Below are 144,179 nucleotides of genomic sequence, written 5' to 3'. Positions count from 1 at the left end.
TAGACACATGCTAACTTATTTTACTGATTCATCACCTTTCTTCATTCAATCTTTCATGGTGGAAAAAAACATTGGATCGTGTTAATCTTCCACATAGTGTATCAACATGGCAAATACCCTAATGCTAGAGTTTGAATCCAATAGGATTGAATTTCTCGATAATTGCCTGCAGGGGCATAACATTTTGAGGAGGCGGGATGGATTCCCTTCTATGAGATGTTTTGAGGGCATAATTTTTGGGTAACTCAATATTTTTTAGATAATTTTAATGGGGTTATAGCTTGGTTCAACCAGCTGTAGTTGGTCATCTCAGAGCAGTCAATTTCCTATAGAACTCACCTCCCATAAAAAAAAATGATCATTTAGAAAACCGATTAAGGAATTGAACTCAAACTTTTTTTTGGTGTTGGAGAGATGGAACCCAAACTAGGAAAAATATATTTTTTGTTTTTGGTTTAAAGAGGACTAGGATAAGGCTTTGTACGTAGTACCAAAGTATATTACTTGCAAAGGGAGATATGCCATGGCCTTTAGATATCATTTGAGGTTTTTATCATGTGTACAAGAGAAGTGAGGAATTCATTTTCCCTTTCATCTTTTGAAATGCCTAACAAAAATGGTCAAGAATGTGAAGGCTCACCATGATCATGTAGATCCCAAAATGTTCAACCATGGGATCATTAAGATACTAGTAGAAGTGGAGTTGAAGAAACAAAACCAAACTTGAGATAATTTTTTTCATTGGGGAGGATTTGAATGAAGCCATTCATCATCCACGAAAAATAAGGGGTGAACCACCTTGCTCAAACAAAAGAAGAGAGATTCATAAGATGAAGCAGACACCCATTTTTAAGAAGATGAAAAGCTCTTGAAAGGATAAGATGATTTCAAACAATAAAGAAGAAGAATCCCTTGTAGCGAGTGAAGAGACTTCGATACATAAGAAAATAATGCATCCAAAGAAGGATGATCATAAAAAGAAGAAAAATAATGATGCATTAAAGAAAAAAAGAGATCAAGTAGTACTTGGAGAAACCCTTGCTAGGGTTACTCATGACACTGAAAATCGTTAAGTGGAAGGAATTGACTTAGAGAATGGTACAAATTAGATAATTACTGCCAAAAGTATAAAATGTGGACCCCGTGAATGATCTATGGACGACAAGAGTATTAGTTTGGAGGGAGAAGTTGAATTTATGGCATTTTATTGAATCCTAACAATAGAACTAAGCGCGGTGGAGACAATTCGTTACATAAATTTTGAGGCCTAAAATGGGGCTCCTAAGGAATATTTTAAAATAATAGTGTAAATAATAAAATAAGATTAGATTAACGCATCAAGTTTTGGCGGAAAAAAAAACACTCTTTCAACTCATATTTTTAACTTATTTTCCTATGATTTTACTCAAAATTTCTAGCAGCGGTACTTATTAGATGTGGAATTTAATTTTTCATCCAAGGAGTACCCTGATGGGCCTCTAAATTAGACATAAATTAAGGTCCATGCCTCTAATTTAAAACATAACTTAAGGCCTATGACCATCCTTCAGCACATTAAATCTCTCTTTTTTCATTAGATAATTTATTTTTAACTTTAGTATATTAATTAGGAAGGTTTATTAATAATTGAATATTTGTGCCTAATATTATTTATTTTTTGGGGAATATTATGAGAATATTGGGTAGATTATGAAGAGTTGGAGGAGGAGATAATTTAGCGATTTGTTCCCTACTACTGGAGGATAAATAATAAACAATAAGTCAACAAGATATTATTGAATTATGGCACAAATTGTGAAACTCCAATGGTTGAGAAAATCTAGGAATGTGTTCCACTAATCAAGGGAGCAGATCCACCAATCAAGGGAGTAGATCCACTAATCAAGGGATTTCAGTGGGGAAAGATTCCTTCATCCATGGGGAATGATTATTAATCATTTTTTATAAGTACTTAGTTGAATTTTCCCCTAGGGAATGACTGAGAAAATCTAGGAATGTGTTCCCTGCCATTTAATGAAAATTCCTAGTATTGGGGACTAGATCCGCCAATCAAGAGATTTTGGTGGAAAAATCTTCCTCCATTCATGGGAAACAATTCATAATCATTTTTTATAGGTATCAATTCTAGTTTTCCTCTAGCGGGAGATTTTCATTAGTGTTTTTTTTTTTTTTCTATGTAAAGGCTAGTTCTATTATAAAGAAAGGAAAAATATGTACAATGGTTAGACCTTCCGAGGAGGCCGAGGCCAGTCCTCAAACAGTAGAAGCTGGACTATACTGTCTATCTGCTTTAACTGAGTTACAAAACACAGTCCATAATGATTTTTCCTGGACTTCAGATAACCTGGACTCGAACTGACAAAAACACCATTGCTACTGGCCGGACAGAACCAGTTTACATCATTGACTCTAATACATAGAAAGCATACTGTAATAGCCTGAGACTTACAGCAGTAGATAAACTGAGACCTTGGACTGAAATGAACAAAAGGAAACAACAACATTGTCATCGACATAATTGCAAAAAACTAGACAGAGCACCCGAAGAGGCATAGGCAGGCTGGCTGGGCGATGCTGGCTGCTTTCCCTTGTCCGGACTGGGCGAGTCGAGCCAGATGACCAGCCCTTCCGCGTCCTGAAACAGCTCTCCCGATCCAGGCTGAGCATGTGCATTGAAGACTTCCCTTTCCATGGTCGAATTAGGTGGCGGCAGAACCTCTTGCATGGAAGCAGCAAGACCCGAAACCTCCTGAGTTGGTGCTTGCTGAACCAGGGCGTCCTGGGCCAGGGCCTCCTCAAAACGGTGAGCTCTATACACCAGTCCATTCATGTCACCCAGTAGAATGTAACTTTCCTGAACACTTGCAGAGGTAGGGGAGGTTGAATTGGGATCTCCGGGCTCTTCCTCAGAAATGTAAACCGTGAGATTGACAACCACTTCTGGTCTGACGAGCCAGCTAGGAAATCTGAGACGAAATGTATGGTAGGTGCCTTGCGAAACAAGGCATTCCTGCTCTGAGCTAGGGGATGAGCGCGGAACAGAGGCCATGGGCGAAATTGGATGCAGTTCTTCCAGTTCAGGGCCAACTCGGATACCAGACCTCCCTCCCCGCCTGGGCACGCCTCTGCTTCTCGGCATGGTGCCTAAGGCCAGAGACCCCAAACGCTTATCAATTCTTCGAATGCTGGAAGCCTAAGTAACCCCGCTCAAAACACCAGCAGCAGTGGGCAAGTTCTGTTCGTTAATTGGCATGGCGGTCCTAATATAAGGCGTGGCAACCATTATCACCGCGGGGGGAAAGCCTTAATCCATACTCCTGGTCTGCATCGAGTCCAGAGCTACCATGCTCGGCTTGAATGCGTCGTCCCTTCGTCTCTGCTTCAAACTGAATTCAATTGCCGTTTGCATTAACTGATATTCTCTTTTGCAGGCCTCCGCGTACAAGTGTCGACCTTCCGTCCCACCCCCAGGTGTCGAGGTATGTGCCATACTTAATGGCAAGTAAAAGCACCTGCATCCGGGTGCGAATTCTTAATCAGAGATTTGTCCTGAGAGACCATTGCTCTTAGCGTATCCATTTGGTCTATGGAATGTAGGCTGTCTATAGCTCCTTCGAAGTGGTTTTCTTTTGCCTCCACTCCAAGGTTAGCTAGAAAATCAGCCAACTTATTCCCTTCTCTTCTGGTATGCTTGAATGTGATTGCCTGGTGCAGAGAGAGCCAGTGATTGATTAGCTCAAGCCTCTGGGCCATTCTCCAGCTGTTGCTTATCTTATGAATTGGAGAGCCATGTTGAAGCTTTGTGGCCATTCTGATTAAGATCTGCGAGTCCCCTTCTATGATGAGGGGAAAGAAGTTTTTCCTGTGTGCTATTTGGAGACCTCGCCATAGACCTTCCAGTTTCGCTGAGTTGTTAGTGTCCCAGCCTATCGAACCCATGAAAATGCCTAGAGGGTTGCCGTTGTGATCCCTGAAAACTCCTCCATAACCTGCTTGTCCTGGGTTTCCTTTAGAGGCTCCATCGAAGTTGAGTTGGATCATGCCAGCCGGAGGTGAATTCCAAGAACTTGCTTCCTGTCTGTGTTTGTTGGGATTTCTGTTGTTGGTTGAATTATGGTTTATCCTCATTTGCCAGTTATCCCAAACAACTTTTTCTTGAGGCAGAGTAGGAAGGTCTTCGGGATGCCAATCTTTGAGTGCAAGAGTCTCCATTATGTTTTGATGAAAAATATTCCACAGTTTTTCCAGCGGCATCGATTGATCTTTGAATATTCTTCGATTGCGCTCCTTCCATAGATTCCACATCAGTAAACCAGGAAGGAGTTGCCACAACGCATTAAGAAGAGGACTTTGAAAGGGGGCTTGGCTTCCTTTGTTGATGGTTCCTTTGAGGTCGTTTTGCACTCTTCTTTCAATTTGACAGCGGAAAGCAATCTTCTCCCATAATTTCTTTCCCACTGGGCAATTCTGCATAAGATGAAGTGTTGTTTCTTCCTCTTGTCGGCACATGTGACATATGGATGGTCCCGAGAAACTCCTCTTTCTGAGATTGTCCCACGTTAGGATCTTGTTGTGACAGAGAAGCCATAGAAATGTGGAAACTTTCGTCCAATTGGATTTATGCCATACTTTTTCCCATAAGCTGTCTTTGTGTATCTGCCCTTGTATAATTATATTGTAAGCCTCCTTGGTTGTGAAAATTCCTTTTTCTCCGTAGCCCCATCTTAAAATTTTCGGTTCTTATGATACTCTTATCTGCCTCTTCTGTAACTCTGTTTCTAGTAGATGTTGGGTCTGTCCTGAGCTATTCGGTAGGAGCAGATGTATGTCTTTCCACTTTCGGTAATCCTGAGTGGCAGCGAGAGTCCATCAATGATTAACTTTGGCCAGATGGTGTATCCCTCTCTCATCGGCTGGAAGTTCCTGGAGAATGTCTTTGATTTTTGGCATCTGCTGCCATGAATCTTCCCAGAATCGTGCTATGTTCCCATTTTTGATTTCCCAGAAGCAGTGTTCTTGAATGAGAGATCTGTGTTGTATGGCTACGTTCCAGATTGCGGATCCCGAACTTGTCTCAGTCATACACAATCTTTCCTCCATTGGATAGTTACTTGCATACTTGGCCGTCCAAAGGGAAGCCCATGGAGTACTAGGATCGGCCAGCCACCACCACCAGATTTTAGCTCCCATCGCTTTGTTACTATGCTCAGGATCTCTAAGGCCTATGCCTCCTGCATACTTGGGAAGACACACTTTCTCCCATTTAAGTAGAGCCCATTTTCGATTCTGTCCTGAGCCTTCCCACATAAATTTTCGTTGTAGATTCTTGATTTCTTTAAGGACCCATTTGGGGGCAGCTAGAATGGAGAAGAGATACAGAGGCATGGAGTGAAGAACAAATTTTATGAGAACTATTCTGCTGGCCATGTTCAGAGTTCGATTAGTCCATAGGAACAGACGAGCTTCTAATTTTTCTAATAGCTGCTTCCAGGAGGAATGCTTGAGAGCAGAGCTCATAAGCGGGGCACCTAAATATTTGGAAGGCAGGGAGGCAGAAGTGAAGCCCAGAATACGCTCAATGGCTCTTTGAGTGGAAGCAGGGGTATTGAAGAAAAAGATTTGTGATTTGACTCGATTGATGAGGGCACCAGAAGCGTCAGAGAAGGTGGATAGAATGGATTTTACAAGACGAGCCTCCTGAACCGAAGGATGAGCAAAGAGCATATTATCATCTACAAATTTCTGGTGGGTGTGGACCGGGGAATTGTGAAATGAGAGTCCTTTTAACCGCCTATTGAGCTTAGCAGCTGTGATGCTTCTACCCAAACCCTCAGCCATGATTACAAAAAGAAAGGGAGATAAGGGATCCCCCTGCCTAATGTCTCTAGAAGGTCGAAATGTGGCTGAAGGGGTGCCATTGATTAACACTGAGAAGAAAGCTGAGGATATTAAGCTGTAGATCCATCTAACCCAAGAGTGAGCAAAGCCAAAAGCAATAAGAATTTTTTGTATGTAGACCCAACTGAGGCTGTCAAATGCTTTGGAAAGATCTAGTTTAAGCAGCATACCTGGATTTTTGGTCAGCTTTAGGGAGTGAATTAGTTCGTGCGTGAGAATAATACCATCCGTTATTTGGCGCCCTTCGACATAGCCCGATTGCTCAGGCGAGATGATGAGTGGAAGAAGCGGTTTAAGCCTGGTAGCAATGACCTTTGAAATAATTTTATATATCATGTTGCAAAGGGCTATGGGCCTGTATTTGTCAGGGGTGTTGGAATCTTCTCCTTTAGGCACTAGTGCAATGAAAGTAGCATTTAGTCCCGGGTACATCCACCTGAGCTCTCTGGATTCCTCCACCACCTGCCAAACTTCATTTTTTATCAGGTCCCAGAATCTGTGAAAGAAGTTTGCTGTGAAGCCGTCCGGTCCTGGCGCTTTTCCTTCTTTCATTTGTTGCACAGCCTCTTCAACTTCCTGCGGATTGATGGGTTTGATCAGTAAACTGTTGTGCTCCTCCGTTATGACCTTGGGTATGTTCTGGAGAAGCTGATTGATGGCTGGAATTCTGTTGAAGTCGGGCTCTTGGTGGGCTTTTTTGAAGTAGTTGATAAATTCCTTTTCAATGCCCTCATGCGTTTCAATCTTCTCTCCCTGCTCATTGGTAACATGAGTAATTTGGTTTATCATTCTTCTTTGAACAGTGGTTTTATGAAAGAATTTTGTGTTTTTTTCTGCGCTTTTCAGCCATCGAATTCGGGATTTCTGCCTCCATAATCTTTCCTCCTGCTTGGCTCTTTCTAGAATTTTTGATTCTATCGCCTGTTCCTGTTTGGAGAGTTCCTCTGTTCGCCCCTCATTGATAATGGGTTGTTGTATTTTCTTCATTTCAGTGTTGAGCAGGGCTTGATCGGCAAAGATGTTACCAAATATCTTGTGGTTCCATTGTTTGATGGCCCTTTTTAGATATTTGAGTTTTTGTTGGAACCTGGCCATTCTTGTCTCCTCGGTCGGATTGAAATTTGGCCAGCTTGATCTGACCAACTTTTCAAATTCTGGATAGGAGAACCAAAATTCTTCAAAACGAAAAGGGCGTCTGATATTGGCACCTAGCCTGTTCCATTGGAGCTCTATGGGCCAATGATCCGATCCGGAGAAAGGGAGAATGGAAGCTGTGAATTCTCCTCTGATATGAGTTGCATTGTCTGAGATTAGGAAACGATCAAGGCGCGATGCAATTTGTTGCGCTCCTACTCTCTTGTTTGTCCAGGTGAAGATACCGTTGCTTGTTGGGATGTCCATTAACCAGTTGTTGTTGATGAACTCCTTTAGAAGGCCGTCATCATTGTTCGAGTTGCTTCTGCCTCCTCTCTTTTCGTCCATGCTGGCTATCATATTGTAATCTCCTCCAGATATCCATAATGGAAATGGTCTGTCTCTATTGAGTTCTGACAATGTATTTAGAAGTTGGATTTTTTGAGCTGTGTCCTGAGGGAAATAAACATTAGTTAGCAGTCCATGAGCATTCGTACCTGAGAGGTGGAATGTGGCTTGGATGAAATTTTTGTTAGCTTGAATATTGTTGAGATGGATGATCCGGGCATCCCAAAGTATTGCTAGGCCTCCCGAGGCACCTTGTGCATCCACCGCTGTGACTAGCCCTCCTGGCCAAGCCTTCGCAGCTATTCTTTCCAAAATTGTGGAGCTACACTTCGTCTCCTGCAAAAAGAGAATACTGGGTTTTTCTTGCTTCAGCATATTTTTTAAGATTCTTCCTTTCCTAGGGCCATTGAGCCCTCTGATATTCCAAGATATTAGCTTCATTGAGAAGGGTGGGGGTTTGCAGTGAAGTACTTAGTCAGTTTGGCATACCTCCCTGACTCCACCAGTATTTCTCCTATCTTGATTGTTCTTTCTAGGGTTGTTTTCCTTCCCCTCTTCTTGCTGTCCTTGGTGATAAATTTGCCATCCCATGGACTGCCGATCTAGACCCCTAGAGAGTATTTCTTCTCTGCTCTGTTTAACACTTCTACTAGGTTGTCAACTTGCTGTTCCGGGATTTTTTCAAAGTTCTTTGTGTGACAAGCATGTTCCAGACCTAAAATGTCCAGCTCCCCTATATCTAGGGGCTCCTGGTCTTCGTCCATGACTTGGGGCGATTGAAAAATGTCCTCAGTTTCGATTGAGGCTTTTTCGCTTGGCTGAGAGTACTCCATATCCATTCCTTCAATTTGCTTTGACACATTTTTGTTCTGCGATATCAAGTGCTCTTGCCTTGTGATTTTCTGTCCTCCTTGCATTGATGTTTCGCCCGGTTGCTTTTGTTGGACTGCTTCGTCTTTCTCCTGTTCCTCGTCCGAACCCTTCTCATCGGTTTTGTTTAGAGCTTCGAATCTGTTGCTTGTTGTTGCTTTATTGCTAGGATTTGCTTTGGGGTTGTTAGTGGCTTTTTTGTTTCCTCTCCTTCTATTGACTACCTTTGTGAATCCATCAGGGGTGTGATTATTAGACTTATCCGGAAAGGAGGGTATCTTATTTAGAGGGCAGTCTCTATAGAGATGTCCTATATCGTGACATTTCCTGCATCTAAATGGCACCTATTCATAATCTACGACTTGAACCCATTCAGAGTCTTCATGAAAGAAGCTTACCGTGTCTGGCAATGGCTGTTTGAGATCCATGTATACACAAATCCGGGCGTATGAAGTGTGCTTGCAGAGTTTTGTTTCCTTTGCTACCCTTACAAATTCACCAATAGCGTTTCCGATCTCCTGCAGAGATTTTTCCTCCCAATATTCCCATGGCAATGAGTAAAGCCTTATCCACACTGGCGCACAACTCAGATCCTCCTTATCTGGGTTGAATCTTTCCACCTAACCCTTGAGAAATAGGCCTGCAGAGTTAAAAAAGTATGGGCCACCCTCCAGAATTTTTGTACGGTCTTCTAGACAGTTAAAGACGGCAGTGAAGAAGCCCTTGGCCCCCAAATGCAGAGATATATCCCCTTTTGGACGCCATACGGTGCTGATCCAAGTTCTCAGAGCTCGTTCTGTTGGCCAAATCCCTATAAACTTGCCGATCAGTGCATGATCTCGCATGTACTGTATTCGGGCATTGATTCGCTCACTTGGGAAGAACACCCGTGGTCTATTGGTAGCAACAGGTTTGCAAGTTGAGGAACTTGCTTTATTTCTGTTCTCTGTGTCAATGTCCTTACCCTTCTGCTGTATGTTGTCCCTTGTGCTGCTGCTAACCCTGTTTGGATTTTCCAAGTCCGTCTTTTGTCGTGCGCTCGTATCCGGAGACGGGGGAGGCACCTGGCCCTCCCCCTGGGGGGAATCATTGTTCCTGCTCGTATGGTTCCGTCCGCCTGCACCATGCCTCGCCAGAAGCTGCTGCAGGTGCCTGGTTCGACAGACCTGCCGCCTACAGGGTTCTATCAAAACCCTAGTGTTGCCCGCGATAGTCGTTTCTCATCGTTCCATAACTATGTTATCTCCAATCTAATCAGATTTTCATTAGTGTTATTGTGGAGAGAGCTTGTATTTTTGCAGCTCCATTGTATTTTCTTGTAGGGATGTAATTATATTGATGAAAATAATGAATATTGGTGTCATGTTCAGCTTCTATATCTTGTTCTCCTCCATAGGTCTCTGGGTTTCCTTGGGCTTGGCCATCCCAGGAACCTCAGAGCCCTTTTGTATCATTTTATTTCCTTCTTTTCATTGCTTGTTCACATGCATCTCTAGTTTTTATTCCTTTCTATTTCTGCATTTAGTAATAATGATTTCTTATTGTAGAATTGAGTTAAATGGTTGATGTAAGTTCTTTTGCAAGATCACAAGCATTATTTCATCATTAGAAAAGCTTTGTAAGTTCATAATAATCATTTATTTTTTTGTATTAGTCTTCTCATTCCCAAATCTAGATTGTTGGACCTCATTTTTAGCAAAGAACAATAAATTTATGCTATTTTTTAGAGCATGATAATGAGCTTCAATAAAAATTATTCCACTTGCATTAGATCATAGAAACATTCTAGTTCATAGCAAAAATTACCCCATTGCATTTGCACTTGATTTGGTTAGGAATTTCTTAGATTTACTAGCTCATTAGTTCTCAAATTTTTAGATTTTTCGACTAGTAATGTATTTTATTTTATTTGCATGGGTTAACAAAGGTATTTTTGAGTGATTCCACTTGGATTAGGAACATAAGACATCCTAGTTAATAAAAAAAATTGTCCCATGCAATTTGGATTTGATTTTCTTAGTCATTTGATGAATTATTGTAAATATGTACATCATGTAGGAAATCAGGGGATCCTATAGGAAAGCCTTTTTTGAGGCCGAATTGAGGAAAAATACTCTAGGAAGATAGAAAAGGGTCCCTACTTGTCTCCCAGGTCTTCTGACCATTGACCATCATCTCCAAGCCACCTTCCACATCACCAAAAGAGATTAGCTTTCACAATCTCACATGAAAAAGACAAAAAGAAAAACAAATTTATTTTATTCATTTACATGCACAACAATAGAAGGTTTGATGGTTTGAATCTACATGCTTAGGATAGTAGGATTCCATACATGTTATCTTAGCATTATTTTGAAGCAAAGCCTCGTAGGAGTTAGTTAGAAAATGGTGTGTTTTAGCATTTGATTTCATTCTCTTTCCTTGTACTTTCTTTCTTGCAATAGGTTAAGGTTCCATTTCAAACATTTCATTTTCTTCAATTAGTTTAGGATTTGAATTCAGTACATACACTCCATTACATCATGATAGTAAATAAAGGACACATTTCATGTTGCACATATAGTGCCAAAACCTCTTAAGTTTGTACGAACCCTAGGTTGATAATTAAAGTTGGTAGCCTTGGGAGTTGCAACATTCTTGTTGCAATACCAAGGCTCATCACTGTTTTGGCACTGTTGCCAGGGAGGTGTCAAAGTATGAATTACTTTCTTCCCTCCTATGAGGCACCTCAGATTGGCTTATTGATTGAAAACTTCCATGAGCCAGTAATTGGGTTGGGAAAATGAAAATAGAGGAGAAAGAAAATATCCTAAGTGAAAGCCTCCTTTGAGGCGCCTAGGGATACCTACTAGTTGAAAACCTTATTGAGGTGACTAGTAGGCCTAGAAGAAAAAAGGAGACAAAAAATAAAACAAATCCTTGCTCCATGCATCTCTTTGATAATTTCATGTACTCTCTAACATCTGCAAGCAACAAGAACAAGTTGGTACAAAAAGGAAAATTGGTCAAGCCTAGTCAAAAGAAGTCAAATTTTAACCTTTTCCTACCTAGCTCAAATGCTCCAACAAGGCCAATGACATGCCAATCCATCACCCTCATCTATTTTCACCATCCACTCATCATTCTCAAGCTTCTACCACTCATTTTCCTTATTGTCCTAAAAAACTACAGGATGGTTTGTTTTACTACAAGATACAAAACTACATAGAGAAGATTTTTTTTTTCCATAACTTGAAAACCATGCATCCATTTTCCAAGCTATTTCAGGGGGAGATTCATATGGATGATGATAACCTACTCAAGACATTTCATTTAATTCCAGTGCACAGTTTACAAGAAATCGACCTCCATCACCTTCAGACATTTTTACTTTTTCTTGAGATCCATGCATCCATTGACCAAATGTTTTCCACAGGGAGGTGCATAATGGTGATTAAAACATGCTCAAAAAGTTTCATCTCAATCCATTCTACTGTTTGGGAGATATAGACAAAACAAGTGGTTGTCCTATAAACCTACAGGATACAAAACAACACCTATAGGATTGGCAGTGAGTAGTTTTAAAGGAGATCCAGAGGTCAAAGAAGCTCCTCCATAGCTTAAAAATAGCATCAAGATCATCATCATCACCATCCAACACCTCCACATCAACATCAACTCAACAACATCATGCATGTCTCTCCAACAACCATCAGGTAGGCACAGGTATGCAATATTCTTGAGCTCTTCTTTTGAGCATATTATAGTTAGAAATTTGTTGTCAATGCATGAGAGATGAGGTTTTATAAGCTAAGGACGGGTCAGCAGTGTCACCCACCTTCAACTAGTTGATTGTAGCTCACTTGTTCACTCATGCAATGTTGAAAAGTCAAATTATGAAGGGTGATGATTTCAAGGAATGAGGACAGAAGTTAGAAGAAGAAATGTTTTCAAAGGCCAAGGTCACCACAGCACCCCAAGCCCTCCATCCACTTCATATTCACTATATATTCATCATTCATCCATCCTATTTCATTCTTAAAAAAAGAAAAAAATGAAAAAAAAACAAAGAGAGCATCTCTCCATTTTCATGAAATTTCCATTTGCACGTCAGCAAGAAGGATGGTCAAAGAGAAAAGAAGGATCACAAAGAGACTCCTATCACTCACATTTTTATTTTACCACTCATTACCATTCATTCCTCTACCATTTCTGTCATTTCTTTGAATCATTTACTTCAGTTTACAAAGGGACTGTTTTTTCTACAGGATGATCCTGTAGGAATTACAGTGACCTAGATTTCCTACAAGAGGTAGTCCTAAGGAAAATAAATGACTTGCTATGCCAATAAAATGCATGCCCTTCATCATTCCAACACCATACCTTGTCCACCATCATCACCCTTGCATTCACCCTTAAAAACAAAATCAGTTAAAAAAAAAAAAATCTCAATCTAAATGCATTTTGAAGGTGTTAGAGATGTCCAAATGGCGGAACAAGGTAGAAGAAGGTTGATAAGGGTGTGTAAGACCTTGCTAAACTAAAAGATATTCAAGAACTCATCTTGAATAAGGGCAAGAAAGCAAGCTCACGGTCTCAAGAAATAATGATTTTTCTTTGAACAAATATGTTTTTGGGCTTGTCCTTGCAGAGCTTACAGCAAAGATTCTTGATGCACAAGATAGAGGCCACCGGGGCCATGGATGAGGCAAAATGAGGTCACTAAGTTGCTCAGAGGATGAGAAACACTTTCAGCAGGGGGTATGATGGGCCTCTAAATTAGACATAAATTAAGGTCCATGCCTCTAATTTAAAACATAAATTAAGGCCTATGACCATCCTTCAGCACATTAAACCTCTCTTTTTGCATTGGATAATTTATTTTTAACTTTAATATAATAATTAGGAAGGTTTTTGAATAATTGAAAATTTGTGCCTAATATCATTTATTTTTTGTGGAATATTATGAGAATATTGGGTAGATTATGAAGAGTTGGAGGAGGAGATAATTTAGGATTTGTTCTCTGCTACTGGAGGATCAATAATAAATAATAATTCAACAAGATATTATGGAATTATGACAGAAATTGTGGAACGCCAATGATTGACAAAAATCTAGGAATGTGTTCCACTAATCAACAAAGCACATCCACCAATCGCAGATCCATTGATCAAGGGATTTCGGTGGGGAAAGCTTCCTCCATCCATGGGGAATGATTCTTAATCACTTTTTATTAGTACCAAGTCGAATTTTCCTCTAGGGAATGATTGAGAAAATCTAGGAATGTGTTCCCTGCCATTTAATGCAAATTTCTAGTATTGGGGACTAGATCCACTAATAAAAGGATTTTGGTGGGGAAAGATTCCTCCATTCATGGGGAATGATTCCTAATAATTTTTTATAAGTATCAAGTTGAATTTCCTCTAGGGAGAGATTTTCATTAGTGTTATTATGGAGAGAGCTTGTATTTTTGCAGCTCCATTGTATTTTCTTGCAATGATGTAATTCTATTGATGAAAATAATGAAGATTGGTGTCATGTTCAAATTCTAAATCTTGTTCTCCTCCATAATTATTTGGGTTTCCCTGGGCTTGGACATCCCAGGAACCTCAGAGCCCCTTTGTATCATTTTTTTTCCTTGTTTTCATTGCTTATTCACATGCATCTCTAGTTTTTATTTCATTCTATTTCTGCATTTAGTATTAAAATATTCTAGTTGTAGGATAGAGTTAAATGGTTGATGTAAGTTCTTTTGTAAGATCAAGAATTATTTTAACATTGGAAAATCTTTGGAAGTTCATAATAATCTTTGAGTTTCTTGGATTAGTCTTCTCGTTCCCAAATCTAGATTGCTCAACCTCCTTTTTAGCAAAGAACAATAAAATTCTGCTATTTTTTACAGCAAGCTAACGAGCTTCAATCGAATTGATTACACTTTCATTAGATCAAAAAATTCTAGTCCATAACCAAAATTACTCCATTGCATTTGAACTTGATTTGGTTAGGAATTTTTTAGATTTACTAGCTCACTAGTTCTCAAATTTCTAGATTTTTCGACTAGTAAGGTTTTCTATTTTTTTGCATGGGTTAAGAGAGGTATTTTTGAGTGATTCTACTTGGAATAGGTTCCTAAGACATCCTAGTTAATAAAAAAATTTGTCTCATCCAATTTTGATTTGATTTTCTTGGTCATTCGATGAATTATTGTAAATCTATACATCATGTAGGAAATCAAGGGATCCTATAGGAAATCACTGTAGCATCCTGTAGGAAAGCCTGTTTTGAGGCCGAATTGAGAAAAAATCCTCTAGGAAGATAAAAAAAAAGGGTCCCTATTTGTCTCCCAAGCCTTCTGACCATTCACCATCATCTCCAAGCCACCTGCCACATCACCAAAAGAGATTAGATTTCACGCTCTCACATGAAATAGACAAAAAGAAAAACAAATTTATTTTATTCATTTACATGAACAATAGTAGAGGGTTTGATGGTTGAATATGCATGCTTAAGATAGTAGGATTGCATACATGTTATCTTAGGATTATTTTGAAGCAAAGCCTCCTAGGAGTTAGTTAGAAAATGGCATGTTTTAGCATTTGATTTCGTTCTCTTTCCTTGTACTTTCTTTCTTGCAAAAGGTTAATGTTCCATTTCGAACATTTCATTTTCTTTAATTAGTTTAGGATTTGAATTTAGTACATACACTCCATTACATCATGACAACAAAGAAAGGACACATTGCATGTCGCACATATAGTGCCGACACCTTTTACGTCTCTACGAACCTCGGGTTGATAAGTAAAGTTGGTAGCCTTGGGAGTTGCAACATTCTTGTTGCAATACCAAGGCCCATCATACCCATTTTTCATACTTTTGATGGACCCTATGATGCAGGAGCATCCTGCTCAAATGTCATTGTTTATTTGGTTGATTTATTGGGTGATGTTTTTCTTAATTATTTTATAAATGATGTACATTTTAAGAGAAAAATCTGAGTGTGTGGTTTATTGTAAATATTCTCTTATAATTGAGAATATGAGAGGGGTTGGGTTGTATATATATGTTAGGGATTATGGGCTCCTTGAATAGAAATTAGTTGAGTCAAAAGAGGAATAAGATATTTTAGGGATTTAGTTGAGTGATCTATGGAGGAAATAATGGATTTAGAATAATCCATAACTATGTAATTAATTTTATAAATGTAAGCCTGTGTATAGGATAGAGAGGATAGGGAGAAGTAGCGATAGAGGAAACGACGGAGATGGGTGCGAGGAAATGTGTGAGGGCCATTTCAAAGGTAGAAATCGGGCCAAGCATTTTATGTATATAGTTTGATTAATGAAAGAAAGTTTTTGTTATGTTATTTCATCCTGGATGATTGTTGATTGATTGAATTCTTGTTGAAGCCTTGGATAAGAGATTAGCTCCTTCAATGTTATGTGTTGAAGAAATTCTACCATTTTGAAAGACCGTTGTAATAATCAAATCTTTAGATCTAAAAATATGCATTGAAGAAGCCTGTGAAGCCGAGCTGAAGTTATCAATGCAAAAGGTATTTGCAGAGGTCATGAAATTTGACCACCTATTACAAGATCTCTTAGTGATTGGAGTAGTGCAATGTGTTTCAAGAATTTGGAGTGCGTATGGGTAATTTCTTTACACCGTTGAAGGAGGTACCTTTTCTTTCCACGAAGATTGAGTCACATCCATGAAGGAGAGATTTGTTTTATGCAGAGTAAGAAGGTGAAATCAAGTTAGGAGTTCGACAATCAAATATAGTGTCATATATGTATGACATGTCAATTCTCTGATTGGGTAACGTTGGTATATGAATCTATGCCTGTGTGAGGTTTAGTGTGAATCATTAGCTAAGACCTCCGTACATGAATCCAGTGGAACAAGAGAGAGCAATCGTGATCATCATGATAATCTGGTCAAAGTTAAAGCAGTTGTGCGTATATTAAGTCATTAAATCCATTTGTTATAATGATGTTTGGATCAGGAGGATCAAATATTTCGATCTGATCGAGCTAAGAGAACACTGTTCCACACAATACATAATTGGGGAAACTCGAACTAGAATGGAATCTGTGCATTTCTTTTTTAGAAAAAAATCAGTGGAACTACAAAGGAAGATCTGTGTTAACACCTGAATTTGACCATTCTAGGAATGAAACCAAGATGCTAATTCTCTGTTTGAAACCAAGAGGAATTTTGTTCAACAACTGTAGTGGGGGCAAGAGGGTACGATATTCCCTGGTTGAAGGCCCACATTAAATCATAGACATCGAGCTCATTAGTCAGCGCTTATGTCATGGTCAACTAAGATATTAGGCCTATAATTAACTCATTTGCTAGTTGAAGACTCGTAGGCCGTAGATTTGATGAATGCGTGATATCCAATTGATATCATCCATAAAGTGATCTAGCATTAATTGTGATTATTGTTCGATTACAGATTGTTGTTCAATTGTGATTTCCGTTCAATTGCAATTGTTGTTCAATTGCAATTGCTATTCAATTGCGATTGTTGTCCAATTCCCGATTGTTGTTCAATTGCGATTGCTATTCAATTGTGATGGTTGTTCAATTCCCGATTGTTTTTCAATTTCGATTTGAGGTCTGATCTTGTGTGCATTTAGGTGGGACCAGCGTTCGTTAGCAGATTATGTGTGGAAATGTTGTTGGGTGATTGGTGAGTTTTTTTTTTAAAACTACCAACGTAACACTTCTGATTTGTATAGGTGGTCCATAACCCAGAGGCTCATGTAAGGTTATTACAAAAAATAGGGAAATTTCCTTTAGGCAGTTTTTCCTGTGTCAGAGTGGTATCAGAGCAAGGATGTTCTTGCTTATGGAGATTTATGATTACAAAGGTATGAAAGGTTGCAGCAGTTGAATTAATGGAAAAATTTTGAACAAGACTACATCAGTAAAACTATAGGAAGAACTTTCAAAAGTTCTTAGAGATTATAGTAGAACCTCATTCAAACTGAGGCTTGGAATAGACAGGGATAGAGGAGTCCTCCAGAGAAGTGAGTGTAGCAACCATAGAGAGAGCAAGATTGATGAGTGCAAGTTCTAAGGGAAAGAAGACTTGGAAGCCAAGGAGAGGAGAAGCTTGGTGAGAAGATCCACTTAAAAGGAAGATGATTTGTTGCAGGTATAGAAGCTCACATAGAAGAGAACATGGCTATGGAAAGTCATATGGAAGGTTCAGAAGAAGGCTACAAGATGAAGGAAAAGGGTGCTAAAACAATTCACAAGAAACGAATGAGTCAAGTGGAGCTTGACAAGGAGATGGTTGAGATAAGAGAAGAACTCGATGTGTAACAATGCTACTAGAGGAAAACCAAAGACTAGGTTCAGTATTAAAGAAGAAACCAATGAAGTGGCATAAGTTATAGAAAAGGCTACAATAGAGGAAAGTGAAGTGGCTGGTGAAAAAACCTAAAGAAGTAGAGTCAGATATGGAAGTTTCCATTTGTGGACCAGAACAGGGTGAAATTTTGGTGGAGGATAATGAGAGATCGGCTGAAGATTTCATGGACTATTGGAATAGTTTAAAAGAATTCGAAGATATGTTGACGAGGGAAGAAGATGAGGCTATGAAGCCTTGTGTTTTTAAATCTCATAGATTGTGTGTGTTTGCAGGATGTGCAGAAGATGATGGATAGTCTAGTGAAACTATCACAAAGATGAATAAAACTCTTGAGGTGAAGTAAGATGGAGAATGCCCTTTAGAGGAGGAAGGTGCTGCTTTATTGCAGTAGAAAGAGTTCATAGATGAATTTTTGTTTGGTGTAAGATAGTCAGTTAAAGTCGTTATGGACCAAAAGAATAATGAAAATGTTGTAATGGTATTCTAAGGAGGTAAACAAATGAATGTGTTTAATGAAGTTGATGAAAGAATTTTGCAATGTGATGGTACGGAAAAAAGGATAAATCAGGAGGATTGCCAGAAGAGGAATGAAGTTGAGAATGAAAGTTGTGATGAAAAGCTGGAAAGATTTCACATGGAAATAGAGTTCTTGGAAAGATTTCTCAAGGAACCTAAAGGAGAAATGAAGCTTTCAGAACCTAATAAAAAAGAGATTGTGGTTACCATGCATGATAAGGATGAAATGTCTCTAACATTTATAGAGTTAAGTGAATGTTTTGACTCTTCAATAATGTGGTTGTAGGTATGGGAGACAACATTAATAAATATGATGTTGAAATCAGAGAAATTGAGTAGAGATTATTTGAAGATGAGATGAAAGGTCAAGAGAAGCAAGAAAGTTATGTCCATAGAGACATGAAGGAAACAAAATTAGTAATCCAGTTGGACAAAAATGGAAGAATCCAACAATTTAAAAGAGATGATGAGAAACATAAGAGTAAATTTGAGGAAGGAATTAGATTTCGGGAGTATAACAATTGGCAGCAGAATAAAGAACATGAGATTAGTATGGTAGTAATGAAAGTATAATTAGATATATTAATGGAGTGGCTATAAAGAAAGACAAATGAAGACGGAAGATATAGATGGAGAACTAAGAAAGGGGTCAAGTGGAAGCTATTGCAACAGAAGTGGAATGGCAAGCTAATAAATGAGTTCAGAGAACTTGAACAACTTCATATCAATTTGTTAGAGAAGGAGAGACTCAAGGGAATGGATTCACAAGAAAGAGTATCTGCTGAAATCCAGAATGTTTATGATGGGAGATTGGTGCTTGAAGCATCAAAAGAGGGCGAAAGGTCTTGTATTTTTAAAACTAATAATTTGTTGATGAATGCAGGTACAATATGGGATGAGAAATGTGTTACTGTAGGAATAGTCAATGACTATAGTTGTGATCAAGAAGAATTTCTTGATTATTCTTCATTATATAAAGTTGATTGTCCAACACAATTGGAGAAGGAAGCAATAGACAAAGAGCCAAAGACCTAAGAAGATAGACCAAAGAAATTGCAATGGAAGGAGGAGAAGACACTACAGAAAACATCAATCACATTGATGTAATTGACAAAGAGGAATTACTCCGAGGAAATGGCAAAACTAATTGTTGTAAAAAACGATGGAATCTGGTTGATAGAGTGAGTGATGCTGGTGATGGTGAGCTTTCAGATTTAGCTCTTATTAATTTCAACACTACCGAGTCAACTCATAAAACTATAAGCGTTGATGTAGAGCCAGTTCAAAACTCAGAGACCAAAAAAGTGGGCATTTGTGTTTCTACTTGCAGTAGACAAGTCTATATTTCTAGAGGTAAAGAAGATGTGGCATGGAAAGTCAAGAATCATGTTTATTAATTCTCTGAAAATACTATACTGGGAATTCTGTACAAAATTATAGAATGGAGTTGATACTTTAAAGGATCGATGGAAAAACATAGTTTGGAATCCTGGAGGTAGCAAGTCACTAAGAATTGTGGCTATCGCATTATTACAGAAAAGTGACAAACCTCATAGACATGAGTCTATGGAAACTTTTCTACATGGGGAGTCTAATGCAAGAGCATCCTGCTCAAATGTCATTGTTTATTTGGTTGATATACGTGGTGATGTTTTTCTTATTTATTTATAAATTATGTACATTTTAAGAGAATAATTTGAGTGGGTGCTTTATTATAAATATTCTCTTCTAATTGAGAATATAAGAGGAGTTGGGTTGTATAGATATGTTAGGGATTATGAGCTCCTTGAATAGAAATTACTTGAGTCAAAAGAGGAATAAGATATTTGAGGGATTTAGTTTAATGATCTATGGAGGAAATCATGGATTTATAATAATCCATAACTATGTAATTAATTTTATAAATGTAAACCTGTGTATAGGATAGATTCGTTAGGGAGAAGTAGCGATAGAGGAAAAGACAGAGATGGGTGTGAGGAAACGTGTGAGGGCCATTCCAAAGGTAGAAATTTGCCCAAGCATTTTATGTATATAGTTTGATTAATGAAAGAAAGTTTTCATTATGTTATTTCATCTTGGATGATTGTTGATTGATTAAATTCATGTTGAAGTCTTGGATAAGAGATTAGCTCCTTTAATGTTCTTTGTTTAAGCAATTCTACCATTTTGAAAGACCATTGTAATAAATCGAATCTTTAGATATGAAAATATGCATTGAAGAAGCCTGTGATGCCAAGATGAAGTTATCAATGCAGAATATATTTGTAGAGGTCATGAAATTTGACCAACTATTACAATATCTCTTAGTGATTGGAGCAGTACAATGTGTTTCAATAATTTGGAGTGCATATGGGTAATTTCTTTACAACATTGAAGGAGGTATCTTGTCTTTCCATGAAGATCGAGTCACATCCATGAAGGATAGCTTTGTTTTATGCAGAGTAAGAAGGTGAAATCGAGTTAGGATTTTGACAATCAATTAAAGTGTCATATATGTATGACATCTCAATTCTCTGATTAGGTAAGGTTGGTAGATGAATTCGTGTCTGTGTGATGTTTAGTGTGAATCATTAGCCGAGAGCTTCATATAGGAATCTAGTGGAAGGAGAGAGAGTAGTCGTGATCATCATGATAATCTGATCAAAGTTAAAGTAGTTATTTGTATATTAAGTCATTAAATCCATTTGTTATAGTAATCTTTGGATTGGGAGGATGAAAGATTTGGATCTCATCGATCTAAGAGAACTGTGTTCCACATAATATGTAATTGGGTAAATTTGAACTAGAATGGAATCCGTTCATTTCCTTTTTAGAGACAACTCAGTGGAAATACGAAGGAAGATCTACATTAACACCTGAATTCGACCATTCCAGGAATGAAATCAAGATACTAATTCTCTGTTCGAAACCAAGAGAAAGTTTGTTCAAGAACTACAGCAGGGGTAGGAGGATATGTGATGCCCTGATTGTGGTTGAAGGCCTGCATTAAATCATAGTCGTCGATCTCATTAGTCAATTCTTACGTCACAGTCAACTACGGTATTAGGCCTATAATTAACCCACGTACTAGTTGAAGACTCATAGGCCATAGATTTGATGACCGCGTGTTATCCAACAGATATCAGCCATAAAGTCACCTAATGTTAATTGTGATTTTTGTTCGATTATGGATTGTTGTTCAATTGCGATCATTGTTCTATTGCTATTACTGTTCAATTGTGATTTTTATTCAATTGCACTTGCTATTCAATTGTGATTGCTATTTAATTGCGATTGTTGTTCAATTCCTGATTGATGTTCAATTGTGATTGTTGTTCAATTCCAGATTGCTATTCAATTGCGATTTTACGTCCAATCTTGTGTGCATTCAGGTCGGACCAACATTCGTCGATAGATTATGTGTAGAAATGTTGTTGAGTGATTGGTCGGGTTTTGTTTAAAACCTATCAATGTAACGCTTCCGATTTGTATAGTTGGGCCATAACCCATAGGCTCATGTAAGGTTTTTATGAAAACCAGGGAAATTGCCTTCAGGTTGTTTTTCCTCAGTCACCATACTACATGAAAAATGCTAAATACATGAGAAAAGGGATTGAGGGAGTATAGGAGATATAGAAAGCTCCTGAAACTAAAGAATTTGATTTAACTAAAGCGGCACCAATGACATCGCATTGTAGTAATCTCTTAAAGATAAAGAACATTAAACAACAAGTTAGAAAACTTTATGGTTCAAAACATATATGTTTAATAGGAAAACCAAACATTAAAATAAAGGAATGTATATCTGAGAGAATATAGGGATAGGAAAACAACTTGGGACTAATCTATAATTAAGAGAGACCAATACTAGTATGTGAAACTAATCCAGGTGATATAATGATATAGAAAGTTAAAATTCAAGCTCTTTTAGGAGGAATAGAAGAAATTTCTAGAAAGGCTTGACCTTTTGTTTCAAGCTGCAGAAGGGTCAATGCATGAGGACATACAATAGTATAGGCATGGGGGAGATCACAATTTTCAGCTTTGATTCGTCTGTTGCACATATTGAGCACCCTGTTTGGCCTATCACTCTATATTTTATCCTTCATTTTCCCACACTTTGATATTATTTCTGCCAATCTTATGACCTTAGCATGGATGAGTTTATAAGGTGATTATCTACCATTAAATGTCTTTTGTCATTAATTAAGTCTTTGTTTAGTATTGGGTTTCTATTATTTGGTTTATAATATAGGGTTTAATATCAGAATTTTTAATATTGGATTCAATGTGAGGATGTATAATATTTGGTTTATCATATTGGGTTTTTAATACATATAATTGATATATAGGGTGTAATAAATAAAGTTTATTATATTAAGGTTTATATATACAAAGGTTTAAAATAACGATTTATAAAATTAGGGTCTAATAATACTAGGATTTAATAATACGGTTTTTAATATTTAGTTTATAATATTGGGTTTAATATTAGTGTAATGTACCCCATTTAACAACATTTTTTTTTATCACTAAGCAATAAATTTTGTATTTCTAGCTTATAAATTTACACTTACATTCCTTTAAATTCTTCTTCTAATAATAATTTAGCTTTCTTTTAAAATCTCTTGATCAAGATTAAAAAATTGTTTAATATCTATGGTTAACTTATTTTCCTGAAGATTTTGTCCTCTTCATGCAATCATATTACAATTGGTGTACCTTTAACTCATGAAACCATTGTTTATTTGGTTATCTATATACATACCTCTTGTATCTAGTCATGATGAAACTGTAGATTGTTGTTTTGTATTTAATGGTCTCTTAATAGATAAAATTCTCAAAAGGAATTTTTGAATGTCATGCCCTCGAATCGATTAGAATCCTTGCATTCAATGTTGTCAAAATAATACTCTTACTATCCATGCATTTTAGGATCATAATACCTATCATCTATCTTGATTGGACCATATCTTTACTTAAACTATATTGAAATATTCTTTGATAAAATATGCCTTATACACACACCTTGTTTTATTTCAAGGTATGGCTTACAATGGCTTAGTGATACATCAACTATGTTGTTAAAATAAGTTCCACTTAGTACATAATTAAACATATAATCAATATGGTAACCATACTTACAATACATTATACTATCAAAATATTTCCATGTTTTATTTCATGTACCACATTCTAAGTTTTCACTTATTTCCAGACTTGTGATGAGAGAATCCACTATCTATGTACCAATGATGTTCTTCTTCTAGTGCACATAGAGTAAAGCCACACTTCTATTGAAACTCTTTCCTTTTGTTCTAGGTATTCATATGAGGAATATTGATTGAGATGTCTTCTTTTGGGCTTTTATTAAATGTATTTTTGTTTTTTTTTCATGTACTATTGCCTAAAATGTCTAAATGAATTCATTGGATTTCTCCTTCAATATTTTGCCAGATGTCGAAATTTATTGCATGTATAACACCTTATGTGACTAGAGAAAGGAAAAAAGGAGTCATAGCACTTCTATTTCATGTTTCTTTCATTTTTATATGATATAAAATCTATACATTTATGACCAAATAATTTGCATGTAAAACAATATCCTTGAAATAAACTCAAGTGCTTGGGAAACGATGATATTCCTATGGAGAGACTGCTTACTTGAGGTTTGAATAATCTTCTTCTATAATTGGGTGAAATGTTTCCAAAGTTGTGAAAAATAAAACACTCAATATCATCGATCAAAGGAGAGAATGAATTGATTTTTTCTTTCTTTATATGTCTACATTTCTTCGATACACATCCTTGGGAGTAGATGATTTTCTTTGAAAATTCTCTTTTCTTGGTTGCTATTTCAACTATCTTCTTAATTCTTGACGAGGATTTTTGGATTTTTCTTTTATTTTTTTAAACTACCTACACATGGTTGTGAGTTGGATTCTCCATTCACAATTTCATGAAAACCAAGCCCAAATTTAATAGATGGATACCTTTGATTATTAGGGAGATTGTCAAATATCTTGGTACTATCTCGAAATCTCAGTTGTTGTCCTTTTATGCTAATTTACTTCTTAATGATCTTATCTCATCCCATTTTTATCTTAGTTTATTAGATATTTCTTCTTCATTTTTTCTTGCCTCTTCTAGTTATGTTCTCAACTTGATAGTTTCCTTGTTAATCCCATTTTCTTGATCTTCAAATAGTTGAAGTAGATCCCCATTTCGTTAGTTTCAATTTTCTATATCATACTTCAGATATATTCTCTCATCTTCAAGTCCCTCACAATGTATTTTACTTTAATTAAGTTTTTCAATTATTGCTGGAGTGTTTGTTGATTCATCACATTCCATATTTTCATATACTTCCTACCCAACCCTGAGACTATCAATTCTTTTGAATTCATAAACATGTTTTATTCTAAGTTTGGATTCATTTTCTAAACTTTCTTCTTCTAAATATATAACTCCATTTGATATGACTGAAGTTGTTTTGTGGACCACTCATCTCTGATGGGCTGCAAATTTCTTCTTCAGATACATTAAATGTTTTGAAAGAAATATTACCAGTTGGTTTACCTGATGAGTAAAATTATTCCTTAACTATATTGATTTTTCCTTCATTGATGGCCTACAAATTATCCCATACATCCTTCATGGTTTCATAGAGAATACTTTTCTCAAATTCTGAGTCAATTATGATACAATAAATTTCCTTTAATGCCTAACCATTCTTCTACAGTTCTTGACCTCATGGGGGAGTATTAGTACAACAATTACATACTAAATGGAAAACATCAAATCCAAGTGATATTAACTTAGACTTTATCCTTTATTTCCAATCTTGATAATGTGCATCATCGAGTAGAAACATACCTTGATTATCCATAGTTCTTGACATGAATTGTTTGGCTACTGATTGTCCTTAATCGACTATCGTTGATACTTCCACTTCATGTGATACATCACTTTCATTTTCATTGTTTGATTTCATCCTTTCAATTGTCTTCTTATTGTGCTTCTTTTCCATGCTCCTTGCTCTACTATCCAGTGTTTAAGCTTGACTGGATGAACCAGACTTTGATACCAATTAATATAAATATAGAGGGGGGGTGAATTAGTATTTCATGCTAAATGAAATTTAATTCATTTTACACTTCTATTTGAAATGTTAATCAAGCCATAATTTAATTCATGACACATTATGCATTAGATCTAAGCATAAGTAGTAAATCGTGAGAAATATTTGATCATAAGGGAATATGAACCAAAAGAATGCAATACATCATCAACACATCAACACATAGGGACACAAGAAATTAGGTGGAAAATCCAACTAGGTAAAAGCATTGATGTTGTTGTTTAGGTATTATTCTTAGTATTATAAAGAAATATTCTATTATATCTTTCATTGGCATAGACTCTTACTAGTGTGCAAGGTCCTACCTGCTAGAGGCTACCACCTCCTCTTGTTTCTCTAGGTACCACTAGAATCAAGCCACCACTCCCTCATTAAATTTCCTAGCCAACACTAGAAGGAAGCGACCAATCTCCTATCGAGGTCCCCAACCCTCAAACCCTTTGTGGACCATGTTTCATAATATTTTACATTGGATCCACTCGACTCAAACATAACTCAAATCCCCCAAACCACATTTCATATAATTTTCAAATTTGACACACGTACAACATTATGCTCAATAAGATATCTAATCCTCTTTGTAATAAATCTCTCATCAACAAACAAATCTACTCAATAGGCCATAAACATTTAGCTCATCAATATTGTTAAATGGCAATCGAAACATTTTTCTTGAAAACTAATTTCAATATTGTTGACATAACTTCACATGAACTCATCAAAAACATATGTCCATGAAATATTTCTTATGCAACTAGAACAATCCTTAAGCGACATACAATGACAAACTAGAAGATTCTAACAATTAGCAACATTAACTCATCTATTCTAGCCAACAAAGGAAGTGACGAATGTTCCAATAGTCACAACTATAGAAGCTAATCACTTTGATTCAATTCAAACAAAATTATATTGAATCTTTATGCACACATTGATCCTCTATCCAGACTCTATCCAATATGACATATGCAATCCATGATTAGTAACAATAACAACACAAACCACTTCAAACTTCCAAGTCATAATGTAGCATAGGAAATATTTCAAATAAGTGCGAAACCATATCAACAAGGTTGCATCAATAACCCGAAATTATTCTATGACACCCTTTTGGCAATGGATCTCTACACAAAACATCAGGGCACATATGTATTATGTTCTCAAACTCATTTAACGAAACCTCATCATGTCAAGATCCTCTCTCTACTGCATATCCATGAACCTCATGACCAAAACAAAATCAAATCCACATAACTTCACTCTAATATCACCAACAATTTGTATCTCAAATCAACTACGTACATCATTCAAACAACATGCTATAATGTACAACATATGGAATGATATATTTTTTAATCAAGACACATTCTCTCAGTGAATAAAATTTATTTCTACAAGATCAAAATACAAGCAACAACATTAAATTCAGAACTTTGTTTCTAATACATATTACTCTATGATAAACTAATCCCTTTTATATCATTGATCTATGCTCAACCTACATATCCCAACCCCTCCAACACACAAATTTATGCCATATCTCTGTCAAATCAAACTGATACATAACAACTATATGAAGTGCATGCAACAATAGGTGTATTGACAATTATTTGTGTGCAAACTAAATCAATATGCCAATGCATAACCCTGTGAGCTGATCTAACCAGGAATTTCAACTCTAGAATAGATAATCATTAACCTCTACATTAGATCCCTCTCTCTGCATTCAACCCCTTTATCACAAAAATATCTCTTAACTTTGCATCCTACTCTTTAATTTTTGAATAAAGAAAATCATCACACATTCATATACATATTTGTGAACTGATCTAAGGGCTTCAAATCCGTGATGGATTTGATATTCCTCCATACACATTGAATATTACTAAGGAGATAAAACGATGTGAACAAGATAAAAAAAACCTCTAGAAATTAGAAAACCAGAATAAAATGTATAATATCAATTAAAGAAATATAAAAGGGTCACATGATATTTAATCAATCTATAACTATAACATATCAAGAGATGTGCCAACAATCATAATTATGGACAATAAATCCTTTAGATAACTCATTTCATAGGTAGATCTAACCCTTCTGCAGTAATTAGATATGTATGAAGCCACAACCAAACCTTAAGCTTGACTACATAGAATAACCATTTGTACTTCCTTGTAGAGGTTCCAAAATAAGATAAACCAAAAATTCAAAAGCAATGGTGTGTAGTGTTTGTGCCCAAGCTACTAGATTTTCACGAGATGAACTCTTGACTGATCAAACTACTTGCATTTTATATATTTTCTTCCTTAATATTACCATGGGAAAATCCATGTATTTCGTTTATATATTTGTTGATAGTTTCAAATAGACATCATAAATCCTTATGCACATGAATACCTTAGTAAATTCGACAGTTTTGCAAGCAGGGTTTCTTTTCCCCCCTTACAAGAATTAATGTTCCATATATTCTTGAGATATGTGTTATAACGTGTGTCTCATGCTCTATAGAGTGTGTTATAATTCATTATTTCTACTTTTTTAACTGTGTTACGAAGATCCTCTGCCCAAAACTCCATCAAATTTCTTTAGCACTTCACCACACATTTCTAGGTCCTATCCGAACTCTTATACACACGTCAAGACATCATCACAAGACTCCCACCTCCCAGATACCTCTACATCCTCCTGTAAATTGACTACCAATCGCCAAGAGTGTGATATGATCTAGGTTGGCATATTGTGACAAGATCATGATCCATGTTGACATCAAGGCCAACACACTAGCCATAATACCGACAACAATATAAACCCAGATGAATTGGTTTTCAAACATTGTGAATTATTTAGCAATAAAAAAATTAACTTAGTGGTTACACGCTCATGAAAAGAGAAACACTATAAGAAAAAGTTCCTTGTATTCCTAGATCAATGGTGACCTGTTTCACACAATAGTGGACCTTACATTTTTAGGTGCATCCGAGAGGATGAGACGCAATAAATCTTGAAGGCTTGTAACAAAAAACCTCATGGAGGTTATTTCTCCAAAAAAACATACTTCTTAGAAGATATTGTAGTATGGATATTATTGGCCCAACCTGTTTAAATATGCTAAGAGATATCTGCAATAGTGTGACAGCCTCCAAAGAATGGGAAAGCCAATGCAAGAAAATGAAATGCCATTGCATCCACATGTCTTGATCAAACAATTTGAGAAGTTGGCCTTAGAATTTATAGGCCCGACCACACCAATTTTAAGGAAGGAAAAATATATTCTCATGTGCACCAATTATATCAAAAAATGAGTTGAGGCTAAGGCACTGTCCCAGACAAATTAACAAGAAGTTGTATATTTTCTTTATGAGGAAATTTTCACAAGATTTGGTGTGACTATTGTTATCTTCATATAGCAGGGAACAAACTTCACATCCAAACTTATCAATTCTATTGCCGAAGAATACAAATTAGGAACTATACTTCCACCTTGTACCACCATTAAGTGAGTCCACGAATAAGGTACTTATATAAGCCATCTTCACTAAGACAATGTAGGTTCATCATAAGCACTAGGCGAATTGGCTGAATGAAACTCTTTGTGCTTATATGATGACCTAGAGGAGTACTACCACACATACTCATTATGAATTGGTGTACAATAAATAGGTTCTCCTCACAGCGAAGTTCCAAATAAAAACTTTTTAGATGGTTCATTGGATTGGGATGGATTTGAGCAAGGAATATGAGAAAATTTTGCTACATTTAACCAACTCGATGAAATCATGAACAACATGATTCAAAAAGATATGTTTGTACATGAATAATGAAAGGAATGACATCACAAATTTATTTAAAAGAAGCAGTTTTAACTGAGAGAATGGGCTCTCCTCTTTGATTCTAGATCCAAAGACTTCAAATGGGAATTATCAAATAAATTATTGGGACCCTAGGAAATAAAGACGATTTCTTAAAAAGGATGAGTTCAAATTATGGCTATTGATGAAGATCAAACCTCTTTCCTTGTGAACAGGCATAGGTTGAAGTTCTACCAAAAGCTGATGTCTAAAGTAGAGTTTATAGCAACTATTTATAACGATAATGGGATGGAGGTGGTGAAGATGGAATACCATCCACCTACTCCTAATTTCTCTTCTTGAATGATTTCTTCAATTAAAAAAAATTAATGTGGTCTAATTATGAAGACCACTTTGTGGTATGGTTGGGCTAAGATTTAGCTTGAAAACTAGTTTTATAGCTATCATAACTCAGTATTTCTAATAAAAAAAAATATTTTTATCTTTCTAGATCATGATTCTTTAAATCCATGTTTGTATTGAGTTATATGATGGGGGATTCCTTAAGGCCCTCTTTCTAACAACCTTTTTACCATTGACTTTAGCACATTTTCTAGAAAAGGGTTAGAGACTATTTGGAGTACCTAGAAGATTTCATACATTAAAGGCATGTTCTCTCGTTGTTGACTACATGGAATGCATCAATGTCCCTTTTCATTGGATCATGCATGGGAATCAACTTTCACACACTCATCCATACCACGCAAGATGTATCAGGGTACCTTGGCACCCATTGTTGTTAAATGTGAGCGAGCTCGCATTAATTAACAACATATGTTAATGGTCAATAATACAATGAGTTTCTAACATGCTCAAGACTAAAGCCTTTAATCACATTTTTAGTGATGGTACCTGGAATGGAAAGGAAATGTGAAGACCTATGGTTTCATATTACAACAACAATAATAGGTTTGATGGATGGTAATGGAAATTACTAGAATGGAGTAAATTTATACAAGATTCATGACCATCCCCTATTCTACTAACAATAAGTTGTTTTCTTATATATATGAAAGGATTGGGATGAACACTTGAATGATAAGTAGTAAAAAAAAATTGAACATGATACATCACAAGGTAGAACATGGTTCAAAGTCATCTATAACATAGAGCACTAATATTTTTCTAGTATTTAAAATGAATTTTTTACATCAAAGGACTTACCGAATCTTGGCATCCATTTTAGAAACAACCATATTCTAGTAACTATTAGAGTAGAATAATGGATTATGGGACTTTCGATTCTAGTAGTTAGTTAATTCACACTGAACAAGTGTATGGAATCATATGGTTTCAAAGGGAAATGATTATAATTTTTAGTTCAACGTGGGAGTCAAAGCCTCACATTTCAGTAACTATAAATGATGGGTAAAGGTAATTATAATAAAGAAAAACTATGCTTGTGAATGCATGACTAACTTGTGAGAAATGTGTAGGACAATTATTGTCATCATACGAGTAGCTTCTAATCTTCTATATACCTATACCTTGACCTTATCCAAATGTCTTTCTACAAAATATGCATAAGCATACCCATGCACTTGCATGATTCAAACTTTGTCAAATCAAGAAACCTTTCACTTAAGTCATCCAAAATAGAAACATGGTAATTTATTTTACTTATTCGTCACCTTTATTCATTCAATCTTACATAGTGGAAAAAACATTAAATCGAGTTAATTGCCCACATTGTATATCAACATGCAAAATATCCTAGTGATAAAGTTTGAATCCAACAAGATTGAGTTTCTGGATAATTACCTGCAAGGGAGTAATATCTTGAGGAGGCAACATGGATACCCTTCTTTGAGAAGTTTCACGGGCATACTTTTCAAGTAACTCAATCTTTTGCAGATAATTTTAATGGGGTTGTAGCTTTCTTCAACCAGTTATAGTTGGTCATCTCAAAGGAGTAAATTTCCTAGAGAACTCACCTCCCACAAGATGGAGAATGGTGATTTAAAAAATCAATTATGAAATTCAAATCCAACCTGTTTTTGGTATCAGACAGATGGAACCTGAACTAGAGCAAAGAGATTTTATGTTTATGGGTTAAAGAGGAATGGGACAAGGCTTTGTACCTAGTGCAAAAGTATATCACTTTCAAAGGGAGATATTCCATGGCGTTTAGATACCATTTGAGGTTTTTATTGTGTTTACAAGAAAAGTTGAGAATGAATTTTACCTTTCCTCTATTGAAATTACTAACCAAAATGGTCAATAATGTGTAAGTTCAGCATGAGCATGTACGGACCAACATGTTCAACTATGGGCTCATTAAGATACTAGTAGAAGTGGAGTTGAAGAAGAAAAATGATGCATGGGATCATTTTCTTAATTGGGGAGGGTTTGAATGAAACCCTTCATTATCCGCAACAAAAAGGAGGTGAGCCACCTTACTCAAGAAAAAGAAGAGAGGTTGAGAAGATGAAACACACACATGTTTTTATGAACATGAAACCCTCTCAGAAGGATAAGATGATTTCAAATAGTAAAGAAAAGGAACCCCCTGTAACGAATGAAGAGACTTCGGTACATAAGAAAATCATGCATCTAAAAAAGGATGGCAATAAAAGGAAGAATAAGAAAATTGTATTGAAGAAATAAAAAGATCAAGTAGTATTTGGAGAAACCACTGATAGGGTTACTCATGACACCAAAAATTAGTGAGTTGAAGGAATTGACTCAAAGAATGGTTAAAATGAGACAATTATTGTTAAAATGATAAAATTCAGACCTCGTAAACTCTCTATGGACGCCAAGAGTATGAGTTTGGAGGGATAATTTGAACTTGTGGCATTTTATTGAATCGTAAAAATAGAACTAAGCTTGGTGGAAACTCTTTATTACATAAATTTTGAGGTGGGCTCATAAGGAATATTGTGAAATAATAGTGGAAATAATAAAATGAGATTAGATTACCTCATCAATATTTGGAGGAAAAAAATAAAAAGCTACTCTTTTAACTCATATTTTGAACTTATATTCCTATGATGTTACTCAAATTTCTAGTGGGAGCACTTGTGGGGTGTGGAATTTATTTTTTCATCCAAGGAGTACCCATGTTTCATACTTTTGATGGACCATACTACATGAAGAATCTTAAATACACGAGAAAAGGCACTGAGGGAGTATAGGAGATATAAAAAGATCTTGAACTTGAATAGTTTGAATTAACTAAAGGGGCACCAAAGACATCACATTGTAGTAATCTCCTAAAGATAAAGCACCTTTAACAACAAGTTAGAAAATTTATGGTTCAAAACATATATTTATAATAGGAAAATAAAACCTTAAAATAAAGGAATGTACATATGAGAGAATATAGGGATAGGACAACAACATGAAACTACATTATAATTAAGAGAGGCCAATACTAGTATCTGAAACTAAGTTATGTGATATAATGATATAGAAATTTAAAATTCAAGTTTTTTTAGGAGGAACAGAAGAAAGATCCATAAAGGATTGACCTTTTGCTTCAAGCTCTAGAAGGGCCACTGCCTGAGGATGTACAATAGTCTAAGCATGGGGGAGATCATGATTATCATCTTTGACCTATCCGTTGCACATATTGAACACCCTATTTGGCATATCACCCAGTATTTTATCCTCCATTTTGCTCCTCCTTGTTATTATTTCTTTTAACCTTATGACCTTAGCAGTGATTAGTTTTCTAAGGTGATTATCTACCATTAAATATTTTTTCTCATTAATTAAGTATTTGTTTAATATTGGGTTTTTTAGTATTTGGGCTTATAATATCGGGTTTAAGATTAGAATTTGTAATATTGGATTTAATGTGAGGGATTATAATATTTGGTTTATCATATTGGGTTTTTAATACCTATAATTGATATATAGGGTGTAATAAATAAAGTTTATTATATTAAGGCTTTTATATATAAGGGTTTATGATAATTGTTTATAAAATTAAGGTCTAATAATAATGGGGTTTAATAATAGGGTTTTAATATTTGGTATTTAATTGCATTTATAGGTTATAAATTTACACTTATAGTCCTTTAAATTCTTCTTCTAATAATAATTCTATATTTCTTTTAAAATCTCTTGATCAAGATTAAAAATTTGTTTAATATCTATGATTAACTTATTTTCCTAAAGATTTTGTCCTCTTCATGCAATGATATTTCAATTGTTGTATATTTAACTCATGAAACCATTGATTATTTGGTTATCTATATCCATACCCCTTGTATAAGTCATGATGAAACTATAGATTCTTTTTTTGTATTTAATGATCTCCTCATAAATAAAATTCTCAAACTAAAGTTTGGCATGTTGTGCCATGGAATCGATTAGAATCCTTGCATTCAATGTTGTCAAAATAATCCTCTAACTATCCGTGAATTTTAAGACCATAATACCTATGATCTATCTTCATTGGACTATATCTTTACTTAAAATATGTTAAACTCTTCTTTGATAAAATATGTCTTATACACACCACATTGTTTTATTTCAAGGTATGGCTTACAATGGTTTAATGATACAACAACTATATTGTTCAAATATGTTCCACGTAGCAGATAATTAAACATATAATCATATATGATAACCATACTTCCAATACATTATAATATCACAATATTTCCACGTTATATTTCATGTATCAGATTCTAAGTTTTTTACACTAATGTATTAGTCCATATTTGTTAATATATGTTTTAATCTCTGCTCACATGCACCATGTGGTACGATGTTTACAAGGCTTTATAGAATAATCCATACAATGACATATGTTTCTCCTTTATGAATGTGTTATGATATGATACTGACATGTCGAGTTGATCCCTTCGACCATATACGCTATGAGAATTAAAACCCTAAAATTATATGGTGGTGATGAATTAGGTTTGTTCTTGTGTGGTTTAAATCATTTCTCACCAATAACTTGTTCTTTTACACATGCAATAGGCCTGAAGAAGAGCTCTAATGTTGCTCTGTAACCCTCTTCGATTTTTCACTAAGTTTTGATTCTGCTCAAATACGAGTATTAACCTCAATGATGCATTCCTTCGTTGAATGACTAAAACATAGTGTGGTTTTGGTTGCGTATAAGAGTTTTTATTATTTGAGGTAATTTATCCTCTAGTTATTCGAGAGTTATATGGTTATGAAAATGTATATATTTTGCGACCTTATTCTTCTTCAGAGAAGTTCATGCATTTCGTTCCTTTCTTTTTGCAGATATAATTTGGGATTTCTCGAGATTCTGATTAGGGTTTCTACTTCCAACATTATGTGGGTTTTGTGAGAGTGTTTAAGAATTATTTTTGCTATATTCAAAGAAATACATTACTAATAACCTTTTTCATCTTGGCATTACTTAAGAATCCTTCTCTGGTTATTTCACCTCCAGATTATTTTCTATTTTTGTGTTTGTAAGTATTTTTAATACCCATATGTTGTAGTTGTTTCTGCGGATGTTTTTTTTTGCTTATAATTTATTTGCAAAATCTCAAACTTCTACCTTACTCGGCTCTGGATTAGCCATGAAGCTTGTTTTTTTCATATGTAAATTTCGTTGAACAAGAAGTTATTCCTATATTCAGGTTTATGTTTGGTCTTATTATCATTCTTTTCATACTGTTAATATAATTCAGGTTTTATAACTATGAATACCTAACCTTTCAGAGTACCTATATGTATTTTATGATTCTCCGAATCCCCACAATAACTGGGCTTTCAGCCGAATGTAATCAATATTGAAAAAGATAGGATATTACCCACATGTACCTCATAAGTTTGAGCATAGTAATTTTTTGGCATTAGTGTGTAGGTTTTTAAATATTAAACCATAAAACTCTGGTATATTTGTGTTATTTTTATTTTTATCGGCACTTTAAGTTTTTTTCAATTAGGATTTTTAACCATTGTATGCTACAGTGCAATAATAACCCTCTACATGTCGTAAGGGTTCGTAGGATTTTTATCCTACTCGTGGATATATATATATATATATATTCCTATGGTACTTTACCGACCTTTATTTTCCATTTTTACACTTTGTGAATTATTAGGGTTTTAGATAGATGTTCCAAATTCTAATCTAAATTTCTTATTATGTTTATAGTTTATAACTCACACTATAAGGAGGTCCTTTCGGGTAATTAATCACTTTTCCTTCCGGTTGTAAATAATTGCAAACATCTTATTGTGATATGTGACTAACGAGTTAGTAACTTGTATGCCCTTTTTCTATCTCTGTACTAAAACATATAAAAGGTTGGAACTTTTTCCCTCAAGGCTATATGATGGAATTTATTTTTAGCTCATGAAGTTTTCAATTTCATCAATCTAAGTCAATAGATTCAAAAAGCTTGGACTGATTTCTCTGCGTGTTCGTGATTGGTCATTTCAGAAATTCCTTCAGCATTCTCGATTATTTACTTTTTCTGAGCTTATACTCATTGTAAATATTTAAATACTTTTCTTCCTTGTTGGATGATTTTTAAGATATAGGCTTATGTGTCTATTATTGTAAACAATTTATGGATTCCTATCGACCCATTACTATTTTCATTGGGTAACTTAATGAAGTCATGCCTACCTTCATTGTTTTTAACGTTATGTTTTTATTTTATTTTATTCGTAACAATATATACATAAAATATTTGTATATTGAATTCATAAGCTATACTATTATCTTTACATATTGTTTGTTTTTCAGGGTCTTCAAACAATGATGGTAATCATTCTTATTTTTATTGTGTGAATTTAATTACTCAACTATTTTCTAAACTCTATATATATACACATTATTGTTACTTCCATCCTGTTCAAATTTGTTACCATAAGAATTTTTTCTCTATCATTTTTCTTCATCACAGAATCACATTCACATTTTTCAAGAGTTATCATTCCTTTGTTTGCTCCTTTCAATTTTTTTGGATATTAGTGCAACATATACTTGTAGTTGAAAATGATAATTATATATATAAGTTTATCATATACACTTTCTCCTAAATCTATAATTCTTCTAGTATAAAGATTGTTATGCTACAATGATTTCTACATCTACATAATACAAAGCATAAGTATTTTACTACTCACTAAAATATTATTTACATTTACATTAATATATAAACAACTAGAATTTCCAAGTACTTATATCTACATATATGAATATAATATAAATTTTGAACTATAACACTTTTACTTTTACTTTGTTACAATATAAATTTATAGTTACTTCTACCCTTTCATCACATATACATGTATGCATAATCTATTCTGATAGATAGTTCCTTTAGATTAATGTTCGATAACTTTCTTCCTATATGGACGTTCACAAGTGCATATAAAATTAAAACAATAATTTACCATGTTCCTTTTTATCATGAGGAATTGTATTCATAGAATAAAAGTTTCAAATACCGACTTGACTAACTGGGTGTAGAACTGATATGGGAATTAGCTGGACCCTCCCAAGTTTTGATACTTCCTTCAGCAGTGCGGCCCCGAGAACATATGACCACATCTTCACTTTATTTTCTTCTTTTGTTTTCAACAGATTTTATTTGTGTGATTTTGTGAGTAAAAGTGACCAAAATAGATTACCCTTTCGACCAATTAGTTGGTAATTGGTCACTACTTTAACCTCACCCCACAAGTATCAACAAATTACTATCTCATTTATGATCTCCATCTTCCTTACTTTCCAAGACAACTTTCTGTTTTTCAAGAAATTTAATGATCAATTACTTCCATGATCATTTGTAATTTGATCATACTTAATGAATGATAATCAATATAAGCAATCAATTTACATTCATAACTCTTTCATCTAGATGTATTTCAATATAGTACCAAATAATTATTTTATTGAAAGTACTATAATTACAAAATTAACATTCAACTCTTATTCATTTATAATATTAATAAAGTATTTTCAAACAAGCATTTTAATGTAAGAAAAAACTGTACCTAGCCATTTATACGAATTCACAATAAAAGTTTCATGTCAAGGGTTATAAAAATTAGGGTTTATACAAACAAGTAAGATGCTTTATAAATATACATTGAATAGGAGATTATACCTCACATTATTTTGGTTTAAAATATGGTTTATAATATTAGGATTTATAATATTAGGTTTTATAATATTGGGTTTATGATATTAAGTGTTTTAGTATTTTTGTTTTTAATCTTTAGATTTATAATATTGGGTTTACAATATTTGGTTTCTTGGTATATAATGTGGGTTTATAGTATTGCTTTACAATATTGGTTTATTGGCCTATAATATTTGATTTATTGGCCTATAATATGGGTCTATAGTGTTTGGTTTATTCGTTTAAATATTTGATTTAATATTTTGTTTATAATATTAGGCTTTATAATATTCAATTTAATAAATATCTATAAACAATTAAACACCCGGTTGAAAGGCTTTATAATATTCAATTTAATAAATATCTATAAACAATTAAACACCCGTTAAATCTACATTCAATACTAGATTATACCTCACATTACTTTGCATTAAATCTACATTCAATACGAGATTATACCTCACATTACTTTGCTTTAAAATATGGTTTATAATGTTATGGCTTATAATATTGGGTTTATAACATTTGGGTGTATAATATTGGGTCTAATAGTAGGGATTGCAATATTGAGTTTAATATTAGGGTTCATAATATTCAATTTATAATATTTGCAACAATGAACTATGCACTACTATAAAGAAGTAAAACAGGTAGTAAATACATATCGAATAGGACATGATACCTCACATTAATTTTCTTTGAAGTATGGTTTATAAAAGTAGGGTCTATAATAATAGGTTTTTAATATAATTTTTTTTTGTAAGCTTGGCGAGACTACATCTTCATCATGTTCAATATATCACCCCGATCTCCACGGGGAATTGAACTCATAACCTCACATCAAGGAGTTCCTTAACAAATTACCCAATCACGATCATCTACTGAAGACCCCATTCATAAGGTTTTTAATATTTTGGTTTTATATTGAGTTTTTAATATAAGGTTTTTAATATGTAAGATTAAAATATAAGGTTTCATATATATGGTTTAAAATAATAGGGTTTATATTATAAATGTAAATATGCAGAAAGAGCATATAGAGGATGCATTTATATGATTTAATAAGTGCATTGAGTTTATGATTGTATAATTTTACATCAAGCTTTCATGGTAATGACATATATCCATTTGATAAAAACATTGATTTTGTATACACATTTATATATAAATATAAGCATTATTACCTTTTTAATAAAATAATTCTTTAAGATCAATAAATTAAAAAATATCATTAACTAATTAGTAAAAAATATTATATAATGGTATGACATTTAGAAAATCTACCATTAGATTGAATTAAAATAATTTACATCTTTTCCATGTAAACTTTTAATAATTATTAAAATATATATTAATATTAATAAATAACTAATATCAACATATACATTAATATTATATATTAATAAATTAAAATATAATATGTGTGTATGAGAGAGAGACACTTCTGAAGATGAAAGAGATTATGAAAATATTTCAAACACAAAAGCAAAAATTTAACATGGAAACTAACCAAATGGTGATGTGGCAGCTAATCAAAAGGGACTTTAATCAATAAAAATCGCAAAATCCCATAGAAATGAAAACATGAACATAAAGAGATCCCATATATCTAAGAGCTCTTAATCTCACAACCAAATCCCCACCCAAGTAGATGGAAACAAATAACAATAGATATATATTAATCGTGGACCATAACATAATAGTGAGAGATAAATAAGTATTATTAATAATAACTATATACTATTATTATATTATTGTTTGAAATATATCTGTTAAGATATAGTCAATATATAATATTATATAATATGAAAATAATATTAGTATAATTACCATAAATATATACTAAATGAAGATCTCATTCCAAAAGACCAAGTTGAACTTAGGAAAGAAGTCCAAAAGGTCAAAGAGGCAAGAAATTTAGGGAAATGGGCAACCATCAGAAGTAGGAGAGCTTTTATTAGAGGTAAAGTCTCAAGCACGAGTGATAAATAGGGACTTGCATCACTCTGGATCCTCTTCTGGAACTGTCCTGATTTTCCATGGTGTAAAGGCCATATCTTAAGTTGGATCCCAAGCAATATTGAGCATATACATACTCTACGAACCTTATGATATCTATGGTGTGGTTTCACAATATAAATACCAAAAGCCTTTTGAATTTATGATATTATAAGTTGTGATCCATGGGCCATTTAAAAACACCTACGGTAGAGTTATCTTATGTCTCGTTGTTTGAACTCATATGTGATCTACTACCCGTTTAAATAAATTTGTGGTCTATGGTCTCACCATTTGAGCTCATATGTGGTACTCATATAGCCATATACATACTTTGTCACACTTATAATTAAAACAGTGGAATCCTATACATAACAAAAGTCTCTTTCACTCCTTAGTTTTGGCACAGAAGGGCTAGCAAAGTTTTCTTTATTTAGGTTAGGGACAATGAGATTACATGTGGCCTTTGGCCTTGATATGGAGTTTTAATAATGAGAAAGGATGTTTTGGGTTGAATGCATAGTCAAGAGAAGACCTATCCAAGGCATGTGGAGTAGTAAACAAGTCTGAGTCACCATCATAGGATCTTGACAAGATGCCAAGAAGTTCGTGGCTCTGAGCAAAGAGAGAGCACACGAAACTGATTTGTGTACAATCTGGGAAGGAATTCTATTGCTAAAGGCCTATGATGACATCTCTGTGATATTCCTGAAGTTTTGTAGCCCTCATTTTTTACATCTATAATAGGGTCGAAAGTCAGAGACTTGAATCCTGTACAAAACAAAACTTAATTGTGGATCTGTGGCAGACACAACTTAAAGAGTGAATTTGGATTTTGGTGCTATAACTATTTTCACTTTTGTTCTTATGAACATAATTCCTACTTGAATTCGAGAGTTCCACACTAAGGAAACATAATAATATAGAAGTCGTGGAATTGTTTCTCTAGCGTAGGCTCATAGAAGCAAGCCCTAACTCCGATAGATCTCTATTTGACAAGAACCTTTAATCTACAGTGAGTGTAGCCTTGCCTTGGTGTTTCCTGACCAGTGCACACTTTCCCACTTACCCTCCTCTTGTTAAGTTTTATTTTGTTACACTATGAGTACTCCCCCTCATATTTCTAAGCCCCACTCTAGCAAAGTTAGACCAAGTAAACTACCCTAGTGAGGTGCTATGAGAACATTGAATCTTTATAAAGATGAAGAGAAAGAAAGGGAAAATCATTTTAAACTATAATCAACTACAATTCTTGAAAACAACCGCAAATTATTAGAAAATAAAATAATCACACTGTAAACTAAACTCCAAGGAATGAAAGGCAAAATTCAAGAAATAGAAAATAGTAAACAAGCAATGGTTAAAGAAAAAGATACCTTGAAAATCAACATTAAAATTCTAAAAGAACAACTACATAATAACTTAGCTCTAAATAACATAGAAATATTAAACCCATAAAAGAGGAAATTAATAAACTAATTGTACTCAACCATGAGCACCACAAAAGAGCCTTAAACCTTATAATTGTTGGTATAGAGGAACAAAGCAATCAAGGTGCATTACAAATAGTTAAAGAACAAATAAAAAAAAATCCCAATTTCAAACAACTTATCTCACGGAAGAAATGAGAGTAGGAAAAATACTTGAGCATAAACACATACTACTCTGTGTCAAGGTGAGCTGTAATGAACACAAATTGGATATATTGAGGAAATCCCCAAGCTTAAAAGGAACAAGAGTATTTATAAATTAATATCTCATTCGAGAAGACCAAGTTGAACTTAGGAAAGAAGCCAAAAAGGTCAAGGGGGCAAGAAAGGTAGGGAAATGGGCAACCATTAGGAATAGGAATGATTTTATTAGAGATAAAGTCTCGAGCACCAGTGATAAGTAGGGACTTGCATCACTTCAGATTCGCTTCTGGAAATGTTGTGGTTTTCCATGGCATAAAGGTTCTATGTTAAGTTGGATCCCGAGTGATAATGACCTTATTCTTTTAGTTGAAACTTGGGATCATGACGAATCTAGGGTCCCTCATGTTGATGATTTCACTCTTTGGTCGGCTTTGAATAAGAAATCCTCTTGGAGGGGTTTTGGTGGTATAGGCTACTATATAAGGAGCATTGTTTCCCCTCACATATGACTTCATAAAATTGACCGCTTCAATCAATACATTTGTATCGAGATCTCTCATTCTACAACCAATAGGATCTTTCTTACAATCTAGTATACCCCTCCTATCAACTCTACATCCTATAATAAAAACAACTTGGATAAGAATTGTCCTTAAAATACCTTAGAAAAAGACATCTTCAACCTAAGGAATGAAGGTAATATCCTTTTTCTTGGGGAGTTTAATGCTAGAAATACTACTAACCAAGCTATTATGTTAAGTAACAACTCTAACCCTGACCCCTTGTGGCTTGATGAATATAGTAACCTAGCTAATAGATTCAAGAGAATCTTTGAAGACATAATCAAGAACTTATTTGGCACCGAGCTCCTCAAACTTGTATTTATGAGGAACTAATCATCTGTAATGGTATTAACAAGTGGCCCCTCTCTAGTTAGATGACCTGTTTCCATGGGCTCGGTAGCAGTGTCGTGGATTATGTGATTTTCGACACTCCTCCCCTCAATTGTATTACCAACTTTGAGCTACTTAATGGATTCTAACCTGAGTCTCACTACAGACCTATATCTTTATCTCTCAATATTCTTATTCATACCAACCATGTGCAGGAGACGAGTGAAAGAAAAGGACACACTTACTTTGATAGAAGTAAGGTGAACCTTTTCTTAAGGGATTTAGAAAGGGATTTAGGCTCCATGGATTATAATTGCAACATTGATTAAATTTATTACAATTTTACTACTACCCTTTCCAATACCATTAGAAAGTTCTCTAATGAGACTTTGTATTAGCAAAATAATAGAAGTTCGAATCCATGGTATGACAAAGACTGTAAAACTACGAGGAAAGAGATCAGTGATGCTCCTAATGAAATCATTAAGCTCTGGAGCATAAATGTATACAAAGCTCTCATAAAGAGGAAGAAGATGTAATATATTAATAAAAGAGAAGAACATCTTCTCCACCTTTCTAAAGTAGCGCCTACAAAGTTTTGGCAGAATATGCTTGTTCGTAAAACCATAGATAATCATTCCATCCCCTTAGAAAATTGCGACATCTATCTTAAGAATTTGTATGACTCTTCGAACACTGTGGGAACCACCTTAAACACTCCTATTAAGGAGGATGTATTTTCTTTGAAAGACATTGAGTCTGGGATTAATAAGCGTACTAATGGGAAAGCTAAAGATATTGAAGGATACCAAGTTGAGATCTTTAAAATGGGAAGATATATCCTCATTCCTCATCTCCACAAGTTTCTTAATTTGGCTCTAAGGCATGGCTTCCCTGAGCTTTGGATGCAAACCCTTATTGTGCCTATCTTTAAAAATGGGGACAAAAACGTTCCCTCGAACTAGAGGACCATTATGATTAGCCACATCCTAGCCAAGTTGTATGGGCTCATTTTGGAAAAGAAGCTTAGCCTTTTGCTTGAAATCTAGGGTAAAATAGTTAAACGACAAGCCACTTTTAACAGCCATCACTCGACTATTGACCATCTTGTCAGTCTCAAGATCATTGCAGAGGAATGTCGGAATAGTAAAGTTGATCTCTTCTGTTGTTTTGTGGACTTTAGAAAATATTTCGACATTGTTCCTAAAGATAAGTTTTGGGAGAGTCATGAAGAGATCATGGTTCCCCTTGAACTGTCGATTGTTGTAATCTACCTCTATGAGACTGTCATTGCCAAGCTTAAGACCAATGAAGGGTGGTCGAAAGAGATGAAATGCAATATCAGAGTTAAGCAATGGTGTCCCCTAACCCATACTCTTTTTGGGAAATAAATCGATAAGTTAGAGTATTGCCTCGAAAATGCGGGATGCAAGGACACCGAGCTTGCTAGTGTAATCATTACTATTCTCCTCTATGTTGATGATATCATTCTTCTTAAAAAGTCCATGATGATGTTGACAAGTAGCTTAAGACTCTTCATGTCTACTACTCCAAGATGGGTATGAAAATTAATACCGACAAGACTAAATTCGTGATCATTAAATCCAAAAGTATAGCCCATGGTAGTTTCATTTATAATAACCACTACTTAGAGTAGGTTTCTTCCTATAAATATTTGGCCTAGACTTTCCTTATTAGCTCAAATAGAATTATAGCATCGAGAAAAGAATTATTGGAGACTTGAAAGCTTATTATGAGTTTCAAAACAATTGTAAGTTAACCGATATTTGTATTTGGAGTAAAAAGAGGATCCTCTTTTAGACTCTCGTCACCCCTATTATCTTATATGGATGTGAATTTTTGGGTTGTAGTATATCTAGAGAGTCTCACAGAAAGATTGAGATGATTCAAAAGGAATTCATCACCTAGAAGCTAAAGATAAAGGAGAATACTCCCTATCCTCTCCTCTTGATCGAAGCTTGTTTCTCCCCCATTGAAAGTACGACTATGTTTAGATATCTGATGTATAAGAAGAAGCTTTACAACATGGAACCGAAGAGGCTCTCAAAAATTTCTTCTAAATTTAGTCAAAACCCCACCTTCACTTTAAGTGCGGGTGGCACAAGGATGCCTAGTCTTGGCTCAACCATTGTGGAATTAAGGAGGAGATCATTATGTGTTAGGTCCCTATAATACTAGTGATTCCCCCATTACTATTGTTCTTGTATCCCTTATTGTTATTTTTGTTCCCCTATTGTCCCCATATTGTCATTATTGTGCCTAATAGAATCTCTCTATTTTTATTTTTGTGCCGTTATATTATTATCATTAGGCCGGCTTGGTTATATTTTGACCCCTTAGGCTCCTATATATAGATAGGAGGTTTTGTCATTTGAATCATCCAAGAATTGCTTATTTGTGTAATGTAAAGGAGGTTGCCCCCTCAAAGAGGCTTATTTCTAAGGTGTTCATCTATCTTTTCTATCTTTTTGTGAGCTGGTTTCATAACATTTGGTGTGAGAGCTTTGGATTCTAAGGTTCCGCTGCTCCAAATAGGTCATCGTGGCATTTTCGCTATCCCTTTCTTCCTATGATGTTTCAAAAGCTAAAAAAAACCCATTTGAGAACAAATCATTCTGAATCTAGGCTCCAAATTTTGGATCCTGTCTCGCTATATTTTCGGATATATAATATGAGGAAGTTAGGGTTTTTGCAGACCCCCGAATTACATTCCAAATAGGTCACCTTGGGAAAATCATCATAACTTTCACTCTGAGCGTCAGGTTGAGTTTTTGTAAGAAGTCACAGAAAGAGGACAGACTGTAGTTTTTTTGGGTATCATTTGCAGAACCTAAGGTTGAAGCAGTGACCCATGGCACATCGTAAAAGTTCGCTCTACTGAAATAGTCTATACTCAGGTCATCGTGGGAGATTTTGCATAACTGTTCATTGGAGAATCTAATCTTGATCAAACTTATGGGGTTAGAAATATTACTCGAGGTGTTACCATAGGAAGAAATTTTAGACATGGGAGATCCAAAATTACAGAGATACATCAGATTCAATATCGAGCTCCTACAAAGTGAAAAAAAGTGTGTAGGTTTTTTTTTTTTTTTTTTTTTTTTTTTTTTTACATAAGCTTGGTTTGAAAAATTAGTTTGAAGGAACTAAAATGGCATAGTGAAGCATTATTATAAGTAATTGATGCCCCTAAGATAGAAAATGGAAACACCTAGTAAGAAACCTGAAAGCTCTATCATGACTTATGAGGAATAGGAAGAAATGCAACATGATATATCAAAATTACGAGACCAAGTCCAACAAATTTCACTCGCAAAAGAAGTAACAAAAAATAAGATGGATGGTTTAAAGAAAGATGTAGAAGCTGAGATTGATGGTTTGAAGAAAGGCGTAGAAGCTAAGATGGATGATTTACAGAAAGGCATAGAAGCTAAGATGAATGGCATGGAATCTAAGATGGATGGCATGGAAGATAAGATGGATGGCATGGAAGCTAAGATGGATGATTTAAAGAAAGGGATGGAAGGTTTGCAAACAAATTTGAAGATAGATTTGACAAAGTTTCTATAACAAATGCTTACTAATGGTGAAATGGTTGTAAAGGAAACTCATGATGAGAACAAAATAAATGTTAATCATGATTTCATAGACTCTATGTTGAATCGAAGAACCACCATGTTCCAAAGATCGATATGAGGAAGTTCGATGGCAAGCATCTCGAAACATGGATACTATAGATGGAGCAAGTTTTCGATCTCCATAATGTGAAAAACACACAAAAGGTACGCATTGCAACTTTATATTTGGAACCAAATCAGTTTGTATGGTATCGATGGCTTTGCTTTCGTAAACAGATTATCACTTGGACTATTTCTATGGATGAAATGATAGCACATTATGAGGATACAAAAAGCAACACTTTTTTTTGCCAATTGATAAATCTCAAACAAAAGTGTTCAATGATGGAGCACATTGAGGACTTCCAAAAACTGAATATAAGGGTAAAAGGGACTCGAGAGGAGCATAGGATTGATGTGTTCATAGGGAATTTAAAAGATAACATCCAACATGAGGTTCGCCTTTGGGAACCAGATTCACTGGAGAATGCATTCAGGTTGGAAAGAAAAAAGGAAAGCAAAATTATGGCAACGAGGAAGCCTACCACTCACAATCACAAATATGGAAGTGTCACTAACCCTAGCCATCCACAACCTACAAGGTTGACATGACAATAATGGAAGAAAAAAGAGCAAAAGGGCTTTGTTAGAGTTGTGATAACAAATACAATAAAGGTGATAAGTGTGTAGAGAAGAAATTATTTTACATAGATTGTGAAGAGGAGGAAGAAAAGGAAAAAGAAGCGTCAAAAGAATAAGATATACACCAGAAAAAAACCCTAGAAAAAGAAGAAATGAATCCGACCATATCTTGTAATGCATTGGTTGGAATTACCACTCCTCAAACTATTAAGATAGAAGGGCATATCAAGAAGAAAAAGGTAATAGTGATGATTTATTCATGAAGTACCCATAATTTTATTCATTGTAATATAGCCAAGGAATTGAATTTCTTCCTATATCCAGCACCAAAGTGTCTAGTGATGGTTGCAAGTGGAGGAAAAATAAATTACTCAGTAAAGTGCCATAATATCAAGCTATCCATGGGAGAATATGTATTGAATAGCCCATTTCTTTACATTCCAATAGGTGGTGCTGATGTTGTGCTAGGAGTCCAATGGATACAATCCTTGGGTACAATAGCTTTTAATTTTCAAGAATTTTTCATGAAATTCTCTTCATAAGGAAATGAAGTTGAATTAATGGGTATCGCAGGGAAAGATAATCAACTCTAATGGAATGACAAAGCTTCTAAAGAAAGAAAAATGAGACATAATTGCACAATTATGTTCACTAGAGGTTCCCACATCGAAATCATCCATTTCTCCAAATCTCCAAAAAGTCTTGGACAATCATTCCAAGGTATTTGAGACTCCCAAAGGTCTCCCACCTATTCATGGTCATGATCATGCTATTAATTTTCTTCCATGAAGTGTTCCTCCAAACATCAGGCCTTACATATATCCCTATGTCCAAAAGAGTGAAATTGAACATATGGTTGCAAAAATGCTAGAGGGTGGTATAATTCAACCTAGTCAAAGTTCTTTGTGTGCTCCAATAGTATTGGTTCACAAGAAGGATGGATCATGCCACATGTGTCTAGATTATAAGGAGCTCAACAAATTCACTATTAAAGATAAATTTCCCATTCCTATCATTAATGAATTATTGGATGAATTGCATGGATCAATTTACTTCACCAAGTTGGATCTTCATTCAAGATATCATCAAATCAGAATGAAGACTGAAGACATTCCAAAAACAACATTTAGAACTCATGAGGGTCATTATGAATTTTTGGTCATGCCTTTTGGCCTTACTAATGCGCCTTATACATTTCAAAGTTTGATGAATTCCATTTTCAATCCCTTCCTTAGAAAATTTGTGTTAGTATTTTTTGATGATATATTAATCTACACCAAGTCTTGGAAGGATCATGTCCAACATGTTGACATAGTGCTCAAACTATTGGAGGAGAAACAATTATATGCAAAAATCTCCAAATGTTTCTTTGGAGTGCAAGAGGTGGAATATTTGGGTCATATTGTATCTCATGAAGGTGTTAAGCTAGACCCTAGAAAAATTAAAACCATTAAGGAATGGAAAATCCCCACATCCATAAAGCATCTACGAGGATTTCTTGGGTTGACAGGGTATTATCGCAAGTTTGTTAAGAATTATGGGAGAATAGCAGCACCTCTAACAACATTATTGACGAAAGATGCATTTTCATGGACTCCAGAAGCAACGAAGGCCTTTGAACATCTTAAAGAGGAAATATGCCAAGCAGCAGCCTTAGCTACACCGAACTACACAAAAACCTTTACGGTGGAATGTTATGCCTGAGGAAATGGAATTGGTGTTGTTTTAATGCAAGAAGAAAGACCCATTACTTTTGAAAGTTCTCCAATCAAAGGAAATTATTTACACAAAGCTATTTATGAGAAGGAAATGTTGGCAATACTACATGCACTTAAGAAATGGTGACCCTACCTAATGGGAAGACACTTTAAGGTAAAAACAGATCATGATAGTCTTAAATAATTTTTAGAACAAAGATTATCTTCAGACGAGCAGCGAAAATGGGTAACAAGGATGTTGGGTTATGACTTTGAAATCATGTACAAAGAAGGGAAGCAAAATGTTGTGGCAGATGCAATCTCAAGAAAGGATGAGGATGTGAAAGCATTTATTTGTGCCATTTCTATTATCCTACCGGATTGGATAAACGAAGCAAGGGATGAATGGAAGAATGACGAGGAAGTGTGCGCACTAATTCAAAATATGCAACAAGATCCCAATACATATGATAGATTTAGCTGGAAAAATGATTCTTTATGGTACAAGGATTGGTTATACCTATGTAAGAATTCCCAACTCAAACAAAAGATTCTTAAGGAATTGCACACCTCTCCCTTAGGAAGGCACTTAGGATTTCTAAATACCTACCATAGGGTTAAGAAGTATTTCTTTTGGGATGGCCTTAAATCAGATATTTAAAAGTTTGTGGTGGAATGTTTGTTTTGCCAACAAAATAAAGTTGAAACACTTAAGACCCTCAGATTATTACAACCTTTATCCATTCCAAGCCAATGTTGGGAGGAGGTGTCAATGGATTTTATCACAGGTTTACCCAAGTCCAAAGGAAATATTGTTATCATGGTGGTAGTTAACAGACTTACCAAGTATGCTCACTTTTGTGCATTATCTCATCCATTTAAAGCGAGTACAGTTTCTAGTGCATTTATGGAAATAATTCAAAAGCTACACGGAAACCCAAAGATTATTGTAAGTGATAGAGATCCCATTTTCACTGGAATTTTTTTGGACAAAATTATTTTCTTGTCTTGGTACTGAGTTAGCTCATAGCTCATCTTATCATCGTCAATCTGATGGGCAACCTAAGATTATAGTAAACAAATGTTTGGAAGGATATCTTCGTTGCTTTGTATCTAATAAACATTCACAATGGGTCAAATGGTTGCCTCTGGCTAAATGGTGGTATAACACTTCCTTCCATACTGCAACAAAAATGACCCCACTTGTGGCACTTTATGGATATCATCCACCATCCATCGCATCATATTTAAGAGAAAATTTTAAGGTTCAAGCAGTGGAAGATCATATCGAGCATCAGCAACAAGTTCTCGAACTCTTAAAGGATAACCTCACCTTGGCGCAAAATAGAATGAAATAGCAGACAGATGAACATCGCAGCGAGAGAAGTTTTGATGTAGGTGATTGGATATTCCTATGGTTACAACCATATAAACAAATGTCCCTCAAGCAGGCTACGAAGGATAATAAATTCTCACCAAAGTATTATGGTCTATACAAGGTGTTGCAACAGATAGGTACTATGGCATACAAATTACAGCTTCCTCCAATTTCCCGAGTGCACCCAGTTTTCCATCTTTCATGCTTAAAGAAGGTTATAGGTAACAAGCTTCTAGTTCAAACAATATTGCCAAAACTTGATGAGGAAGGAAAAATCATATTAGAACCTGAAGTAGTAAAAGAAACAAGAACTCGATAGCTACGAAATCGATCAATTTCAAAGTATTTCATCAAGTGGAAAAACTTACCCTTTGAATATTCCACATGGGAGGATGAGAATTTTATACAGAAGCATCGAGAACTATTCAAGCGTTGAGGACAACACTTTTTTTTAAGGAGAGGGGCATGTTAGGTCCCTATAATACTAGTGATTCCCCCATTACTATTGTCATTATTGTGCCCCCATATTGTCATTATTGTGCCCCATAGAATCCCTCTATTGTTATTTTTGTGCTTTTATATTATGATTGTTAGGTCGGCCTCGTTATATTGTGACCCATTAGTCTCCTATATATAGATAGGAGGTTTTGTCATTTCAATCATCCAAGAATTGTTCATTTGTGTAATGTAAAGGAGGTTGCCCCCTCGAAGAGGCTTATTTCTAAGGCATTCATCTATCTTTTCTATCTTTTTGTGAGCTGGTTTCATAACATTATGAGAAGCAAAGATAGTGTCAAAGATACTACTACCTCCAATTTTAAGTACAAGGTATGGGTGGATAAGGAGCTAGAGGATAAAAGGAAGCTAAGATACTTTAAGGAGGTGATCATCCCCACGCTCGATTACTAGAATTATCTCTCGATGTTGATGAGCACTAAGAAAAAAATTAACATCGCTAGGATAAGAACTAATTCCCATGAGTTTTGAAGTGAAACCCGAAGATGATCTACTCTCAATACGTCGTGGAACTAAAGAATCTGTGAGATTTGTGATACTAAGAAGGTGGAAGATGAAAATCACTTCCTTTTAGATTGTTAGTCTCTTCCTCACATCCTCTCTCAATTCCCTAACAACTGCCATGCTTCCAATCTTCTTTCCTTATTAACCCAACCAAACTATCCAAACTATAGCAATCTTAGAGTGCTTATTTCCCTTCTCTTTGATCATAGAAACAAGGTTTTGAAGAATGGCACTTAATTTATTTCTCTTTTCTTGAGGTTTGATAGACCCCATTGGTCTTAGTGGACTTTAATCATCATGATCATCATCATTATTTATATAATTATTACTAATCACTAATATTTAACTTTTATCATCATACACTTAATAATTATTATTAATGTGGCTGATATAGTCTATGTTCCTATATCAAAATAAATGTGACGTCCCAGGTTTCGTGGCTGCCACCAATACGCAGATCACGTAGAATTATCTGCAAAACAACACCGGGAAATATTACAGCAGAGTAGGAATTTTGATAGTTTGTGCACTTTTAATACGTGTTTTGATCCTTTATCATTTTAAAACAGAATGTTGATGGTCATGGGAAATGTTCGAGAAAATCACTCTGCGACTGTGAATTTGTCCATCAAATTCCTATCCCTAGATGACAGTGAAATTCTACTATGGTTGAAAACGACAGCCTGGCATGAACCTGAAAAACGGTTTACAAAACCAGATGCATTAGAGGACCACGCTTTCCAAAGCCGTCACTTAAAAAATGCCCTCCCCATGATAAAATATCAGTGCTCAGACTATGTTCAAATACAATTGAAAATTTTGTTAAAATTAAAATCTGGAATAATTTATTTATTCATGTAAAACATGTTAGTCATTGAAAAATATAATTTTTAATTTAAAATTGAAAATTTTAATTAATTTTAGACACTAATATAGTTATATAAATGAAATAATTGAGAGAGGATTAAATTCCTTCCTCTTCTTTTAAATCTTAATAATTAGTAAAAATATATTTTTATCATTGGTAAAATTAACAATATATAACATCACAATATGAGCTGAGATCAAACTTAAATTTGTCCCTTAACATAAAAATAATAAAAATTTAAAATAAAAACAGGAAAATTGTTTATACTTTTACGTTTCCAACTTCAATACGAGTCCATCATCACAAGATCACATTCACTATTAAGATCCTTTTAAACATGATGTGTTTGGAGGTATTAATAGTCGTATGCAGAGGACTCGATTTAATTTATTTATTTTTAAATAGTTTCCATGAATGGTTTAGTTTCAAGTCATTTTCTTTGTTCATAATGTTAGCTTTTTTTTGGTTTCTATAGCTGCTTTCACTCTTTTAGATAATGATATTTTTTTGTTAATATTTTCCATTGAAATGTAGTGAGAGGAAGAGCATTGTATAAACAGAATTATCTATAAATTTTTCTTTTATAAAGAACAAAATTTATTAAAAACTTATTTCCTTTTGATAATAGCATAGAGATTGTGGTGCAATGGCTACCTGTAGAAATTTAGTTCCCACGTCCAATCCTCCTAAACAAAACTATATACACCTGATTGCTGCTCAAAACATAATACTGCTCCAAAAGATTTCTTAATTTAAAAGAAGAGAAAGGAAAAAACAGATTTTTTTAATAAAGACCGTAGAAATTAAACATTTTTGTTGATTGTCATTCCTTCTAAAACGCATTTGTTTTGATGCGCAGACCAAGATATAATGTCACTTAGTCATGAGATGAATGCAATTAGCATTATCATATTCTAACGAGTATGACGTAGATCGAGTTAAAACTGAATATGTTCCTACCCATATCTTTACTGTTTTCTCTGCTGATGCCGGGTGGACCTAAAATTATCTATATCCTTTATTTCATCTCTAATCTTTTGTTGGGATTGTGTGATGTAGTTCCCTCAAAATGCTTTGAGAAAGAAACGAATGTGCATATTTTAAAATATTTTGACTTAAAATAGCCAGACAAGATGTGTACTTATTTTTAGAAATGTCCACAACTAGTCACTTTTCATGCTCTCCTTAAAACAATTAAGTTTTCCCCATGCATCGGGGCTTGTATGATTTACTCAAAAGATAATAAAATCCACCGCCTGGGCCAATGAAACCAGAAGAGAACACGAGAGAGTCTAACAACGTTGCCTTATTTCCAATGTCATCCAGATAACTAATATCTCTAGCAAAGATTTAGGATTATTGGGTTTGGACTGAAGTATTATGATAATAACGTTAAATTTTTATATAGGACATTACAATTTTTATTGGATAAATAATTATGAATTACTAAAATATAAGGTTAGATAGTATTAGTTATAACTAGTGCAACAAGATTAATAAATATAGTTGAAATAAATCTATATGATTATATTATTCACATGCACAATTGCATTTTTGAAATACCCAAATACATTGATGATATAAAATAAATATTAAAATTATAATTTCTTTAGATAAATATATAACAACAACTATTATAATTAACGTAATATATATATAGAGAGAGAGATAGACACATATAATTTTTGTATTCGGGTTTTGTGATCCATAATGAATTAAGCTAAGTCTTTCGGTAGAAATCACATAAGAGAAATTTTTGAACTATGCGTTTCGAACCAATAAGTGTGGTTCATCATCATGATCATAAAGTGTGATCTCATTGATGATGAACCACACTTGTCGGTTTGAAAAGTGTCGGCCAAAAATTTCTTTATGTGATTTCCACCAAAAGACTTTTCTTAGTTATATAATCATAATTAATAATAATAATAATAATTATAGCTATATAACATTATAATAATTATTATATTACATTATAACATTAATTGTATTATAATATAATTAGGTTATAAACTTTATGAATAATATTATACCTTAGGAATATGAATTCTTAAAGTAATAAAACCAAGGGATTAATATTATAGACCCAACATATATAAACCCTAAGACAAATATTAAAACTCTAAAATAAACATGGTTGATCATTGTTTACAATGCTTTAGTTTCATATTGACACAACCTTTGTAACAATGCGATGTTGGACCATCATTGACCATGGTTGACCATGGTTATAACAATGTGACACTGGATCGTGACACAATCTTTGTCACAATGTAACCATGGTTATTGACCATGTTTAACCATGATTGATTTTCATATCAAGAAAACCTACGACTATCCTTGAGATAAATATTATCAAGCAATGTGTATAAACCATACAATAAATATTATAAATGTTAAAATAAACATGCTCGACCATGGTTGATTGACATATTCAGACAATATTCGTAACAATACAATGTTTTACCATGGTTCAACATGGTTTTCCATGATTGATTTTCATATTACGATAATCTTTCTCACAATGCAACGTTCGACCATCGTTGACCATGGCTAACCATGGTTTAAAAAGGTTGATTTTCATATTGAGATAATATTTCTCACAATGTGACATTAGACGATGGTTTACCGTAATTGACCATGGTTGACGATGCTTGTCCATGGTTGATTTTCATTCTGAGACAATCTTTGTGACAATGTGATGTTGGACCATGGTTGACCATGATTATAAATCCAAGGGATTTATATTAAACACAATGATTAATATTATAAACCCTATAATTAATAGTATACCATAGTAATATGAACCCTTAGATTATTAATCCCAAGGGGTTGATGGTTAACCATGATTTTTTTCATATCGAGACAATCTTTGTCATAATGCGGCGTTAGACCATGGTTGATTTTCATGTTGAGAAAATATCTATCACAATGTGATGTTGGACCATGGTTGACCATGATTATAAACCGAAGTGATTTATATTGACCCCAAGGATTAATATTATAAACCCTATGAAGAATATTATACGCTAGGACTATGAACCCTTAGATTATCAAACCCAATGGAATAATTTTAAACACAAAGGACTACTATTATAAATCCAAGGTATATAAACCCTAAAATAAACATGGTTGACCATTCTTGATTTTAATATTGAGAGAATATTTATCACAATGTGACACTGGACCATGGTTGACCATCATTATAAACCAAATGGACTTATGTTAAACCAAAGGATCAATATTATAAACCACATGAATAATATTATACCCTACAAATATGAACCCTTAGATCAATAAACCCAAGGGATTATAAACTCAATGGAATAATATTAAACCTAAGGGATTAATATTATAAAACCAATGTATATAAAGGCTAAGAGAAAATATTTGTCACAATGAAACGTTGTCACAATGCAACATTGAACCATGGTTGATCATGGTGGACCATGGTTGAGCATGATTGACCATGGTTGATGATGGTTGACAATGCTTGACCATGGTTGATTTTCATATTGAGACAATATTTGTCACAATGATACATTGGACCATGGTTTACCATGGTTCCCCATGATTGATTTTCATATCAAGACAATCTTTGTCACAAAGCAACGTTGGACCATGCTTGATTTTCATATTGAGAAAATCTTTGTCGTAATATGATGTTGGACCATGGTTGGCCATGGTTGGCCATCATTATTAACCCAACATATTTATATTGAACCCAAAGATTAATATTATAAACCCTATGAATAATAGTATACCCTAGGAATATGTACCCTTAGATTAATAAACCCAAGGGACTGATATTATAAAGTAAAGGGAATAATAAACCCAAGGGAATAATACTAAAAACTTAGGGGATTATAGAGCCAATGGAATGATATTAAACCTCAGGGATTAATATTATAAATGAAATGTATATAAACCCTAAAATAAACATGGTTGACCATGGTTTACCATTGCTGATTTTTATATTGAGACAATCTTTGTCACAATGTGATGTTGGACCATCGTTGACCATGATTATAAACCCAAGGGATTCATATCAAACCCAAGGATCAATATTATAAACCTTATCAATGATATTATACTCTAGGAATATGAACCCTTAGATTAATAAACCTAAGGGATTCATATTATAAACCCAAAGGAATAATACACCCAAGTGGTTAATACTAAAACCCCAAGGGATTATAAACAAAAGGGAATAATATTAAACCCAAGTGATTAATATTATAAACCCAAGGTATATGAACCCTAAGATAAATATTTTAAACCTTAAAAAAACATGGTTGAGCATGGTTGGCTTTTATATTGAGAAAATCATTGTGATAATGCGATGTTGAACCATGATTGATTTTCATATTGAGACAATATTTATCACAATGTGACATTGGACCATGGTTGACGATCATTGACAATAGTTTAAAATGGCCTACCATTGTTGAGAATGATTTACCATTGTTGACAATGGTTGAGAGTGGTTGACCATGGTTGACCATGATTTTAAACCCAACTTATATATATAAACCAATGGATTAATATTTTACGCCCTATGAATAATATCATACTCTAGGAATATCAACTCCTAGATTAATAAGCCCAAGGGATTGATATTATAAACCCAAGGGTTTAATACTAAACCCCCAAGGGACTATAATCCAAAGGGAATAATATTTGTAGAAATTAATAGAAAGTTTCTACTACAATGAAATTGAAATGAAATCAACGGATTACAAATTTCCTCTAGTATTCTGCGAAATGGAAATCACAATTTAGAAACACATGAAAATACTTGCAACCATTAAAACTAAAAGAACACAATGATTTATGTTATAGTGTTTTCTTCTCAAAGATGTACGAAAACAATCCACTTAAGACTTTGGATGGCATGAAGTCTCAACAATATAAATGACTACTAAAAAATATAGATCTATAGCAATTGACAGAAACAAAATGTTCCAAAGTCCTGATATGCCACAATCATAGTTAAACAACAAAAATAAATAGTAATAACTCCAATCATCTAATGGAAATGAGATATGCAAAGAATAGATTTTATTATAACATGTGTGAAAGGAACAAATAAATGCTACCAGTGCCCCTCTATGGGATGGGTTCTTGGCTATTCTCAAACATCTTTAGTTTGTGTAGAGTCTCTCCTCCATAATGTGTAAACCCAGAAAATAAAATTTTTGAGCTCAATGGGAAATCAAATGGAAGAAAAATGGTGTGCGACAGTGAAAATAATCAGAGTTACAGCAGTGAGTGCAACAATGGAAATAATCAAAAGTGAATAATAAATGGAAAAACCTTCTATTTATAACAGAATATTGAGTTATCCTCGAATAATGAGGAATAATAAAATATTATTGATCCCATTCTTTGAATAACCACTTGGAATATTTTATTATATTTGTTTAGGAGGGAAAATGTATTGAAACATTTATTTAGAAATAATAAATAAGTAAATGATTTATTTATCATCTCAAGATATTAGTTAAGGAATAATAAATAAATAAGGATTTATCTAATTATTCCTAAGGGATTTAGTCAAATTTAACAAAGAAAAATATTTAATTAGTGATTAATTAATTATTCCTATAGAAAAATAAGATAAATAATGTTTTATCTATTTATTTTTCATGTCTGGGTCAAATATGACAAGGAATAATAATTGGACAATGGTTTAATTAATTATTCCTAGAAAAAAATCAAACAAATGGTGATTTATTTAATTATTCTTCATGGGTTTAACTATAAATTACTTAATAAAGGTGGTTTATTAAGTAATTTCTCACAGTGAAAATAATTTTACTATGGTAAAATTGGCTTTACATGGTGTACTTCGATCAATTTATTAAATTAGGCTAGATGATCATTTTTTTAGTGATAAGAGATTGTCCCCCAACGTATGAGTTTTAGGAGAAAAATGTATAACCGAAGTACGTTGTAAAGGCATAATCACTTAGACAACACAGAGAGAGAGAGAGAGAGAGAGAGAGAGAGAGAGAGAGAGAGAGAGAGAGAGACTAATAAAGCTGAATTGAAACAGGATAGGGACAGAGGGGGCGAGACTAATGCAAGTTTCCTTTTATGTTCTAGTAGCAGACCCCAATGAGGTGGGGGAGGCATACCCATACCCACCGCGATAACTTAGTACACAAATAACGTTTTGCCGAGAAATATAAAACTGAGAAATGAAGTACATGTTGAATGATACATGACATGCTGGCAAAACAAAGCCAAAAAATAATACAATGTGTCCCATATACATAATGCACCTTGTAAAAACATCAGCGAGGACTGAATACAATAATATCTTAGTACATGAGATACAAAGGCCCTTCCCTAAAAAATGGGTGGTAGGGAGGGTAGAATAACCAAGGAAGCCCTACTGAATAGGAAAGGGATCTGCAAATTTGAATAGACCATCTGGAGGAGACATGCATGCTATGAATGCTGCGATTGGTAGGAACCAAACCCATCAACTCTACGAAACTCCATCTGAGGTTGTAACATAATAGGAATGCATCCGGGCATGTGAGGGGCTACCTGAAGGGCCACCCCATCATGGGGTCTGAAACATCTCACACTTACCCATGAATCACTCGTAGAATCTAATGCATCACTGGACCGTCAAGTGTACGAATCGCAAACATGAAACAACCAAGTCAAAGGGAAATAATGAGTCTGTCTGCTTGATCCGACGTGCCGAACAAGAATGGAAGTTGGAACTAAGATACACCGCCCTCTAGGTCATTTTTCTGGAATAAATGACTTGATCTCGACAGAATAGGGCCCATGATAGATGAGGCAATGAGAATCCTCACCTAAGGCACAAGAGAAAATGGTAATGAGACTGATGGAATAACACCAAGGATAATGGGGGAAAAGTGGGAATGAGGGACAAACATACGACTTCCCTTGTCAGAGCATAAAGTGCATGGTTGACTTGGCAACAATGACTCAACTCCAGAGGGGGTCAGGACAGTATCACTAGAGGCCAAAATGAGCAACACAGGATGAACGCTATGTAAATATGGACGGAATATTGTGACATCATATAATGGGACATGAGAAGACTCCATGAATGCAAGGGTGACTCATCGCGGATGCTCTGAACAAGGGTGACTCGATGACAGTGCCACATAGAATAGGCCTGGTGGGGACCATGAAAACATGACTAATTTATGGTTACTCGTGACGAAAATTGACACATGGTACGGCAAGTATTAAGAGGAGGTGGTCCTCAAAGCACAAGTGTTTCTTTATGAATAAATTCAATTTTGAGAGACGATGAAGTGACCCTTCTCGGAAAAATGACTTCGTGGTGAAGTGTCAAATCATCAAAAACTAAGGAAGACCAATTATAGAGCTCGGTGAGAGCTTTCCAATGGTGCTAATGGTTTCTTAAACTAAGTTGTAGTTTAGTCGCAATGAGAAATAGAAAAAATGGGGATTTTTATATGAAAGGATGCTTTTCCCTCCAATTTGGGTTCATTTGATAAGGGAGTTGTGGTGAATTTGGAGAGGAGGAAAAGGCCCTAAATCTTATGGAAAACATAACGAACAAATTGACCATCGAAATGAGGATCTGCGACTTTCAGGTAGGTGGCCTTATTCACCTCTTCAATTTTAGTTGTCTATTTCCTCATTTTTGGCACTTGAGAGCTCCCTGAGAGACCCCTGCCCTTGCTCACAATCACATCGCACTTTTTGGTCCTAGAAGTGTGATTTGTCTCATAGGAAACCACTGGAAACCTGTGCGCTCACACTTTTTGGGTGGAAAAATATGATTTGGGGTTGGAGGGAGGGTTGGTTTATTGGCCTAGTGGGGGCTGTAGGCTGATCAATGTACACCATTGTTTTTTTTCTCTAAACTTACAAGACATGTGGTGTTTTGCAGGCATGGAAGAGCTGAAAATAAATAGGTGTGAATGAGACTTGGATACTCTTCGATCCGAGATCTAGGGTGATCAGGTGGTTTGAGGGGCATTAGCTCGTTATGGGGTTCTCAAGTTGGTAGAGAACCCACTAATGAGGGCAGGTGAGCCCTCACTATCAAGATTTGTAAGCTATTGGGATCCAGACTAGGAGGTATTTCTCATGCATGGGCACAAGACTGAGCTCACATTACAAGATATTTACTTCTTGATGGGATGGTCTCATGTCAGAGTGGTCGGGGATATTCATCCAGTGTTACCTCTTGGGAGGAACATTACTAAGTTTGTGGAGTGCCATTGTCAACGGGGTGTTCGTGTCAAGGGCATGACAATCCTACTTATTGATCTAGAGAGGCTATACACATAGGTTGTTGCCACAGCTGTGCTATGTGTTTTGGGCAGCTAGGCATTCCACCACATCACTGGTGCGCAGATGATGTTGGTTGAGAGTGTTTTGGTCGAGAACTACAATGGGTGGGCCCAAATGATGTTGTCCTATGTCAAACAATAGTTAAGTCTTTGTAGGAGGTAGGTGAACCGTGACTACCCTTTTGGTATAGTACTGTGTCCATTCGTCTTTGAGAAGATACCCACTATCCATCCTCATGTACAGATCTGAGATGGGGGCCCACAGGAGCCCAGGATGCACCGCTGGGGAAGCTACTACAGAGAGGAGGAGGAGGCATAGTCAGATTGGTGTTCCAACTTGAGTTTTTCATAAATTAGTACCAAATGCCCTTTTACATTGACGATTACCCTTATAGCAGGATGAACTATGAGGGAGATCCTGACTTGCTACTTCCACTCGGGCGAGCGGGGACTAGACGGTAAGTGTTATGTTGCTAGTTCAAATGGCGCATTTCATATTTTTATCACATGTATCTCGTACTAAGTGTAAAATATGTTGTATGCAAACATAGCACTGGTAAAGCCGAAAGGATATGTAGGCCAAGTCGCAGCACCCGGGGCTACAAATCGAGGGAAGTCATCATCACATCAGGGTCAAGAGGATACTGAGCTACTCACTGATCTTCATCATAGGTTTGATGTACTCTTGACCTGAGTTTTAGAGCATGGATGGCATGACTTAGAGGATCGGTACACAAATGAGTGCACCGATCTTCCCTCAAAGTGGTGAGGTATCGTGCGGCACGTAGTGATGGTTGGTTAGGCAGTACATGATCTACATGTAGGTGGAGCAGAGCCTTTCGAGCTAGATCCGCTAATCAGTGACTAGAATTAGGGACATAAGGGTCCCTTTGATTTTGATATTTGTAACATACTATGTGCATGTTAGATGTATTTAGAGCTATAGCTCAAAATTGTTTTATAATACATAATATAACTATGCATTTTTATATGACGATGATGGTTCGCCATTTGTGTTGTTTATGGTTATCTTTTGTGTTATACATGTGATAGATTCCAATCTAGAATATTATTTGCAATGGCATCTACATAGTTATTTTTGGCTCTAGGAACATGACTCTATTTAATGGTTTCATATTCACGTACCAACAACTTAACTCATAAATATTTTCTAAATAGGACTTGGTTATGCACATGGTACACACCATTCAATTGCATGACAAGTAGCAAGGAATTGAAATGAACATGAAGATGAAATATGCAATGAGCAAGGGCATCAACTAACAAACCTATCACTGCATCATATTCAGCCTTATTATTGGTGGCACATCCAATGCACACATTATTTGAAAGGACTACCATATGCAAGGGGGTAAAAATGGCCAGGCTATCGAGGCTAGATTCGAGGTGAAGCAACTTGCACCATCAGGATGACCAATATACAGTGTGGATGATGGATCCATCTGAAAGGTGCAAAAGACAACAGATGAGATGATGCAATCTACCTAACATCATGGAAAAAATAAAGACATGCAAATCAAAGGGATGTGCTCTGAGCGAAATTTCTTGAGGTAGAGCACATTGGGAGAATTAGGAAGGAAATTGCCTTTAAAATCACTTGAAGAAATGCCTCCTTGCCTAAGTGCAGGGGTAACCAGCGGTAGACATAGCTTCCATGATGTCCTCATCAGGCTAGGAGATAGGCATATGGGAGGAAGACTAACTACATGATGCGGTGACGTTACCTGGTGCATCAACCTCGAAAAGAAGGTTCACATACACATCATCTTTAATGGTAGACAACAGGCAAGCAGATGGAGGATCTACGGATGTTGAGACCTAGGATTCTGTCGAAAGAGGTTCGATAGAAGTGCGCGCAAAAGCCTCAGAATGGTTTTTCTATGAGAAAATCAATGACGATGACAGGTAAAGGATATGGTGTGTGGTGTCCACCATCTCAACATCGGGGGGAGGGATCATGATGGTGGGACCAAAGTGCCCTTGTTCTGGTTGACTAGGGGTACCAGAATCCATGGGTAGAGGAGTAGGGGTTCCACTACAAGTGGCCTCGTATTCATGAAACTCTTCAAGGAAATCGTGAAATTCATTGAGACGAGGGAAACAATGCAAATAGTGACCTTGATGATCACACAGGGCACAAGGGTGGTTTGTGCGCAGTCTTTTGAGTTTCTTAGGTGGTCCTGGTAAGTTAACATGGGCTTTAGGGATATTTGACTTAGGGAACATTTCATAAACCAAAGGTTTAAGTTAAGGAAGGACAGGACAATTATTGGTGGCGAGCTAAACAACTTTACACAAAGTGCATGGGGGTGACGACTTTGGGCCCTTAGGGGTTATAGGAGCTTCGGAAGCCTTTTCCTTAGGTTCTTTCCTCTTAGCTTTGTCCCCCTGTCTAGATTCTTTTGCAACAGGAGTGGTTTCTTGTTGAGGTTGTGATGGAACTGAAGTAGCGGCAGGGGCCATAAGGACCGGTTGGACCATGGTCAAAGCATGATAAGATCTTAGCAGACTATGCGGAATGTTTGCAGGGGGGTCAATGTACCATACTAGGATCCCTAGAGTCATGTTATGAAGGACCAGGGAATCCATGACAAGGACAAAAAATACTCTTTGAGGGGGAAATAAGAAAGGTATATGGCCTACAGGGTAATGTCCTAGTGGAATAGCTCTTGGATGGTTAAGACCTAGAGGAACAATTCCTGGTGGAAACATAGGTGAGGCACCCATAAACAGAGGAGGTCTTGAGGGTGGATCTAAAGGGCTCAGCTGGGATGGAAACAATAGGGTGCTGAGGAGCTAGCTATTGATTAGATGTACTAGACTACCTAAGGGTAGCCCGTGATACTTGTAACATGCAAAAACTCATAGAGTTAGGCTTTGAGATGGGAGGGGGAGGACTAGGGAAAGCAACCAATAGTGAGGAATCTTTGTAGACTTCAGGTTAAACACTGGTGAGAGTAGTTGAAGACTGCTTATTAGAGATCAACGAGATAATGGACTTGGGGGAGGTCACAGATGCCGAATCATAGTAAGTCAACTAATCGATGGTAGTGATCTTCCCTTCATGAAGGAAAAACATCTTGTGGAGCACTTCGTACGCAACGAATGACATGGCAAATGTGTAACTACAACCTAAGAGAATGTTGTAATCCAAAGGGGCATCAATGTCTTCAATGTGAACATGGACAGTCCTACCCATAAGGGTCACTGGACAATTACAATACATGCCAATGTGATGGGAGGAGTGTACATCCCAAGAACGCAAATTGATGATGGACGGGGACAACTCAGGTGACTTGAGTTGTTTCCAAATGGTAGCAGACATCACATAGGTGGATGTACCTTTCTCAATAATGCATCAGGAGATGATGGCATTAGAGACTCGGACTGGTATCTAGAAAGCAACAGATGAAGGCAATGGGGGATGTTCTAATGTATCAAACAAGAAGATAATCAAATTATCAGCAAAAGGATCTAGTGGACCCAAGCTAGTTAGAATAGATTTATTTTGAGTTGGGAATGACTGGAGGACTTCCAATGTTGACATGGCAGCATGAGATTTGACCAAGTCGTCTACTATATTGTATGTATGGGCAACTTGGTTAGAAGCCACATTACGGTGTAATGGTCCCTTTGGGATATTGGAAATGGCCTCAACTTTAGGTTAAGGGATCTATAACAGACCATTCACTGTCATAAGAGGCTTAGGAAATGCTTTGGTTTTGGACTCAGTGGCAGACGAAGTCAGTGGCTTGTCATATTGATGCAACCGAGTTTGGAGGTTGATATTAGAGGGATTAACCTCATTAGAGTTCATCATAAGTATTTGGTAGTCACCGAGACCAAAAGGTTGCGGTTGATGGGCTACTTCACCTAGCTGAGGTTGAGCAGCAATAAATCCTTTCCATGGGAAAGGATTTGTAAGCACTGTTAGTTGAGATGGCATAGGATTCTGAGGTGATTGTTGGCCTCCAGAAGCTACTTGAGCTTCCCACATTTGGCACATATGGGATAAGAGAGGACACTCATGTGTATAATGGTAATGTACATCATGACACGCACAATTCTTTTTTCATACGAATAGCCTTGTTCTGCTTGGGATGGATGCCCTGTTGCTAGTTGTTGGTGTAAGGTTGGTTCCCCTGAGGTTCACGAGGTTGATTACCTTGATTACCCTGGTTACCATTTTTACCCTTCCCCTTATTCTTTTTCTTCTAATTTTGGGGATTGGTCACACTCTTCTATGTAAACACTTCACCCTAAGGGGGCAGTGGCTACTCGGGCTGGGGATGGATAAGAGGTTGCACCACTAATGCTTGAGTGGATGGAGTTCTCGGTTGTACATAAGGAGGAGAAACAGTTCGGTACATATTTTGGGGCCTTGAAAACATGTTGCTAGCAGGAGGGGCATAATTGTTGGAGGAACTGGTGGCCCCCTACAAATAACCATAACTTTATTGGGTATATGGTGAAGGGTGTGAAAGGGTTCCAACGATACTGTCGGTGCCGTGAGATGCCCCTGGTGCATTTCCACTTCCATGATGACGGAGGTCTGGAATGATGGTATAGACATGACCAGATTGTGCATAAATTAGGTCATATCTTAGAGTGGTTTGTAGAGCTTCTTTGTCGGTCTAAGGAAAATGGCACACTACATCTTTTCCAATAGGTGATAAAAGGCTCCTAAGTAACCAATATAGATAGACATGATCTTTGAAGGGCAGGGCACAATATGTGCTCCTCCTTCTACGCCACTCTTGAACATGTTCAGAAAGGCGAGTGCTGAAGGACTGACAGAATGAGGTCAGTAGCTCCATATGACTGTCGTACAAGAGAGGTAACTGGAAATGTAAAAGGAACGATTTAGCAAGCATCATGAAAATGGAATGAGATGTGGAGGGATGGTCTACATAGAATTTTGTACTGTCTCCAATGAGCGTGCATTGGAATAGCCCAAGACGAATGGAGTCAGTGCTTATGGAGTTGGAAAAACACCACATGTGGAAGGATTGAATATGGTTGGTAGGATTCTCTCCAGCATTACCCTCAAACTTTGGGAGGTCTGAGGAAACCTTAGTCAGCCTAGAAGGCCAGCCAGCATCATGGTGTATGGTGTCATTTATCAACTGGTTAAAATCTAGTAGACTTCACCCAACCATAAAAGGGAGCATGGGGGCTGCTAGAACAAGTTCTTGAGATTGTTTCACTTGATGTGACCACTAGGATAGGACTAGAGCCAACACCAGGTTGGGTTCCCACACCAGCTGTGGGTCTAGACATGATGACGATATGCGATGAAGGAGGCTCAAAATCAGATGAGAAATCGAATGAACCAGGAGAAGAGTTGGTGTGGGGACTCGAAGGGCTATGAAATCGAACCCGACAGGGAGGGGTAATATGCCCAAGTGGAAATCGAGGGTGAAGTCCTAATAGTCTTCGTGATAAATGTCGTGGTGGCGCAATGGTGGTAAGGCACACGTGACATACAAAATGGTAAAGGGAGATGAAGAATATGCCTTTCTCTCGATGAGGGGAGATAAATTTATTATGTTAAGTCTTGGCTTGGTGGTGTAAACCAAGCACCATTCACTTAAGGTGTACTTTTGTGCAAGTGTATTTATTGATTAAGCTTAGATCGTGTTTGTAAAAAAAAAGAAAAAATCTTCCTAAAAATAAACTCAAATTAACAACAGAAAATGAAAATCAAAATAATTAACTAACCCCACCCAAGCTAGGTTTGCAAACACTACAATGGTTGATGGCTAAATCAATGGAAAATACATTGAAATAGCCAAGAGATCTAAATGTCTACGTGATTGGGATCGAGTGACACTAAGCTGCTAAAAAGTGGTGCAGCAATAGCAAAAAAATCCAGAGGGGAAGGTAGTTGCAAAAAGATAGGGAGATGGGTGTAACACCTAGGACAACCGATGGGACCCTAAGGTCAATGACCAAAAAATTTTAAATGTGAAACTATGGATGGTGACAACCTATCTTAACACATCTAAAATAGAAGGGTACAAATCTGGAAAATGTGGCTGAAAGCACTGCAGAAACTCAAACTACTCACTCAAGTAAACCCCTCCTCGAAAGGTCGAAGGTACTAGAAGCCCTAGGGGAGGCTAAATTCGACTTCAACAAGTAAATTAGAGTGGCTTAAGGCCTAATCCAAATGAGACAGAGGTCAGACAACCTAACAGACATCTCTATGCAAAACCCAAAAATAGATCTGAGAAAAACCCTAAAACCTAGAAATCGTAGGAAATGACTTACTTTCCTATAGGGATCACACTTTTTGGCCTGATAAGTGCACTCTAGCCTCCAGATCGCACTTTTTGGGAAAAATGTGTGATTTATCCTCCATGCATCCTGGTCAAAAAATCTTGGAAAAAATGGCCCCCTTTGTCGTGGCTAGTTCCTTTGACTTGCGGAAAAGACCAGAAAGCTTGTGGAAGTGAGAAATTTAACAAATCTAAGGTTAAAAAACTAAGAAACATTAAGAGAATTGACAAAAGAAGAAACCCTAAGCTGAAAACTAAAGGTCACCCACGTTTTTGGATCTGAAGTATAAACTGAGTGGAGTCGCCAATTTTGTTGTAGTGTTTTCTTCTCAAATATGTACGAAAAGAATCCACTTAAGACTATGGATGAAAATAGTCTCAACAATATAAATGGCTATTAAACATTGTAGATCTGCAGCAACTAATAGAAACAAAACCTGCCAATATCCTGATCTATGCCACAATGATAGTTAAAAAACAAAAAGAAATAGTATTAACTCTAATCATCCAGTGGAAACCAGATATACAAAGAATAGATTTTATTATAACACCAGTGAAGGAAACAAATAAATGTTACTATTCCCCCTCTATGGGATGGGTTCTTGGCTATCCTCAAACATCTTCATCTTGTGTAGAGTCTCTCTCCTCTATAATGTGTAAATCGAGCAAATAAAATGTTTGAGGTCAATGGGAACTCAAATGGAAGAAAAATGGTGTGTGCGACAATGAAAATAATCATAGTTACAATAGTGAGTGCAACAATGAAAATAATCAAAAGTGAATAATGAATGGAAAACCCTTCTATTTATAATGAAATATTGAGTTATCCTCGCATAATGAGCAATAATAAGATATTATTGATCCCATTCTTGGAATAACCACTTGGAATATTTTATTATATTTGTTTAGAAGGGAAAAGTATTTAATCTTTTATTTAGAAATAATAAATAAGTAAATGATTTATTTATCATCTCAAGAAATTATTTAAGGAATAATAAATAAATAAGGATTTATTTATCGTAAGGTATTTAATCAAATTTAACAAAGAATATTAGTTAATTAGTGATTATTTAATTATACTTAGAGAAAAATAAGATAAATAATGATTTATATGTTTATTTTTAATGATTGAGTCAAGTATGACAAGGAATAATAATTGAACAATGGTTTGATTAATTATTCGTAGAAGAAAATAAAATAAATAGCGATTTATTTAATTATTATTCATGGGTTTAACTATAAATTACAGAAAAATGTGGTTTATTAAGTAATTTCTCACAGTGAGAGCAATTTCACTATGGTAAAATTGGCTTTACATGGTATACTTCGATCCATCTAGTAAATTAGGTTAGATGATCGATTTTTTGGTGATAACAATTTACTAGGTAACCAAACTAGGAAAAACCCTCCGATATTTTTCATTAATCAGATAATAATGAGAAACTATAACAATGTTTTTCTTCAATCCTGAAGCACACCTTGGACTATAAACCTATTATCTTCCTAATTGTCCTACTCTACTAGCACTTAGCCAATTTAAGGCCGTGTCATCATCCTATTTCCTTGCACAATCCTTGAGGAAATTAGCTCCTAAAATATAAGAATTTACCCATATTTCCTTGTGAAATTCAAAGGAATAATTCATTTTCTTAACTACCAAGCTTGTACACTCATAGAGTATACAATTGATAATTACAATGTTCCTTTTCCTCTAGTCCAACTAGGCAATTTGAATTTCATACATGTCTAGGCTATTTTTAGTTGATTCACTAGTTTAACTGAGAGATCACTAAGTTAACAACAATTTTAATACTCAACCGACCTTCAACTGACTTAACTAGGTATTTGAGCTCAGTTAACTGAGTCAAACTAAAAATAAAAGATCTAGATTGCTAAATTTTAGCAACCATCACATCCACAACTCTACTCCAAACCTATATCTCGAATTTACTAAGCTAACTAATAGACAAAGTCATGTCACACAAGCTAACTACAATCTAACTCATCTTGCTAATGTGGAAAATTGAATTACTAAATTTGACTAAGGCACAAGTCAAATTTATCCTTTCTTAGTATACTTTCTAATGCTCCCTCTTAGCAACAAAGGGATTTTTCACCAACCCTATCCTACACCTACGGAATCCAAATTTTCCTCTTGACAATTCCTTTTTCAAGATATATGCATCTTTCTTATCAATTGGAATGTATTATTGCATCATAATTCTCATCTGGACACAATCGTGAAAGTAATGGTACTTGATATGAATGTGCTTGGACCTGTCATCAAATACTAGATTCCCAAAGAGTTTAATACAACTCTTCTTATCACAAGAAATCATTTTGAGATCCATCTCTTCACTGAAAAGACCCACAAGTATTTTCCTCATCCATATCTCTTCACATAATACTTGACTTGCACATATGTATTGAACCTATATTGAGTTGAGTGCCATAGACCTCTGTTTCTTGCTATACTAGGAAATAGTTGTGAACCCAACACTAAAGATAGTACTTGAAATAATTTTCCAATGTAATGGACTCCCTACCCAATCCACACTAGTGAAGCCTTAGAACTCCACTCCCTTTGTCCTCTTCTACCATAGCCCATACTTGGTTGTGCCTTTGAGGTACCTAAACACATGATTTGATTCCTTCGTATACATCTTGGTAGGCTTTACAATGGCTTGAATCCACTGATTAACTACAGATCATATGTTGGGCCTTCTGGTCACTAGATACATAAAGGATCCCACATTTTTTTTATATATGGTAGCACCTACTCCTGCCTCTCCTTAAGAACTATTCTCCTACATCTAGTTTGTGGCTAGAGGTGTGACGATAGGATTGATGTTCTCCAAATGAAATATCTAAATAATTTCAGAGGAATACTTCCCCTAACTCACAAATAACTCACCATAACCCTACCATACTTCTAACCCGAGAAGGTAATGCATCAATCACATGTCCTTAATCTCAAATTCTATTTCAAGGTCATCCTTGAAAGAGCAAATCAACTGATCATGAAATGTAAGTATTAAGTCACGAACATACAAAATCAGGATAACAAAGTTGCCATCTACCGTAATGTGATAGAGATTAGCATTTTCTTCACTTTTGCTGAATCTCAATCCTACAAGATATGTATAAATTTGAGTGTACCATGCTTAGGGCACCTGTTTGAGACAATATAGGTCCATCCAAAGTATACACATATGTGTCTCCCTTCCATCTCTCAAAGCCCTCTAGCTTCTTTATGTAAATTTCTTCCTCAATAACACCATTGAGGAAGATGATCTTCACATCCATCTGGTGGAGCTTCCACCCCGTCTGCATAGCTAATGCTATAATGGTACTAATTGAGGAATATATAGCCACAAGGGTAAATTTTTCATCATAGTCCACTCCCTCTACCTGAGAGAAGTGTTTGGCCCAAATCTTGCCTTGTACTTCTTGATGCTTCGACCAGCTACATGCTTCACTTTGTACATCCATCTGGAACCAACCACTGACTTTTTCTTTGTTCTCAACACTACCTCCCATATATTTTTCTTCATGTTAGAGTCATATTTCACCACCATGTTATCGACCAACATTATTTTAGATAATACTTCCTCAAATGAAGAAGGCTCTATCTTAATGATATTTGTCATGATATCCATATTCCTGGTGTACCTGTATGGTTACCCCATGTTCCTACGCTTAGATGTAGGAGTTCCCACATGCTCCCCTGCATCATTTATCAATCTATGAGCTTCTCTCATTCTCTTCCTCTCCTCTTTTGAATATTATTGTTGAGTGGGTTCCGCCGCTCGGCCTCCTATCTACTCCACTTGTGGCTACTCCATAACATCTTGAAGATTTGCATGAGGCTCCTCCTTAGGAACTAGAAGCTCCACCTCCAGTGGGATACTCAACTCTCTCTCTTGAGAGCATATCATAGCTTTCTCCTCACCAAATTTGACATCTCTCCTAAATATTTTCACCATGAGTGAGGAAAAACACATCATATAGTTATGATGAGTCTCTAGGTATCCTACAAAGATCCCCATCTTAGATGTAGGCACAATATTCTTCCTGCTATCCTTGGAGACATGAGAATACATAATAGCTCCAAAAATTTGAAAATGAGATGAATATGGCTTCCTCCTAAAGAAATATTGTTTAGGGGTGATCATGCCAAGTATTATGCGAGGGCTCCTGCTCTGAAAATAAATTATGTTGTTGCATGCTTCTAGACATAGGTGTAATGGTAGCACTTTATCATGCAACATGGCTCTTGTTGTTCCCACTATGCCTCTATTTTTCCTCTGAGCCACCACATTTAGTTTCTTACCACTCTCATTTTCGGCCAATGCTTTGAATTCAATAAATTTTGATAAAACTTGATCCTCCTACCACATGAAGAATATCCATCATTTTCCAGAGAAGGCATCACCAAAAATGACATAAAGCTTGTGTTTTGTTGTAGAGGCTATAGAAAATGTTCCACATACACTAGAGTGGACTTGCTCAAATATTACTCCAGATTTGTTGTCTCAGCTCTAGAAGGTGGATTTGACATATTTCCCCAATGTGAAACCTTTGCAAGCATCATGTTGGTGGTTGGGACAGGGTCCCCTGGGGTAAAGTTTTGTAATAAATTTTGCTATACTTGTAAAGTATCCGTGTTTTGAGGGAGAATAGTGTGAAGGTCATAGGAGTCAAAAGGGGCTTTACTACCTTAATGTGTTAGAAGATAGGGAGCTTTGTGACCGTCCCATGGTCCATGGACCATGGCATTGTAAAAGAAAAGGCTATATATAGAAGATTCATAGTGAGTATAGGAAGTAACTTGACATAGAAGATTTGTATGGGAAAGTAAGCTAAGGTAGGGAAGTATGTTTCCTATAGTTAGGCGAAGGGGAAGGCTCCTACAGCTGAGTGCGCGGAGACCTTAGTAAGTATATAGGTTGAGTGAGTGAGCCCCTATAGCTGAGTGTGTAGGGAAGAAGAGACTGTAACTTAATGATTATATCAATAAAATACTGTTTTGAAGCTCTACTTGTGTATCTATACATCTATCTTTACTTATGCAATTTCTGTGTTTTCGCTCTGATATTCTAAATTTATATAAAGTAATGTTTAATTCATTAGCGAAACTAGTAGATCTACATTTTTAATTACTGTTATGAATGATTAAATCATTTCATGAAGCTTAAGATTCAGTTTTAGCAAGTTAGTGAAATCGTTTATATTTTAAGGACTAGGGTTTGTGAAGACTAAAATAAGCCTTAGAAGCCACAGGAACCCATCACAATGACCTCTGGATGTAGAAACTTGGTTTTGGAATCCCCCAATATGGCTTCAGGTGAGACTGCATCCTGCGCTATGTAGGTTGTTGCTAAAAGGGCTAGCAATTAGGGTTTTGTTGGTTGGAATAACTAACTCTAAACCTTGGTTAGGATCCCTCAAGCCAATAGTCTTCGAGTTTTGAGGGAGCAGTGTGCAAAGGTCATAGGACTCAAAAGGGGCTTTAGTACCTTAATGTTTTAGAACATAGGGAATTTTGTGACCTGCCAATGGTCCATGGACCATGGTATTCTAAAAGATAAGGATATATATAGAAGAATCATAGCAAGTCTAGGAAGTAACTTGATATAGAAGATTTGTATGGGAAAGTAAGCTAAAGCATGAAAGTATATTTCATGTAGTTAGGTGAAGGGGAAGGCTCTTGCATCTGAGTGTGCAGAGACCTTTGTAAGTCCACAAGCGGAGTATGCGAGCCCCTGCACTTGAGTGCGTAAGGAAGAAGAGTCCATAACTGAATGATTATATCAATAAAATACTATTTTGAAGCTCTACTTGTGTATCATCTATATTTACTTATGAAATTTATGTGTATTTACTCTGATATTCTGAATTTAGAAAAACTAATGTTTAATTCAGGCATGAAAGTAGCAGATCTATGTTTTTACTTACTTTTATGAATGATTAAAGAACTTGGAAAATGTTATGATTTTGTTTTAGCGAGTTACTTCAATTGTTTTGTCTTTTAAGGAATAGGGTTTAGGAATACTGAAAGAAGCCCTAGAATCCATAGGAATGCATCACATTGACCTCAGGATGCAAAAACCTAGTTTTGTCATCCCCCTATACTGATTTGGGTGAGACTACATCCTGTGCTATGCGGGTTGTTACCGAAAGGGCCAGTAGTTAAGGTTTTGTCGGTTGGTGCAAATAACTCTAAACCTAGTGCAGGACCCGTCAAGCCCACACTGTTCAAGGGTGCATTTTGGCGGACTGATGCTAATATGTTCCATGATTTTTAAGGCCCCATGGTGTGACTGCCTGATGTGCTGGTGTCAAATTTCTCCAACATCTCGACTTTGCACTTTTTCTTCCTTACTAATTAGTTCAATGCAAGAATCCACCTCAAGTTTGTATAGGTTCCTCACACAAACTCTAATATGTTTCACATGCCTCGTAGCCACATGTCTCATAAATGAATTCTCCTTACTGAAAACAACATCATAACCTCTATCCTCCTATACAACTATAGATATCAAGTTCTTTTTCAACCCAGGTAAATATATAATATCTTTCAGATGAATATGCGAGCTTGAATCCCTCTTAGAGGTTACAATACGAATTCCTTTGGTACTGTACGAACTTCATCCCCAAGTTCTATGTGCATATGAAGATCCTTCTCCTCTAGGCCACTAAATAATTCTTTGCATCCTACCATATGGAACAAGGCACCCAAATCTAGATGCCACACAATCCCCATTACAGTGCTCACCATGCATACAATCAGTGTGAATTCTAACTCGAATTGTGAGGCTAGTGCTTCACCTCCTACTCCTCCTAAAGATTCTTGTTAGACTTATTTTGCGAACACTTTATTGTATAATGCCTATATTCATGGAAATGAAAACATTTTCTCTTAGTTAGGTTCTTTTTCTTGCAATTGTTCTCACTAAAATCTAGATTTTTGTGTGCCTTCTTTCCCTTCCAAACCAAGGAAAACCTATCCTCCTCCTCATATTTGGATGTTACTCCATCTCTAGTGTTCCTCCATATTTATTCCTACATCAGATCAGACCAAAGTCTCTCCCAATTTCGTCATTTTCCCCTTCCATCTATAGAGTCTTGGTAGTTGTACGAGGATTTTGGAAGGCCTTGGGGAGATAGGATAACTATTTATACAGAGGGAATATTTTCTCCAACTCTTTCAAGTTCAGCTCGACACTAAGTTAATCTAGAGAGATAATGTAGAATAGTTTCACCTTTCTACATGTAGATGTTTCTGAGCTTGTCCCTCAATGGAAATTTCCTGGCATTAATATGATTTTCGAATAGCTCAGTGAGGGCCTTCCACATATAAAATGGAGTTTATTTTCCATGTAAATTCGAGACTATGTGGTCTCTCACATAGTCTACAATGTTCCTCATGGATTTTGCAATATCCTTCTTCCACTGGGATGACTCTTGTGCATCTGATGACATTGGCTTTGCGATATCAATTTTGGTGTAATACAACACACCATTATCATTGAGCACCACTTCCATCCTATCCTTCCAAGCTAAGAATTTTGAAGTTTGCTCAAGGGAATACTCCAATCTCAATTTGTTGAAAGACATTTTATGGCATGCAAGAAAAATTGCTTCAAACAATCTGCAAATCTAAATATATGAATGAAAAGCTCCATTAACTGGTTTATAATGTGATTTATGATTTGATACCATGTATACAGTAATATAAATTTGCTACTACCCATGAAATTGAACTAAAATCAAGAGAATACAAATTTCCTCTACTATTCTGTGAAATGGAAATCACAATTTAGAAATGCATGGAATGACATGAAACGATTAAAACCATAAGAAAAAAATGATTCACAGGGGAACCTGTTGCGGCCACAAATACCACCCTATTGAAACATGGTTCTGTAGCAAATTTCCAATGGGTCCCCTAGAAGTTTGATTTTTCATCTTTTGGAATGATCTATTTTATTACATGGATGTCAATAGCTTGTCGAGTCAAATTTTAAAGGCCTGATGGCTAATCCATTAAATATACCTCTACTACATGGATCATTCATGAAACAGCCTATCCCTTTATCCTCTCCCTTCATCAGGATCTTTCGATCCTCCCAAACATGCATGGTACATTGGCTCCCGCGAAAACCATCACCCATACCCTTATCATAATCATTTGTTGGTTTAACTCTCAAAACCCTTCATCGCATCATTGTCACGTTATAATCCCTTTACAAAGGAAACCCTTCACAAAACACATAAACCATCCCTATTTCACTTATCGCACTCAATATGGGCACATAACACATGCCACAAGGGCTCCGGACCCGACAGTGTTATAAACCACAGTATATATATTTTCGGGTCCGAAAATCTAGTCACATATCGCAATCACCCTAAGTCCAAGGCATATGCATACATGCCGTGCTGCTACCCTCCGAACCCGATGACCTTATCAACCGGAAGACATATATTTTCGAGTCTGGAGCATTTCGCATATGGCAATCAGCAGGGTCCAAAGGCTTGAACATAAGGTGCGCAGTGATGTGGCAGACCCATTGATCCTATTAATCATATCATATTATATATCAGGTCTGGAGTTAATTTCTTATCGCTATCGGGAGGCACAGGGCTAATATATAGTGCGTGCTACCATCTACCAGACCTGATGGTTTTATCAACCACGATATATATACATATATATCGGGTCTAGAGCATTTTTCATATTGCAATTGACCCAGTCCAAAGTTTCATATATAGCACACCATAACCTCTCGGACCCTTCAATCATTACAAAGCCTAGCATATAAATTTTCAAATCTGCAATTTGGATTCGGCTGTGTGTTTTTTGATAGTTTTCAGTCTAAACCGAGTTTGTCTTGCTAGGCTTAATCTATGCATAATGCTAAAAAATAGGGGCTGATTCTTTCGCGTTTAATGTGATAAACATTCAATAGAGGCAATATTCATGTTTTAAAGAATTTTTGTTGTATTTTTATAAGCGTGACTGGTATCTCTTATCTATGTAGGCTAGGAGTAACGAATGCACAAGAAGATCCGGAAAACCCTTATATGTAGAGGTGTTCTATTGGTTTCCAAGCGTTGCTTGCATGCTACGAAAATGAAACCGCTCTAGATTGCATCATGAACAGGACACACAGTTATCCTCTCTAATCAATAACCATTAAGTGCCCAAGAAATGAAGTGCCCTAATGACAAGAAACACCCTTTACATGTTAGCAGTGACACTGAATTTTTTCACCTGTTTCTTATGATTGGCATAATGAAGGAAGGAGAGGGAAAGTGCAGAGGCAGGGAATACCAAGAGAGAGAGAGAGGATTTTAGCATAAATATTACCTCCGAAGAGGAGAAGGGGCTTTGGATTTTCAAGAAGAATAGTGTTGCTTTATCATGAATGAGGGGGACTATTTTTGAGGGAAGAAGGAGCCATTAGTTTCAGACTCATTGTATTGTTTTGGATCAGAGTGTTGTTACTGGCATGAATGTAAATTTGATTTATATTTATGGATATTGATGAGTTACAGTTCACTATTAGTCTTGTTAAATTGAATGTGATTCAGTTTCATGGTTAACTTGTGAATGGTCTTTGATTTGAAACTAAATTAAACATCAGTTGCAGTTTTAATTCCATAGAAGAATGTGGATTCCTATATGAGTGATTGAATTGCAATTTAGCTTTAGTACAGTCTTGTCCAGCTGTGAATTCAGTGATTTATTCATTTGGACTTGAATCTATGCATGATGTTTAACCTTCTTTTTAATGCTCCTGCTGAACATATATATGATGTTTAAACCTTTGTATCATGCTATTGCAGGATAAATTAGAGTAGCTAGGACTAGAGTAGAGTAGTTAGAAGTAGTATAGATAGGATTTAATACATATAGGTTAGTCGTCTCATTTTGTTGATTTAATTGAAGTCTTCCTCCTGGAAGTAATCTTTTGACATGTTAAAATAGTTTACGAGGTCCCTTTGAACCCATTGGAGTTAGCCATTCCAAACGAAAGTAGGTATAATTGGGGCTTGCGATCAGGTTAGTTCCCCTTGTTGGCATTGTGCACATTCACCATGTCAACAAATTGGCGCTAGAAGGAGGGCATGAACCTCCCTCTCCAGCTTTTCAATATTTCATTTGTAAGTGCCATGCATGGATTCAAAAGGATTAATGTATGGATCATAAAGGTCGGAGAGATCCTGCCACACATTTGAAAGAGCCTCCTTTTGAAGAAACAGAGACCCCTCTAAGTCCTATTACCCGGTCACCCAAGGAGGAGAGATTGAGGGAGTATCATGTCATTCAGGAACAACTAGTCAGAGCACTTACTCGGGCTTACAGTCATTCCCTCTCTCAACTTCCCATCTTTCACTCGTTACCTTTGACAACTAAAAGGAAGTCATGGATCTTTACCCTGAGTGAAGATAGATCTGTAGCCACTTCTCTCGAAGACATTGTTCTAGAATCCTTGCAAAGCATCGACACCCCTTAGGAAGAAATTCCTAAGGATTCCCCTTCTAAAGGTAACTCCTCGCTTGATTTTGAGAATCCTAATGGGGAAGCCTCCAACCAAAACTTCCTTGCCCATAGTATGGCCAACGTTCCTCCTCTAGGTGGGAATCAGCCTCCACCTCCTCCTTCGGGTGGGAATCAACCTCCACCTCCTCCAGGAGCACTCCCTCTCTGGCTTACACAGGATGTTGTCGCAGTAGCTGGGCAGTAGCATCCCTTACCAGAAAATACAGAAAGAGTGTTACCCAATTTCAACCCTAAGCAGGGAGATATCGTTCATAACCATATTCGCTCTTTCTTCCTAGCCTTGTGCAGGTTAGGGGTCGCTGATGAGGATGTGGTGTGTCACCTATTCTCTTTTACTTTGACTAGTGTAGCCTCCACATGGTATTTCAGTTTGAGAATAGGGTCGATTACCTCTTGGGATGCTTTTCAACAGGCCTTTTTGGACAAGTTTGGTGATGACAAAACACCTGCGGCCTTAGTTTTAGAATTGTCCCATCTGAAAATGGAAACCAAGGAGAAGGTTAAGGATTTTAACATCTGGTTTAACACCTTGTTAAACAGAATCCCAGTCACTGTTAGACCTACTGAAGAGGTGCTAATGGAGTTCTATATCTCTGTTCTCTGTGTCCCTACATCGATGTGGGTTAAAAGGAGTAATGTGCGAACCTTACAAGGTGATATCGATGAAGCTATGAAAGCTGAAAATGAAATGATCAACCTCACAGCATGGCACCCTACAACTAGAGAAAAGAAAGCCCCTTAGAAATCCAAGAGGAATAATGGAAATGATAACAAAGGGGCTGAAACTAAAGACAAGGACACCACCTATGTGGAAGGGTTGCATCGAATCATTAAGAAACTTACGAATGTGGTCATTGATATGAGAAGGAATCACCGAGAGAGTACTAGTGGTAAGGGAGGAGATTATAATAACAGAAAACCCTTCAAACCTTTCTACCGAAAGAAGATAGATTGTGGTCATGGTCAGCTCGCATTACTTGCTCCACCAAATGAAGAGGCTTTAAGCATAGGAAAATTGGCTCTGATTGGATCACTGCTCAACAAAGAAGAACCTATACTGGAGCTCGAACCAGAACAAGTAGGCGAGAAGGAGTACCAAGTAGAGGAACCCTCGAATGAGGAAACTAATGAGCCCCAGAAATGGGTAATTATATGGGCTCATTTGGCCTCCTAACTTAGCTTAATCCACCATTCTCATTAGTTTATTGCATGTTTTGTATTATATTTATGCTAATAGAGTGAATTGGGTTAGTCATTATGCCATGAAGTCTAATGTGTGCTTTATCTATATTTTTGGTCAATTTTGGGACAAAGTCAAAGGATTAATGAGCATTTGGTAGCCAATATTCGAGGAAAACAAGGGAGAGGATTTGTAGGAGGGTGTCCCCCTCATTTATGACTCCCTACCTCGAATCCTCCTTTTGAAAACTTAGAGCACAAGTAGCCACATTGGTACATCAAAGGGGCAGCCAAACAAGTGAAGAAGAACTATTGTCTATCTCTAGTCTTGGGAGCCGAGCCTCCTTGGTTTTAGGAGAACTATTGGAGGCTTCTATTGTATAAATAGGAGGGCTTAGGTGCTAAGTAGTTTAGTTGGTTGTTAGTCAAATTTTCACACTTTTGTTGCAGTTCTTGCTCAACTCATTTTCGAGCTTACTCTTGTGAACAGTTTATGTAATGTGACTATTATTTTTGATAATGGAGATGAAATATTTTATGAGCCATCACAAATTTCTTTTAGAGTGCTGAAGCTCTTAGGTTAGGGCACAAACCAAGCTGCCCAGGACCTCTTGCTTTGTACTTATATTTTTTTTCTTCAGTTCATGAATTAACTTCTGTTAGATAGATTCATTTTTCCTTAGTAGAATAGGTTGCTTTTGTTGGTTTGCATAGTTGTTTCCATTTCAGTTGATGCAGTAGCTTAAATAGTGTTAAGATAAGGATACAAAATGGCCATCAATAGATCTTGACCTCCTTTCCTCCTTTGGGGACCATGAATTGACGTCAAGGTCTGCTGGCTGGCATAAAAACACAGTTTTGCTTCCCCCATGCAATTTCTAGTGTTATAGTGATTCAGAGGTTAATGTTTTTCTTTAGATCCATTTTTCCACCTTCATTTATGTCTCTGAAATAAATCTCTTGGACGCTTTCCTGTTCATATAGCATTGTTCAACATTTTATTCTTCCAAGTCAGAATTTAGGTTAACATAAGAGATAGCTCTACTCTTTTGGTACATCTAGTTCTTTTCTTGCTCAATTTCAGTATCTTGACTTGCATCTCTCTTAAAACACACCTCTGCTCATGGTGCATCAATAAAGTAGCCATCATCATTTCTTTTCTCATAGGTTTCACAAGTCATTCACAACCCTTCACGAAACTGCCCTAGTTTCTGCATTTTTCTCATAAGCTTCCTTCTTGTCTCTTGAACAAATCCAACCATAATTTTCTTTCCCAATCATCCTTGATGAGATTCAGACACCTTGACAACTCCCTCTAATCTTCAGCTACCCTTTCTTACCATTTTTCCACCTTTAAAACCTCTAAAAATGGCTCTCGGCATCCTCCTATAGATCCTCCTGTAGATCTTATAGAATTTCCTAAAAGTCACTTTTTGAAGTCCGATTGGAGAGGAAGTCTCCAAAAGGTTACCAGAGGATTCTTAGGACTTCCCCACACCTTCCTACACCTTTGGAAACCCCAAGGTCAGCTTCCATCACCGCAAATCTCTACCACAACCACAAACAGATAAATTACAAGCATAGCAATTTCACATAAAATACATAAATAAACCCAAAAAGGTGTTTTTTCTCATTTCCTTTCAGAAGTAGCTTGAATAGATGTAATTTACCTTTTCATTAGTCAATGGCACTCATTTCATTAGTTTTCATCTATTTTTCTGCAAAAGTAGGGTTAGTTGGAAGAATTAGGTTTGCTAGGGTTTGCGTTACACTCCAGTCTTTTTTCTCTTTCTGCAAGTAGAATAGCCTCTTTAGAGTTAGCTTTCTTTCGGCATAGCTAAAAAATTCTTCTAAGAATTCATATAAGTTGGCTTAAGCTCCTAGTGAACTTGCGCCAGCTTACCAAGTGACAGCCTGTAGTAATAGCTAGTACTTGTGCATATAGCACCGTCGCTTCCAAGTTTGCTACGCACTACCGGGTTGATAAAAGTAAAGTAGGAAGCCACAGGAGTTGTAGCATTCTTGCTATAATACTGGTGCTCACCATTTTTTGGCACCGTTGTAGGGAAAGCATCAGAGTATTTTGTGATTACTGCTTTTCTTCTATTTTCTACGGCAACATTCTACTAAGTAGTTCATTTCAGCGGAAGTAGAGTAGTTGTTTCTTTCAAATTCTACATTTCCTTGCTTTCATTTCAATTTTGCAATTTCCATTTCAGCAAAATTAGATTAGTTCTTTCAATTCTGCAAATTCCATTTCAGCAAAAGTAGATTAGCCCTTCCAATTCTGTAATTTCCATTTTAGAAAAAGTAGATTAGTTCTTTCAATTCTACAATTTTCATTTCAGATTAGTCATTTCCTTACTTTCATTTCAATCCCACAATTTCCTTTCAGTAAGTTCATTTCAGTTAGTTGCAATTTATTTGTTCAATCAATTTCAGTTTTGCAAGTACAAGTAGAAAAAAAATCAAAACTCACCCAAAAAATAGATTCCCTTTCATGCCTCGTAGGAACAGAGATAGTTCAAGGAAATTCCTACCCAACACCCCCACCACATCACAAATCCACCCTTCCCTCTTCTTTTGTGGCAACGATACAGAAGATCCTTTAGGAGAACAACCTAAAATATTTGAATAACCTATAGGAGAAGAAGAGGAAGAAACCATCCCTCCTGAGACAATGGCTGAAAACAGAAATGCTAGGGGGAATGGAGAAAGAGTAGAAGGTACATTTTCCATCCGAGAGACCAATGGGGGCACTAAAATGAAGAACGTAAGCCCTTCACCCCTACCTCACTTCCATCCAGTTTGAGTTTGTTGTTTTTTTTCAAACCTATGGCTATGTAGAAGATCAGTAGAAGTTGAAATTGTTTCCTTCTACCCTCAAGGATGCAACATTGCGCTGGTTCATGGGGCTACCTGGCAACAACATCACAACTTGGGCTCAGATGCAGCAAGCCTTTAATATCAAATATCAGGACTACTATAGGTCCAAAGACACCAAGGAAGAAATATTTCGAATGACCATGGGAAGTGATGAATCCTTGGAGGATTATGAAGAGAGATTCCAGATCAGTTATAAAAGGGCCAGGCGCACACTTGACCCCGAATCTTTGAAATTGGTCCTGCTCAAGGGAATTCTGGAAGACCTTCTAGACACCCTCCATTTACTGGCTGGGGGAGACATATACTAACTACCTTATGAAGACATAAAGACTGTCTTTAGAAGCCATTCTAGGGCAGCTAGAAAGAGAGGTAGGGGGAGTCAACCCATAGCTAGTACTTCCTCATCCAGTTCATCCCTCAAACGTGAATTTGGAAACATGCTGGAAAATTTCAAGAGTGAGATGTTGCAGACTCTTGCCATGCAAATGGATACCTTGCATATCAAAAGGAAACAAGAGGAGGCAGAGAGGGATTTGCCCATCCTTCGTCCTAGGTACACCATAAGGCATCCTAGGAACGAATGTCCATTGAACTCTATAGAGGTGTGTTCAGTCTCTGAAGAAGATCATCCTATAGATAAGTGCCCTTCCTTCCCCTGACTTAAATTTGTATACCAAGGGGCCGAAGGAGCCACTAAACCACTCTATTTCATAAACCAAAGGAGGTTGCATGGACTTAGACCTTACCAGCAGGTAATGCAAGGGATATCCCAAGCATACTACAACCCCAATCAAGCCACCTCCATGCCTTCTTGGGCCCCTCCTACTCATACTTCTTGGTCCACACCTCCTCCTTGGTCATATCCATCTCAATATCATGCTCAACCAACTGCTCATTCATTTCACTCCTATGCTCAGCCACAGCCTCAGTGGAATGCACCTCATCAGGGTTGGAGGCCCCGGTACAACTCTCCTCCTGCTCTTTTGCCTCCACCACCTGCTCAACCACAACCATTGCCTCCTGTTTCACCAAGGAAACACCAAATGCATGCTCAACCAAACCCAAACCTGAATAACAGATAGACATATAATGGGGAACCATCATGCCAAACCTATGTTATGGAGATTCAGGAGATTATCCTACGATCTGGGAAGGTTTTGTTATCACCCCAAGAAACTCTCCTAGGTTTTATATCAGAGATTCTCGGGAACATTACAAACTCAACAAAATGTTGGATAAATGGTGGATGAATGAAACAAATGCTGCATATTCAAGCCAGATAACCACTTCTACTATGCTTAACCCCAGACATGGGTGAACACCCCCAGACTAGAAGGCTTTAGACCACCAATTACTCACAGTTTTGAATAAAATGTGATGATGGACAACATTGATCACACCAGCTGATGCACCGGACCCTATGATGGCCAGCTGCAACCAGGAAGAGGTCTGCAAATCTACTTCCTAATGCACAGACAGGATGACAGTTCCCTGGCATTAAAATAACAGAAACCTGCATACATATTCAATGATACATGCTAAATCCTAACATAGAGGTGGGATGACAGCCCCTCTAATGTTAAAAATTAACAGCACATGAATGAATGCATAACAAGGCACAGCCTGGAAAGTAGAAGAAGTGAAAAATGAGAAATTGACAGCAAAAGAAGCTTGTATTAACTGAAAATGAAGACTAGAAGCTGCAGGTCTCATAGTAGTTACAGTCTCTAGAAGTTGAAGATTACAACAGAATAACATTCATCAAACTAATTACATCATTTTTTTGGGTATATATAGAATCTGTTTACAGAATTGCTCTGCTAGGCTAAGCGTGGAGGTGTCTTAATGTACCACCAACCAAATTTATAGTTAGATATGGCTCTTCCGCTACAATCTACATGTTTTAATGGACAGAATGACATTACTAGTACTTTGGTGTACTCCTTGAACAGGTGGAATGTTTCGTGAATAAATATCCATAACTATTGAATGAATTCAACTGCTCGAGGCAGTACTTTCTTGTCCTTGACCATGCTGTTCTTTAACTGTGGTAGCTGAGGAATTCATGCACTGAAAACCAGATCATCTCTTTCTTCTTCACGCTGGCAAAACTGCCTCAAAAACAAAGAAAAATACATTAAACATGGATGAAGAGCCGAGGAAGAACATTGTATGTTGAATGGAAAAATGTATGGCCTAGATTTGATGATGGGAGGCAATGGTTGACAGAAAGGTGCAGGGATCAACAACAGCAGTCGGATCGCGAAATCAGATGGTGGAGATTAAATTTTGGAGGCCATTGGGGAGAAACAAGGATGGATGAACGATGGTCGTCGGATCGCTGTTGGGTAGATCCGACGACTGACGGGAGTGGAAGATACAAGGGAGTTAACGAGCGGGGAGGTGGTGGTTTTGCGAGTGGGCGGTTTCCCCGCACCACTTTTCAAAAGTGAGCGGAATTCATACATGGAGGAGCGATCCTGTAATATGATGTCGCGTGGCAGGCAGGTCTAGCGGGAAATCACCTTCCTCGCTTCCTAACAGATGCACAAGTTACGAGAGCGGGGACTGCGACTATCATTGGATCATCAAGCGGGCACGATTGGATGGTTGAGGTAACAAACATGAGCTCTGGGGTTGATGTGACAGGCATAGGCGGGCTCGGGCTTTATTAAAGCTTAGGGTTATAATTTTTTATCATATGCATGGGGTTATAATTTCTTTAAAAAGGTTCGCGTCGGGGACTAAATAAAAATAAAAATGCATTTAAACAAGGTTTTAAACATTTATTTGGGGTTTAAGGTTATCGGGATTTTATGAAGGGTTAGTGGGGCTTAGTAGTGTTAAAATAGAATATGACCTGGGAGCTGGTTAAAAAGGGTTTGGGTGGGGTAAGGAAGGGAAGGAGGAAATGAAGGTGGCGGGAGTTATAAGGGTAAAACAAATGAAAGGGGAAAAAATTAATGAACTGTTGCTAGCCCCTCTTTTGCGGAAAACACCACAGCCAAGTTGTCCCTGACCCTAAAAAATGCTCAAACATGTAGCAGAGCTAACACTGGCTCCTTCTGGGGCTGAGATCCTCCCTGTGAGGTCTCAAGAACTTGCAGACCACTGCCTTTCCAACTGAAAACAAACTAGCCAAAATTCCTAGTGTTCCATTGGGCATGGAGTCTACTTTGCCTGTACAAAATTGATAAAAACAAAATATTTACAACCTTTAAGGCCAAAGACCTTAAACAACATAAACTTTCAAAAACCATCCATTAACTGGGCCATCAAAAACTACTTCTCCTCCCATACTTTTCAGTATGAAGGTGTTGTTCCCTTGAATCTGTGAAATATTGAAAGGCCTTGTCCAAAAAGCATCAAATTTCCCATGATTGCCTTTCTTCTCTTTCAATGCATCCCACTTCAAAACCAAGTCACCAACCTGAAAATTGTTTGCTTTTTCCCTTCTGTCAAAGGCTTCCTTGACCTTTTGTTGTTGTGCTGCAGCCTTTTCAACCAGCTGTTCTCTAATCTGATGTATTTATGCCAAATCAGAGATCCTCTTTGCCATTTCTTCTTCCTCATCCTGCTCTGTTTGAAGGAATTTTGCCACAAGGAGAATTAGCTGAATTGAAATACAACATCAGTGCCATATACCAACTTGAAAGGAGAATTCCTTGTGGATTTTTTAATGGTCACTCTGTCAGCCCATAGTGCATATTTGAGCTTTGAATCCCAATTCCTTTTATTGTCCTCTAACAGCTTTCTAATTATCCTGATCAGACTTTTATTAGAGGATTATGCTAGAAAATTTCCCTAAGGATAGTATGAGGTAGAATGAACAAGTTTGATACCCATTGAATCACACATTTCCACCAGTTCCTTTTTCCTAAAAGCTACTACATTATCTGTGATTAATTTATGTGGACAACCAAATCTGCTGAATATATTCTCAATCAAAAACTTGATGACCACATTATGATCAGCCTTCCTTGTAGGGACTGCTTCAATCCACTTAGTGAAATAGTTAGTAGCTACTAATATCCATCTGTGTTGGCCACTAGAATGTGGATTGATTTCTCTAATGAAATCCAAACCCCACTGCTGAAAAGGCCCTTTTTCCTGAATTGGTTTTAGGGGCAGGGACTTCAACTGCTATTTTCCTTCAAATCTTTGGCACCTGTCACAAGATTTAACAAAAGCAAACACATCAGAAAATAAAGTGGGCCAATAGTACCCACCTTTGAAAATTTTATGAGCTGTAGTCTTCCAATAATGGTGCCCTCCACACATGCTATTATGAAATTGTTGCATCACTTCTTTTGACTGTTCCTTGTCCAGACACCTTAAAAGTATTCCAAATGAATCCCTCTACTAGAGCAGATTATCATTGATGCAATATTTTGCTGCCCTAAGCTTTAAAGTTCTAGCTTGACTTTGAGTAGATTCTGAAGGCATTTCTAGCTTCAGCAAGAAATTAATTATTTCAGCATACCAATTACAAGAAGCTAGATTCTCGGCCACTGACTGCTTTCTCTCTGTTTCAGTTGTTTCCTCTTCTTCTGGCTAACCATTTTCTGCAATTGTGCATAGGAAATCAATGTCTAACGATCTGCAATTTTCTTCAGCCAATAACTTGGCAAGACGCTGACCTCTGACTAGCTTGGTGGGCTTCAGCTCATTGTTAAATTCTATCATCTTTGCAATCCATTTTTCCCTTCTTCCATTAGCATCAGTTTGAGTCAAGACACCTTTTATTGTAGCAGAAGACACATATGCAATTAATTTTGAATGCAAGATATAAACTCTAAAAGCGTTTAAGGATTTAATAAGAGCATATGCCTGCTTTTCTGTCATATCATACCTCAGTTCAACATCCCTCGAATTCTTGCCGAAAAATGCCACTGGATGCTCTGAACCTTCTTCATCTACCTGCAATAAAACATTGCAATGGTGTCTTAAGAGGAAAATGAGAAAATATGGAACTCCTTGCTATAATCCAGGCATATCAATGTGGGAGCTTCCATAATAGCCTTTTTGATGGAATCAAATAATTTTCTTACTATATCAATCCATTTGATTTCTGCCCATTTCTTCAACATGGAGGAAACATGCTTTACTAGTTCTGCAAAATTTGGAAAAAACCTCCTGACAAAATTAATTTTGCCCAGAAAGGATTGGATATCCTTCTTAGATCTAGGGACTGAAAAAGTCTGAATTGCTTTGACTCTTTCTGGGTCAATTTGAACACCTGCAGTAGACACAATATGTCCTAACAGCTTGCCTTCTTCTAAAGCAAATTGAGATTTTTTGGGATTGACTGATATTCCAAACCTCCTGCACTTCAAGAATGCTTTTTTCAAATGTTGTAAATGATTTTGATGGCTGCCGGAGTAAAATGTTATATCATCAAGGTAGATAAGCACAAATTTGTCCTTTTCTCCCACAAATTCTATATCCATAGCTCTCTAAAAGGTGGCTCCAGCATTCATCAATCCAAATGGCATTTTGGCATACATAAAAGTGCCCCAAGGAGTGGTGAATGCAGTCTTTTCTTGATCATCTGGGTGCACAACAATCTAATTGAAGCCTAAAAATTCGTCCAAAAAAGACATCACTTTAGCACCTGAGACCTTCTACAACAAATCCTCCATCTTTGGTAGAGGATAGTTGTCTTTCTTGGAGCATTTGTTCAAATTTTTGAAATCAACAGACAGTCTGATTTCACCACTTTTCTTCTTCACCACCACTAGATTGGCTACCCATTTTGAATATCTAAGAGGAACAATGATCTTGGCAGCCAACAATATTTTAATTTCTTTTTCTATAAGTGGAAGAAGCATAGGATTTATTGGTCTCAGCTTCTGTTTGAAAGGAATAGTGTCTTTTTCCAGAGGGATTTTATGTTGAATTATATTCTTATCATAAGTTTTCAGGTCACTATACTCCTAGGAAAACATATCAGCAAATTGCCTCATTAAATTGCAGTATTCAACACTTTGATCAGCAGACAAGTGAGTAGACAAATTCACATAGCTAGGCTGACCTAGACTTCCTATATCATGCTTACATACTACATATTGGTCTTCTTTTTGAGCAGCCTTGTAAGGCACATCATTCGGGTCAAACAACCTTTCAAGAGGAATTAAACCCTTAGGAATATGGTTACCAGGAAGCTAGACAATGCTATCTTTACCAATTTTATTTCTAAGCTAGGACTGGGGGTTTTCTAACAAGGCATCATTCTCTTGGTCAATTTGCATTTCAGAAAATTCATCAATGAATTGAAGGAATCTATTCAACTCATTATCATCTTCAAAAAATTTCCAATGGTGGACATTATCAGGCAAGGACGGTCTGTATTTCATTTGGACTTCATACACTAGTCTGGGAGGCAAAGGAGGGATAAATAGACTAGAAGAAATAGCAAGGGAATCAGCAAGCTAATTTTAGGCTCTAGGGATGTATGAAATACATAAAAAATGAAAAGAGTCTCTGATTCTCCATACCTCATCTCTATATGCCTTCAGCCTTGGGTGCTTTGCTTTAAAAGTTTTATTTACTCACTGTATTATCAAATCAGCGCCTCCAAACACCTTTATGCTTCTAATTCCTCTGTCTTTTGCTACATTAAGGCCCAACAACAAAGCCTCATATTCTGCTATGTTGTTTGTGACTTGAAAAACCAGCTTAAAAGACAGTTGAATGCTCTCTTCTTGTGGAGATATCAACATCACCCTTGCTCCTGTAGTCTCCCTAGAATATACTCCATCAAAGAACATTTCCCAAACTTGACTTCCTTGCTTTTTTTAGCCTGAAATATTGGTTTCTTGATCTGTAATACGGCCTTCTGAGATTCTTCTATTTAGAGAATACATGCTCCAAAATCGATGTCCACTGCATAAATAGGATGATTTGTAGGATTATTCTCATCACTGATGATGCATGCCAACTGTGCTTCTCTATACAATCTCCTGCTTTCCTCTCCAAACACTGGGACAGTAGCATAAAACAGATCGTTCTGAAGTGTCCCACCCAGTCTCTTAATCCACCCTCTGGATAGCAGCATGCCAAACTTAGGAGGGACATCTGCTACCACAATATCCATCATCATACTCTTCATGGGCAGCTGAGTTAAGGTGATGGCCAGATCTTTAATCAATCAAAGACATTTCACCTTCCTTGAATCAAAAGAAAATAAATCATGATAGGGTCTGGTGATGTCAAGGCCTAACTCTTCCATGATAGCTTTAGGCATTAGATTATGGTTGGCCCTTGTATCTAGCAGGAATTTGTGGAGGATTTTATCATGAATGGTCAATGAAACATAAAAAGATGGAGAATTATTATTAGCGGGTTCAATCATAGGACTAAGCACAATGGCAGGCTTGTCATCTTGCAAATTGACAGAGTCAGCGGAGATTTGTTTGGTTTCTAGCTCAAGGGCTTCAAGTATAGGCTTTTTAAATACTTCACTCTTCACCAACTCAACCAGAGGCATAGATATTTTCAATTTTTGAACTTCTGACTCAAAGCTGAAAGAAGAAGATGATTTATCAAAGCTTTTTACCTCTTGAACTGGAGCTTTGAGGATGACTGGATCAGCTGCTGGTCTTCTCTGCTTGATATTCAGTGGTTCTGTTTGGATAACAGCTCTTTGGGCAGAATTCTCCTTGGCACTCTTTGCATTCGACCTCAAAATATATCTCTATTGCTGATCAGTTTGTAGAACTGCTCCTCTATCCCACTCCTGACTATCTTGTTCCTACAGCAATGATTGTTCATACTTAGCCAATGTCAAAAATGCAACACTGCCTTTATCTTCCATGCAATGAATTTCATCCTCATCTTCTTCAAATTGTTCCTCCTCCATGACTACATTTTGGAAAGGAGCTTTAACCTTCTGATCTTCTTTTGAATATTCAACCCTCTACATTATTTGTAACTGCTTATTCGCTCTTTTGAATGAATTGGGGTTTCTTTGAGGAAATGTATTCTGCTGCCTTGCTTTCCCTGAATTCTGCTCAACCTCTAGCTTAGATATCTTAGCAGCCAATGACTCTATCATTTTAGTCATTTTGTCAAACTTGGGGTCGGAAGATGATGCAGAGGAAGTAGATGCCTGATTTCTCTGCCTCCTCCTATCAGCTTGACTTTTTAACTTTTCTGTAGCCAAGATATTAGACTCTACTTCTAGTGTTGCATCCTACATGTCAACTAGAGTAGCACATCTTCTTTCTCTCAATAACAGGCAGAAATCTGAGTCAAAACCATTGGCATAAGTGAGTTTGGCAGAGGTTGGGGTAGGCTTTACCTCAGCTGGTATCTTACTATAATTCGATTGAATCTTTTATTAAAATCAGGTATTGATTCCCCATCAAGGCTCTGGACAAAAACTCTCATCCATATATCATTTTCACTTATGTCTAAATTATCAGCATAACTGTAAAAAGCTTCTAGGTGTTCTTCTGCTGTTACTCCCTCTGTACCTGTGAATTTGGGCATATATTTTTGATATTCTCCCATAGGCATAGGATTTAAAGGCACAGACAATACCAAAGGTCCATATCTGGCAGCTACAATTCTTTCTATTCTCGTAGGTTCTTGTTGTCCTGCCATGATTGGAATATTTGGAAGAACACTAGTAGATTGACCGGTAGGGAGTAATGTGATGGATGGCAGAGATAAAGGGATGTTTTGGACTGAATGGGATGCTTTCTTTGTACTGAGATTCAAAGGGGAACTAACTGCAAAAGGGGCTAAACTAATATCTGGAGGTTTTTCTTTATTAACAGTGCTGACTTCTAAATCCTCAATCTGAATATTTTCAGCTACAACTTTATCTTTCAGAGATGAATTAGGTTTCTTAGGCTTACCTTATCCTGATGCCCCTTTTTGTGAATATTTCTTCGATTTGACAGTCCTCTCAGGTTCAGGCACTAGTTCAGTTGATGATTTCTGAGGATTTCTTCAAGTATGTCTCACAAACTGAGCCAGAACGTCAATGTGGAGTCACCAAATGATGGTCTTCCACCAATGGAGTCGCTAGACAGATGATTACAACCAGAAACTGTGTTCAAGCCTTGTCTATCATCAAAGCTTGAAGTTGTGTCATTCTCCTAGGGAAGCTGAGCTTCAATTCTCCTCTCCCCGGCAACGACGCCAATTAATGTTATCACCCCAAGAAACTCTCCTAGGTTGTATATCAAAGATGCTCGGGAACATTACAAACTCAACAAAATGTTGGATAAATGGTGGATGAATGAAACAAATGTTGCATATTCAAGCCAGATAACCACTTCTACTATGCTTAACCCCAGAGATGGGTGAACACCCCCAGACTACAAGGCTTTAGACCACCAATTACTCACAGTTTTGAATAAAATGTGATGATGGAGAACAATGATCACACCAGAAGATGCACAGGACCCTGTGATGACTGGCTGCAACCAATAAGAGGTCTACAAATCTATTTCCTAATGCATAGACAGGATGACAACTCTCTGGCATTAAAACAATAGAAACCTACATTAATATTCAGTGATACATGCTAAATCCTAACATAGAGGTGGGATGACAGCCCCTCTAATGCTAAACATTAACATCACATGAATGAATGCATAACAGGCACAGCCTGGAACATAGAAGAAGTGAAAAATGAGCAATTGACAACAAAAGAAGCTTGTATTAACTAAAAATGAAGACCAGAAACTATAGGTCTCACAGTAGTTACAGTCTCTAGAAGTTGAAGCTTACAACAGAATAACATTCATCAAACTAATTACATCGCTTTTTTGGGTATATATAGAATTTGTTTACAAAATTGCTCTGCTAGGCTAAGCGTGGAGGTGTCTTAATGTACAACCAACCACATTTATAGTTAGATATGGCTCTTCTACTACAATCTGCATGTTTTAATGGACAAAATGACATTTACTGGTACTTTGGTGTACTCCTTGAACAAGTGGAATGTTTCATGAATAAATGTCCATAACTGTTTAATGAATTCAACTGCTCGAGGAAGTACTTTCTTGTCCTTGACCATGCTGCTCTTTAACTGCGGTATCTAAAGAATTCATGCACTGAAAACCAGATCATCTCTTGCTTCTTCGCACGGGAAAAATAGGTTCAAAAACAAAGCAAAATACATTAAACACGGACGAAGAGCCAAGGAAGAACGCTGTCTGTTGAATGGCAAAATGGACAGCCTAGATTTGATGATGGGAGGCAGTGGTTGACACAGAGGTGCAGGGATCAATAACATCATTCAGATCGTGAAATCGGACGATGGAGATAAATGTTTAGAGGCCATTAGGGAGAAATGAGGATGGATGAACGATGGTCGTCGGATCGCTGTCTGGCAGATCCGACGGCTGACGGGAGTGGAAGATACGAGGGAGTTAACGGGCGGGGAGGTGGCGGTTTTGCAGGAGAGCAGTTTCCCCGCACTGCTTTTTGGAAGTGAGCGGAATTCAGACATGGAGGAGCAATCCTGTAATATGGCGCCACATGGCAGGCAAGTCTGGTGGGAAACTGCCTTCCCTGCTTCCTAATGGACGCACAAGTTACGAGAGTGGGGACTGTGACTATTGTTGGATCATCAAGCGGGCGCGATCGGATGGTTGAGGTAACAAACATGAGCTCCGAGGTTGATGTGACAGGCGCAGGCGGGCCCGGGTTTTATTAAAGCTTAGGGTTATGATTTGTTATCATATGTGCGGGGTTATAATGTCTTTAAAAAGGTTAGCGTCGAGGACTAAATAAAAATAAAAATGTGTTTAAACAAGGTTTCAAAGGTTTATTCGGGGTTTAAGGTTATCGGGCTTTTATGAAGGGTTAACAAGGCTTAGTAGTGTTAAAACAGAATATGACCCAGGAGCTGGTTAAACAGGGTTTAGGTGGGGTAAGGAAGGGAAGGAGGAAATGAAGGTGGCAGGAGTTATAAGGGTAAAGCAAATGAAAGGGGAAAAAATGAATGAACTGCTACTAGCCCCTCTTTTGCAGAAAACACCACAGCAAAGTTGTCCCTGACCCCAAAAAATGCTAAAACATGTAGCAGAGCTAACAGGTTCTCCCAGATAGCTAGCCTCCCCCTAAGGAGGATGAGGAAGATAAAGAAGAAAGTGAACCGAAAGTAATTCCACCCTTTCCTGAGAGATTATCTGGAACAACACATCCTACCCCAGAAGAAATTGAACTTCTAGGAGAATTAAAACAATTATGTGTAAAGATACCACTTCTCCAAGCCATAAAGGATGTGCCTATATACAACAAGATGATCAAAGAGAAGTGCTTCAAGCATCCAGGCAGGCGCAAGAGAGATGCCCGACCATCAATGTCATAGAACAATTGTCCGACCTGATGTTGGGGCAGGTAATATGTCCAAAGTATCTAGACCATGGAAGCCCAAGAGTTGATGTCCACATCAATGGCACCATGATCCCCCATACCCTGATTGATCTGGGGGCTACCATTAATGTGATGACCAAGGACACTATGCTTAAGCTCAACCTCCAGGGCTCCTTGAGAAAGACCACAATAGTGCTGCAGTTAGCAGACCACTCCACCGTGACCCCTAAAGGGATTGTGGAAGATTTAATGGTCTCCATCGACTCTTGGGAGTACCCTACTGATTTCCTAGTTCTCCAGCTGAAGGCAAAGCACACTGGGTATCCTCTCATCCTGGTAAGACCCTGGTTGGCTACTACAGATGCCTACATCAACTCTCAAGATGGGAACATGACAATCAAGAATGGGAATATGTCCAAGCAACCAGTCCTATACCCTCCTACCCAACCTTTGCTAGAACATGATCTACCTCTCTGGTTGGAGGAGGAAGATGAGGATGATGTCTATTCTACACCACTGTGTGTAGTGGAAACTACCATGGGGGGGGGGGAACCACAAAGTGAGGATGATATCATTGAAAACTTAATTCAGAATCCACCCCCTAGTATGTTGCCATCAGAAGAGCTAGTGAAAGAAACCAAAGACAATCCTTTAGCTGATTTTTGTGTGGCCGACCCGACCTCTCTTTGAGTTAAGAGTATAGAGTTTGGCCCAGAAAGAACCTTGAAAATCAACTCATCCCTGTCCACCTCCCAGGAGAAGGAACTGTGTAGCTTATTGAGAAACCATTTGGATGCCTTCGCCTAGAGCTATAAGGAGATGAAGGGAGTGCACCCTTCAGTTTGTACTCATCACATTTACATTAAGGAAGATTTCAAACCAATCAGGCAACCTCAAAGGAGGATGAATCTAGCCCTTAAAGAAATTGTCAAAGAAGAATTGCAAAAGTTACTGGATGCAGGATTCATCTACCCCATCTCTGACAGTGAATGGGTCTCTCCTTTGGTGTTGGTGCCAAAGAAAAATGGTAAGTGGAGAATCTGTGTATCGGGAACTGAAAAAGGCCACCAAAAAGGATCATTTCCCTTTGCCCTTCATAGATTAGGTGTTAGATGGTCTAGCGGGGAAAAAGTTTTTCTCCTTCCTAAATGGGTTCAGCGGGTACAATCAGATCCAAATCAGCCCGGAAGACCGAGATAAGACCACTTTCACTTGTCCTTGGGGTACCTTTGCATATCGGGTCCTTCCTTTTGGTCTGTGTAATGCTCCCACCACTTTCCAGAGAGCAGTATTGAGTATATTTTTTGAACTAGCTCATGATGTAGTGGAAATATATATGGATGATTTAACTCCTTATAGTTCTAACTTTTGGGAAGATTTATCTAACTAGGGAAAAGTAATGGACACGTGTATTGGAATGAACCTATCCCTCAGTCTAGAAAAACGTGAATTCTTGATGACTTAAGGGACCATGGTAGGTCATGCAATCTCTCAGCAAGGATTACAGGTGGACCCCAACAAAATTTCCATCATCCAAAGGGTCCCACTTCCTCAAAACGTGAGAGATGTTCGAAGTTTCCTAGGCTTAGCAGGATATTATAGAATATTCATTAAAGATTTCAGTAAGCTAGCCTCTCCATCGTTTGGTACTTTGGGGAAAGATGTCACGTTCATATGGACTAACAACTGTCAAGAAGCTCTAGATACCTTGAAAAGTAAACTTGTGACTGCCCCAATTTTGAGAGGTCCAAACTGGGCCCTACCTTTCGACATTCACCCATATGCCTCGAACAAAGCGATAGGAGCAACCTTAGGGCAAGTTGATGAGAATTTACCTTATGCCATATACTTTATAAGTAGAAACTTGTCAAAGGCAGAGTTAAACTACATTGTAACTAAGAAGGAACTCCTAGCTGTAGTCCATTCCATAAATAAATTCAAACATTACATCACAGGCTATCAGACCTTCGTACACACTGATCATGTTGCAATTAGGTATTTAATGAACAAACTAGACGTAAATGCTCGCATTATTAGGTGGTTTCTTTTATTGCGGCAATTTGATTTAACCATTATTGATAAGCTTGGTAAGGAAAACATTGTTGCTGACTTTTTGTCTAGAGTAAATCTACCTGCAGGTGAGGAAAGAATGGTGGGTGATCAAATTCCAGATTAACACCTATTTGCTATCTCAGTACTCTATTCATGGTTTGCTAATATAGCAAATTACTTGGTTTTAGCATAGTTCCCACCACACATGTCCTCAAAAGAGAAGAGCAAGATCGCGAGGAAAAGTGCCCCTTTCACTTGGGTTGGGGGCAATCTCTTCAAACTTGGCCCAGATCAGATTTTGAGATGATGTGTCACGGAGGAAGAATTTTTTGAAATTCTCCTGACCTATCATGATGGGCCTTGTGGAGGCCATTTTGCAGCAAAGAGGACTGCCTTAAAAATTCTGCATCAGCATACTATTGGCCCACTCTTCATCAAGATGTGAGGAGATATATCGGTCATTGTGATCGGTGTGAAAGGATGGGAAAACCTACTCCAAATCATGAGATGCCCCCACAACCTCAAGTGTCTTTTGAGCCATTTGAGAAGTGGGGCATGGACATTGTGGGTTCTATCAACCCTCCTTCAAACCAGAAACAATACATCATTGTGTGCACCGATTATCTAACAAAATGGGTAGAGACAAAGGCAATCAAGGCAGCAACAAAAGAAAAAGTAGCTGAGTTTTTAAGAGGGAACATATTCTATAAGTTTGGGTATCCAAGAGAACTAGTTACAGATAAAGGCAGTCAGTTCACCTCCAATTTGATTGAAGACCTACTCACACATCATAAAATCAAGCACAGGATCACAAACCCCTACCATCCACAAGCCAATGGACAAGTGGAATTCACCAACAGAGCTTTAGAGGGAATTTTGACTAAGGTAGTGAGCAACAATAGGAAATATTGGGCAAATTGATTGGTTGAGGCCACCTGGGCCTACAACACCACATGGAAGACCACCACACGGTTCACACCCTATGAGCTGGTCTATGGAAAGAAGGCTTTTCTATCAATAGAATTTGAATACAATACACTAAGGATGGCAGCTCAGATGGACCTAGATCTCAGCCATGCAAAAAGGGAAAGGTTACTCCAGCTAAATGGATTGGATGAACAGAGATTGCAGACCCTTTTCCACACAGAAGTAATCCAACTTCATAGGAAGATATGGCATGACAAAACCATCAAGGAGAAGCAATTCCAAGAAGGATATTGGGCACTGCTATATGACTCAAGATATAAATATTTCAAGGGAAAACTGAGGGCAAGATGGTTGGGACCCTACACAGTAGAAAAGTGCAATGACAATGGTTCAGTTCTGATCAGGACCATTGATGAGGAAGCCATCCCCATGCTTGTTAATGGGCATAGTTTGAAAATCTACAAAAAGCCCCTCTCCAAGAAAGAATTTATCGAAGATCTCAGTAAAATAGTGTTGGTAGTGGAGCAAGTCTCTGCCTCCACTCCACCCACTCAATAATAAAAATAAAAAATAAAAGAATAAAATAATGACTCCAGCGAAAACCTCTATGAGGCACTTGAGTCCCATCGTTAGGCTGAAAACTTCTTTTGAGGCAGCCCAGTGATGAAAAAACAAAAAAATGAAGAGAATAAAGATCCCTAGGTGAAAACCTCCCATGGAGGTGCCCAGGGTAGGCAGGTAGGGCGAAAACCTCCTGGAGGCACCGTAGTTTTCTTTTCAAAAAAGAAAAAAGAAAAAAAAGAAGAAGAGAAAAACAAAAAGAGAAAATTGACTTTCTGAGTGCATTCCAGGTCACAAATGGACCCCTGGAAGCAAGGGGACATGCCACCAAGCCTATTACACATCCTCTAGACTCTTCTCCATTGTCTCTAATATTTTTTTCCATCTCTCGATGTTTTTTCTAAAGACTGTGCATCCTACAGGAAGCCCTGTGTGTTCTACAGGAGGCTCTTGTAGAAATCACAGAGAGCTCGAGATAAAGCTAAAAAAATGGTTGAAGAGCTGGGAATTTTCATAGGAAGCCTGTAGGCCATTGTACAACCATCCACCATCCTAACCCTCCACCCCACAGCTGCACCACCTCATTTCCAATTATTTCTTTCATTCCTGCAAATAAAACACAGAAACCTGTTTTTCAAAAAAATCAAGGAAAAAAACAGCACCCCTACAACTTACCCACAGCCTACTAGATGCTTCTCCATTACCATCAGATTCTTGGAGAAGCCTCCTCACAACCCCTGCATAAAGCTCAGCTAAAAATTTTAGAGGGAGAAGTAGCTATAGGAGCTCCTGTAGAACTCCTGTAGCAGCTGATCCCCTTAAAAGTCAAGCTCCAAAAGCAGAATAGGTGCAACCACAGGTATGTAGAAGATGTCCGAAGCAAGATCCAACAAAGGAGAACCTGTACAAAGAAACTAAGCCACATATCAAGAAGCCACAAGCATATGGTAGTAGGAGTACAGATATGCACCACCAATGTCTAAGTATGTAGCAGCAGGAAAGCCTCGCAGCACTGTAGCACGAACATGTCGACTTGCAGGTAAGTGTCTAAACTCGTTTCTCTATTGCATTTGTATGATTTGAAACTGCATAAATGAATGGAATGGTTGGGATTTTAACTAGCCAACCTCGTCGAGTTCGATCGTACTCATCCGGAGATCACACTGTACATGTGTCTAGTCAACTCACGAAAAAATCTAAAAAGATAGGTATTGGTGGATGTTTTGAACTCCAGTGCCAATGACGGGAAGTGATTTCAGGCAGAAATCATAAAGTCTCATGATGAGACTGTAGTGGGGACCAAAGGTCTGAATAATGGTAATGAACCCTTTTCGCCACCTCACCTCGTTGCTGGAAACCTCTCTCGTAGGGATAAGTACGCTTTCTCAAGCTTATTCACCACCTTTGTTTCCATTTTTATCATCATTCCCTTGACTGCAGTGAGCTCCCTACCACCTCCATAGCATCAAAACCATCAGTATCTGTCCTTTTCAGAATTGCTCTGCTTATCAGGTTCTACAAGAACATTATCGGGTTCTACAGGAGCAGTAACAGGTCCTACAAGAGCCCTTTCTACAGGAGGACCAGTGAGCAGTCTTGTAGAAGAAAAAATGGGACTTTCATTCAAATTTGGGCTCGAAGAGGTAGCCTTGGTGCAAACCCACTTTGCATATTCATATATACAACAGGTGATGTGATTTTAAGAAGGAATTGAGCCTAAAAAGGAAGAGGAATTTCCTTCAAAATCTCTATCTACTTCTTAAGAAAAAACACATTTTTTGTCTGTTTTCTATTTCTGAAGTATTGCCTCCTTCTCCACCTTGGTACTCGCATATACGAGGAGTGATGCAATTTCAAGGAGAATTAAGCCTAAGAGAAAGAGAAATTGCATTAAAAAGTTTGTCTGTTTCTTAAAGAAAAATATAGTTTTTTTCCTCTGTATCCTGGTTTTTGAAAATTGTTGTCTCCTTCTCCACCTAAGGCATTCCAAAGAGTCTAAAAATAATGATAGGAGGATTTATATGGAAGGAACCTCTAAACTCAATCGGGCTACATGAACACCCCAAGGTAGTAGACCTTTTACTAGAGCCAATTGGATGCCATTCTTTGAAAAACTTCGTGGGTATGACGAGGAAATAACACAGGAGTTTGCCCCGTCCTTTATACCTCACTCAAAAACCCATGCCACTGTTAGTTTTAGGGGTCTCACCATGGAAATCACCCCAGATTTCATCAGTAGGGTTACCAGTCTCCCACTTGGACTACCCTGGAGCAGGGAGGAAAAACCACTGGTTCAAGTTGCCAAGGAAACCTTCTTCCAGCCAGATGAGCATCCTGTAGAGGACAAAAATGGCATCAGGAGAACAAGCATACCTTACCCTTGGGATGAGGTTAGTTATCAGATGATCAAATAGATCCCCTGTGAAGGCAGGTACAACATAGTTTATTGGTATCATTTCGGATTGTTGCATGAGTTAAGATATGGCATGGATCTTCCCGCACCACGAAAACTCAGTATTCCCTATTTTCTCCTCCAGTCCCTAATAGATTCCAGCATGAAATTGAAGGTAGGAGTTCCAGACCAATTGGTTCACCATGGGTTAATTAAACTGCTGGTGGATGAGGCCCTCCACACCTTCACAATACACATAGCCTGGGACATTTTTAGAAATATGACAAGGGAAGATGATGTAAAAGCCGTCACATATGACCTCAGTCCATCTGAAAGTGAGGGAGAAGAAAAAAAAGGGGAAGATGAGGAGGAAACCAGAGAAGAGAAAGAGAAAACACAAACAGAGGAAGAAAAACATGAAACGAAGAAGGATAAGACCAAAGGAGAGAAGAAGAAGGAACCTAGGATAGGAGGAAAAAGGAATAAAATAGAAAGGAAAAAGACTAAATTAGTGAAGAAAAAGACTACAGTAGAAAGGGTAGAAACTAAACAAGAAGAGGAGGAAATTAAAATAGGGATAGAAGAAACAAAAAATGCAGAGGCAGAAAAGACAAAATAAAAAGAAACAAAAGTAAAGAAGGCAGAAGCGTCTCTTGAAACACTGGAAAGGGAGGCAGCAACTGTTCTTTCTACACTCAACACCGTAGTTAAGCCCAAACCAAAGAGAAAAAGGCAACCATCCATGTATTTCAATGCTCGAAAAAGCACCAGGATAAAAATAGGGAAGCCACAGCCACCCTCAAAAGAACCCATCACCATTGAAGATTCTCCTACTACCAAAAAGGAGGAATTTGCATCCAGAACCCCCATGACCTATGAAAGAGGAAGCCCTATATCTTCCACTTGGGAGGAAAGGATAAAACTACAGGACTCTCAAATTTTCCTACAGGAGGCGTAGACCGCTCTATAGGAGAACTTGACAAAGCTACAGGAGACTAAGAAACTTGAGAAAAGGGCGGAAGAGCAGACCAAGGGGAAGGATGAAACAGTAGGGATACCAAAACCTAACCCACAACCTAGTTTAGGCTCTTTTTACAACCTTCTGGAAGGATGGAAATCATCCCACAAAAATTTGCAGTCCCCCTTTTCTTTGAGTTGGAAAAAGAAAGAGTAAGGAGCCACAGATGGATGAAAATTGCAAAGTCCAAAGGGGTGGAAGACATTGGCCACATGGAGAGAAAGCTTAGACAAATGGGTAGAGAGCTGGCCACTGTAAAACATGTAGAAGAAATCAAAAGATCTCACTTGGAAGCAGAGAATGAAATGTTAAGAAAACAGCTGCAAGAAGAGGGAACCCCGGTAGAAACTGAAATGTTAAGAAAACAGCTGCAAGAAAGGGACACTCAGGTAGAGACTGAAATGTTGAGAAAATAGCTGCAAGAAAGGGAAACCCAATTATCATGCATGCCCAGTTGGGCTATGGAGGCACTTCAGTGCAGGCAGCCAACCAAATCATATGGAGTATACCTCAAAGATTAGTGGCTATAGTTCCAAAACAAGACTCTGGTCCAGAGAGGCACCATACCTTTTCATATTATGGACAAGTCATGGATCTATGTGACCATAGTTTAGCAGAGGACAAGACGAGGTTGGCAGAGCTTTATTTACATAATATGGCCCTTACTGATATGAACCTATGGGACCCCAATGGTGGGTTAGGAGACTTGCAGCTGATGGCCATGGCATCTTGGATGAGTCATGAGGAGAAGAGGGCAATAGAAATCAAGAAGTTGATGGAAAAAGAGAAAAATGAACCCTTACTGATCTGAGCTGAGCCAATAGACCCCAGGGCTCTCATCAGTGCCCACCAACACCTCACAGATAATACTCAAAGTGTCCCTAAGTATATCAATGAGCAAGCCCAGGCTATTGCACATTTTGAGGACATGGAGAGACTGTTTGGAGATGACTGCATTCATGCCTGCATGAGAAGGTGGAACACATTGCCACACAACCTACAGATCAGGGAGTATCACTCCTCAAACAGGATGAGAGAAGCCTTGAGGAGAGTGCCACTTATAACCACACTATGCAAAGTTTGAAGTCCAATTGGATTGGCCTCAAATTCAGTCCTCCACTGCTGCTAGGAATACTGGAAGGTGTAAAAGAAGAAGAAGAACAAAAAAAATGGGAAGAGGTGGATAGAAAGGCAGGATTCCATGATAAGGAGTAGGATATCACATCAGAAGCATGGGATTACAGGGAATCCATCAGGGCCATAGAGGATGAGGAGATAGACTAGTTGCTCAGAGGATGAGCAACCCATTCAGTATGGGGGTGATGATGAGCCCCAGAAATGGGTAATTGTATGGCCTCATTTGGCCTCATAACTCAACTTAATCCACCATTCTCATTAATTTTTTGCATGTTTTTAATTATATTTATGCTAATAGAGTGAATTGGGTTTGTCATTATGCCATGAAGTCCAATGTGTGCTTTATCTAGATTTTTTGTCAATTTTGGGACAAATTCAAAAGATTAATGAGCATTTGGTAGCCAATATTCGAGGAAAACAAGGGAGAGGATTTGTAGGAGGGTGTCCCCCTCATTTATGACTCCCTACCTCAAATCGTCCTTCAGAAAACTCAGAGCAGAAGCAGCCACATTGATGCATCAAAGGGGTAGCCGAGCAAGTGAAGAAGAGTTGTTGTCTATCTCTAGTCTTGGGAGCCGAGCCTCCTTGATTTTAGGAGAACTGTTGGAGGCTCCAGTTGTATAAATATGAGGGCTTAGGTGCTCAGTATTTTAGTTAGTTTTTAGTCAAATTTTCGCACTTTTGTTGCAGTTCTTTCTCAGCTCATTTTCGAGCTTACTCTTGTGAACAGTTTATGTAATGTGACTATTATTTTTGATAATGGAGATGAAATATTTTATGAGCTATCAAAAATTTCTTTTAGAGTGCTGAAGCTCTTAGGTTAGGGCACAACCCAAGCTGCCCAGGACCTCATGCTTTGTACTTGTATGTTTTTGCTTCAGTTCATGAATTAACTTTTGTTAGATAGATTCATTTTTCCTTAGTAGAATACGTTGCTTTTGTTGGTTTGCATAGCTGTTTTCATTTCAGTTGCTGCAGTAGGTTAAATAGTGTTAAGATAAAGATAGAAAATGGCCATCAATAGAGCCTGACCTCCTTTCCTCTTTTGGGGACCATGAATTGAGGTCAAGGTCTGCTCACTGCCATAAAAACACAGCTTTGTTTCCCCCGTGCAATTTCTAGTGTTATAGTGATTCATAGGTTAATGTTTTGCTTTAGATCCATTTTGCCATGTTCATTTATGTCTCTGCAATAAATCTCTTTCCATGCTTTCCTGTTCATATAGCATTGTTCAGCATTTTATTCTTCCAAGTTAGAATTTAGGTTAACATAAGAGATAGTTTTGTTGTTTTGGTACAACTAGTTCTTTTCTTTCTCAATTTCAGTATTTTGACTTGCAGCTCTATTAAAACACACCTCTGCTCATGGTGCATCAATAAAGTAGCCATAATCATCTCTTTTCTCACAAGTTTCACAAGTCATTCACAACCCTTCACGAATCTGCCCTAATTTCTGCATTTTTCTCATAAGCTTCCCTCTTGTCTCTCGAACAAATCCAACCATCATTTTCTTTCCTAATCATCCTTGATGAGCTTCAGACACCTTGACACCTCCCTCTAATGTTCAGCTACCCTTTCCCACCATTTTTCTACCTTTAAAACCTCTAAGAACAACTCTCGGCATCCTCTTGTAGATCCTCCTGTAGATCCTTTGCAGGCTACTGTAGAATTTCCTGAAAGTGTCTTTTTGAAGTCCGATTACAGAGGAAGTCTCCAGAAGGTTACCAGAGGCTTCTTAGGACTCCCCCACACCTTCCTACACCTTTGCAAACCCCAAGGTTACCTTCCATCGCCACCAAATCTCTGCCACAACCACAAACAGATAAATTACAAGCATAACAATTTCACATAAAATACATAAAAAACCCAAAAAAATAATTTTTTTCTCATTTCCTTTCAAAAGTAGCTTGAATAGATGTAATTTACCTTCTCAGTAGTCAATGGCACTCGTTTCATCAATTTTCATCTCTTTTTCTGCAAAAGTAGGGTTAGTTGGAAGAATTAGGGTTTGCTAGGTTTTGCATTACACTCCAGTCTTTTTTCTCTTTCTGCAAGTAGAATAGCCTCTTTAGAGTTAGATTTCTTTCATCAAAGCTAAAATCTTCTTTTGAGGATTCATAGAAGTTGGCTTAAGCTCCTAGTGAACTTGCACCAGCTGACCAAGTGACAGCCTGCAGTAAGAGCTAGTACTTGTGCATACATCACTGTCGCTTCCAAGTTTGCTACAAACTTCTGGGTTGATAAAATTAAAGTAGGAAGCCCCATGAGTTGCGGCGTTCTTTCTGCAATACTGGTGCTCACCAAAAACCCAAATTAATGTGTTGTGGGATTTCCATAATGATGAGAATGATGACGAGGGAGATGACACTGTAGAAATTAATGCTAATGAAATCCACACACACAGTAAAGGGCCACTTCCAGGTGCAACAAAGCCCTTAGACCAAACAAAGCAAGATGTTTTCCCTATGAAAGCATCTACTCCTAGAGTTCCTGTTGAGAAGAGTGGGCCTGGTAGTCAATCCATGAATACCCCTGTTGCAAGTCACCCAGAGAAGGAAAATGTGTCTCCCACTTCAACGATGGCTACTTAACATGGTAAAATCCCACCTAAAAATGGAAAAACAGGTATCTTTACTCTACCCTATCCTGTCTATAACATTGATTATAATATTGTGGATGATCTCAAGAAGTCTAGGGCCAATATCACATATTTTGACTTGCTAAAATTAACACGGCAAAGAGATTTTCTACTGAAAGCTATGAATGAGTGGAACTGCAAAACCCCCACCACCTCAAGCACCCAAACCAAGAAGCCAATGTCCAAACATGTTAGTACCACTAGTGCATCCCAAACACCCTCATCTACGGAGGCCACATTATCTAAAATGAATCGAAAACCCCAAGATGTTAGCGCAACCATGATAGGGAGGAAATCGAAATCTATGACCCCACCATTCCTCATTACATTTGAAATTTTCAACATGAATGTCGATAATTGCTTGGTAGATTTTTGCACCTCATCCACTGTCATGCCTTATGCTGTGGCTAAAAGACTTCAGGCCATACCTGAAAAACTGGAACTCGAATCATGCAATTAGATAGGACAAATGTGACAGTAATTGGAGAATTGAAGGATGTGTTGATTTGGATGGCTACTAAACGACAGTACACATAGGTCATTGATATAGTGTTTGTCGATATACCTGAGGCCTATGGAATGCTGCATAGTAGGGACTGGTCAGCAAAATTGAAGGGATACTTCTCGACTGATTGGTCCCATCTCTCGTTACCTCATAAGGGGAAGGGTGATATGTTGAGAGTCGATAGGGAAAGATACATGAAGTATGTGGTAATATAACTAAATGGTCCCAATGAACCTTTAATGTTTACCAACTGCATCCTTGGGAACTATAGTTTTAATGTTTATAATATAAAAACCTTTTTTGGAGACTTTCATGTAGAAACCATTCAAGAAACTTTGACACACACACAGTTGGAAATTCCCTCCCATAATCCAACTGATGAGCTATCCTGTATTATAGTAGATGATAGGACCAATTTCTTAGATAGTAGTTCAATTGATATAAAATTAGATGCAATATTATGGACACCCTATTTTGATGGCTCTAACTACTTTGAACGTGTAGGTGTTAGAAGTATTCTCATTGACCCACAAGGGAACCAACATCTAATGGTTAGCCAGTTGGTGTTCGCATGCACCAACAACACGGCGGAATATGAGGGCCTGCTACAAGGCCTGAAGAAAGCTATTGGTATGAATGTGAAAAATCTTAAAGTTTTTGGTGACTCAAAGATAATTGTAGGTCAGGTATGGAAAAGGATACTTGCAATTCTCCACACTTGGTGAGGTACCATCATGAGGTATCAGATTTAATTGAAAATTTTGATTCCTTTAATATTACATACATACCTCGAGGCCAAAACCAAGATGCTGATATGATGGCTAATATAGCTGCTAAACTTTTGCCTGATTTTAGATTTAAGAAAAATAAATGTTTTGTTGAATTGATTTTAAGACCGTACGTGCCTGATAACATCTCGAATTGGCCGGTTTTCGAAGATGATGATAAAATCCTTGAGTTCCTACACTGCAACAAGACATTCAAGAGTGTAGTCATTGATGAAAGGGAGGATGAAAAGATTATGAATGAAAGGGAAGATGAGGAAAAGGATCAGCCCAATGTGATTCCAAAATCAGTGGTTAGGATGAAGCACTTGTATGACTTGCATGATAAATTCAAGAAACCTACTAACTACAAAATACACAGCTCATCCATGAAGTATGAAACAGTCAACCTTGGGACCAAAAATGACCCAAAAGCAGTCAATCTGGGCCTCGGGTGCTCTCCGCAAGAAAGGGCTGCATTTGTCAAACTATTTAAAGAATATAAGGATGTCTTTGCATGGACATATGAAGACCTGAAGACCTTTGATACCCGCATTATGTAGCATGTGATCCCTTTGGAAAAGGAGGCTAAGCCCTACCAACAAAAGCTACGTAAGATGCATCCAAGCCTAGAACCATTGGTGAAGAAAGAACTGAACAAGATGTTGGATGATAAAATCATATTCCCGGTTAGACACACCCATTGGGTAGACAATCTCGTGCCAGTGAGAAAGAAAAATGGAGACATCAAGTTGTGTATTGATTTCAGAAACTGAACAGAGCATCCCAAAAGGATAACTATCCTATCCCTTCCATGGAACACATCCTTTAGTGTGTTTCTAGGTCTGAAATGTTGTACCTATTAGATGGGTTTTCAATATATAATCAGGTATTGGTATCTCATGGGGATCAGCTTAAGACAGTCTTCAACACCAAATGGGGCACCTTTGCATACCGTAAAATGCCTTTTGGGCTCATTAACGCGGGTGCCACATTCTAGAGAGTTATGGACATAGCCTTTCGAATGTTGATGAATAGATCAGTAGTGGTGTACATGGATGACATCGCTGTGTATTCATATCGTAGAAGGGATCACATTTATCACTTGAGGCAGATTTTCAAAAGATGCCGAAGGTATGGAATTTCCTTGAATCCCAAAAAGAGCATATTTGCAACCATAAAGGGGAAACTACTAGGTCATATCCTTTTTAAAGAGAGAATTGTGATTGATCTTGAAAGAATACAAACCATCATGAGAATACAACCTCCTGCTAATAAAAAATCCATGTAATCTTTCTTCGGGAAGATTAATTGCTTTAGAAAATTCGTCTCAGGCTTCGCCGAAATAGTACATCCCTTGCAGCTGATGATGAAGAAATACTTTATGTATAAATGGAGTGATGAAGCTAAGGAAGCATTTCGGTGAATCAAGGAAGCCATTGATCATGCTCCTGCATTGGTCATAACTAATTTTGGCAAAGTATTATCCTTATACACCTTTGGTTACAAACTTTCATATGCTACAATTCTCACTAAAAAAAGTGATGGTGGAAATGAAGTCCCCCTTTCCTACATGAGTTCGAATCTCCAAGGAGCGGAACAGAATTACCAAGACGTGGAGAAACAGGGCTATGCAGTTTTCAAGGCTGTTAAACATTTCTTCCCTTACTTACTAAAGGCCAAGACCAAAGTCATTGTGTCCCATCCTAAGGTATGAGAGCCCTCTTTGTGCATAGAGAAATCTGCGAACGAAGAGGGAACTGGATAACCGCCCTTCAAGAGTTCGACTTGGAGATAAAGCTAGCACTGATAGCTCAAGGACAAGGACTTTGCAGGCTAGTGGTAGAAGCCTTAGTAGACCAAAAGGAGGCATCTAAAAAATCAGGAATGTTGAGCTTGCAATATGAACAAAGGGAACTGAAGGAGGAGATATTATGGAGTAACGAAGCACTGATGTATGAGCAGGAAGTGTTGGAAACCTTTTTGGAACCCCAATCATGGTACCACGGCATACGCTTCTATCTAGTGCAGGGTTCGTGTCCTGAACACATGGATGCATCACAAAGGAGAGCTCTCAGATTAAAATCCAATCTGTATTATTTGGCTGTTAGCATCTTGTACAGAAAAATCATGATGGAATCTGGTTGAGGTGTTCAGAGAAAGATGATGCCAACCATGTATTGAAAGAAATGCACGATGGCCCAACAGGTGGTCAATATGGTGGAGAGACCACTGCCCACAAAATATTGAGAGCCGGATATTATTTGCCCACAGTGTTCAGAGACTCGCATGACTATGCTCGCAAATGCAAGGTGTGCCAAACCACCGCAAGATGATAAAGAAAGCCCGCTATTCTCCTCAGGCCTGTCATGATTTACCGACCGTTCCAGCAATGGGGCCTAGACATCATAGGTGATATCACTCCAAACTCCTCACAGCATCACAAGTATATACTCACAACGACTGATTACTTCACTAGATGGACCGAAGCCATCCCGCTCTAAAAGATGAATGAAGATGGGGAAATATCATTCATTGAGAAATTCATTATCAATAGGTATGGCATCCCTGGCGCTCTCATCTTTGACTCATCTTTGATAACGCTTCTTTTTTCTCATCTCTGAGACAGACTAAGCTTGCAATTGATAAGTCAATCCACATAAAATATGCAGAAAACTATTATCCCCAGGGAAACGGAGTTGCAGAGTCTTCCAATAAGAACCTTATCCACATAATCCACAAGACAGTCGCTGATAACCAGAGGAACTAGCACCTTGACAAATTCCCTTTGGGCTGATAGGGTCACCCCTGAAGTGGCCTTGGGAAACTCTCCATAATTCATAGTCTATGGAGAGGAAGCCATCTTGCCCCCAAATGTTTCCCTTCCATCCTTACAACTCTTCCAAGCTTCAAGAGGAACCCCTTCAGCCCTGCTTCAAGAAAGGATTGACCAACTGATGAAGCTGGGGGAATTAATAGATAGATCCAAAATTAAATTCAAAAAAATCCAAATGATTGTAAAAAGATGGTTTCATCATCATCTGGCGGGAGATAAATATTTCCAAGTGGGGGAACTAGTTCTGAAATGGGACAAGCTAAGTGAGCCAAAGGGTAAACACAGAAAATTCCAACACCTATTGTTGGGCCCATTCCAAGTCATTGAAAAGATTGGTCAAGGGACTTATAGGTTGAAAACATTACAAGGGGAGATTGAAAAGCTCCGTGTCCATTGCCAACATTTGAAGAGATACTTCCAGTAGCCACTGCATTAGTGGTTGCCTCTTGAGTAGGTTAGACTTCATTTCTTTTTTGTTGTTAGTTTAGTTGTATTTATGTCCTTTCCATTATTTTCTGCCAAGTCTGTTCTCCTACTGTTTTGAATTACATTCCTTTTCAGCCAGCTAATTGTAGTCCTCTGTTCTTGTTCTACCTTTCAGATTTTCCCTCATTCACTACTCTCAGCCTTTCCCTACCTCATTAGCTTGTTGATGATTCTACTGTCCCTGAATCCATCATTTCCCTGCAAATCAAAGAAACCTCCTATCATCCCATGAGCACTGGAGAATTAGTAGTGGAATGCAAACAGAAAACCCTCATTAGCATCTGTTGGGAACTGTGTGAGATATGTTGATAACTTAAGCATCTGGAGCATGTAGGGGCATCTTTATAAAACAAAAAAAATTGTAACTGAAGCTGGACTAGCATGGAAGAACACTGCATTTAAATAAATCCCACTCAAACCTAGCCTATACTTATTTGTAAGTTTTACAGTCATTCTCCATTGGTCCCATCCACCACATTAAATGGTCCAATACCTATTACTCACAAGTAAACCTCCTTTGATGGGCTAAGCTCATTGTCTCATACCCTGTGGAAAATCTAATTGTGCTCTAGTCCTTGTGCCTGAAACTGGAAGGACTTATCTAAAAAGAAATGAAATGTCAAGTCCTTGTGCCAATCTGGAAGGACAGGTTGTTTGGGAAGCCGGTTAGAGTAAGGACTGTTGCTTGGCTTAGAGTATCGGTTGACATAGCAATCCCAAACTTACTTAAGAGATTTAAAAATATGGCATGATCCATGACTACGCCCCATTCAATCAATACATATAGCACTAAAATTCTCATACAAAGTGCAAGAAAACATGTCTACATCAAGCTTGATGAGCAATAAAAAGCTGAGGTACACACCTAAACAGGTATGGACAGACCAATGACAGCACCAAGGGATTTTTGAAAGTGGGAAATAGGTAGAGGAATGTCAATAAACCTCATAATACTGCCATTGGAGAATGTCTCTCAAAATCATATCAACAAGTAGAATCTATTTGTCTCTATCCCCTCTGAAACAATAGTGTTTAAGTGGAACCCATGATTGTCCATCTATATGGTTTGCATTTCAAGTTTATTTTATCATCCTGATGTTCTATTTATTTGAAGGTTATCTGGAAGCAGAGATAACTAGTTCGCCCAGCAGTTCACCATTTGTTGTGGCTACAACTACCACCCTATTGAAACATGCTTCTGCAGCAAATTTCCAATGGGTCCCCTAGAAGTTTGATTTTTCATCTTTCAGAATGATCTATTTTATCACATGGATGTCAACCTCTTGCCGAGTCAAATATTCAAGGCCTAATGGCTAAGCCATTATATGTACCTCTACTGCATGGATCATTCATAACACAGCCTTTCCCTTTATCTTCTCCCTTCATCATCATCTTTCGATCCTCCCAAACATGCATGGTACATTGGCGCCCCCACAAACCATCACCCCTACCCTTATCATAATAGTTTGTTGGTTTAACTCGCAAAACCCTTCCTCGCATCATTGTCACGTTATAATCCCTTTACAAAGGAAATCCTTCACAAAACACATAAACCATCCTTCTTTCACTTATCGCACTAAATATGGATGCATAACACATGCCACAAGAGCTCCAGACCCGATGACATTATAAACCACAATATATATATTTTTGGGTTTGAAAACCCCGTCGCATATCACAATCAGCCTAAGTCCAAGGCATATGCATACATGGCATGCCGCTACCCTGCAGACTTGATAGCCTTATCAACTGGAATACATATATTTTCGAGTCCAAAGCATTTTGCACATCGCAATTGGTTGGGTCCCAAGGCTTGAATGTAAGATGCGCAGCTATGTGGCGGACCCACCGATCTTATTAAGCATATCATATAATATATCAGGTCTAGAGTTAATCGCTTGTTGCTATTAGGAGGCATAGAGCTTATATATAGGTCACGCTACCATCTATCGGACCCGATGGTTTTAACAACCACGATATATATATATATATATATATATATATATATATATATATATATATAGATATATATATATATATATATATATATATATATATATATATATATATATATATATATATATATTGGGTCTGGAGCATTTCGCATATCGCAATTGGCCTGGTCCAAAGTTTCATATATAGCGCACCATAACCTCTTGGACCCGCCGATGATTACAAAGCCTAGCATATAAATTTTCAAGTCCACAATTTGGATTCGGCTATGTGTTTTGCGACAGTTTTCAGTGTAAACCGAGTTTGGCTTGCTAGGCTTAATCTATGCATAAAGCTAAAAACCAGGGGCCAATTCTTTCACGTTTGATGTGATAAACGTTCAATAGAGGCAATATTCATGTTTTAAAGCATTTTTGTTGTATTTTTATAAGCGTGACTAGTGTCTCTTATTTCTGTAGGCCAAGAGTAACGAATGCACAAGCGGATCCAGAAAACCCTTATATGCAGAGGTGTTCTGTCGAAAGAGCTGGCCTTTGACATTTTCAGTTGGTTTCCAGGCATTGCTTGTGTGTTATGAAAATGAAACCACTCCAGATCGCATCATGAACAGGACACACAGTCATCCTCTCTAATCAATAACCATTTAGTGCCCAGGAAATGAAGCGCCCTAATGACAAGAAACACCCTTTACGTGTCAACAGTGACACTGACTGTTTTCACCTGTTTCTTTTGATCGGTATAATGAAGGATGGAGAGGGAAGGTGAAGAGGTAGGGAAGACCACGAGTGAGAGACTTCTAGCATAAATATTACCTTCGAAGAGGAGAAGGGCCTTTTGATTTTCGAGAAGAACAATGTTGCTTTATTGTGAATAAGGAGGACTGTTTTTGAGGGAAGGAGGAGCCATTAGTTTCGGACTCATTGTATTGTTTTGGATTAGAGTGTTGTTACTTGCATGAATGTAAATGTGATTTATATTTATGCATTTGACGACTTACAATTCACTATTAGTCTTCTTAAATTGAATGTGATTCAATTTCATGGTTAACTTGTGAATGGTCTCTGATTTGAAACTAAATAAAACATCAGTTGCAGTTTTAATTCCATAGAAGAATGTGGATTCCTATATGAGTGATTGGATTGCAATTTAGCTTTAATACAATCTTGTCGAGCTGTGAATTCATCGATTGATACATTTGGACTTGAATCTATGCATGATGTTTAACCTTCTTTATCACGCTCCTGTTGAACATATATATGATGTTTAAACCTCTGTATCAATCTCTTGCAGGATAGATTAGAGTAGCTAGGACTATAGTAGAGTAGTTAGAAGTAGTGTAGATAGGATTTAATACATAGAGGTTAGCTGTTTCATTTTGTTGATTTAATTGAAGTCTTCCTCTCAGAAGCAATCTTTCAACATGCTCAAATAGTTTACAGGGTCCCTTTAAACCCATTAGAGTTAGCCATTCAAAATGAAAGTAGGTCTAATTGGGGCTTGTGATCAGGTTAGTTCCCCTTGTTGGCATTGTGCACATTCACCACATGAACAGAACCCAACTGGGAAAAACCACTCCGCTGCTTTTTATTAATCATATGAGAGTGAGAATCTTTTATAATTTATTGCATCAATCTTGAAGCACACGTTGTAGTGTAAACATGTTCTCTTTCTCATTGTCCTACTCTAGCCAACACTTATCCAATTCAAGGGTTCGAATTCCTCCTATTTCCATCCGCAATCCTTGATGAAATTGGCTCCTAAAATATGGGAATTTCTCGCTATTTTATTTCACAGTTCCCAAGGAATAATTGACCTTCTTAACTTCCAATCTTATGCATTCAACTAGTTTACAATTAATGATTTCAATCTACCTTTGCCTCCACTCCAACTATGAAAGTCAAATTCCATGCATGTCTATGTTATTTTTAGCTAAATGAATAGTTTAATTGAGAGATCACTAAGTTAACAATAGTTCTACTTCCCAACTAGCCTTCAATAGACTCATCAAGTACTTTATCTTAGTTAACTGAATCAAACTGAAAATAACAGAACTAAATTGCTAAATTTTAAAAATCATCACATGCACAACTTTAGTCCAAGTCGATAACTTGAATTTATTGAACTAAATAGTAGGCAAAGCCATGTGACACAAGTTATTTGCAATCCAATTCATCTTTGAGATGTGGAAAATTGAATTACTATATTTGACTAAGGCAAAAATCAAATTTAGCATTCCTTGCTACACTTTCTAACAATATTAAATCAAAGCGATAAATATTATAAATCCAAGGTATATAAAACCTAATATAAATATTACAAACCATAAAATAAACATGGTTGGCCATGGCTTACAATGGTTGATTTTCATATTGAGACAATCTTTATCACAATGTAATGTTAGAACATGGTTGACCATAGTTCACCATGTTTAATTTCATATTGAGACATTTTTTGTCACAATGTGACATTGGACCATGGTTGATGAATGTTGATAATGGTTTTCCATGCTTAATTTTCATATTGAGACAATATTTGTCACAATGAAACATTAGACCATGTTTTACCATGATTGATTTTCATATTGAGACAATCTTTGCCGCAATGTGACATTTGACAATGGTTGATTTTTATATTAATAAAATTTTAGTCACAATGTGTTTTTGGACCATGGTTGACCATGGGTGACCATGATTATAAACCCAACATGGTTATATTGAACCCAAGGAATAATATTATAAAACCTATGAATAATATTATATCGTAGGAATATGAACCCTTATATTAATAAACCCAAAGGATTGATACTGTGAACCCAAGGGAATAATAAATCAAAGGGATTAATACTAAAAAGCCAAGGGAATAATACTAAACACAAGGGGTTAATAGTATAAATCCCAGGTATATAAAGCGTAAGATAAATATTATAAACCTTCAAATAAACATGGTTGACCATGGTTTACAATTATTGATTTTCATATTCACACAATTGCTCTTGCAATATGACGTTGGACCACGGTTGATAATTGGTTTTCATATTGAGACAACCTTGCTAACAATGTGACATTGGACCATGGTTGACCATAATTGACTGTGATTTACTATGGTTTATAATGGTTGAACATGGTTGATTTTCATGTTGAGACAATCTTTGTCAGAATGTGATATTGGACCCCTACTCATAAACAATATAAACCCTAAAATAAACAAGGTAAACCATGGTTTACCATGGTTGATTTTCATATTAACACAATATTTGTAACAATGTCATGTTGGACCATCATTGACCATGGTTTTCACAATGTCCCATTGGACCATGAGACACTCTTTGACATAGTGTGACCATGGTTGACCATGATAGTACATGGTTGACGATGATTGATTTTCATATTGAGATAATCTTTCTCGCAATGTGATGTTGTACCATGCCTGACCATCATTAACCATGGTTAACGATGGTTGACAATGATTTTCAATTGTTGTTCATTGTTTACCATGGTCAACTGTTGTTGACATTGGGTGGCCATGGATGATTTTCATATTGAGCCAATCTTTATCAAAATGTGACATTGGACCATGGTTGTGTTGACCATGATTATAAACCCAAGGTATTTATATTAAACCCAAGGATTAATATTGTATATCCTATGAATAATATTGTTCCCTACGAATATGAACCCTTAGATTAATAAAACGCCAAGAGATTATAAACCCAAGGGATTAACATTATAAACCAAAGGTATATAAACCTTAAGATAACTATTCTAAACCCTAAAATAAACCTGGTGGACAATGGTTCATTTTTATATTGAAACAATCTTTGTCAGAATGTGATGTTAAACTATTGTTGACCATAGTTGACTATGCTTGATTTTCATATTGAGGCAATCTTTCTAGCAATTTGATATTTGACTATCGTTGACCACGATTGACCATGTTTGACGATGGATGACAGTAGTTGGTCATGGTTGACTTTGATATTGAGACAAACTTTGCCACAATATGACATTATACCATGGTTGACTATGATTGATTTTCATATCGAGACAATATTTGTGACAATGCGATGTTGGGCCATGGCGGATTTTCTTATTGAAAAAATCTTTGTCATAATGTGACATTGGACCATGGTTGACCATGACTATAAACCATCAGACTTATATTGAACCCAAGGATTAATATTATAAAACCTAGGAATACTATTATACCCTAGGAATATGAACCATTAGATTAATAAACCCAAGGGATTAATGCTAAAAACCCAAGGGAATAATATTATACCCAAGGGATTAATATTATAAACCCTAAGATAAATATTATAGACCCTAAAATAAACAGGGTTGACCATGGTTTACCATTTTTTATTTTCATATTGAGACAATCATTGTCACAATGTGACAATGGACCATGGTTGGCCATCGTTGATTTTCATATTGAGACAATATTTGTCACAATGTGACATTGTACCATTGTTGAACATCGTTTACCATGATTGATTTTCATATTGACACAGTCTTTGTAACAATTCGACATTGGACCATCGTTGACCATGGTTGACCATGGGTGTCACGATGTGATATTAGACCATGAGATAATATTTGATACAATGTTACCATGGTTAACAATGATTTCCCATGATTGGCCGTGATTGATTTTCATACTGAGACAATATTTCTTGCAATGCGATGTTCGACCGTAGTAGAACATGATTGATCATGGTTGATGATGGTTGATAATGGTTTGCCATTGTTGACAATGGTTTACTAGTGTTGATGATGGTTGACAATGATTTACAATGGTTGACCATGATTATAAACCTAAGAGATGCATGCTAAAACCAAGGATTAATATTATAAATCCTATGAATAACATTATACCCTATGAATTTGAACTTTTAGATTAGTAAACCCAAGGGTTTATAACAAACCTAAGGGGTTAATACTAAAACACCACGGGATTACAAACCCAAACGAATAATATTAAATCCAAGAGATTAGTATTATAGAACCAAGTTTTATAAACCCTAAGATAAATATTATAAACCCTAAAATAAACATGGTCAACCATGTTCAATAATTGTCCAACGTCGCATTGTGACAAAGATTGTCTTAATATGAAAATCAATAATGGTAGACGATGGTCAACCATGTTTGTTTTATGGTTTATAATATTTATCTTAGGGTTTATATATATTGGGTTTATAACATTAATTCCTTAGGTTTAATATTATTCCCTTTGGTTTATAATCCCTTGGTTTTTTAGTATTAATCCCTTGGGTTTATTATTCCCATAGGTTTATAATATCATTTCATTGTGTTTAATAATCTAAGGGTTATTATTCTCATGGTATAATATTATTCATAGGGTTTATAATATTAATTGTTAGGTTCAATCTAAATCCCTTGGGTTCATAATCATGGTCAAACATGGTCAACCATGGTCCAACATCACGTTGTGAAAAAGGTTCCCTCAATATGGAAATCTTATAAACCATATTGGGATTACAAACCCGAGAGATTAATATTATAAATCCAAGGCATATAAACACTAAAATAAATATGATTGACCATGGTTAACCATAAATGCCATTAAATATTATTATTATTAACTAATCATAATAATAATAACTATTATTGTTTTATATTAATTAATAATTATTAATTAACTATAATTAATTATTAGTATTAAATATTAATTTTATATTAATTATTATTATTATTATTATTAATACCAAATTATTAATTAATTCAAAATTTATTGAAATACATTCAATCTGTTGGTGCATTCAAATCTTTTGTATGCATTGCAATCTATTAACGCATTCATTGTTTCACTATAGATCATACCTCCTGTCTTTTTTTATGATGTCTATGATCTTATCTAATTCAATAATTTGGTTCTCAACTAATTATAAGTGTGATTGCAAACTTGATAGGACTTGATAATATTTATAAATCAGTAAACTAAATAAATGTTAAATAGAAATGTAATTACAAAATTTATATTATTATGTGATATATAATAAATAAATTAAAATAAAAGTAAATTATATATATATATATATATATTATTTTTCAAAATAAAATATAAAATTTAATATAATACAATAATATTAATATCAATATAAAATTATTGATTTACCTTTATAAACAAGTTTCAATAATTTTAAAATTAATGCGTTAAGCAACATGTTTACTAATAAGTTAATATAAAATATTTATTTTTAATAGTTAAAAATTAATTACATAATATACCATTTTAATAAAAAATATTTACCTTACACATAAATAACATTTGTTAAATTCCATATAAAATCGTTAATTAATGATAATAGAAACCATTTAATTAACCATAATATAAATATTGATTCATATGAAATCATTTAAATAACGATACAAATTTAGACGGTGAAATGATTGATAATTAGATTTTCAATTATAAATAAATATAATATCGTATTTCATTTTCATTTCAAAGATGGATTAGTTTTCTTAGGTTAAAATTCTCTTTAAAAACTCATTATTATTGGCATATTCATTCCACTATGATTTAAAATAGTGATGAAGAACCAATTACATTATTTAAAGTAAGAAGGAAATCAAATTAAAAAAAAAAAATTTCTTTATCGGCTAAAGTTAGGTAGAAGGGGTGATGATGATGGCATAGGTTCACCGCTTCATACATTTAATAACATAAAATATTGAATTAGTAGGTTCAGAGTGGTTTCTTGAAAATTATTGATGTGAAATAGTGTCGAGAATCCATTTATGAAAATTAATGATTTTCATATTGAGACCATCATTTTTACAATGAGACATTGGACCATGTTTTACCATGGCTGTCCATGATTGATTTTCATATTGAGACAACTTTTGTCACAAAGTGATGTTGGACGATGCCTGATTTTCATATTGAGAAAAACTTTGTCATAATGTGATATTTAACAATAGTTGACCATGGTTGGCCATGATTATGAACCCAAGGGATTTATATTGAACTGTTATCAGCCCAAGAAACTCTCCTAGGTTGTAGCTCGGAGATGCTCGGGAATATTACAAACTCAACTCAATTTTTGAAATGGATGAATGGAAGGAATGATGCATATTCAAGCCATATAACCACTCCTACTTTGCTTGACTCCAGACATGCGTGAACACCCCCAAGCTACAAGGCTTTAGACCACCAATTACTCACAGCTTAAAGATTAGGTGGATATGGAGAACATTGACCACACTAGCAGATACACAGGACCCTGTGATGGCTGGCTGCAACCAGTAAAAAGGTCTACAAATCTAATTCCCTAGTGCACAGACAGGATGACAGTTCTCTGTCACTAAGTGAGAAGAAACCTGATTACCAGATTCGCTGATACATGCGAGATTATAACACAGAGGTGGGATGAAAGCCCCTCTAATGCTAAACATCAAGAGTTCAGGAAGAATGCATATCAAGCACAGCCTAGAATAGAAAAGAAATGGAAAGTGAGAAATTAACAACAAAAGAAGCTTGTATTAGCTGAAAATGAAGATGGGACGCTGCAAGTATCAAAGTAGTTACAGTCTTCAGAAATTGAACCTTATATCAAAACAACAACCATCAACCCTGATTACATCTATTTTTTGGGTATATATAGAGTTTTATTACAAAAATGTTATGCTATTCTAGGCATGGAGGGGTCATAATGGACCACCAACCGCTTTAACTGCCTAGCAGAACTTCTGAGTGTGATTGCGTGCTGTAGTGGATGGATTTGATCTTTTCCTGCGCTCTGTTGTCCTTCTCGTGCAGGTGGAGTGTCATAGAGGATATAATTCCATAAATGTTAAATGCATTCTTCTGCTCGGGTTCTGTCCTTTTCTCCTCAGCCATACTATTTGTCAAATGCAGTTGTTGAAGATAAAATGCGCCGGGTACTGGTAGATGATCACCTTCTTCCTTCGAGTTCACGGCATGATCAAGATGAGTGGACTGCATGGTAGATACATGAGTAGGATGGGGAATAGATATCGGCCATTGGATCAAATGCATGAACGACAAAGATCTCTTGGTGGGAGGCATCAGGAGGCAGCGTGAGAAAAACAATCGTGAGCCATTGGATCTCTGGTGGACAGATCCAACAGTCGTCGGGTGGAGAAGATGTGCAGAGTTTAATGAGTGGGGAGGACGGTTTTGGCAGTGAGTGGTATTTATTGCACCGCCTTGGGGCACAAGGTGGTAATCGTACACGACCGAGTGATCCTAGTTATCATGTGATGCATGGTAGATGGGGTGGGATGAAACTACTTTTGATCGCAAATTATTGCGTGGTCAGTTTGACAATGCGAGGAAAGCGACTGCCGTCCGATCACAAGGGGGATGATCAGATGGTAAGGATTTAACCGTGCGGGTTTTGTTTGATGTGACAGGGAAACAACGGATTAGCGGGGAAAGTGAATGGTTATGGTTAAGGTTACGATAGGGGTTTTGCAAAGGTACGCGGTTATATGGGTTTAGGGGTTTTAACCCCGTGACTTAAGAAAATCATTTTGTGGGATTTAAAATAGAAGCAAAGGAGATAAAGAGGGGAATGGGCGAGGAAATGGAGAAGGGTAAGGATATCCGGTGAAGGCCTTTTCTGAGTAAAACCAAGGACCGAGCTTATTTCTGCTCCTTGAACATCAGCAACGTGTAGCAAGGCTAACACTGGCTCCTTCTGGGGAGGAGATCCTCCCTGTGAGGTCTCAACAACTTGCAGATCAATGCCTTTCCTATGAAACAAATTAGCAGAATTTCCTAGTGTTCCATTGGGCATGGAGTCTAATTGCTTCTACACTAAAACTGATAAAACCAACATATTTACAACTTTAAGGCCAAAAGACTTTAAATCACATAAATTTTAAGAAAACGCCCATTAACTGGGCCATCAAAAACTGTCTCCCCCTCCAAACTCTGCAGTATGAAGGTATTGTTCCCTTGGATCTGAGAAATAATAAAAGGCCCTTTCCAGAAGCCATCAAACTTCCTATGGTTGCCTTTATTTTCTTTCAGTGTATCCCACTTCAGAACCAGATCTCTAACCTAAAAATTATCTATTTTTGTCCTTCTGTCAAAGACTTCCTTGACCTTCTTCTAATGTGTTGCAGACTTTTCAACCAGCTGTTCTCTGATTTGATGTACCTCTGCTAAATCAGTGGAGTAATTAGTGGCTACTAAGATCCATTTGTGTTGGCCACTGGAATGTGGATTGATCTCTCCAATGAAATCCAAGCCCCACTGCTGAAAAGGACCATTTGCATGTATTGGTTTTAAGGGGAGGGACTTCAATTGTTGTTTTCCTTCAAATCTTTGGCACCTGTCACATGATTTAACAAATGAGAAGACATCAAAAAATAAGGTGGGCCAAAAGTACCCAGCTCTAAGGATTTTGTGGGCTGTAGTTTTCCAATAATGGTGTCCCCCACACATGCTGGAATGAAACTGCTGCATAACCTCCATTGATTGTTCTTTGTCCAGACACCTCAAAAGAATTCCAGAGGGATCCCTCTAGTAGAGCAAATTTTCATGAATGCAATATTTTGCTGCCCTAAGCTTAACAGTTCTAGCCTGGCTTGAAGTAAGGCCTGGAGGGATTTCTAGCTTCAGCAAGAATTTAGCTATTGCAGAGTACCAATCACAAGAATCTAGATTTTCTGCTAATGATTATTCTTTCCCTGGTTCAGCTACTTCCTCTTCTTCTGTTTGACTATTCTCTGCAATTGTGCCCATGAAATCTATGTCCAATGATATGCAATTTTCTTCAGCCAATAACTTGGCAAGGCCCTAACCTCTGACAAGCTTGGTGGGCTTCAATTCTATATTAAATTCCATTAACTTTGCAATCCATTTGGCCCTCATTGAAGCAGAGGGTACATATGCAATTACCTTGGAATGCAGAATATAAACTCTGAAAGCTTTCAAAGACTTGATAAGAGCATATGCATGTTTTTCAATAATATCATACCTCAGCTCAACATCCCTTAATGTTTTGCTGAAAAATGCCACTGGATGCTCTGATCCTTCTTCATCTGCTTGCAATAGAACTACTGCAAGGGTATCTTCAGAGGCAAATGAAAATATGTGGAACAAGGATAATTTTAGGGGCGAATGTTCGCCCTTTGGAAAAATTAAGGGGTTTTAAATTTTTAGTGGGCGAATATTTTGTATCATAGTACATTTTTACAAATCACCTCAAATAGCCCACCTTATTTTAAGGGAGAGGGTAAAAAAGGTAAATTTAGCCCTTGAAATTAGGACTTACAACCTTCCATTTGCCCATTTTCAAGAATAGGTTTTATTTAAGTGAATCCATTCGCCCATTTTCAAGAATAGGTTTTATTTAAGTGAATCCTATGGGCCAAATACCATATTTATAAAAGCGGTATGGTAAATAAATAAAAATATAAATAAACTACACGTATCGTAAATAAATAAAACCTCTTTTTATATTTAGTCCATAACCCTCCTTCTATTTATGAAAGCTCAACAAAGTGGTTTTATTTAAGTGAATCCTATGGGCCAAATACCATATTTGTAAAAGAGGTATGGTAAATTAATAAAAATATAAATAAACGAGAGGTATGGTAAACAAATAAAACATTTTTTTATATTTACTCCATAAGTCACCTTATATTTACGAACACTAAAAAAATGGGTTATATTTAGGTGAAACCTATGGCCAAAATACTATGGGACAAATACCATGGACGAGATTGTTATTAATACCATGCAAAAAACCATTCTTAACCCTAATATTAGAATTAATAAAAATAAAAATGGCACATGGTATTGACCCATGGTATTCACCAAAATGGCACATGGTATTGACCCATGGTATTCACCTGGAATGTAGCCTATTTAAATGGGGGAATTAAACCAACATGTAGCCTATGCTAAGATTCACTAGGACTTTACAAAGTTTTATTATTAAGTTAAAGACTCGCGAAGATCTTACAAGATTTTATAATTGAGTAAAATATTCGCCATGCCTGGTGAGAGATTCGCCAAAAAATTATATATACATATTATATTATTGATAAAATCGCCTTCCATTTTTCCTATATACCATGGAGATTCACCCATTTATTATATTTATAAATTTAGGGGGGGTTCTTAAAATTTTCCCTGATGTGGAACTCCTTGCTGTAATCTGGGCTAATGAAAGTAAGAGCTTCCATAATAGCTTTCTTAATGGACTAAAAATATCTTCTTGCTATATCAGTCCATTTGATCTTTGACCCCTTTCTCAACATGGAGGTAATGTGCTTTACAAGTTCTACAAAATTTGGGATAAACCTCCTCACAAAATTTATTTTTCCCAGAAAGGACTGGATGTATTTCTTTGATCTCGGAACAGACAAGGTCTATATTGCTCTTACTCTTTCTGGGTCAATTCGGACACCTGTAGCAGAAACAACATGTCCTAATAGCTTGCCCTCCACTAAAGCAAACTGTGACTTTTTAGGATTGACTGAAATCCCAAACCTTCTGCACTTCAGGAACACTTTCTTCAAATGCTACAAATGGTCATGATGGATGCTAGAGTACACTGTTATATCGTCAAGGTAAATAAGGACGAACTTATCCTTCTCTCCCACAAATGCTATATCCATAGCTCTCTGAAAGGTGGCTCCAGCATTCATCAACCCAAAAAGGAATATTGGAATACATAAATGTGCCCCAAGGAGTGGTGAATGTAGTATTTTCTTGGTCATCTGGATGTACAACAACCTGGTTATAGCCTGAAAATCCATCCAGGAAAAACATTACTTTGGCCCCTGAGACCTTTTGCAGCAAATGTTGCATCTTTGGTAGAGGGTAATTGTCTTTTTTAGAGCATTTGTTCAAGTTTCTGAAATCAACAGACAGTCTGATTTCTCCACTTTTCTTCCTTACTACCACTAAGTTGGCTACCCATTTGGAATATCTGAGAGGGACTATGATCTTGGTAGCCAGTAAATTCTTTATTTCCTTTTCAATCAGTGGGAGGAGCAAAGGATTTATTGGTCTCAGCTTCTATTTGAAAGGGATGGTGTCTTTCTCTAAAGGGATTTTATGCTAGAAAATCTTTTTGTCATACGTTTTTATGTCATTATATTCCCAGGCAAAGACATCAGAAAATTGCTTCATTAAATGGCAGTATTCAACACTATGGGCAGCAGACAGATGAGTAGACAAATTTATGTATCTGGGTTGATCTGGACTTCCTATATTATTCTTACAGACTGTAGATTGGTCTTCTTTTTGGGCGGCCTTATAAGGCACATCATTCTAGTCAAACAGCTTCTCTAAAGGAAATAGACCCTTACGCATATGATTGCTGGGTAGTTGGACAATGCCATCTTTGCCAATTTTGTTTCTAAGCTGGGATTGGGGACTTTCTTCCAAGGCTTTATTCTCTTGGGCAATTTTCATTTAGAAAATTCATCAATGACTTGCAGAAACCTATTTACTTCATCATCATCCTCGAAAACTTTCTAATGCTAGACATTATTAGGCAAGGATGGTCTATACTTCATTTGGACTTCATAAACCAGTCTGGGAGGCATGGGAGGGATAAACATTCTAGCAGACACAGCAAGAGAATTAGCAAGCTAATTTTTGGCTCTAGGGATATATGAGATAAAAAAAATTATCAAAAGAATCCTTAAGTCTCCATACCTCATCTCTGTATGCTTTCAGCCTTGGATGCTTTGCTTGAAATGTTTTATTCACTTGTTGAATGATGATATCAGCATCTCAGAACACCTTTATGTTTCTGACTCCTCTGTCTTTTGTTGCGTTAAGGCCCAATATCAGAGCCTCATATTCTGCTATATTGTTGGTGACTTGAAAAGCCAGTTTAAAAGACAGATGTGCGCTTTCTTGTTCTGGAGATATCATCACACCCCTACTCCTGCGGTCTCCCTGGAACATGCTCCATCAAAGAACATTTCCCAAACCTGACCTCCTTACACTCCCTCGGCTTGATTGACTGGTTTCTTGATCTACATTGAGGCCTTCTGGGATTCTTCAATTTAGAGGATACAAGCTCCAAAATCAGTGTCCATGGCATATATGGGATGATTAGAAGGATTCTTCTCATCACTGATGATGTATGCCAGTTGTCCTTCTCTGTACAATCTCCTGCTTTCTCCTCCAAAAACTGGGACAGTGGCATAAGATAGATCATTCTGCAATGTCCCACCTAGTCTCTTTATCCACCCTCTGGACAACAACATGCCAAACTTAGGAGGGACATCTGCCATCACAATATCCATCATCATACTTTTCATGGGCAGCTAAGTTAGAGTAATAGCTAGGTCTTTGATCAATCCTAGACATTTCACCTTCATTGAATCAAATGAGAATAAATCATGATATGGTCTGGTGATGTCAAGGCCTAACTCTTCCATGACAGCTTTAGGCATCATATTGTGGTTGGCCCCAGTGTCTAGTGGGCAATTGTGGAGGATTTTGTCATGAATGGTCACGGAGACATAAAATGATGGAGAATTATTATCAGCAGGTTCGATCATAAGGCTAAGCACAACCACAGGCTTGTCATCTTGCAAATTGACATAGTCAGTGGAGGTTTATGTGGCTTTTAGCTCAAGAGCCTCAAGGATAGGCTTTCTAAAAACTTCACTCTTTACTAGTTCTATCAGAGGCACAACTATTTTTAACTTCTAAACTTTTGATTCAAAACTGAAAGGGGAAGAGGACTTATCAAAAACTCTTACCTCTTGTGCTGGTGCTTTGAGGATGACTGGATCAGCTGCTAGCCTTTTATGTCTGATATCCTGTGACTCTGTCTGGACAACAACTTTTTGGGCAGGACTCTCTTGACATTGTTTGCTTTTGACCTCAGATTATATCTTTTCTATTCACTAGTCTGCAGAACAGCCTCTTTGTCCCAGTCTTGGCTGATTTGGTCTTCTAGTAATGATTCTTCATATGCAGCCAATGTCAAGAAGGTAGCACTACCTTTATCTTCCATGCAATGAATTTCATCCTCTTCTCCAAACTACTCCTCCTCCATGACTACATTTTGGAAAGGAGCCTTAACTCCTTGTTCTTAATTTGCTTCTTTACCCCTATGAATGATTTGTAATTGTTCATTTGCTTTTCTGAATGGATTTGGATTTCTTGGAGCAAATGTGTTTTGGAACCTTTCTTTCCCAGAACTCTGCTCAACTTTTAACTTAGATATCTCAGCAGCCAATGACTCTATCATCTTAGTCATTTTATCTAACTTAGGTTCTGAAGATGAAGCAAAGGAAGAAGAAGCCTCACCTCTCTGCCTTCTTCTATCAGCATTTGTTTTAAGCTTTTCTATAGCCATGATATTTGATTCCACCTCCAGTTCTGCATCTTGCATATCAGCTAGAGAGGCACATCTTCTTTCTCTCAAAAGCAGGTAGAAATCTGAGTCAAAAGCATTGGCATAAGTGACTTTGGTAGAGGTGGGGGTAGGCTTTACTTTAGTTGGTATCTTACTATACATACGGTTAAATCTTTTATTAAAATCAGGAAAAGATTCCCCATTTTCCCTCTTTATGGTTCCGAACTCTGTATGGTAGTAGAGTAGGTCTCTTCTATCTCCCCATTGCTTCAACAATGCATCATCCAATGCCTCAATGCCTGTTATGGACCTATGGGGCAATTATTTGAACCACTTTCTGCCCTCTCCATCAAGGATCTGGACAAACACTGTCATCCACATATCATCCTCACTGATATCTAAGTTATCAGCATAACTATAAAAATACTCAAGGTGTTATTCAGTTGTTACTCCCTCTGTACCAGTGAATTTGGGCATATATTTCTGATATTCTCCTGCAAGCATGGCATTCAAAGGAACAGGCAAGACCAGTGGTCCATACCTAGTAGCTATAATTCTTTCCATCTTCATGGGAGCTTGTTGGCCTGCCATCAATGGGATAGGTGGAAGGATACTGGCAGACTGAATGGTAGGAAGTAATGGAATAGATGACAGACACAAAGGGATATGATGGACTATATGGGAGGCTTCCTTTGGACTGAGATCCAAAGGGGAACTGATTGAACAAGGATCTCTATGAATCTCTGAAGGTATTTCTTCACTAACAGTGCTAGGCTCTAAATCTTCAAACTGTATATCCTCAGCTATAACTTTCCCTTTGAGAGATGCATAAGATTTCTTAATTTTACCTAATCTTGATGCTCCTTTCTGTGATGTTTTCCTTTGCATAAAAACCTTCTCAGGGTCAGGAACTGGGTCAGCTAGTGATTTCCAAGGATTTCTCCCGGTATGCCTCACAAACTGAGCTAGAATTGAAATGTGGAGTCGACACCAGGTAGGTTCTCCAATAGAGTCACCAGATAGATGATTACAGCAAAAAATGTGTCCAGACTTTGTCTATCATCAAAGCATGGAACTATGTTGTTCTCCTAGGGAAGCTGAGCTTCAATCTCCTCTCCCCAGCAACAGCGCCAATCGATGTTATCACCCCAATAAACTCTCGTAGGTTGTAGCTCGGAGATGCTCGAGAACATTACAAACTCAGCTCAATGTTGGAAATGGATGAATGGAAGGAATGATGCATATTCAAGCCAGATAACCACTCCTACTTTTCTTGACTCTAGACATGCATGAACACCCCTAGTCTACAAGGCTTTAGACCACCAATTACTTACAGTTTAAGGATTAGGTGGACATGGAGAATACTGACCAGACCAGCAGATGCATAGGACCCTATGATGGTCGGCTGCAACAAGTAAAAAGGTCTACAAATCTAATTCCCTAGTGCACAAACAGGATGACAGCTCTCTGTCACTAAGTGAGAAGAAACTTGATTAACAGATTCGCTGATACATCCAAGATTATAACACAGAGGTGGGATGACAGCCCCTCTAATGCTAAACATCAAGAGTTCAGAAAGAATGCATATCAAGCACAACCTAGAATAGAAAAGAGATGGAAAGTGAGCAATTAACAACAAAAGAAACTTGTATTAGCTGAAAATGAAGACGAGACGCTACAAGTATCAAAGTAGTTATAGTCTCCAGAAGTTGAACCTTACATCAAAACAATAACCATCAACCCTGATTACATCTGTTTTTTGGGTATATATAGAGTTTGATTACAAAAATATTCTTCTATTCTAGGCGTGGAGGGGTCATAATGGATCACCAACCACTTTAACTGCCTGGCAGAACTTCTAAGTGCGATTGCCTGCTACAATGGATGGATTTGATCTTTTCCTGCCCTCTGTTGTCCTTCTCGGGGAGGTGGAGTGTCGTAGAGGATAAAATTCCATAACTGTTAAATGCTTTCACCTGCTCGGGTTCTGTCCTTTTCTCCTCGACCATACTATTTCTCAAATGCAATTGTTGAAGATAAAATGCGCTGGGTACTGGTAGACGATCACCTTCGTCCTTCGGTTGCACGACATGATCAGGATGAGTGGACTGCATGGCGGATGCATGAGCAGGATGGGGAATAGATATCAACTGTTGGATCAAATTCATGAACGATGGAGATCTCTCAGCAGGAGGCACCGAGAGGCAGCGTGAGCAAAACAATCATGAGCCGTTCAATCTCTAGTGGATAGATCCAACGGTCATCGGGCGGAGAAGATGTGTGGAGTTTAACGAGTGGGGAGGATGGTTTTGGCAGTGAGCGGTATTTATCACACCACCTTGGGACATAAGGTGGTAATCGTACATGGTCGAGTGATCCCAGTTATCGTGCGACGTGTGGCAGACGGGGTGGGATGAAACCGCCTTTGATTGCGAGTTATCACGTGGTCAGTTCGACGGTGCGGGGAAAGTGATTGCCGTCCAATGACAGGGGGGATGATCAGACAGTAAGGATTTAACCGTGTGGGTTTTGTTTTATGTGACAGGGAAATAGCAGATTAGCGGGGAAAGTGAATGGCTACGGTTAAGGTTACGGCAGGGGTTTTGCAAAGGTACACGGTTATATGGGTTTAGGGGTTTTAACACCCGTGACTTAAGAAAATCATTTTGTGGGATTTTAAATAGAAGCAAAGGAGATAAAGAGGGGAATGGGTGAGGAAATGGAGAAGGGTAAGGATATCCGGTGAAGGCCTTTTCTGAGTAAAACCAAGGACCGAGCTTGTTTTTGCTCCTTGAACATCAGCAACCTGTAGCAGGGCTAACATGAACCTAAGGATTAATATTCTAAACCCTATGAATAATATTATGCCCTAGGAATATGAACCCTAGATTAATAAACCCAAGGGATTAATACTAAAACATTAAGGGATTATACAGCCAAGGGAATAATATTAAATCATAGGGATTAATATTATAAACTAAAGGTACATAAACCCTAAGGAAAATATTATAAACCCTAAAATAAACATGGTTTACCATGGTTTACCATTGCTCACTTTTATATCGAGACAATATTTGTCAAAATGTGACATTGGACAATGATTGACCATGATTATAAACCCAAGAGATTCATATCAAACTCAAGGATCAATATTTTAAACCCCATCAATAATATTATACTCTAGGAATATGAATCCTTAGATTAATGAACCTAAGGGATTCATATTATAAACTCAAAGCAATAATAAACCCATGTGGTTAATACTAAAACCCCAAGGGATTATAAACAAAGGGGAATAATATTAAACCCAAGAGATTAATACTATAAACCCAAGGTATATAAACCCTAAGATAAATATTATAAACCCTAAATAAACATGGTTGACCATGGTTGGCTTTTATATTGATAAAATCATTGTCATAATGCGATGTTGGACAATGATTAATTTTCATTTTGAGACAATATTTATTAGAATGTGACATTGGACCATGGTTGGCCATGATTGACCATCATTGACAATAGTTGAAAATGGCTTACCATTGTTGAGAATGATTTACCATTATTGACAGTGGTTGACAGTGGTTGATTTTCATATTCAGGAAATATTTGTCACGATGTGACATTGGACCATGGTTGACCATTATTTTAAACACAAGTGATGTATATTAAACCAATAGATTAATATCTTAGACCCTATGAATAATATCATACCTTAGGAATATCAAACCTTAGAAACCCAAGGGAATAATAAACCCAAGGGTTTAATACTAAAACCCTAAGGGGTTATAAGCCAAAGGGAATAATATTTGAAGAAATTAATAGAAATTTTCTACTACCGATGAAATTGAAATGAAATAAAGAGATTTCAAATTTCCTCTACTATTTTGCGGAATGGAAGTCACAATTTAGGAGCACATGCAATGACTTGCAACCATTAAAACCAAAAGAACATAATAATTTACTAGGGAACCAAACCAGGAAAAGCCCTCCTCTTCTTTTCATTATTTATATAAGAATGAGAAACTATTGCAATGTCTTTCTTCGATAGTGAAGCACACCTCACACCGTAAACCTATTCTCTTCCTAGTTTTCGTAATCTGCTAATAGTTAGCCAATTTAAAACCATAACTTCATCCTATTTCCTTGTGCAATTCATGAGGAAATTAGCTCCTAAAATATAGGAATTTATCCTATTTCTATGTAAAGCTCCAAAGGAACGATTCATCTTCCTAACTACTAAGCCTATACACTCACATAGTATACAATTGATAATTACAATGTGCCTTTTCCTCTAGTCCAGCTAGGGAATTTGAATTTCATGCATGTCTAGGCTTTTTTTTAGTTGATTGACTAGTTTAACTAAGAGATCAATAAGTCAACAAAAATTCTACTACTCAATCAACCTTCAACTGACTCAACTAGGTACTTGATCTCAGTTAACTAAGTCAAACTAAGAATAAATGAACTAGTTTGCTAAATTTTAGAAATCATCACATCCACAAGTCTACTCCAAACCTATAACTCGAATTTACTAAGGTAACTTGTAGACAAAGTCATGTCACACAAGTTAACTGCAATTTAAGTCCTCTAGCCGATGTGGAAAAATGAGTTACTAAAATTGACTAAGGCACAAGTCAAATTTATCCTTTCTTGGTACACTTTTTAACACTCCCTCTTATCAAGAAAGTGATTTTTCACTACCTCTATCCTACACCTATGGAATTCAAATTTTCCTCTTGAAAATTCCTTTGTCAAGATATATGCATATTTCTTATGAGTTGGAATGTACTATAGAATCATAATTGTCATCTGGACAAAATCTTGCAAGTTGTGGTACTTGATATGAATGTGATTGGACCTATCATGAAATACTAGATAGTCAAAGAGTTTAATACAACTCTTCTTATCAAAATAAATCACTATCAAATCCATCTACTAACTGAAATGACCCAAAATTATTTTCCTCATCCATATGCACTGACATGATACTTGAATTACATACATGTAATAAAACTTTGCTGAGTTGAGTGTCATAGACCTTTGTTTCCTGCCATACCATGAAATAGTTGTGAACCCAACAACGAAGATAGTACCTAGAATAGTTTTCCAATGTAATGGACACCCTACCCAATACACATCAGTGAAGCCTTAGATCTCCACTTCTTCTGTTCTCCTGTACCATAATGCATACTTGGTTGTGCCTTTGAGTTACCTCAACACATGATTTGATTCCTTCATATACATCTTGGTAGGCTTCATAATGGCTTGAATGAGCTTATTAACTACATAGCATAAGTTGGGCCTTGTGGTCACTAGATACATAGAGGATCACACAATTTATCTATAGATGGTAGCATCTACGACCACCTCTCCTTAAGAACTATGCTCCTAGATCTAGTATGTGGCTAGAGGTGTGTCAATAGGCTTGAATTTATCCAGTTGAAACCTCTAAATAATTTAAGAGGAATACTTCCCCTCACTCACAAATAGTTCACCCTAACTCTGCCATACTTCTAACCCAAGGAAGTAATGCATTAATCACATGTCCTTCATCTATAATTCTCTTGCAACGTCCTCCTTTCAAGAGCATATCAATTGATCATGACCTCTAAGTATCAAGTCACGAACATACAAAACGAGGATAATAAAGTTTCCATCTACCACAATGTGATAGAGATTAGCATTTTCTTCACCTTTGGTGAATCAAAATCCTCTGATATATGTATAAATTTGTGTGTAACATGCTTGGGGCACCTGTTTGAGACCATACAGGTCTCTCCAAGGTATACACATATGTGTCTCCCTTCCATATGTCTCAAATCACTCTAGCTTCTCTATGTAAATTTCTTCCTTAATAACACCATTGAGGAAGGCGATCTTCACATCCATTTGGTGGACCTTCCACCCGATTTGCACAACTAATGCTATAATGGTACTAATTGAGGAATATATAGCCACACAGATAAATTTTTCATGATAGTCCACTCCCTCTACCTGAGAGAAGTCTTTGGCCACAAATCTGGCCTTGTACTTCTTGATGTTCTGATCAGCTACATGCTTCACTTTGTAGATCCATTTGGAATCAACCATTGACTTGTTCTCTCATCTCAACACTACCTCCCATACATTTTTCTTCATGATGAAGTCATATTCCACCACCATGGCATCAACCCACACTATTTGAGATACTACTTCCTCAAATGAAGAAGGCCCTATCTTAATGATCTTTGTCAAGAGATTCATATTCCCAGTGTAACATTTTGGTTACCCCCTCTTCCTGCACTAACATGTAGGAGGTCCCACATTCCCACTTCCATCATGTATCAATCTATTAGCTTGCCTCGTTATCTTCCTTCCTTCTTTGGAATATTCTCGTTGAGTGGGTGTTTCCACTCGACCTCCTATCTACTCCTCCACTTGCAGCTGCTCCATAACATCCCAAAGATTTGCATGAGGCTCCTCCTTAGGAACTAGAAGCTCCTCCTTTGGTGGGATACTCAATTCTCTATCTTGAGAGCATCTCATAGCCTTATCCTCATCAAATTTTACATATCTTCTAATTATTGTCACCATGAGTGAGGAAAAACACATCATATAGATATGGTGAGTATTTTTGTATCCTACAAAGATCCCCATCTTAGATGTAGGCTCATTTTTCTTCTTGCTACCTTTTGAGAAATAAGAATACATAGTAGCCCCAAAAATTAAAAAATGAGATAAATATGGCTTCCTCCTAGAGAAATCTTCTTCAGGTGTGATCATGCCAAGAATTATACGAGGGCTTCGGCTCTGAAAATAAACTGTGTTGTTACATGCTTCTGGACATAGGTGTAATGGTATCACTTGATCATGCAACATGGCTCTTGTTGTTCCAAATATGCCACTATTTTTGCTTTGAGCCACCCCATTTTGTCGTGGGCTATCAGGTGCTATCAATTCTCTTCTAATACCATCTTTGGCACAAGATTCCTTGAAGGTTCTAGAAACAAATTCTCCTCCATTATCACTTCTCAAGGAATTTTTTTTCTTACCATTCTCATTTTCAATCAATTCTTTGAATTCAATAAATTTTCATAAAACTTCATCCTCATAATGAAGAAGATCCATCATTTTCTAGAAAAGTCATCACAAAAAATCACATAATACCTATGTTCTATTGTAGAGGCTATAGAAGATGTTCCACATAAACCAGAGTGAACTCGCTCCAATATTTTTCCATGTTTGTTGTCTCGGCACTAGAAGGTGGATTTGAAATATTTCCCCAAACTGCAACACTTGCAAACATCATGCTAGTTGTTGGGACAGGGTACCCTGGGCTAAAGTTTTGTAATAAATTTTGGTATACTTGTAAAGTCTCCATGCTTTGAGGGAGGAATGTGCGAAGGTCATAGGAGTCAAAAGGGGCTTTAGCCCCTTAATGTGCTAGAATATAGGGAGTTTTGTGACCCACCCATGGTTTGCAGAGCATGGTATTGTAAAAGAAAAGGCTATATATAGAAGAGTCCTAGCGACTCTATGAAGTAACTTGATATAGAATATTTATATAGGAAACTACGCTAAGGGGGGAAAATCTATTTCCTGTACTTAGGCAAAGGGCAAGGCTCCTTCAGCGGGGTGAGCAGAGACCTTTGTAAGTCTGTAGGTTGAGTATGCGGGCCCCTGCAACTAAGTGTGTAGGGAAGAAGAGTTTGTAACCCAATGAGTATATCAATAAAACACTATTTTGAAGCTCTACTAGTGTATGTGTGCATCTATCTTTAATTATGCAATTTCTATGTATTCGCTCTTATATTCTAAATTTATATGAAGTAATGTTTAATTCATGCGTGAAAGTAGCAGATTTACATTTTTAGATACTATTATGAATGATTAAATAATTTTGTGAAGGTTAAGATTCTATTTTAGCAAGTTACTACAATTGTTTATCTTTTAAGGATTAGGGTTCACGAAGACTAAAAGAAGCCCTATAAGCCACATGAACCCATCCTGCTAACCTGTGGATGCAAAAACCTAGTTTTGTCATCCCCCAATACTACTTTGGGTGAGACTGTAGCCTGTGTTATGCTGGTTGTTGCTGAAAGGGATAGCAATTATGGTTTTGTTGGTTGGCACAACTAACTCTGAACCTGGGTCAGGACCCCTCAAGCCAACAGTCTTCGTGTTTTGAGGGAGCGGAGCATGAAGGTCATAAGAGTCAAAAGGGTCTTTAGTTTCTTAATGTGCTAGAAGATATGGAGTTTTGTGACCTGGCCATGGTCCATAGACCATGGTATTGTAAAATCAATAGCTATATATAGAAGAATCATACTGAGTCTAGGAAGTAACTTGATATAAAATATTTGTATGGGAATGTAATATAAGGAAGGAAAGTTTGTTTCCTATATTTCAACGAAGGGGAAGGCTCCTGCTGCTAAGTGCATGGAGACCTTGGTAAGTCCACAAGCTGAGTATGTAGGACCATCTAGCTCAGTGATTAAGGAAGAAGAGTCTATAACAGAATGATTACATGAATAAAATGTTGTTTTGTAGCTCTACTTGTGTATTTGTGCATCTATCTTTACTTATGCAATTTATGTGTATTCGCTATGATATTCTGAATTTATATTAATTAATGTTTAATTCATGCACAAAAGTAGTAGATCTACATTTTTACTTATTGTTATGAACGATTAAAGCATTTCTCGAAGGTTAAGATTTTGTTTTAGTGAGTTACTACATTCAATTATCTTTTAAGGATTAGGGTTTGAGAAGACTAAAAGAAGCCCTAGAAGCCACATGAATCCATCAGACTTACCTATGGATGAAAAAACTTAGTTTTTCATCCCCCAATACTGCTTTGAGTGAGACTGCAGCCTGTGCTACGCGGGTTTTTGCCGAAAGGGCCAACAATTAGGGTTTTTTTGGTTGGCGCAACTAGCTCTAAACCTGGGTCAGGACCCCTCAAGCCAACACTGGTCAAGGGTGAATTTTGGGAGACTGATGGTAATATGTTCTAAGAATTTTAAGGCTCGATGGTGTAATTTTTCGATGTGCTTGTGCCAAATTTCTCCAACATCTCGACTTTGCACTTTTTCTTCATTAATACTTAGTCCAATTCAAGCTTCCACCTCAAGTTTTTATAGGTTCTTGAAAGAAACTCAAATATGTTTCACTTGCCTTGTAGCTACATGTCTCATAAAGGAATTCCCCTTACCGAAAACAACATCATAACCTCTATCCTCTAATACATCTAAACATATCAAGTTCTTTTTCAACCTAGGTACATACATAACATCTTTTAGATGAATATGGGAGTTTGACTCCCTCTTAGAGGTTATGGTACTAATTCCTTTGGTACTTTACTGCACATCATCCCCAAGTTCTATGTGCACCTGAAGATACACACATTCCCCATTACAGTGCTCACCATGCATGTAATGAGGGTGAATTCTAGCTCAAATTGTGATGTTAGTGCTTCACCTCCTACTCCTCCTAAATACTTCTTGTTAGACTTCTTTTGCGGACACTTTATTGTATAGTGACCATATTCATGGAAATTAAAACATTTTATCTTACTTAGGTCCTTTTTCTTGCAATTGTTCTCGCTAAAATATGGATTTCTTTTAGCCTTCTTTCCCTTTCCCTTATTCCCCTTCCCAACCAATGAAAAATTATCCTCCTCCTATTTGGATGTTACTTCATATCTAGTGTTCCTCCAGATTTATTCCTACACAAGATAGAACGAAAGTCTCTCACAATTTCATAATTTTCCCCTTCCATTTATAGAATCCTGGTTGTTGTGCCAAGATTTTGGAAGGCCTTGGGGAGATAGGCTAACTGTTTATAAAGAGGGAATATTTTCTTCAACTCTTCCAAGTTCATCTTGACACTAAGAGAATCTGGAGAGATAATGTGGAATAGTTTCACCTTTCTGCATGCAGATGTTTCTGAGCTTGTCCATCAATGAGAATTTTGTGGCATTACTATCATTTACGAATAGCTCAGTGAGGGCCTTTCACATAGAAAATGGATTTTATTTTCCATGTAAATTCGAGACTATGTGGTCTCTCACATTTTCTAGAATGTTCCTCCTAGATTTTGCGATATCCTTCTTCCACTGGGATAACTCTTGTGCATCTAATGACATTGGATTTGCGATGTAAATTTTGTTTCACTCCAGCACACCATTATCATCGTGAAAAGTTTCCATCCTATCCTTCCAAGCTATGAAATTTAAAGTTCCCTCAATGGAATAGTCCAATCTCAATTTGTTGAAAGACATTTTATCGCATGGAATAAAAATCACTTCAATGAATCTACAAGTCTAAATCTATGAAGGAGAAACTCCATCGAACGGTTTCTAATGTGATTTGTGCTTCGATACCATGTAGAAATTAATATAAATTTTCTATTATTGATGAAATTGAATTGAAATTGAATTTGAATTGAATTTGCTACTGTTCTACGGAATGGAAATCATAATTTAGAAACAAATTCAATGACATGCAAACATTAAAACCACAAGAAAACAATGATTTACAGGGAACCCAACTGGGAAAAACCCCTCCACTACTTTTTATTAATCATATGAGAATGAGAAACTATTACGATGACTTGCTTCGATCTTGAAGCACACGTTGCACTGTAAACGTGATCTCTTGCTGACTATACTGCTCTAGCCAACACTTAGCCAATTCAAGTCTCCAAATTCCTACTATTTCCTTTTGCAATCCTTAATTAAAGTAGCTCCTAAAATATAGGAATTTCCTGTTATTTTCTTGCACAATTCCCAAAGAATGATTAACCTTCTTAATTTCCAAGCCTGTACACTCAACTAGTATACAATTAATAATTACATTGTGCCTTTGCCTCCACTCTAGCTAGGAAATTCAAAGTCCATACATGCCTATGTTATTTTTAGTGGAATGACTAGTTTAATTGAGAGATCACTAAGTTAACAATAGTTCTACTACTCAATTGACCTTCGAGTGACTCGTACTTGATCTTAGTTAACTGAATCAAACTGAAAATAACTAAACTAGATGGTTAAATTTTAAAACTCATCACATGCACAACTTTAATCCAAGTCTATAACTTGAATTTATTGAGATAAATAGTAGACAAAGCCATTTCACACAAGTTATCTGCAATCCAAGTCATCCCGCGGATGTGGAAAATCAAATTACTAAATTTGACTAAGCCAAAAGTCAAATTTATCATTTCTTCCTACATTTTCTAACAATATTAAAGCAAAGGGATTAATATTATAAACCCAAGGTATATAAAACCTAATATAAATATCATAACCATAAAATAAACATGGTTGGCAGTGGCTTACAATGGTTGATTTTCATGTTGAGACAATCTTTATCACAATGCAATGTTAGACCATTGTTGACCATAGTTGACCATGTTTAATTTCAAATGGAGACAATTTTTGTGACAATGTGACATTGGACCATGGTTGATTAAGGTTGATAATGGTTTTCCATGGTTAATTTTCATATTGAGACAACCTTTTTCACAATGCAACATTAGACCATGGTTGACCACGATTGATTTTCATATAGAGTAAAACATTTCCCCAATGTGACATTGGACCATGGTTGATTTTTATATTAAGAATATTTTAGTCACAATGTGATGTTGGACCATGGTTGACCATGATTATTAACCCAACAAATTTATATTTAACCCAACCTATAACATTATAAAACCTATGAATAATATTATACCCTAGGAATATGAACCCTTAGATTATTAAACCCAAAGGATTGATATCATGAACCTAAAGGAATAATAAATCCAATGGATTAGTACTAAAAGCCCAAGGGAATAATATTAAAACCAAGGGATTAATAGTATACATCCAAGGTATATAAATCCTCACATAAATATTATAAACCTTCAAATAAACATGGTTTACCATGGTTTTCCATGGTTTACCATTGTTGATTATCATATTCACATAATCCTTCTCACAATACGACATTGCACCATGGTTGATAATTGATTTTCATATTGATACAATCTTGCTCACAATGTGACATTGGACCATGGTTGACCATGATTGACTATGCTTGATAATGGTTGACCATGGTTGATTTTCATATTGAGACAATCTTTGTCACAATGTGATATTGAACCCTTGCTCACAAATAATATAAACCCTAAAATAAACAGGGTAAACCATGGTTTACCATGGTTGATTTTCATATTAACACAATCTTTGTAACAATGTGATATTGGACCATCATTGACCATGGTTTACCATGGTTTTAGCAATGTCCCATTGGACCATCAAACACTCTTTGACACAATGTGACCATGGTTGACCATGAGTGATTTTAGTATGGAGATAATCTTTCTCGCAATCTAACGTTGTACCATCACTCACCATGATTAAGCATGGTTGACAATGGTTGAAAATTGTTTTTAATTGTTTACCATTGTTGACCATGGTTGACTATTGTTGACATTGGGTGGCCATGGCCAATTTTCATATTGAGACAATTTTTATGACAATGTGACATTGGACCATGGTTGTGTTGACCATGATTATAAACCCAAAGGATTTATATTAAACCCAAGGATTAATATTATAAACCCTATGAATAATATTATACCCTAGGAATATGAACCCATATATTAATAAAACCCTAAGAGATTATAAACCCAAGGAAACAATATTAAGCCCAAGGGATTAACATTATAAAACAAAGGCATATAAACCCTAAGATAATTAATATAAACCCTAAAATAAACATTGTGGACCATGGTTGATTTTCATATTAAGACAATCTTTGTTAGAATGTTACGTTAAACTATTGTTGACCATAGTTGACTATGCTTAATTTTCATATTGAGACAATCTTTCTAGCAATTTGATATTGGACCATCATTGACCATGATTGACCATGTCTGACAAAGGTTGAGAATGGTTGGCCATGGTTGATTTTCATATTCAGACAATCTTTGTGACAATATGACATTATACAATGGTTGACTACGATTGATTTTCATATCGAGACAATCTTTGTCACAATGTGACGTTGGACCACGACAGATTTTCTTATTAAAAAAACCTTTTTCACAATGTGACAGTGGACCATGGTTGACCATGACTATAAACCCGATGGATTTATATTGACCCCAAGGATTAATATTATAAACCATATGAATAATATTATACCCTAGGAATATGAACCGTAGATTAATAAACCCAAGGGATTGATATTATAAACCCAACGGATAAATACTAAAATCCCAAGGGAATAATATTATACCGAAGGGATTAATATTATAAACCCTAAGATACATATTTTAAACCTTAAAATAAATAAGGTTGACCATGGTTTGCCATTTTTTATTTTCATATTGAGACAATCCTTGTCATAATGTGATGATGGACGAAGGTTGGCCATAGTTGATTTTTATATTGAGACAGTCTTTGTGACAATGTGACATTGGACCACAGTTGAATACCATGATTGATTTTGATATTGACACAATATTTGTAACAATGCGACATTCAACCATCATTGACCATGGTTGACCATGGGTGTCATGGTGTGATATATGACCATGAGATAATCTTTGATACAATGTGACCATGGCTATTGACTATGGTTAACAATGATTTCCCATGATTAGCATGATTGATTTTCATTTTGAGACAATCGTTCTCGCAATGCGATGTTGGACCATGGTTGAACATGATTGATCATGGTTGACGATGGTTGACAATGATTTTTGATTGTTGACAATGGTTTAGCATTGTTGACGATGATTGACGATGGTTGACAATGGTTGGCCATGGTTGATTTTCCTATTGAGACAATCTTTGCCACAATGTGACGTTGGACCATGGTTGACCATGATTATAAACCCAAGAGATTTATGTTAAACCAAAGGATTAATATTATAAACCTTATGAATAATATTATAACATAAGAATTTGAACCCTTAGATTAGTAAACCCAAGGGATTATAACAAACCTAAGGGATTAATACTAAAACTTGAAGGGATTACAAACCCAAAGGAATAATATTAAATCCCATAGATTAATATTATAGACCCAAGTCATATAAAACCTAGGATAAATATTATAAACCCTAAAATAAACATGGTCAACCATGTTCAACCATGGTCCAACATCGCATTGGGGCAAAGATTGTCTCAATATGAAAATCAATAATGGTAGGCGATGGTCAACCATGTTTATTTTATGGTTTATAATATTTATCTTAGGGTTTATATATGTTGGGTTTATAACATTAATTCCTTAGGTTTAATATTATTCCCTTGGGTTTATAATCCCATGTATTTTTAGTATTAATCCCTTAGGTTTATTATTCCCCTAGGTTTATAATATCACTCCCTTGGGTTTAATAAACTATGGGTTATTATTCCCCTGACATAATACTAATCATAACATTTATAATATTAATCGTTATGTTCAGTCTAAATCCCTTGAGTTCATAATCATGGTAAAACATGGTCAATCATGGTCCAACATCACGTTGTGACAAAAATTTCCTCAATATGGAAATGAGCCACATTGGGATTAATATCCCAAATGATTAATATTATAAATCCAAGGTATGTAAAACCTAAAATAAACATGGTTGACCATGGTTAACAATAAATGGCATTAAATAATAATAATAATAATAATAATAATAATAATAATAACTATTATTATTATTATTATTATTATTTATTAATTACTAATTATTAATTTTATATTTATTATTATTATAAATCAATAAACTAGACAAATGTTAAATATAAAAGTGATTACAAAATTTATAGTATTATGTGATATATATAATTAATAAATCAAAATAAAAGTAAATTATGAATGTAATTGCGAATATAGAATTGAATATATATATATATATATATATATATATATATATATATATATATATATATTGATATCTTTAAAAATAAAATATAAAATTTAATATAATACAATAATATCAATATCAATATAAAATTAATGATTTACCTCAATAAACACGTTCCAATAAATTTAAAATTAATGCATTAAACAACATGTTTACTAATAAGTTAATATAAGAGATTTATTTTAATATTTAAAAAAAATTACATAATATATCATTTTAATAAAAATTATAAATCAAGAGATTACAAATTTCCTCTACTATTCTATGGAACGGAAATCGTAATTTATAAACACATTCAATGACATCCAAACATTAAAACCACAAGAAAACAATGGTTTACAGGGAACCCAACTGGGAAAATCCCCTCCACTACTTTTTATTAATCATATGAGAATGAGAAACTATTACGATATCTTGCTTCGATCTTGAAGCACACGTTGCACTGTAAATGCATTCTCTTGCTAACCATTGTGCTCTAGCCAACACTTAGCCAATTCAAGACTCCAAATTGCTCCTATTTCCTTTCGCAATCCTTGATGAAAGTATCTCCTAAAATATAGGAATTTCTTGTTATTTTCATGCACAATTACCAAGGAATGATTGACCTTCTTAATTTCCAAGCCTGTACACTCAACTAGTATACAATTAATAATAACAATGTGCCTTTGCCTCCACTCCAGCTAGGAAATTCAAATTCCATGCATGCCTATGTTATTTTTAGTTGAATGATTAGATTAATTCAGAGATCATTGAGTTAACAATAATTCTAGTACTCAACTGACCTTCAACTGACTCAACTAAGTACTTGATCTTAGTTTATTGAATCAAACTGATTATAACTAAACTAGATTGTTAAAATTTAAAAATCATCACATGCACAACTTTAATCCAAGTCCATAACTTGAATTTATTCAGATAAATAGTAGACAAAGCCATTTCACACAAGCTATCTACAATCCAAGTCATCTTGTGGATGTGGAAAATTGAATTACTAAATTTGACTAAGGCAAAAGTCAAATTTATCATTTCTTGCTACACTTTCTAAAAATATTAAACCAAAGGGATTAATATTATAAACCCAAGTTATATAAAACCTAATACAAATATCATAAGCCATAAAATAAAGATGGTTGACTGTGGCTTACAATGGTTGATTTTCATATTGAGACAATCTTTATCACAATGTAATGTTAGACCATTGTTGACCATAGTTTACCATGTTTAATTTCATATTGAGACAATTTTTGTGACAATGTGACATTGGACCATGGTTGATTAAGGTTGATAATGGTTTTCCATGGTCAATTTTCATATTGAGACAACCTTTGTTATAATGCAACGTTAGACCACGGTTGGCCATGATTGACTTTCATATCGAGTAAAACTTTTATGCAATGTGACATTGGACAATGGTTTACCATGGGTGACCATAATTATAAACCCAACAAATTTATATTGAACCCAAGGAATAATATTATAAAACCTATGAATAATATTATACCCTAGGAATATGAACCCTTAGATTAATAAACCCAAAGGATTGATATCATGAACCTAAGGGAATAATAAATCCAAGGGATTAGTACTAAAAACCCAAGGGAATAATATTAAACCCAAGGGATTAATATTATAAATCCAAGGTATATAAACCCTTACATAAATATTATAAACCTTCAAATAAACATGGTTGACCATGGTTTACCATTGTTGATTTGCATGTTCACACAATCCTTCTCACAATACGACGTTGCACCATGGTTGATAGTTGATTTTCATATTGAGACAATCTTGCTCACAATGTGACATTGGACCATGGTTGACCATGATTGACTATGCTTGATAATGGTTGATCATGGTTGATTTTCATATTGAGACAATCTTTGTCACAATGTGATATTGAACCCTTGCTCACAAATAATATAAACACTAAAATAAACAAGGTAAACCATGGTTTACGATGGTTTTCACAATGTCCCATTGGACCATGAAAGACTCTTTGACATAATGTGACCATGGTCGACCATGATTGATTTTGATATGGAGATAATCTTTCTCACAATGTGCCATTATACCATCGTTGACCATGATTAAGCATGGTTGACGACGGTTGACAATTGTTTTTAGTTGTTGTTAACTATTATCCATTGTTGACCATGGTTTACTATTGTTGACATTGGGTGGCCATGGCCGATTTTCATATTGAGACAATCTTTATGATAGTGTGACATTGGACCATGGTTGTGATGACCAGGATTATAAACCCAAGGAATTTATATTAAACCCAAGGATTAATATTATAAACCCTATGAATAATATTATACCCTATGAATATGAACCCATATATTAATAAAACCCCATGAGATTATAAACCCAAGGAAACAATATTAAACCCAAGGGATTAACATTATAAACCAAAGCTATATAAAACGTAAGATAATTAATATAAACCCTAAAATAAACATGGTGGACCATGGTTGATTTTCATATTGAGACAATCTTTGTTAGAATGTTATTTTAAACTATTGTTGACCATAGTTGACTATGCTTGATTTTAATATTGAGACAATCTTTCTAGAAATTTGATATTGGACCATCATTGACCATGATTGACCATCTTTGACAAAGGTTGACTATGGTTGGCCATGGTTGATTTTCATATTGAGACAATGTTTGTGACAATATGAAATTATACGATGGTCAACTACGATTGATTTTCATATCGCGACAATCTTTGTCACAATGCAATATTGGACCATGACGGATATTCTTATTAAAAAAATCTTTTTCACAATGTGACATTGGACCATGGTTGACCATGACTACAAACCTGATGGATTTATATTGAACCCAAGGATTAATATTATAAACCCGATGAATAATATTATACCCTAGGAATATGCACCGTTAGATTAATAAACCCAAGGGATTGATATTATAAACCCAAGGGATAAATACTAAAACCCAAGGGAATAATATTATACCCAAGGGAATAATATTATAAACCCTAAGATAAATATTATAAACCTTAAATAAATAGGGTTGATCATGGTTTACCATTTTTTATTTTCATATTGAGACAATCCTTGTCACAATGCGACGATGGACCATGGTTGGCCATAGTTGATTTTCATATTGAGACAATCTTTGTCACAATGTGACATTGGACCATAGTTGAACATCATTCACAATGATTGATTTTCATATTGACACAATCTTTGTAACAATGCGATGTTTGACCATGGTTGACCATGGGTGTCACGGTGTGCTATAAGACCATGAGATAATCTTTGATATAATGTGACCATGGTTAACAATGATTTCCCATGGTTAGCACGATTGATTTTCATACTGAGACAATCTTTCTTGCAATGCTATGTTGGACCATGGTTGAACATGATTGATCATGGTTGACGATGGTTGACAATGATTTTCCATTGTTGACAATGGTTTACCATTGTTGACCATGGTTGACGATGGTTGAAAATGGTTGGCCATGGTTGATTTTCATATTGAGACAATCTTTGCCACAATGTGGCATTGGACCATTGTTGACCATGATTATAAACCCAACAGATTTATGTTAAACCCAAGGACTAATATTATAAACCCTATGAATAATATTATAACTTAAGAATTTTAACCCTTACATTAGTAAACCCAAGGGATTATAACAAACCTGAGGGTTTAATACTAAAACCCGAAGGAATAATATTAAATCCCAAAGATTAATATTATAGACCCAAGTTATATAAACCCTATGATAAATATTTTAAACCCTGAAATAAACATGGGCAACCATGGTCGAATGTCGCATTGGGGAAAAGATTATCTCAATATGAAAATCAATAATGGAAGGCGATGGTCAACCATGTTTATTTTATGGTTTATAATATTTATCTTAGGGTCTATATATGTTGATTTTATAACATTAATTGCTTAGGTTTAATATTATTCCCTTGGGTTTATTATTTCCCTAAGTTTATAATATCACTCCCTTGGGTTTAATAATCTAAGGGTTATTATTCCCATGGCATAATATTATTCATAGGGTTTATAATATTAATTTTTATGTTCATTCTAAATCCCTTGGGTTCATAATGATGGTCAAACATGGTCAACCATGGTCCAACATCACGTTGTGAGAAAGATTTCCTTAATATGGAAATGAGCCATATTGGGATTAATATCCCAAGGGATTAATATTAAAAATCCAAGTTATGTAAAACCTAATATAAACATGGTTGACCATGGTTAACAATAACTACATTAAATAATAATAATAATAATAATAACAATAGTAATAACAATAATTACTATTATTATTATTTATTAATTACTAATTATTAATTAACTATTTTTTTTAACAAGGTCGGGTAGTTTATATATTACCAAAGGCTTTGATGGAGCAAGCTCCTATTACAAAATACTGTACCATAAAAAACCTCTAAGCCGTGAGATAGGAACGCGGTCTCTTCTCCTAGGCTTGTGTTCAGGACTTCATGAATTGTTTTGTGAATTCTAGTGTACTGCCTAACAAACTAACCTACTAAAAACAGAAATTTGCATGTCGTGGGCTCTCTGACAGCTTTTCAAGGCTTGTAGTCTGAATGCTCCTGATTTGACTGGTTCTTATTGTTATAATTTTCTGAGTTCTCTCCTTCATTGCTCGAAGAGTTCTCTCCTTCATTGGGTTGAATTCCATGTGATTTGTTTTCTTGTTCTGCCTTTGTCTCTACTTTTTGCTCTGAATTTCGCTGTGAATCTTTGATTTTGTGTTGCCTACAGTGCATCTTCTTTTGCTACTGTTGTCCACCTTCATTTTGGCATAAACGGGAATCATTGGATGTGTCAACAGATGAGGTTGTCAGTAGATTAGCGGTCAAAATTAGATCGCAAAGGTTGGGATCAGGGGATGTACTGTGGGGGTTAACCAGAGGCACAAGAGGAGACAGGAGGAGCCATCGCAACTGACAATGGTTGAGATCTATGGTCATCGGGAGTGAACAAGTCTGCATGTTAACCAAGAAGAAAGGTGGGATTAAAAGCGGAGATGGTATATCAGGCAGGTTGTAAACCATAAGGTAAAAGGGAGGGGTCATCCGATTCCATTGACCGAGCAACACGTAGCATCAGAGGAGAGAGATAAAACTGCTTTTCAGGTGGGTAATCTCCGTTCTTGTTGTCCACCCAAAATCAGTGTAAGCCATCTGATCCTATGTCTACAGATCAACAGTGGGGATGGTTCGTGCAGATTTGAAAGGTCAGGCTAATCAGCGACCGTCGATTCGAGCACCTGATCAATAAATCCTGTGCTTGTATTCCTCTGTCCTCTTTGCCCAATATTATTTATTATGGCTTTGCTGAGCCAGTCTCACTCTTCGCGTTGAAGAATTTGATAGTCTGTTGGAGCTGTTCCTTTGACATTGATTATTTCAAAGGTTAGACCCCATGTTTTTGAAAGGGTCTTCCCTATCCTTGGAATTTGACTTTTGAAAATGCACTTGTTTCTTGTCAACCATATTTGCCAACATAGAACCACTGGAATGCATTTCCATATGCTCCGAATTATGGAATTTTTCTTTTTTGTGTATGGGTAGGCTTTCTCAAAGGTCTGAAGAAAATCTGGCAAGGGCTTTACAAAATTTATTCTTATTTCCAAAGGACTTATTAGTTGCTGCCGCCATTCTTTGGCGAAGATACATTCTTGGAAAAGATGTTGAATATTTTCTTCAACTTGCATGTATAATGGACATTGTGTTGGACCTTGAAAGCATTCTTTTCTTAAGTTTTCACTGGTCAATATTCTTCCTTATAAAAGAGTCTAGATGAACATTTTTATCTTAGGCAAACTTTCTGATTTCCATGCTATTTTCCAAGAATCCCACTCTTCTTGATTTAGTTGTTCTTGAAGGATTTTATATTCAGTCTTAACTGTATAATGTCCATCGCTTGGGTTCCAGAGATATTCATCTTCCTCATCATGGTGGATTGGTGCTGCCCCTTTTAAGTGCTCCCTGATTTTGGTCCATTGCCCTTCCAGGTCTGCTGGAATTGCTGAGATTTTCCAGTCTTGCCACTCCTTTTAGTTCCATAGAGAGATTGAGTGTAAAGTATTGAAACCTTTACCTTTCATCCACTCTTGTATGT

Source organism: Pinus tabuliformis, chromosome 4_1 (assembly GCF_031772625.1).
Source record: "Pinus tabuliformis cultivar Carrire ecotype Pingquan chromosome 4_1, CPIR1, whole genome shotgun sequence".
NCBI classification, from domain to species: Eukaryota; Viridiplantae; Streptophyta; class Pinopsida; order Pinales; family Pinaceae; genus Pinus; species Pinus tabuliformis.
The sequence above is the reverse complement of the archived record's forward strand: the minus strand, read 5'-3'. Positions refer to the sequence as shown.